Genomic DNA, 144179 nt, shown 5'->3' with positions numbered 1-144179 from the left:
TTGGTGTTCAGAAGTGTCGTCTCCACAGAGCCAAACACATTCGTTAGAGTGTTAGTGGGTTTCAGCACTGCCAGCTGTTCCCCTGCTGTGGAGATGGCAAGTCTCCTGCTGCCTTCACCTGCCAAAATCCAGTAGGCCCCAGCCTGCTCCTCGCCTAATCCTGGGCTCCAACAGCGTCAGTTGGTGTTCAGAAGTGTCGTCTCCACAGAGCCAAACACATTCGTTAGAGTGTTAGTGGGGTTCAGCACTGCCAGCTGTTCCCCTGCTGTGGAGATGGCAAGTCTCCTGCTGCCTTCACCTGCCAAAATCCAGTAGGCCCCAGCCTGCTCCACGCCTAATCCTGGGCTCCAACAGCGTCAGTTGGTGTTCAGAAGTGTCGTCTCCACAGAGCCAAACACATTCGTTCAAGTGTTAGTGGGGTTCATCATTGCCAGCTGATCCCCTGCTGTGGAGATGGCAGTCTCTCCTGCTGTCTCCGCATTCCAAAGACAGTAGGCCTCTGCCTACACCCTCCTATTTCCTGGGCTTCAACTCAGCCAGTTGTAGCTCGGAAGTGCCGTCCACACGGAAAGAGATACTTGCTCCCGTGTCTCAGTGGGGTTCAGTAACGTCAGCTGATCCCCTGCTTTGTGGATGGCAGTCTCTCCTGCTGTCACCTAATTCAAAATACAGTAGGCCTCTGCCTACACCCTCCTATTTCCTGGGCTTCAACACAGCCAGTTGTAGTTCGGAAGTGCCGTCCACACGGAAAGAGATACTTGCTCCCGTGTCTCAGTGGGGTTCAGTAACGTCAGCTGATCCCCTGCTGTGTGGATGGCAGTCTCTCCTGCTGTCACCTCATTCAAAATACAGTAGGCCTCTGCCTACACCCTCCTATTTCCTGGGCTTCAACACAGCCAGTTGTAGTTCGGAAGTGCCGTCCACACGGAAAGAGATACTTGCTCCCGTGTCTCAGTGGGGTTCAGTAACGTCAGCTGATCCCCTGCTGTGTGGATGGCAGTCTCTCCTGCTGTAACCTCATTCAAAATACAGTAGGCCTCTGCCTACACCCTCCTATTTCCTGGGCTTCAACACAGCCAGTTGTAGTTCGGAAGTGCCGTCCACACGGAAAGAGATACTTGCTCCCGTGTCTCAGTGGGGTTCAGTAATGTCAGCTGATCCCCTGCTGTGTGGATGGCAGTCTCTCCTGCTGTCACCTCATTCAAAATACAGTAGGCCTCTGCCTACACCCTCCTATTTCCTGGGCTTCAACACAGCCAGTTGTAGTTCGGAAGTGCCGTCCACACGGAAAGAGATACTTGCTCCCGTGTCTCAGTGGGGTTCAGTAATGTCAGCTGATCCCCTGCTGTGTGGATGGCAGTCTCTCCTGCTGTCACCTCATTCAAAATACAGTAGGCCTCTGCCTACACCCTCCTATTTCCTGGGCTTCAACACAGCCAGTTGTAGCTCGGAAGTGCCGTCCACATGGAAAGAGATACTTGCTCCCGTGTCTCAGTGGGGTTCAGTAACGTCAGCTGATCCCCTGCTTTGTGGATGGCAGTCTCTCCTGCTGTCACCTCATTCAAAATACAGTAGGCCTCTGCCTACACCCTCCTATTTCCTGGGCTTCAACACAGCCAGTTGTAGTTCGGAAGTGCCGTCCACACGGAAAGAGATACTTGCTCCCGTGTCTCAGTGGGGTTCAGTAACGTCAGCTGATCCCCTGCTGTGTGGATGGCAGTCTCTCCTGCTGTCACCTCATTCAAAATACAGTAGGCATCTGCCTACACCCTCCTATTTCCTGGGCTTCAACACAGCCAGTTGTAGTTCGGAAGTGCCGTCCACACGGAAAGAGATACTTGCTCCCGTGTCTCAGTGGGGTTCAGTAACGTCAGCTGATCCCCTGCTGTGTGGATGGCAGTCTCTCCTGCTGTAACCTCATTCAAAATACAGTAGGCCTCTGCCTACACCCTCCTATTTCCTGGGCTTCAACACAGCCAGTTGTAGTTCGGAAGTGCCGTCCACACGGAAAGAGATACTTGCTCCCGTGTCTCAGTGGGGTTCAGTAATGTCAGCTGATCCCCTGCTGTGTGGATGGCAGTCTCTCCTGCTGTCACCTCATTCAAAATACAGTAGGCCTCTGCCTACACCCTCCTATTTCCTGGGCTTCAACACAGCCAGTTGTAGTTCGGAAGTGCCGTCCACACGGAAAGAGATACTTGCTCCCGTGTCTCAGTGGGGTTCAGTAACGTCAGCTGATCCCCTGCTGTGTGGATGGCAGTCTCTCCTGCTGTCACCTCATTCAAAATACAGTAGGCCTCTGCCTACACCCTCCTATTTCCTGGGCTTCAACACAGCCAGTTGTAGTTCGGAAGTGCCGTCCACACGGAAAGAGATACTTGCTCCCGTGTCTCAGTGGGGTTCAGTAACGTCAGCTGATCCCCTGCTGTGTGGATGGCAGTCTCTCCTGCTGTCACCTCATTCAAAATACAGTAGGCCTCTGCCTACACCCTCCTATTTCCTGGGCTTCAACACAGCCAGTTGTAGTTCGGAAGTGCCGTCCACACGGAAAGAGATACTTGCTCCCGTGTCTCAGTGGGGTTCAGTAACGTCAGCTGATCCCCTGCTGTGTGGATGGCAGTCTCTCCTGCAGTAACCTCATTCAAAATACAGTAGGCCTCTGCCTACACCCTCCTATTTCCTGGGCTTCAACACAGCCAGTTGTAGTTCGGAAGTGCCGTCCACACGGAAAGAGATACTTGCTCCCGTGTCTCAGTGGGGTTCAGTAATGTCAGCTGATCCCCTGCTGTGTGGATGGCAGTCTCTCCTGCTGTCACCTCATTCAAAATACAGTAGGCCTCTGCCTACACCCTCCTATTTCCTGGGCTTCAACACAGCCAGTTGTAGTTCGGAAGTGCCGTCCACACGGAAAGAGATACTTGCTCCCGTGTCTCAGTGGGGTTCAGTAATGTCAGCTGATCCCCTGCTGTGTGGATGGCAGTCTCTCCTGCTGTCACCTCATTCAAAATACAGTAGGCCTCTGCCTACACCCTCCTATTTCCTGGGCTTCAACACAGCCAGTTGTAGTTCGGAAGTGCCGTCCACACGGAAAGAGATACTTGCTCCCGTGTCTCAGTGGGGTTCAGTAACGTCAGCTGATCCCCTGCTTTGTGGATGGCAGTCTCTCCTGCTGTCACCTCATTCAAAATACAGTAGGCCTCTGCCTACACCCTCCTATTTCCTGGGCTTCAACACAGCCAGTTGTAGTTCGGAAGTGCCGTCCACACGGAAAGAGACACTTGCTCCCGTGTCTCAGTGGGGTTCAGTAACGTCAGCTGATCCCCTGCTGTGTAGATGGCAAAGTCTCCTGCTGCCTACACAGTCGTACCACTACTGATTTTTAACCGTGCTCCAATTAGGCCTGTGGCTCCACTGTCTCTCGTATTTCCCCTGTCCTCCAACCCTGCCAGTTACAGCTCCGAAGTGGCGTCTGCACAATCCACACTTGTTCCTGTGTTACAGGTGTTCAGTCCGGTCAGTTAATCCCCTGATGTGTGTCCGGCAATGTCGCCTGCTCTGTCCACATTCCCATTATGGGAATGTGGACAGAGCAGGCGACATTGCCGGACACACATCAGGGGATTAACTGACCGGACTGAACACCTGTAACACAGGAACAAGTGTGGATTGTGCAGACGCCACTTCGGAGCTGTAACTGGCGGGGTTGGAGGACAGGGGAAATACGAAAATCAGTGAAGCCACAGGCCTAAGTGGAGCTTGGTTCAAATTAGTAGTCTACAACCGATCTTAAAATTTCTTCAATGCAGCCTCAGCCTGCTCCGTGCTTGTCCCTGGGCTTCAACACAGCCAGTTGTTGCTCGGAAGTGCCGTCTTCACAGAGTAAAACACTAGCTCCTGTGTTTGTGGGGTTCAGTAACGTCAGCTGTTCCCCTGCTGTTTTGATGGCAATCTGTCCTGCTGCCTCCCAATTGACAGCACATCAGGCCTCAGCCTGCTAAGTGCTTGTCCTGGGCTCCAACATCGCCAGTTGCTGCTCATAACTGACTTTGGCACGGGTACTCCCTCCTGCCCAGCTTGGTTCCAGCCCTGCCTGCTGTTTCCGGGAAGTGTCAATGTCAGTTTGCCACCCCAAGTTGCCATGTCGTGTTGCGGTTGGGTTAGCCGAGGCTAGGGTGCCAGCAGTTTAGGTGCTTCCTATGTGGACTGCGGGTTCTGGTAAGAAAGGCTTGTTCCATAGTGCCAGTAGGACAAGCACCCCCTGTAGGACTGTGTGATTCGGTAACTGCGGCCAGCTTGCGGCATGCCAACTTTGCTTTTCAGGGGTAACTTCTGATACCCCTCCGGGTTCCAGCACCGTCAGCTGGTTCTCGTCAGAGCCTTTGGCCTAGGTGCCTCCATCTCGGTATCCGAGTTCCGGCAACATCTGCTGGTCCTTGGTAGTGCTTTGTAGCACAGGTACCTCCTGCTTAGTAACCGGGTTCCAGCACCGTCAGCTGGTCCTCGGTTGTGCCATTGGCTCTTATTCCTTCTGCTGCCCCTCCGGGTGCCAGCACTGTCAGCTGGTCCTCGCTATTTCCATTTGCTCTTGCAGCTTATGCTACCCCTCCGGGTTCCAGCACCGTCAGCTGGTTCTCGTCAGAGCCTTTGGCCTAGGTGCCTCCATCTCGGTATCCGAGTTCCGGCAACGTCTGCTGGTCCTTGGTAGTGCTTTGTAGCACAGGTACCTCCTGCTTAGTAACCGGGTTCCAGCACCGTCAGCTGGTCCTCGGTTGTGCCATTGGCTCTTATTCCTTCTGCTGCCCCTCCGGGTGCCAGCACTGTCAGCTGGTCCTCGCTATTTCCATTTGCTCTTGCAGCTTATGCTACCCCTCCGGGTTCCAGCACTGTCAGCTGGTTCTCGTCAGAGCCTTTGGCCTAGGTGCCTCCATCTCGGTATCCGAGTTCCGGCAACGTCTGCTGGTCCTTGGTAGTGCTTTGTAGCACAGGTACCTCCTGCTTAGTAACCGGGTTCCAGCACCGTCAGCTGGTCCTCGGTAGTGCCATTGGCTCTTGTTCCTTCTGCTGCCCCTCCGGGTGCCAGTACCGTCAGCTGGTTCAAGAGGACAAAGAACAGGAAGACAACCACCAAGATGCAGAACAACAAGAGAGAGAAGACAAAGAAGCATAAAAAAAACAAAGCAGAAGAACATTAAGCATAAGACTAATACTCTGAGCAAATGATATTATCTTATTTATAAGCAGAAGAAGACTAAGCAGTGTATGGGGGTGAGTCCGTTCCTCCTCGTGGTGCCCCTGGAAAAGGCCTGCTGCTGCAGGCCAAACTGAACGCGGACAAATCCTGTTGTAAATCTTTTGTGACAGGCAGAACGGAAGGTGTAAACTTCTAACTTTTCTAGATAACAACTACAGGAATGCCTGACACAAACAAGAATATGATGAAGAAGAATAGGAAGAAGATGAAGAAGTTGAATATGTAGAATAATAATTGTTGAATAAGAAGAATATGAAGAATGTAAGAAAAGGAAGAAGAAGAAGAAGAATGTAAAAAAAGGAAGTAGAAGAATTTAAAAAAGGAAGAAGAAGAATGTAAAAAAAGGAATAAGAAGAAGAATGTAAAAAAAGGAAGAAGAAGAAGAATGTAAAAAAAGGAAGTAGAAGAATGTAAAAAAAGGAAGAAGAAGAAGAAGAATGTAAAAAAAGGAATAAGAAGAAGAAGGTAAAAAAAGTAAGAAGAATAAGAAAGAAGAAGAAAGAAGAAAGAAGAAGAAGACATACATGTCTGGCAAAATATAAATGAGGCTAACATAGTCAATATCTTTGTAACTCCTAACATCTTTAAAAAAAAAGTTTAATTCCTGCTATTCCATTTGATTGGGCTAAACCTCTATGGCTTTAATGTCTCCTCCACCTCCCACAATACATTCTACATTATTCTTAGTTGTTTTTCTTCATGTAGAATTAACCTACAAGGAAAGAAAGGGGTTTTTTTAATTCCGATATTTTGGCCCCATTGACTTGCATTGGTTCCCGGTATCGGAATCGGCGATACCGATACTTTTTTTTAAGATCGGCCGATCCATTCCGATCCGATATTTTCAAGTATCGGCTGGTATCGCTCAACTCTACACACGAGTTAAAAAGGAGCAAAGACCAATCCAAAATCCGATACAAATCACATGATTGGAAGGTCCTGTTCCATTGATACAATACAGACAAAAAACAAAATTGTGAAATATATCTCAAACATAAATATAAAATATACAAAAAGAAAACTATATGAATGTAAAACATCCATAATGAAAAAAATACACAATTCTATCAAAAACAATAAAACTACATGTATAAATTCATGAATCATGTGACCGCAAAAGCTGACCTAATCAGCGCAAAAATCAATTAGCGGTATCACATATATTTGTCACAAAACATGAAAAATATCATGTACAAAATATATACATACAAAAATAAATGTAAAAAACATTATATTGAAAACATGCTCTGAAATACTAATAATGAAACATAATTTCATTCTTTTTGTTTAATCCATCAGGAAATCTCGTCCCCAGGTTAAAAATCCAGAAGGCCTCCCGGGTGAGCAGAGTTCTTCTGAGATCACCACCCCTAGAAGATTTCCTGATTTTTTCGATACCTGTCACCTGCAGGGAAGCAACATTACGAGAATGGAAATTAATAAAATGTTTGGCTGCAGAAGAAATATTGCGGACTCCACTTGTGACATTAATCACATCATAATATTATCTCTAGCTTCTCCTGTGGCATGATGTTGTGTAATTTTCCTTTGAAGTGTGGATCAAGGATGCTGGCCAGCCAGTAGTCGTCATCCTTCATCATTTTGGCAATGCGGGGGTCCCTTTTTAGGATCTGCAAGGCATAATCGCACATGTGGGCCAATGTTCCAGGTGTCAATAAAGCATTGCCACTGCTGGGTGGAGGAGCACTTTCTGGCAAATCCACATCCCTACAGTCACGCACAAATACTGTACCTGACCTTGGAATGCCAACATTTTCTCTTGCCCCCTGAGAAGCATCCTCCTGTCCAAAATAATCATCCCCCTCCTCCTCTTCTTCTTCTTCTTCCTCCACCTCATCCAGGACAGTTCCCTGACCAGACAATGGCTGACTGTCAGCATGGCTTCCCTCCTCCTCCTCCTGTTCCTCCTCCTCTGCTGCAGATGCCAGATCTTTAATGTGCGTCAAGCTTTGCATGAGCAGACGCATAAGTGGGATGCTCATGCTTATGATGGCGTCGTCTGCGCTTACCAGCCATGTGCATTCCTCAAAACACTGAAGGACTTCACCGAGGTCTTTCAGCTTTGACCACTGCACACCCGACAATTCCATGTCTTCCCTCAAACTGCCTGCCCATGTATCCTCCCTCACATGCATTACAGCCTGCCTGTGTTCGCACAGCCTTTCAACCATGTGCAGGGTGGAGTTCCACCTTGTTGCAATGTCTATGATTAGGGGGTGCTTGGGGAGGTGGAGCAATCGCTGCAGCTTCTGCATGTGACTGAAGTGTATGGCCGAGCGACGGATGTGCGAGCACAGTCTTCGCACCTTATGGAGCAGTGATGTTAACTCTGGATAATTATTAAGGAATTAAGGAAGCACTGCACCACCAGGTTCAAAGTGTGAGCCAGGCAAGGTATGTGTGTGAGTTTTCCACGGGTTATGGCTGCCACAAAATTACAGCCGTTATCACTGACTACCTTGCCTGCCTCAAGATGTAGACTGCCCAGCCATGACTCAGTTTGTCGCTGCAAGTTGTCGGCCAGTACCTCCGCGGTGTGTCTGTTGTCGCCCAAAGACATCAGCTTTAACACAGCCTGCTGACGCTTACCACTAGCTGTTCGATAATGGGACACCTTGTGTGCTACACTGCCAGCTGCGGATGGAATGCTCGTGCGACTGCGCTCTGTGGACGAGCTTTCGCTTATGGAGGAGGAGGAGGAGGGTCGAAAGCCTACAGCCAATTGTTATCTATAACGTGGGCTAGGCAGCACTGTTCCACCACCGCTGTCCCCTGTGGAGCCTGCATCCACCACATTAACCCAGTGCTCAGTGATGGACACGTAACCGCCCTGGCCATGCCTACTGGTCCATGCATCTGTTGTGAGGTGCATCTTTCCACTCACTGACTGTTTGAGAGCATGGACAATGCGGTCTTTCACATGCCGGTGGAGGGCAGAGATGGCTTTTCGAGAAAAGAAGTGCCGACTGGGTAGGTCACAGTGTGGGACAGCATAGGCCATGAGCTCGCGGAAAGCTTTTCTTTCAACCAAACTGTAGGGCATCATCTCTAATGAGATTAGTTTGGTAATGTTGGCATTCAAACAAAGTGTACGCGGATGAGAGGATGAGTACTTTCTTTTCCTACTCAGAGTGTCTGGTAGGATGAGCTGGACTGGAAAGCTGCATATGGGGGAAGTAGCGGTGGACTGGACGGAGTGAGAGGGGGTTGGTGATGGTATTGGTGGTGATTGAAAAAAATTTTTTGGCACTCAACTTTTGCAATATGTGAAGAATTTTATTTGCAGTCACAAATATTAGACGTTTCGGCTATAACAGTAAGCCTTCATCAGTACACTGCAAATTGTAACAAAAATATACATGCAAATAAATCAAACACTACTTGTAATACAGAATTCCAATTTTCAACAGTAGTATTCCAAAGAAAGAAACTACAATCAGTGCACAAGTGATTAGGGAGGACGGATTCAAGGTATTGGAGGGAGGGATAAAATAAAAAAATGGAAAAAAAATGGAAAAAAAAAGGAAAAAAAGAAAAAAAAAATGCAGACCTACCTAGACTGCTCTTGTTCAACAAATCTCTGATTTTCTAGGATAAGATAAAAGTGTACGAGTATAAGTTGCCGCTGTAGTCATGTGAGAAAAATCGTAAATAGGGTTAAACTGGACTAGGTTCATATAACTCACTTGAATGAAGCACCACTGATAAGAGAAGTATAGGCCAAATTGTCCACAAAAGATCCGGAGATCTAAATATAAGTGATGTATCATTAGGCATAAGAACTGATTTATTGAATGTCATCTAGGTTCAATAAGTGCTATACTGACCTAGGAAAGAATTAGAAGACGGGACATAAATATGATATCCTCAATATGTATCTATCCTATACAGGAGTCCCTTTAAAGGTCTAATGGTGCAAAAACCAGAAGAACCATAAACATTGGTCTATAATATGCCATAAGAAGTATGATTAATGAGACTCACCAATCTCATATGTAGGGTTAATATACTAATCTAAACTATGGAAAGGTGACAGCCCCAGAAGTGTGTGAATAGCGGTCTGTAAAATAAAAGTGACAAAGGGGTTAATACCACTATATCCTGTGTAAGTGTGTAAATAAGCCAGCTTACCGTTGGTGGGTGGTGGCGTTATGTGGCCTGGAGGAACACGGTATCCACCGCTAGTACCGCAGGTGTTAGTAGCCAACGTTGTTATCGTCTAAATAGACAGTCGGCGGGACTATCACCCAGATTGATGGACCGTGTCACAGGAAGTGACACTGGAATGCGTGTCATCTCCCTGTGTATCTGTGTAACCGGGCAACATGTAGGAGGGATTGTTTATCTGTGATGTCAGGTAGGGGCGGCGCTTAGTAGCGTCATCACCCTATGAGCCTGTGTGATGAAGCTACACATGGGAAGCATTGTTTGTCAATGATGTCAGGCAGGGGCGGCGCTTAATAGCATCATCACCCCATGAGCCTGTATGTTGGAACTGCACATGGGAAGCATTGTTTATCAATGACATCTAATGTGGACAGTGTCTTGGAGTATCCTTGTTATGCCAGCCTCATATATCCTTATATATCCTATAACAACTGAACTACTGCCCTGTAGAAGTGTCCATGTTATTATAAATCTAACACAATCCTACAAATAAAGTATATACTCGTAAAGCGAGTGTAGTAAAAAAAGGTATTTTAGAAAAAGAATTATTAGAAAAAATACTAAAAAAATGATATACTGTACAAAGAGAGGGAAGCGGGAAGGAAGAGTCCGAGGGGTAAAAGGAGACCAGGAGTGACATTTGCGTGACGGTAAATATAAACAAATCATCATATGTAGATCACATGTTTAATGACAAAAACAGTTCCCCATCATAAACATAGTCCTAACTCAATTATGTAAGTTCAAGTCCAGTAAGCAGGGATGTAAATAATACCACAATCTATATGACAAATCCATCTGTCAAAACATGCTATCCCCTATATATGGAGAGCTTATTATAAGAATGATAATAGGTCATACTCCCTATTGAGACCCTTTGGTGTTAGTGTCTGTAACTCATGTGTTAGGGCTGGCGGAATGCACCAAATTATAAAATAATAGTAGGTGCGTTCGCAGCCCGGTGTCCACCGTGCAGAGGTGGTACACTGCTGCTAGGTAATGGAGGAAGAATCGAGCGGCGTAAAAACAGTCAAACGTGGGTTACGTCACCCAATGTGAACAGGTGCGAACTCTGTTAGTGCACAGAGTCGCACAAGCGCTGAACGTAGATGCCGGAGCCTGTTTAGCTCACAGAGCCCGGCCAAAAGAGCGCACAGTGTACGGCCACAGAACTCTACCCCAAGGACACGGGGTTAGAGTCCTTCTAGGCCCACTGAGCGCACGGCGTCGCTGCCGCGAGAGCCACTATAGACGCTGGCTATGAAGTGGAGCACGTGCACTGAGGCATCCCGAGTCCCTGGTGAGGACTGATGCCTGACTCAACCTCTGTCCTACCTACACCTAAGCCTGGGCGCTAGCAGGCTAGGCTGCGCAACACATGCGTACCAAGGGTAGGGGTTTCTTAATGAGTCATTTACCAGAGACATTCATAAGTGCATACATCACTTGGCTTGTTTTTCCAGAGTCACACACAGATAGCTTCTATTTGTCCGTGATACCAGCCGGTACACGGTAGTGTGTGAGGAGCGTACACCGCTATTCGGTGTCTGTATGCAAAATTGTCAATCTCCGTCTATTTGTATACAGAGTGACACACCCTGTCTCTGTCTAGTTTTGACCGTAATCAAACAGCAGATATACTAAACTGTTTGAAAAGTGGACAGCTCTCTAAGGTGTAGGTCTGGAAAAATGGAAAATCTCCTCGGCTTGTTTTTCCAGAGTCACACACAGATAGCTTCTATTTGTCCGTAATACCAGCCGGTACACTGTATTGTGTTAGGAGCGTACACCGCTATATGGTGTATGAAAAAAAGAACTCTCAGTAACTCACCAGAACAAAATAATAAAAGTTGTAGTGCTTTGGAAAAAGCAGTTTGAACAGCAGTGTGCACACAGCAGTGCAGCTATCAGGTTCTTCTTCCCTGCCTAACGCTCTCCCTATTCAGAATCAGCAGCAGCACCTCTCCCTATTCTAAGATCGGCAGAAGTAAGATGGTGGTCGGCGGTCACAGCCTTTTATACCCACTGTGACGCCACACAAAGCCAGCCAATCACTTCAATGCCCTTCTCTAAGATGGTGGTGGCCGCTGCCCATGTCATCGCGTTGCCCACAGTGTGTGTCCACCTTCACTGGCTGAGAAAAGGCGCTGGAAGCATTATTTGAAACGCGACTTTGGCACTCGGCGACCTCATGGCCGACCTCACGCTATGGTCGGGTTTCGATCAGCGAAACCCGACTTTAGCTAAAGTCGGCGTTTTTTGAATTTGACCGACCCGTTTCGCTCAACTCTACTCCTGCGTTCTCATCAAAAGTATTCAAAGGAACATCTAAACAAGCCTGACACATTTTGGAAATAAGTCCTGTGGACCGATGAGGTTAAAATAGAACTCTTTGACCACAATTATCAAAGGTTTATGTGGAGAAAAAAGGCACAGAATTTAAGGAAAAGACCATCTCAACAAACCATTAAACATGGGGGTGGATCCATCATGCTTTGGAGTTGTGTTGCAGTCAATGGCACGGGAAATATTTCACGGGTAGAGGGAAGAATGGATTCAATGAAATTTCAAAAAATTCTTGATGCAAAAATAACACCTTCTGTTAAAAAGCTGAAGTTGAAAAAGGATGCCTTCTACAAATGGATATTGACCCTAAACACATGTCACAATCCACAATAAGCTACCTTAAAAGGTGCAAGCTGAAGGTTTTACAATGGCCTTCACAGTCCCCTGATCTGAACATCATTGAAAATATGTGGCTAGACCTTAACCCCTTCCTGACATGAGACGTACTATCCCGTCCACGGTACCTGGGCCCGTATGACCGGGGACGGGATAGTACGTCTACCGCGATCAGCGGCGCCCACGTGGTGAGCGCCGCTGATGGCGGCCGGGTGTCAGCTGATTATCACAGCTGACACCCGGCACAATGTGTCAGGGGCGGTCACGGACCGCCCCCGACACATTAACCCCTTGCACACCGCGATCAAACGCGATCGCGGTGTACCGGGAGTTAAAGGGAAGCATCGGCAGGGAGGGGGCTCCCTCCGTGCTTCCCTGAGCCCCCCACGGCAGCGCAATGTGCAGCGCTGCTGCGGGGGACTCCTATCCTCCAGGCCCCCGAATCCAAGATGGCGACGGGGGCCTTCGGGGGCCTGGGGAAGCTGGCTTCCTCAGTGCCTGCAAAGCGCAGGCATGAGGAAGCCTTGTGCACTGCCTGTGACAGATTGCTGATCTGTCACAGTGATCTGTGATGTGACAGATCAGCGATCTGTCACAGGACAGTGATGTCCCACCTGGGACTATGTAATAAAGTAAAAAAAAATTTAAAAAAAAGTGTAAAAATAAATTAAAAAAAATCGCCAAATAAATTAGTAAAAAAAAAAAAAAATATTCCCCAATAAATTCATTTTTTTAAAATAATAAAAAAAAAAAACAATAAATGTACACATATTAGGTATCGCCGCGTCCGTAACGACCTGCCCTATAAAACTGTCCCATTAGTTAACCCCTTTAGCGAACCCCTTAAAAAATAAAAATAAAAAACGAAGCAAAAAATAATGATTTATTATCATACCGCCAAACAAAAAGTGCAATAACGCGAGATCAAAAAGAAGCATATAAATATCCATGGTACCGCTGAAAACGTCATCTTGTCCCGCAAAAAACAAGCCGCCACACAGCATCATCAGCAAAAAAATAAAAAAGTTATAACTCGCAGAATAAAGCGATGCAAAAATAATTATTTTTTATATAAAATAGTTTTCATTGCATAAAACCGACAAAAACATAAAAAAACGACCTAAATGAGGTATCGCTGTAACCGTACTGACCCGAAGAATAAAAGCGCTTTATCAATTTTACCGCACGCGGAACGGTGTAAACGCACCCCCCCCAAAAGAAATTCATGAAACGCTGGTTTTTGTTCATTCTGCGTCCCAAAAATCGGAATAAAAAGCGATCAAAAAATTTCACGTGCCCGAAAATTGTACCAATAAAAACGTCAACTCGTCCCGCAAAAAATAAGACCTCACATGACTCGGTGGGTCAAAATACGGAAAAATTATAGCTCTCAATATGTGGTGATGCAAAAACTATTTTTACAATAAAAAGCGTCTTTTAGCGTGCGACAGCCGCCAAACATAAAAACCGCCATAAATAGTAAATCAAACCCCCCGTTATCACCCCTTTAGTTAGGGAAAAATAATAAAATAAAAAAAATGTATTTATTTCCATTTTTCCATTAGGGTTAGGGCTAGGGTTAGGGCTAGGGGTGTGTTGGGGTAGGGTTAGGTTAGGGTTAGGGCTAGGGTTAGGGTTAGGGCTAGGGTTAGGGTTAGGGCTAGGGCTAGGGCTAGGGTTAGGGCTAGGGTTAGGGCTAGGGTTAGGGCTAGGGTTAGGGGCGTGTTGGGGTTCGGGTTGGAGTTAGAATTGGGGGTTTCCACTGTTTGGGCACATCAGGGGCTCTCCAAATGCAACATGGCGTCTGATCTCAATTCCAGCCAATTCTGAGTTGAAAAAGTCAAATGGTGCTCCTTCCCTTCCAAGCTCTGCTATGCGCCCAAACAGTGTTTTACCCCCTCATGTAGGGTATCAGCCTACTCAGGACAAATTGCAAAACAATTTTTGGGGTCCAATTTCTCCTGTTACCCTTAGGAAAATAAAAAATTGGGGGCAAAAATATCATTTTTGTGGAAAAAAAATGATTTTTTTATTTTCACGTCCGAGTGTTATAAACTTCTGTGAAGCACTTGGGGGTTCAAAGTGCTCACCACACATCTAGATAAGTTCCGTGGGGGGTCTAGTGTCCAAAATGGGGTCACTTGTGGGGAGTTTCAATAGTTTAGGTACATCAGGGGCTCTCCAAACGCACATGACAACCGCAGACCATTCCATCAAAGTCTGCGTTCCAAAACGTCACTGCTTCCCTTCCGAGCCCCGACGTGTGTCCATACAGTAGTTTTCTCCCACATATGGGGTGTCAGCGTACTCAGGACAAATTGGACAACAACTTTTGGGGTCCAATTTCTCCTGGTACCCTTGGGAAAATAAAAAAAATGGTGACTAAAAGATCATGTTTGTGGAAAAAATACGAATTTTTTATTTTCACGCCCGGGCGTTGTAAACTTCTGTGAAGCACTGGGGGGGTCAAAGTGCTCACCACACATCTAGATAAGTTCCTTGGGGGGTCTAGTTTACAAAATGGTGTCATTTGTGGGGGGTTTCCACTGTTTAGGTACATTAGGGGCTCTCCAAAGGCAACATGACACCCGCAGACCATTCCATCAAAGTCTGCATTCCAAAACGTCACTACTTCCCTTCCGAGCCCTGACGTGTGCCCATACAGTAGTTTTCTCCCACATATGGGGTAGCAGCGTACTCAGGACAAATTGAAAAACAACTTTTGGGGTCCAATTTCTCCTGGTACCCTTGGGAAAATAAAAAAAATGGTGACTAAAAGATCATGTTTGTTGAAAAAAATTCGAATTTTTTATTTTCACGCCCGGGCGTTGTAAACTTCTGTGAAGCACTGGGGGGGTCAAAGTGCTCACCACACATCTAGATAAGTTCCTTGGGGGGTCTAGTTTACAAAATGGTGTCATTTGTGGGGGGTTTCCACTGTTTAGATACATTAGGGGCTCTCCAAAGGCAACATGACACCCGCAGACCATTCCATCAAAGTCTGCATTCCAAAACGTCACTACTTCCCTTCCGAGCCCTGACGTGTGCCCATACAGTAGTTTTCTCCCACATATGGGGTAGCAGCGTACTCAGGACAAATTGGAAAACAACTTTTGGGGTCCAATTTCTCCTGGTACCCTTTGGAAAATAAAAAAATGGTGACTAAAAGATCATGTTTGTGGAAAAAATACGAATTTTTTATTTTCACGCCCGGGCGTTGTAAACTTCTGTGAAGCACTGGGGGGGTCAAAGTGCTCACCACACATCTAGATAAGTTCCTTGGGGGGTCTAGTTTACAAAATGGTGTCATTTGTGGGGGGTTTCCACTGTTTAGGTACATTAGGGGCTCTCCAAAGGCAATATCACACCCGCAGACCATTCCATCAAAGTCTGCATTCCAAAGCATCACTACTTCCCTTCCGAGCCCCGACGTGTGCCCATACAGTAGTTTTCTCCCACATATGGGGTATCAGCATACTCAGGACAAATTGGACAACAACTTTTGGGGTCCAATTTCTCCTGGTACCCTTGGGAAAATAAAAAAATGGTGACTAAAAGATCATGTTTGTGGAAAAAATACGAATTTTTTATTTTCACGCCCGGGTGTTGTAAACTTCTGTGAAGCACTGGGGGGGTCAAAGTGCTCACCACACATCTAGATAAGTTCCTTAGGGGGTCTAGTTTCCAAAATGGTGTCATTTGTGGGGGGTTCCACTGTTTTGGTACATCAGGAGTTTTCCAAACGCGACATGGTGTCCGATCTCAATTCCAGCCAAAAACGTCAAATGGCGCTGCTTCCCTTCCGAGCTCTGCCATGCCCCCAAATAGTGGTTTACCCCCACATGTGGGGTATCAGCGTACTCAGGACAAATTGCACAATAACTTTTAGGGTCCTGTTACCCTTGGAAAAATAAGAATTGAGGGTGAAAAGATCATTTTTGTGGAAAAAATATGATTTTTTAATTGTATGGCTTTATGTTATAAACTTCTGTGAAGCCCATGGGGGTTCAAAGTTCTCACCACACATCTAGATAAGTTCCTTAGGGTGTCTAGTTTCCAAAATGGTGTCATTTGTGGGGGGTTTCCACTGTTTTGGTACATCAGGGGTTTTCCAAACGCGACATGGTGTCCGATCTCAATTCCAGCCAAAAACGTCAAATGGCGCTGCTTCCCTTCCGAGCTCTGCCATGCGCCCAAATAGTGGTTTACCCCCACATGTGGGGTATCAGCGTACTCAGGACAAATTGCACAATAACTTTTAGGGTCCTGTTACCCTTGGAAAAATAAGAATTGAGGGTGAAAAGATCATTTTTGTTTAAAAAATATGATTTTTTAATTGTATGGCTTTATGTTATAAACTTCTGTGAAGCCCATGGGGGTTCAAAGTTCTCACCACACATCTAGATAAGTTCCTTAGGGGGTCTAGTTTCCAAAATGGTGTCATTTGTGGGGGGTTTCCACTGTTTTGGTACATCAGGGGTTTTCCAAACGCGACATGGTGTCCGATCTCAATTCCAGCCAAAAACGTCAAATGGCGCTGCTTCCCTTCCGAGCTCTGCCATGCGCCCAAATAGTGGTTTACCCCCACATGTGGGGTATCAGCGTACTCAGGACAAATTGCACAATAACTTTTAGGGTCCTGTTACCCTTGGGAAAATAAAAATTGGGGTGAAAAGATCATTTTTGTGGAAAAAATATGATTTTTTAATTGTACCGCTGTACGTTATAAATTTCTGTAAAGCCCTTGTGGGTTCAAAGTTCTCACCACATATCTAGATAAGTTCCTTGGGGGGTCTAGTTTCCAAAATGGGGTCACTTGTAGGGGGTTTCCACTGTTTAGGTACATCAGGGACTCTCCAAACGTGACATGGCGTCCAATCTGAATTCCAGCCAATTTTGCATTGAAAAAGTCAAACGGCGCTCCTTCCATTCTGAGCTCTGCCATGCGCCGAAACAGTCGTTCCCCCCCACATATCAGGTATCTGCGTACTCAGGACAAATTGCACAATAACTTTTGCAGTTCAATTTCTCCTGTTACCCTTGGTAAAATAAAAAAAATTGAACCTGAAGTATTTTTTTTATGAAAAAAAGTTAGATGTTCATTTTTTTTTAAATATTCAAAAAAATTCCTGTGATGCACCTAAAGGGTTAATAAACTTCTTGAATGTGGTTTTGAGCACCTTAAGGGGTGCAGTTTTTAGAATGGTGTCACTTTTGTGTATTTTCTATCATATAGACCCCTCAAAGTGGCTTCAAATGTGATGTGGTCCTAAAAATAAAATGGTATTGTAAAAATGAGAAATCGCTGGTCAACTTTTAACCCTTATAACTTCCTAACAAAAAAAAATTTTGGTTCCAAAATTGTGCTGATGTAAAGTAAACATGTGGGAAATGTTAGTTATCAAGTTTTTTGTGTGCCTTATCTCTGTGATTTAAGGGCATAAAAATTCAAAGTTGGAAAATTGCGAAATTTTCAAAATTTTCGCCAAATTTCCGTTTTTCTCACAAATAAACGCAAGTTATTTGAATGAAATTTTACCACTAACATGAAGTACAATATGTCACGAGAAAACAATGTCAGAATCACCGGGATCCATGGAAGCGTTCGAGAGTTATGACCTCATAAAGGTACAGTGGTCAGAATTGTAAAAATTGGCCCGGTCATGAACGTGCAAACCACCCTTGGGGGTGAAGGGGTTAAAATAGTGCATGCAAGAAGACCCAGGAATCGCACAGAACTGAAAGAATTTTCCAAGGAAGATTGCATGAAAATTTCTCAAACAAGATTTGAAAGACTCTTCTCTGACTACAAAAAAGGGTTTGCAAGCTGTGATGCATTCAAAAGGAGGTGCTACTAGGTACTAACCATACAGAGTGCCTAATCTTTTTCATTGGTCCATTTTCTTTCTTGTAATTTTTAAAATGCCACTATATCTCCTGATTTATTTACAAAAACTAAAAAAACTTCTCTAATTTAGGCTCTAATTCTTATAGAACCTACTTCTATAATTTAGTCAATGATCTGCCCCTTTAAGAAATAAAATTTGAAGCGACATTCAAAGGCCTGTATATAGTCTGCAGGCTGCTATTTGCCCTAGTCTGCTGTAATTGATTTTCAAGTAACGATGACCTCTGCAGCTGTATTTTGCATTAATTTGGAACGGTTTTAAGCAAAGCATAGCCCTGACAAAGGCCTCTCTCACATTTATGTATAACTTGGATGAGTGCAATGGGAGAAAAAAATTGCATTGCAGTCTGACCAACGTTGTTCAATGAATTATTGCTGATCTTCCTCAGCTATAATCGGGCTGAGGAAAAAAATTGCAGCATGCTGCAAGTGGTTGCTTATATCGGACTGGACTTGCCAATGCAAGTCAAACTGACAGCACATGGAAATACATAATTTTACCAGCCCCTACATATTATAAACTTGCACCCTTTAGTGCCTTTCATGTGGCACTAAAGGGTGTTTAGCCTTATTTAATCTAATAAATACGTAATAAAAAAATGACGTGGGGTCCCCCCTATTTTTTAAAACAAGCACAGGTAAAGTAGACAGCTACAGACTAATATTATTAGGCTGAGAAGGTCCCTGGTTATTGGGCCCTTCCCAATCTAAAAAAAAAAAAAATCCAGTAGCTGCCCTAGAAGTGATGGATCCCATGAGTTGTGCCATTTCTTGCATTTTGCTTCACTCTTCCCTATTGCCCTTGTGAGTTGTCAATCGGGGTAATGGGGTTTGGGATTGGGCTTGGGGCACTAAAGGGTGTAAGTTTATTATATGTAGGGGGCTTGTGAAATTATATATCTATACTATATATTTATTCTATTTATCTATCTATTAATATATCTATTCTATCTATCTTTTATCTATCTCTTATACTGTATATCTAATCCATCTACCATATATACTCATGTATAAATCGACCCGAGCATAAGCCGAGGTAACTAATTTTGCCTTGAAAAACTCGGAAAACGTATTCACTCAAGTATAAGCCGGGTATGCATTGTCCCCTAATCCCTATTCTGGTATGCATGGTTCCTCATCCCTATCCTTTTATGTATGTCTCCTCATCCCTGTCCTTGTCTCCATGGCTCCTTATCCCCGTCTTTGTCTGCATGGCTCTTCATCAATGCCCTGTTATGCATGGCTCCTCATCCCTGTTCTTGTCTGCATGGCTCCTCATCCCTATCCTTGAATGCATGGCCCCCCATGAGAAAAGCATAAAAAAACACAAAAAACTCCTTATCTTCCCAGCGCGCCCTCACAGCATGTTGCTCCAGCTTCCAACAGCTCCTGCGGCCAGGCAATCATGTTTCCCAAGTAAGTGGAGAGAGGTGAATATTCATTACTAGTGATAAGCGAACGTGCTCGCCACTACTCATTACTCGTCCGAGTATCACTGTACTCGGTGTACTCGGCGAGCACCGAGCATTTCCGGGATTACTCGGTGGGAACTCGGGTCTCCACACAGCTTTTTAGGTGGACTTTACAAAACCAATCACGATGCAGTGATGGTCTGCCAGGCAATGAAATGCCGCAGTCATCTTTGTTGTGGTCGTGCAGTGATTGGCTGGCCGCACAGCATCATCAGGAGTGTAATAGACCGGACGCCGCCCTGCTTGCCACATTCAGCTCCGGATTGAGATAGTGTAGGGAGAGCTGCTGCTTTGATAGGGTCAGAATTGGGGATTTATTAGTGAGTGTGGGGTTTACCATCTTAAACAACTCAAATCCAGCTAAATCAACAGTCCTTCTAAGGACTAATTCTGGATTATATAGGTTCCAGTGTTAGGCAAGCAGGGTAGTGTACGTCGCTGTATACACATCAGTGCAAGGCCTGCACTGTGTGTTTATACATATCATTAGATATATCAAGAGGGTCCTGTGTTCTCCTGCTGCTGCTGCCTGTCGGATATATAGGCCGTATATACCTAGGCCCAGATGAAATTTGCTTTGAAAATTTTTTGGGCCAGGGTGTCATGATCCAGCGTGGATCTGACAGATTAAATGGATAAGTAAACTTTTTTCCTTTGGCTAGGTGCCAAAGTGATGTGATTGCCCCCGGTGGCCATTAGAATTATTACACGTAGTGTCGTTCATTCTAAGATGCCCCGGTGGTGGTGAGTGGTAGTGCACTTTAGTTTCTTTGGTTTAGTGCACATAATTATAAATCAGGTGTGAGGCTCTTTAAAAGAGTTCAGGTGGGTTTGATGACTGTTGGTGATATTGTGTTCGTCATTTGGGAAGCAAGCCTGGGTGAGGAAGGAGCTGAACCTGAGTCCTGCGCAGCCCAGCCAGAGGGGACGAGTGGCAGCTATGTGGTCCGCAAGAAGGGCTGGCATGGCGTGGTGGAGTCACAGTTTATGGTGTCGGCAGGAAGTGCTTGCATGGCTTGGTGGAGTGGCGACTATGGAGAGAGTTGCACTCAGCATGCGGGACTTGGTTGCTGAGAGCTGGACTCAAGCATGCTTGACTTTTTGGGCAGGAGTTGAACTCATCTTTGGGACTCTGTTACTGGACTTCTGCAACTGGTGGTGGACTCTGCTCCAAGGCTGCACAATGGTGAAGGATCCAGTTATGGTGATGGATCCGGGTGGAGGAGAAGATGCACACAGGTGGTGGGCTCTGTTGTTAGGAGCGCACGCAACAGAGCAGAGCTAAGTGGTGTTTCCCCTGTATTGTCATTTTCCCTCATGTGTGTTTAGTGCAGTGGTGGGATTAGTTTCCGCACCGACCAATTCCCTAGTGAGGGTTTAGGTTCAGGGCGAGCTAGGGTTTTTAGGTTCCTGTGCATCGCCCGGTGCGGAACCGGCATAGGGAACGTTAGGAGTGCAGGGACACTGGCTCAGGGGAGTACAGGAGGTCTCTATTTCCCTATTCCCTATTACAGGGCCCACCATTGTTAATGTTACCCAGGTTCCCCCTTTATTATTTAAATTTGCCTTACTGCAGAACCTGCAGGGCACAAATCAGATTAGCTAAAGCTGAAAATGAATTGAGGCTTGCAAGAGATGTCAAAAGCAATAATAAAGGATTTTGGGGATATGTCAAAAGTAAAAGAAAAGTCAAAGATGATATAAGATTTTTACAGGATGAAAATGATGAAATGTTAAGACAGGATGTTGAGAAGGCTGAACTTTTAAATTCCTATTTTGCATCTGTTTTCTCTCAGAAAGGAAATGTAACATCAACTGTTCTTCACTGTCCTATTAAGGGAATAGAAGAATCCAGGATACCTATAAACAGAAAGATAGTGAAGAAACACTTAGCTAACCTAAATGAATTCAAGTCTCCAAGTCCAGATGAATTACACCCCAGAGTACTGAAGGAGATAGCAGAAGAAATTTTTGAACCCCTCTCCATAATCTTTGAAAATTCTTGGAGAACAGGAGAAGTGCCAGAAGACTGGAGAAGAGCAAATGTTGTTCCTATCTTCAAAAAGGGGAAGAAGGTGGACCTAGGCAACTATAGGCCGGTGAGTCTGACTTCTATACCAGGAAAGATCTTTGAACAAATTATTAAACAACATGTATGTCAGTACCTGGATAAGAATAAAGTGATTAAACAGAGTCAGCATGGGTTTGTAACTAATAAGTCATGTCAGACTAACTTAATTTCCTTCTATGATGGAATCACTGATTGGGTGGATCAAGGAAATGCTGTAGATATAGTATATCTTGACTTCAGCAAAGCATTTGACAAAGTCTCTCATACAATCCTTATTGAAAAAATGACTAAGTATGGAATGGACAAAGCAACTGTTAGGTGGATTCATAACTGGCTTAGTGATCGGACCCAAAGAGTGGTCGTAAATGGCTGCACATCCAGTTGGATGAATGTCTCAAGTGGGGTACCACAGTGCTCTGTCCTGGGCCCTGTATTGTTCAACATCTTTATCAACGATTTAGATGAAGGAATTGAGGGTAAACTGATTAAATTTGCTGATGACACAAAGCTAGGAGGGATAGCTAATACTAGAGAAGAGAGATAGAAGATTCAAAAAGATATAAATAAACTGGAGAAGTGGGCAGCAGCTAACAGAATGGTTTTTAACAGGGAGAAATGCAAAGTACTACATCTGGGCAATAAAAATGAAAAAAGCATATACAGAATGGGAGGAAAAGGGCTAAGTGGCAGCACATGTGAAAAAGACTTGGGTATACTAATAGATCACAGACTGAATATGAGTCAACAGTGTGATGCAGCAGCAAAAAAGGCAAATGCAATTCTAGGATGTATTAACAGAAGCATACAGTCTAGATCACGTGAAGTCATTATTTCCCTCTACTCCTCTTTGGTCAGACCTCATCTGGAATATTGTGTCCAGTTTTGGGCACCACATTTTAAAAAAGACATCAACAAACTGGAGCAAGTTCAGAAAAGAGCAACCAGAATGGTGACCGGTCTGCAAACCCTGTCTTATGAGGAAAGGTTGCAGGATTTGGGAATGTTTAGTTTGCAAAAGAGAAGACTGAGAGGAGACTTAATAGCTGTCTACAAATATCTAAAGGGCTGTCACATTGTAGACGGATCAACTTTATTCTCATTTGCACAAGGAAAGACTAGAAGCAATGGGATGAAACTGAATGGGAGGAGACACAGATTAGATATTAGAAAAAACTTTTTGACAGTTGGAGTGATCAATGAGTGGAACAGGCTGCCACGAGAAGTGGTGAGTTCTCCTTCAATGGAAGTCTTCAAACAGAGGCTGGACAGACATCTGACTGGGATGATTTAGCGAATCCTGCTTTGAGCAGGGGGTTGGACCAGATGGCCCAGGAGGTCCCTTCCAACTCTGCGATTCTATGATTCTATGATTCTACTGGAGAGGGGTTTCCAGACTACTGTATGTATGCGTGTAATACCTAAATTCGCCAGTTGGAGGCGGTGTATCCAGCTGCACGTCGTATTATTTAATTTCGCCCAACTGGAGGCGGTGTATCCAGGGTCACGAGTGTCATATGGGTTCGCCTTGCGGTACTCGCTGCGTCCAGACACACGTGACCGTGACACAGGTATAATAGAGCTTTTTTTATTGCAAAGCAATCCAGAGCCCTTTCTTTTCCTCCATTTGCTTTTTGACAGTTCACAATACAGCCAGATCCTTTTCTAGCACAGTGTGAAAATCCAGCAATTTTAAAGGGGTCCCAAACATCCCTTTTGAGTGTGCAGAGAAATATTTATTTTTTATGTGGTATGGTTGAGTAGTTTTTTTTTTTTGAGTGTCTTACACAATTTCTTAACACAATTTTGCTGAAACCCCCAAAAAATACAGACAGGCCACATATTTTACAGTGTGGTATATCTGTGACATGCGTCATCCATCCGTCTGCTAAAAACTTTGGTCTTTTGAGCCCTAAATTCATTTTTTTTTGCTGTCTGGCACTGTACTTATATAGAGCACTATTTAGCCAAAAAAATTTAAAAAAAAACAGGCCACACATTTTTCGGTGTGGTATCTGCGTGCTAGCTCATATCTGTGTGTGCTCAAAGTTTGGCCAGTTTATGGCTGTTTTCTTTTTTGGACCGGGGTGTCCACTGATACCTTTCAGTCAATAGCCTCCAAACTTTTGACCCTTATTTCATCTTTTTGATTTACTCAGTTGTACTCCGCAGCCACCCACACAGACGGACATACATTAGACCTCGTCTTCACCCGTCTCTGCACTCTAACTTCACCACCTCCCCTCTATCTGACCTCCATCTACTCACTGTCTAATCCCTGTCATCCTCACCTGTCACCTGTGTCCAGCAACATGCGTACCACCGCAGAAACCTCACAGACCTAGACACCCACATGTACTCTGACTCTATTCTACCACTGGCATCCATATCCTCACTCCATGACACAGACAGTGCCACTGCTTTCTACTGTGCCACTCTCACACCAGCTATTGACACGATTGTCCCTCTCATTCATGGCAGAGTGCGATGTATCAATATACAACCCTGGCACAATAACATTACTAAAAAGCTCTGGCAAGTGTCCAGGGTTGCAGAGCGACGTTGGAAGAAGAAAACAAATTTGCAAGGTGATTTCACTGTATTCAAACAAGCAATGCTCGCTTTCAAATCTGCCCTCACCCCTGCTAAATAGGCTTACTTCACAACCCTTGTATCTTCCCTATCCTACAACTCCAATCAGTTATTCAAAACTTTTAACTCCGTCTTCCGCCCACCACTGCCCCCTCCAACCTCCCTCATCTCTGCTGAGGGCTTTGCCACACACTTCAAAAATAAGATCAACCAAAAAAGTCAAGTCTTTATTGTTAAACCACCACAACCCCTTTGTATACCAGACCAATGCCCAAACCCCATGACCCCCCTGTCCAACATCACTGAAGTGGAGCTTATTTGTCTCCTCCCCAAATCACACCTCACCACTGTGCACTAGAGAAGTAAAACAGGTTATATTATACTCACCCAGGGGTGGTCCGGGTCTGATTTTGGTCCGATGGGTGTCGCGGTCCGGTGCCTCCCATTTTCTAACGGTGACGTCCTCTTCTTTGCTTCCCATCGTGGCTCCAGTGCAGGCGCACAGCTCTGCCCTGTTGAGGGCAGAGCAGAATTCTGCAGTGCACAGGTCCCAGGAAAGGTCAGAGAGGTCTGGTGCCTGCGCACTGCAAGACTCTGCTCTGCCCTCAACAGGGCAGAGCAGTGCACCTGTGCAGGAGCCATGATGGGAAGCAAAGAAGAGGACGTCACCATTAGAAGATGGGAGGCACCGGACCGGACCGCGACACCCATCGGACCAAAACCGGACCCGGACCGCCCCTGGGTGAGTATAATATAACTCGTTTTTCTTTTCTTTCAGGTTACATCGGGGGCTTATCTACAGCATTACAGAATGCTGTAGATAAGCCCCTGAAGGTGGTGCCGACAGTTTATACTCGAAAAATGGGGTGACAGATCCCCTTTAAACTGTATAGCGAACTTAAAAAGAAGTAATAATCAGGGGAGCAGTAAGAATAAAATAAGAGCAAAATCTGGCCACTATTAGTGAAAGGTCTTCATTACGGGTATTAGGTATGTTACACATCTGTTCCTGGTCCAGACTTTGCTTCCTTCCTCATATTCTGATGCCCTCTGTTGTGTTCCACATTGTGCTTTTCAGGTTGCCTGTATCTTAGGATTGCTATTCAAGACTCTAGCTCTGTGTAGTCCACCTTCTGTGCACATCGTGCTTAACCTGCTTCTATTCCCGCATACTTCGCTACATTGTTCCTGCTGCTCCCAAGACTCCTGTGTGTGCCGTGTCCTCAATCGCACTTGCCATCCTGCAAGCTGCATTGATTCCTGGTGTTTGTGTACCCATCAGACCCGGGGGTTATTGGACCCACTTCACAAGGTGAGCCTTACAATCTTACAGTATGCTTCAACTTAAAAAAAAATTTTTGGTAGACTTGACACTTTGACCTTTGCAGAAATAGTATAGAGAAAACATTCCCTGTCCCTGCATGACTGTTCTTCTGGAACAAGTTATTTTGATTAAGAAATCATTTAATGAGTTCAGTGTGGTGGAATAGTAAGCACAGAGCCCAGACCTAACCTCACTGAACAGCTTTGAATTGAATAAAAACAGAAAATGGACTCAACTCCATAATAACATCCATAATATTTGGATGCCCAGGAAGATGATAGAAATGTGGTGGCCAAGTCCCCACTCAGTTTTGGCTAAATAGTGCATCTTTCATGGACATTGCTACTATCTATATTGTGTAGATTATGTGCACTTAAATTCCTGTAATCTATTCCTGATTAGTGCACTGTACATACGATACATAAATGCTATAACTAACAATTAAAATCCACTTATGCCAAATTTTGAAACATTTTTAAGAAAAAATAAGTTTAAATTTGAGACTTTTTTATTTTTATTATAGGGGTTTTCCACTACTAGGATATCCGCTTCTCGATCTCAATGCTTAGATGTGATAAAATAAAACACTTATAGTCACCTCCCATGCCGTCACCGTTCCAATGTTGTCGGTACTCACTCTACTGGGGCTCCTTTGCAGTTGTTATCACACCATTTTGGCACTCAATCACCGCCTCCTAAAGTGTGCCAGCCTTTGAGCAAATTGATCATCCAGAGGAATGTACTGACCACCAGTGTCTTGAACACTGATTGGCTGCAGTATCATGTGACTAGCGGTTGAGCTGTAATGATTTCTTGCCTCTCTCGAAGCAGAATTGCTGGAGAGGGCGATGAAATCTGTTGGGAAGTATAGCTTCTCAGTGTTATAAACTAATTTGAACTCTGTAAACATTCATAAAAATCTGCTTTATGACAGGTTACTAATACTACTTGTTTAGGAAACCCTTTTGACCCTATATAGTAAAGGTAATTTTGGTTATTTTATTATTTTATTTTTAGTAACAATACTATTTTTAATAAAAAATGGTAGCAATTTTAGTTTTGCAGATTATTAATGAAACATATACTTCTTTAAATCAAGTACTTGTACAGTATATACTCTCTAGATAGAATTACAATTTACCAGGTAAAATTAAAGTGTCTTGGGAGTTTATGTAAAATAAGTGTTATAAGATACCTCTCCCTCTAAAGGAAACAGAAATTAAAGTATCTTACCCACCATTTAAGTTTTATCTTCTTACTTGGAGTAAAGGAGATCATTACAGATCGATTTCACACGTATAAATATATTACATTAGGAGGATCTTTCTCAAGTTAATTTAATCGGAAATTGATTTTTATAAAACAATGCAAATGCCTTTTACTCTTATGAACTGTTATTCTGCACCGATCTCACAATATTACAAACAAGTTTCTGAAGGGAAAACTATAGAAAGCGGATCACTGTAAAGCTGTTGTATGTTATGAAGCACAGGTGGCCATCTTTGTCTATCAAATTGTAGAGGCTGGTACACATTTCTGAAAATTGGTACTGTAAGTGAAAATTACACACAATGGGGAAGAACCCTGGCATTGCCAGATATTTCCAGCTAATACCTGTTGGTAGATACAGTGGGGAAAAAAAGTATTTAGTCAGTCAGCAATAGTGCAAGTTCCACCACTTAAAAAGATGAGAGGCGTCTGTCATTTACATCATAGGTAGACCACAACTATGGGAGACAAACTGAGAAAAAAAAATCCAGAAAATCACATTGTCTGTTTTTTTTTCATTTTATTTGCATATTATGGTGGAAAATAAGTATTTGGTCAGAAACAAAATTTCATCTCAATACTTTGTGATATATCCTTTGTTGGCAATGACAGAGGTCAAACGTTTTCTGTAAGTCTTCACAAGGTTGCCACACACTGTTGTTGGTATGTTGGCCCATTCCTCCATGCAGATCTCCTATAGAGCAGTGATGTTTTTGGCTTTTCGCTTGGCAACACAGACTTTCAACTCCCTCCAAAGGTTTTCGATAGGGTTGAGATCTGGAGACTGGCTAGGCCACTCCAGGACCTTGAAATGCTTCTTACGAAGCCACTCCTTCGTTGCCCTGGCGGTGTGCTTTGGATCATTGTCTTGTTGAAAGACCCAGCCTCGTTTCATCTTCAATGCCCTTGCTGATGGAAGGAGGTTTGCACTCAAAATCTCACGATACATGGCCCCATTCATTCTTTCATGTACCCGGATCAGTCGTCCTGGCCCCTTTGCAGAGAAACAGCCCCAAAGCATGATGTTTCCACCACCATGCTTTACAGTAGGTATGGTGTTTGATGGATGCAACTCAGTATTCTTTTTCCTCCAAACACGACAAGTTGTGTTTCTACCAAACAGTTCCAGTTTGGTTTCATCAGACCATAGGACATTCTCCCAAAACTCCTCTGGATCATCCAAATGCTCTCTAGCAAACTTCAGACGGGCCCGGACATGTACAGGCTTAAGCAGTGGGACACGTCTGGCACTGCAGGATCTGAGTCCATGGTGGCGTAGTGTGTTACTTATGGTAGGCCTTGTTACATTGGTCCCAGCTCTCTGCAGTTCATTCACTAGGTCCCCCCGCGTGGTTCTGGGATTTTTGCTCACCGTTCTTGTGATCATTCTGACCCCACGGGGTGGGATTTTGCGTGGAGCAACAGATCGAGGGAGATTATCAATGGTCTTGTATGTCTTCCATTTTCTAATTATTGCTCCCACAGTTGATTTCTTCACTCCAAGCTGGTTGGCTATTGCAGATTCAGTCTTCCCAGCCTGGTGCAGGGCTACAATTTTGTTTCTGGTGTCCTTTGACAGCTCTTTGGTCTTCACCATAGTGGAGTTTGGAGTCAGACTGTTTGAGGGTGTGCACAGGTGTCTTTTTATACTGATAACAAGTTTAAACAGGTGCCATTACTACAGGTAATGAGTGGAGGAAAGAGGAGACTCTAAAAGAAGAAGTTACAGGTCTGTGAGAGCCAGAAATCTTGATTGCTTGTTTCTGACCAAATACTTATTTTCCACCATAATATGCAAATAAAATGAAAAAAAACAGACAATGTGATTTTCTGGATTTTTTTTTCTCAGTTTGTCTTCCATAGTTGAGGTCTACATATGATGTAAATTACAGACGCCTCTCATCTTTTTAAGTAGTGGAACTTGCACTATTGCTGACTGACTAAATACTTTTTTTCCCCACTGTATCAGCACAAACATGTTCAATTGATGACCAGTAAAGTGAGCAACCAGGTAAGAGGGAGCTTAAGTGCACACGTACCGGAACTCTCGCGGAAATTACCGCGAGATTTCCGGAATTCCATTCCGCGGGAAAATCGCATTTTAAATTCCCGCGATTTTCCCGCGGAAAACCTAGCATTTTGCAAGCGTATTTAGCTTGCAAAATGCTAGCGTTTTCCAAGTGATCTGTAGCATCGCTTGGAGAACTGATTGACAGATTGGTCACACTCGTCAAACATAGTGTTTGACAAGTGTGACCAACTTTTTACTACTGAGGCCGCCTATGCAGCATCAGTAGTAAAAGATAGAATGTAAAAAAAATAAAAAATAGTGTTATTCTCACCTTCCGACGTCCTGCGCATCTGTTCCCAGTAATCCTTTGCGAAAATGCCTGCGATGACGTCTGTTCTCGCGGGATCGCGATGTCTCGCGGTAATTCGTGATGACGTCGCGCGAATTACCACGAGACTTCGCGATCCCGCGAGAACGGACGTCATCGCGGGCATTTTCGCAAAGGATTACTGGGAACGGATGCGTGGAGAGAGGCGGGAATGCTGCACGGGACGCCGGAAGGTAAGAATAACAATATTTTTTATTTTAAATTCTATTTTTTACAGGGATATGGTACCCAAAGCCCGGAGGACAGTCTCCTCTCCTCCGGACCGTGGGTACCATCCGCAATTGTTCTGCTTACTTTCCGCATGGTGTGCACAGCCACATGCGGGAAGTAAGCGGAACAATGCATTCCTATGGGTGCGGGATCACCGCGATTCCGCAAATTAATGAGCATGTTTCGTTTTTTACCGCGAAGCGATTCCACCGCGGTAAAAACCGCAGCATTAGCACAGCATTGCGGAATCCCATAGGAATGCATGGAAAGCTTATTTTTCGCGTTTTCGCGGCAAATTCGCGCGGTTAAAACCGCCGCGGAAACGCGAAAAAAACGCTACGTGTAAACTCAGCCTAATTAATGCTAGCAATTCTGTAAATAAGTTATGTGATTTTAAGTAGGTGATCCAATTTTATAGCAAATTAATATTATTCTTAATTACAAAAAGCTACCACAAAGAGGTAGACTCCAACAGTTATATTCATACTAGTAGTTGCCATCTACCCACATGGCTAATTAATATTCCAAAAAGCCAGTATATGCGAATTAGACGTAATTGTACAAACACTATTGACTATCAAAAGGAAACACAATATTTAACCAATCAATTTGTAGCCAAAGGGTATGATATAGAGCTTCTTAATAGGACCAGGCAGGAGGTACAATCCATGCCAAGATCTCCTCTGATCCACAAACCTCCCACAGTTAATAACCCACCTACTATCCAAGAACAAATTCAAAATTTACCCATTATTACTCAGTTTCATGCAGGCCATAAGGTATTTAACAAAATCATATGTAAACATTGGTCACATTTACAGGGAGACAAGTATGTAGGCGACTTGCTTCCCAAAAGACCTCAGTTCGTGTACACTAAAGCGCAAAATTTAGGCCTATTATTGGCGCCCACGACTAAAATGCATAGTTCTATTAATCACGTCAACCAATTAGCCCGGTCAAGTTCAAACCTACCAGGCTTTCAATCATGTGGGAAGTGTGTTTGTTGCATCAGAACAGCAGCATCTAAACAATTACATAATCATTTCACGGATTCATCTAACAATAATACTTATTATATCAAAGATAGCATTTCGTGTCAAACATCAGGCGTTATTTATATTTTAAAATGTCCCTGTGGTAAGATTTATGTAGGGAGAACTAAGAGACCCCTTCAGGTTAGGATTAAGGAGCATCTAGATAATATTAGAAAAGGCTATAAGGGACATCCATTATCCCGTCACTTTTTGGATACTCATAATCGATCGTGCAAAGGAGTTTCCTTTTTGGGCATTCAAATAGTTCGGCCAAACCGAAGAAGGGGAGACTATCTTAAAGCAATGTCCCGGGTAGAATCCAGGTGGATCTACACCCTGGACAGTCTGGCCCCAAAGGGCCTCAATCATGAAATTGAGCTGTATGCATTCTAGCCCCCTCCTTTTTTCTTCCTCCCCCCCTATATATTATTATTATATATCATAATTTTAGACATGTTTTTATACAATCCCCCAAGATGACATAGAATTTTTTATCTTTTAGTACACTCAAATGCTGATTTATTCATGTATAATTTTTTGTCAGTTCTTAATGATCCACATTTTTTATATCTTATAATATATATGGAAGGGAAAGAGAAAAGAAGAAAAAAAAATCCCTGATACAACAAAAACAGAAATTAAAACCTTTTTTTTGTATTAACACCTAAGTATATCTCCAATGTTTATATTTATGTTTCTCCCTCTCCCATATTGATAGTTCTGCTTCACGTCACTTGTCTTATCTATTGCATTATTTCTGTGCTGTATTGTGCATAAATATGTGACTTCAGATTTTGTATTAGTCTAGCCTGATGAAGAGACCTGAGTAGTCTCGAAAGCTTGCATTGTGTTACCATCTTTTCAGTTAGCCATTAAAAGGTATCAACTACTGAGGACTCTCAATCCTGAATATTTTTCTATCTACTGGCTAACACGGTACAAAGATATACATCTTTCCTGTAAGTATATCTCATTTATTGGAATCAATTTGGTAGGAGGATTTGGTACTAATCATAATCATGCCATTATTCTGAATAAGACCCCAGTATCATGCATTTATTTGGCCACCATGTAAGCCTATGAACCCTTCGAGTATAATGAAACAAACATCTAAAGAGGCACCTCATCGGCAAATTTTGGGCTTTGGCACATTTTCATTGTCATTTTTTAAACTGATTTTTTATACACAATTTTAATAACACTTTCTTTATACATTTATGTAAATAAAGGTTATGGTTTATTTTTATTTTCATTTTTATTTTTCATTTTTTTCACTTTTTAATTCTCATAAGGAATTTTTGGACCAAATAGGGTTCAAATTTTACCCATCTCTGTAGCACATTGGTAATGATAGGGTCCCGCAATCATTTAGTTACATGTAGACACACCAGTACTTTGTACTACATCTAATTAAGTCGCTCAATCAGGCATTTGGGTCAGGTGATCACTTAATTCAGTCTCAGTCTGCTATAAATTGACGGTCTGCACAACCCTGATAAAGAGAGTAGCTATCTCTCGAAACATGTTGGTATTGTGCTGCCTTTGAGCCACCGTCTTACCCCCAGTGTGAGGTCACGCTAGCCCTGCCCCCATCACACGCCGAGTCCCTCAGCGTTGCTCTCGGCCGGAGCGCGCGAGGCAGCGGCGGTCTCCACTTCTATACGGATTAGCAGCAGCAGCCCCAGCCCCCACGCTGAGCACCCAAGCCTGCCTCACTGAGCACTGGCCCTGCAAGTAAGTGCACCAGAATCAAGCACTCCACTAGTGGGCACAAGCTGTCATTAACGCTCATTCACTTTGCAGGAACTGTGCCATCATTTGTTTTGCACAGGATTAATCATTCTGACCTCGCCTGTTGAAATTGGCATGCAGTAAGGTCAGCATTCAATTATCATCCCAAACATCTATTTATCCCCCTCTTTTTTTTTTTTTGGTGTTTCATTTTATTTTTCAACTATTATATTTTTTTTACATCAGAAACAGGCTGCAACATTCCAATCTTAATACCTAGCAATGGCTACATTTACAGCATCTATTTTATATGGTTCTGATTTACTTAAGTGAGTAAATCAAGATTAGTTCTTTTTTTTTTTTTTTTCCTCTGAAACACACTAACAGGCTCACCCCATTTAACCCTATATTATCTACTCAGCAGTTTTGGCATCCAAATGCAAGGCAATATACATCTATGACAAGGTGAATAGTCTTAAGATACTGCTCTACATCCACCACCACGTGATTTTTTCACACACAAGCAAGTGAGTACTCAGTTATATTATTTTTTCATTTCCCAGTATAGCGTGGTGTATTTCTTTTCTTATCAGCTTTAGCTCTTTTAAACAGGCACCAGCACAGAGCCTGTTATTCACCAGCTGCATCTGGGAATAGTGGACCTTCCTTCTCTGTCCAAGTGGACTGGCGCCATTGTGTTAATCTTAAACTAATATTATTCTTTGTAAATGGAAAATTTGATAAAGTTCATGTAGTTTTTTTATGGACAGTAATTCTCTGCTTCAATTACTCCTTTTCTGTTCACTTGATGAGTAAACAAAAGGTTGGCCCATGACAAGGCACATCTCCAATGACTGCATGGCAAGTCACAACTCGGGTATGATGGTCCAGTGTGTCCATTACATAATCGGAAAAAGAGTAATCAATTAAAGTTTCTTTCTGAATGAAAGAAAGTAGAGAAAACTCTACTTGAGAAGAATTGATGCAAAAATTATATAAACAAAAAATTTCAAACTTTTGAGAATAGAAGAATAACTTTTATTGAATAAAACAGGAACACCACTTCAATTACGCAAGATAAAGGGAAGCCGTTTACTTTTAATTTGGACATTTATACATCGCTTTCTAGCTGGTCAATGAGTACAATTGTTGAATATTGCCCTTATCCTCAGTAGAAGTCAACCTACCATTGGGGCAGATAAGCATTGCCATGTGTCCAAAAGTATTAAAGTAGCCTCAAGTCTTATACCTACAGTTGTGGCCAAAAGTATTGACACCCCTGCAATTCTGTCAGATAATACTCAGTTTCTTCCTGAAAATGATTGCAAACACAAATTCTTTGGTATTATTATCTTCACTTAATTTTTCTTAAATGAAAAAACACAAAAAGAATTGTCCTAAAGCCAAATTGGATATAAATCCACACCAAACATAAAAAAGAGGGTGGAAAAAAGTATTGGCACTTTTCGAAAAATCATGTGATGCTTCTCTAATTTGTGTAATTAACAGCACCTGTAACTTACCTGTGGCACCTAACATGTGTTGGCAATAACCAAATCACACTTGCAGCCAGTTGACATGGATTAAAGTTGACTCAACCTCTGTCCTGTGTCCTTGTGTGTACCACATTGAGCATGGAGAAAAGAAAGAAGACCAAAGAACTGTCTGAGGACTTGAGAAACCAAATTGTGAGGAAGCATGAGCAATCTCAAGGCTATAAGTCCATCTCCAAAGACCTGAATGTTCCTGTGTCTACTGTGCGCAGTGTCATCAAGAAGTTTAAAGCCCATGGCACTGTGGCTAACCTCCCTAGATGTGGACGGAAAAGAAAAATTGACAAGAGATTTCAACGCAAGATTGTGCGGACGTTGGATAAAGAACCTCGACTAACATCCAGACAAGTTCAAGCTGCCCTGCAGTCCGAGGGTACAACAGTGGCAACCCGTACTATCCGTCGGCGTCTGAATGAAAAGGGACTGTATGGTAGGAGACCCAGGAAGACCCCACTTCTTACCTCGAGACATAAAAAAGCCAGGCTGGAGTTTGCCAAAACTTACCTGAAAAAGCCTAAAACGTTTTGGAAGAATGTTCTCTGGTCAGATGAGACAAAAGTGGAGCTTTTTGGGCAAAGGCATCAACACAGGGTTTACAGGAGAAAAAAAGAGGCATTCAAAGAAAAGAACACGGTCCCTACAGTCAAACATGGCGGAGGTTCCCTGATGTTTTGGGGTTGCTTTGCTGCCTCTGGCACTGGACTGCTTGACCGTGTGCATGGCATTATGAAGTCAGAAGACTACCAACAAATTTTGCAGCATAATGTAGGGCCCAGTGTGAGAAAGCTGGGTCTCCCTCAGAGGTCATGGGTCTTCCAGCAGGACAATGACCCAAAACACACTTCAAAAAGCACTAGAGAATGGTTTGAGAGAAAGCACTGGAGACTTCTAAGGTGGCCAGCAATGAGTCCAGACCTGAATCCCATAGAACACCTGTGGAGAGATATAAAAATGGCAGTTTGGAGAAGGTATCCTTCAAATATCAGGGACCTGGAGCAGTTTGCCAAAGAAGAATGGTCTAAAATTCCAGCAGAGCATTGTAAGAAACTCATTGATGGTTACCGGAAGCGGTTGGTCGCAGTTATTTTGGCTAAAAGTTGTGCAACCAAGTATTAGGCTGAGGGTGCCAATACCTTTGTCTGGCCCATTTTTGGAGTTTTGCGTGAAATGATCAATGTTTTGCTTTTTGCTTCATTCTCTTTTGTGTTTTTTCATTTAAGACAAATTAAATGAAGATAATTCCAAAGAATTTGTGTTTGCAATCATTTTCAGGAAGAAACTGAGTATTATCTGACAGAATTGCAGGGGTGTCAATACTTTTGGCCACAACTGTAGCTACTAAATCATTTACCTTTCCTTTTGTGATAAACTGAAGCTCTGAGAGAGTTCTCAGGTGTTCTGAGCAGCTTCTTCCAGATCACTGCCAAACGTACATTAATCTCGTGAGGTGTGTGCTCTATGCTCTCCTGTGCCTTTGTTCTGTTTGCTTGATCTGTTGCCTGACTTTGGACTTCGTTCTGACCATCCATCTGTTTAACCCCTTCAGGTCTGATCTGTTAACCTCCCAGTACTCTGACCTTCGGAACGTTACCTGACTACACTTTTGTCTCTTCCTTCTGTTTATGACATTCCCTCCTGGCTTCTGACATTGAAAACCTTGAACACTCCAACTCACGGCTTGGCTGTGAGAAGTGACTAGCATCAAATTCCATTTAACTATTGCCATGGCAGATTCAGGACATAGTATAATGTTGCATTGAAAAAATGTCCATTTCCTGTATGACTTTTAATTGGACAGCACAGAGACCTGTTTAATAGAATGGATGTGTTCAAATATCCGTTAAAATCATGAGGTCAAGAATGAGATCCGTGAGACTCAAAGTATGTCTTATCTTGACTCGATTTTAAGGATCCATATGGGCCATTAGTCAATACGTTTGTGCCCTGTCTCATTAAGAAAGGAATGGACAGGAGGAAGCCACGGCAGTGGCGATACTCGTCGGGTATTCTCTTTAGATTCTCTAACATAACATATTTCTGAACAGGTGGTGGGCTATGAGCATTCCACTTGGGTATGTGTTGCTATCAGTAACATTTAGTGGCCATTAGCCGCTTCATTGCTTTGCATGCGCTTAGGCCTCTTTCACACATCAGGTTTTCGCCGTCAGGCGCGATCCGGCGCTTTTGACAAAAACCGGATCCGGCGAAATGCAATGCCGGATCCGGTTTCCCCCCCATTGACTTGCATTAGAGCCGGATCGAGCCGGATGGCCATGCGTTTCATCCGATTTTCGCCGGATCCGGCAATGTGACGCGATCCGGCGTCTGGAAAAAATGGCTACTGTAACGTTTTTTGTCTCCGGCGAAAAAGCCGGACACGCCGGATCCGGCGTGTCCGGCTTTTTCATACAATGAAAGCCTATGAGCGCCGCAATGCGCCTGATCCGGCGACAGCCGGATCCGGTGGCCGGATCCGGTTTTTTTGGTCTGAGCATGCTCAGTAGCTCTGCCCACAAGACATATATAAAAGCAAGACAGTGGGACCCTCAGCCACACCCAACATGCCACCCAAGCCAAGCACCAGGAGCAGGAGAAGGCAGCAGACATCTGCAGCAGCACCATCAGCACCACCCCAAATGGAGCAGCATGCTGAACAACGGGAGGGGAGTCCAGCAGCAGATGAGAGACGGTAATTATCAAATCCCCCATTCCTCCAAACTAGGGCTATGGAATATCAAGATATTCTTTGGCCCTTTGTTTCTCTTTATTCAACAGCCGCCCAATAGATGCAGCAGCAGCAGCAGCAGCAATGGCGGCAGCAGCAGGAACACCACCCACAGCCATGGAGTCTGGCCATGAGGAAGACAGCACATCTTCTTCTGGGAGCCCTCCCTCGCATCGTCAGCGTTTGACGGTAAGTTTTTATTTCCAAAATCCATCATCTCTGTAATATATGTCTATTCATTGCCTTTTATTTCAAAACAGGAATCACAAGATGAAGAGGAGCTCCCAGAAGAAGAAGGAAGGGGTGGACAGACACTTGGAGTGGGCTCACAATTGGTAAGTTTTTTGCATCAAACGCAGAAACACAACATCACACTACACACAACACATAGAAAACAATGTTCTGCAGACCACACACAGCAAACAAATGCCTACATCCAAAGACATAACATTTTTTGTTTTCTTCTCTAGTCTTCCCAATCTGGTGCTCGGCCAAGAGGTCCTCGCAGTGCCTCCCGGGGTCGTCGGCGACAGCAACGCGGCGGTCACCAGCGTGTAAGTATAAATATTTTTGCTTTGTTTTTTTTGCACTTTTTATTTCATTTTTTTGTGGAGGCTAATTATGTTATTTTTGTCTTTTTCTTTAACAGCCTTCACAGCGTGCTCCCGACTCTGACGGTGAGGATGGAGGGATTGATGTGGACCACCTCATCGATCTCGTCAGAGAAAGGGAGCCGCTCTGGAATATGGCTGACCGCCGCCACACTGACCTTATCATTACCCGACGACTCTGGGAGGAAATCTGTTCGTTCCTTGTGGACCGCTGGGAGGACCTCGAAGCTCGGGCCCAGATTAAAGAGCGTAAGTATATACAGTACCGGTTGCTTGATTTAAACCAGTGTTTCCCGAACTCCAGTCCTCATGGTCCCCACGGATCATGTGTTCAGGATTTCTATTTACTTTGGAAATCCTGAAAACATGACCCCTGGGGACCATGAGGACTGGAGTTTGGGAAACACTGATGTTGTATACTAACCACTTTGTCCTTTCTCGTTTCAGGGGAGAGAATTGTGAAGCGGTGGTGGTCTGTGAGGGATCGTTTCAAGAAGGAGTTCAATAAAGAGATGCGGGCCCCGAGTGGATCTGGAGGACGCAGGAGCAAGTACAAGTACGCACGAGCCCTGTCGTTCCTCCGGGAGACAATGCTCACCAGAAGGTAAATATTACACACCACATGTGACAAAAAAATGTTTAGATGTAACTTTTTTTTTCAGCCAGGGCCATACCATGTCACTATTTTAATTGTTTTTTTTTCTCTTTATTCCACAGCACGGTGAGCAGCACTCGGGAGCCTGCACGATTGGACCCTTCTGAGGCGATCCCTGAGGAGACCGGCACCGAGGGACAGTTCGACCGCCCCGGTACATCTGCACCTTCCCAGCCTTCCCACACATTCGACCCATCTGTCCCATCCACCAGCACAGGAGCATCGTGGCCGCCTACATTACATGAAGCTGCTGGTGAGGAGATCGCTTTCCCTTTACCCCACCCTTCTGCCCCTGCCACCTCTAGTACACCTGCGGGTACTGGGCGGCAGTGGCAGAGGGGTCAGGAAAAGAGTTATGCGCCAGAGTTCTTGCATCTGAATGCATCTTTCCAGAACTGTCTAAAAGTCTTGTCAGAGCAAATCTCCGCAGGCTTTCAGCAGATCAACTCCAGCATTCTGGAGGTGAAGACACTTCTGCAAACCATGCATTCAGAAGCAAGATCTTCGCCAAACCACACCTTTTTCAGGTCTGTTGTGGAGCGCATGGCAACACTATCTCCTACCCAGCAGATGCATGTAATGCATTCATGCCACGGTACTCTACAGCAGGTTACCTCCCAACCTCCACCTCCCACCACTGTAGTTCCTCCACCTGCACCCCCTCCAGCCACTTTCCATCCTCCCCCTCCTATTACATCTGCACCCCCTCCAGCCACTTTCCATCCTCCCCCTCCTATTACATACCAGCAACCTGGCCAGTACCAGCAACCTCCCCAGTACCAGCAACCTCCCCAGTACCAGACATCTCCCCACTTCCAGCAACCTGCCCCGTACCAAGCTCCTTCCCCGTACCAAACTCCTTCCCCATACAACTTTCCATCAACATCATCTGCTCCTACAGTCCCTGCCCAACCCTCCACTCCACCGCCCACCACGTCTTCTGCCTCCCACATGTCCACCCATTCTGTAGCTTTTTCCACACCATCACCTCTAGCTGTTCCTTCCCCACCACGATCCCAGTCCTCTCTCCACACTCCCATTGTCGAAGTGTCCCGCAGCCCCTCCAGCAGTATTTCCACCCCACACTACACAGATTTATGATGTGTTTTGTAATAAAAATGCCCTGTTGGTTTCAAACCTTTATTAAAAAAGTTTTTTTAACTTTAAAAACAGTTTACAAAAAAAAAATATTTTAAATAAAAGTTAAATTATTGTTTACACTGGCTGTCTGTCATTTCTTTCTGCGGCGTAATATGTTTAAAAAAAAGGTTAAATACAGGGTATTTAAAAGGTAAAAAGGTATTCAAAACCAGGTATATAACTGTGGGTAAATTTTAGCTTTTTCCCACAGTTGTGTTCCTGGTTGTGTTTGAAGCAAAGTATTTCACCTAAAAAGTTGTGTTTATTGTTGGTGATTTCCTAACAATGTACACAACTTTTGTTAAAAGGTGAAATACTTTGCATAAAACACAACCAGGTACACACCTGTGGCCTAAAGCTAAAAATAGAGACCATGACAAGATAGCCAACTTTGGTTGGCAAAGGTATATACTGTTGGTACAGAAGGTACACAAGTTTGGTTAGGGCACAAATCTTTCACACTCTGTCATCCTGCCAGTGTACTCTGCCTTGAGGTGACATAAAGTATAGTGCAAAATTGTCCCTCATTACTGAAACAGTCACAGAACTTCTAGTGGTAATGTCATGGTAATCTTGCAAGGTGGTTTCTTCAGAGGTGTCCTCAATGGAAATGGGTTCCTTGCAGATAACAAAATTGTGGAGTACCACGCAAGCTTTGATCACCTCGTCAACAGTTTCTGTCTTGAGGTTGATCGCAGTCAATAGGACCCGCCATTTGGCTGTCAGAATACCAAAGGTACATTCAACCATTCTTCTTGCTCTTGTGAGGCGGTAATTAAAAATGCGTTTTGGTCTTGTCAATCCTCTGCTAGAGTACGGTTTCAAAAGGTGTTCTGACAGCTGGAAGGCTTCATCCCCTACACAGACAAATGGCATAGGTGGACCAGATGTTTGCGGCAGCGGTCTAGGTGGTGGGAACTGGAAGGTGTTTCCATACAGTTTACGCCCCATGGCAGACAGTTTGAAAACTTGAGAGTCATTGGAGCGGCCATAGGCCCCAATATCAACAGCAATAAATTTGTATTCCGCGTCAGCGATGGCCATGAGGACAATTGAAAAATATTTCTTGTAATTGAAATATTCCGATACCGATCCGGCTGGCTTTACAATGCGGATATGTTTCCCGTCCACAGCGCCCAAGCAGTTGGGAAACTGACATATCTGTTGAAACTTGTCAGCAATTTCAATTCACCTCTCTGTTGTGGGCTCTGGTAAAAACTCTTCAGCTAAGGAGTCCCACAGTGCACGGCATGTGTACTTCACTATTCCAGATATGGTGGAAATCCCGAGTCTGTACTGGAAATGCAGTGACGAAAGGGATTCTCCAGTTGCAAGAAATCTGTGGGGAATTAAAAAACAATCAATTAGTTTTAAATCACAGCATTACATACCAAAACTCAGCTATAACACTTGGAGATACAAACTACCACCAACAAGATTGCAGTGAAAGTGTGCTCTGATGCGAGCACATCCAATAAATGTGGCTTACCTTAAAGTCACCATCAGACGCTCTGCGGGTGAAACAGAGAAGTGGCAATAGGTGTCCGCTTTTCTTATGAGGTGTGCAATGCGCTCCACCAAGTAATCAAAATTCTCCATTTTCATCCGAACATATCCAAAAAATTTATCCGGGTTTCGTCGAAGGTCCATGCAGAGTGTAGAATAGACCCCACGCGTCATTCTCTTGGCTGTGATGGGGTGGATCCACAAACGTCGTCTACGATGCCTGATGCGCTGCTGTCTCGCTCTCTCCTTCTCCAGAACAATCACCCTCAAACGATTCGCCTCCGCTATAAAATCCGCCAAATTCTTCAAAATATTTCCAATCACAACATCCATCTTCGCCAGTAACTTGCTCTTCTCTCCAACCTGCACTTTCTCCTCTACAACCTGTCAAAGAAGGGCTGTAGGAACACGCTATATATAGTTTTCCAGTAGCCAATCCCGTTCGGAAGGCCACAAGGGTCAATTTTAAAAACCGGATAGAAAAACGGATGAACCGGATGAGACGGATCCGGTTTTGTCTGTCAAGAACAAGACGGATCCGGCAGAAAACCGGATCCGGCACATCAGGTTTTACAAAACATTTGCCGGATCGCGCCTGACGCCGAAAACCTGATGTGTGAAAGTAGCCTAATTTGATGCTTCATTTTATCTCACACATTATTAAAGTTTGGATTTAACTGGGCACTTTATGGACATAGCTCTGCAAGGTTTTTTTTACACACCATATTGGGTATGTGTCATAGGATGAAATAGTGTTGTCCTTTTTATATTTATAACAAATATATTTCTTAGATAGAGTGTTTGTTCATACCCGACTCAAGTAGCTCAGAACTGTTCCCATCCATTCTTTTGTCTGTTTATACTGTACATTTGGGCATTGTGCATTATTAGATATGACAATATGACCACCCTGTCAGTAGGGCCTTTTTGAAAATATAATTCTTGTTTCTTGTAAACACTGGTTTTATATGTTTTTATTGTGCGTTTTGGTTTGTTTGTACACTCAAATAAAATGATAACCTCTTAGACACATTGTTTCAGATCTGGTGGTCCCTATTGTTGTGACATGTCTCTGTTTCATGGTTTGGTTTCATGTACTGACATGTTTTCAGGTTGATCACCTATTTGTTTATTTGATTTTAATATTGATGGTGCCTTCCTCTTGTTTAATTCTTGAAAGGAACGGACAGCACGCTAATATTTCGTACATGTGAATGCAGCCTAAGGCCTGGTTCAGATAGCGTTATGGCAGTCCATTTAATGGATTGCGTTACAAAGCGGCATTAACGCGACGGGTGTTAACGCTGCCAAAGACTGCCATAAAGTAGCGCATCGCTAACGCATGTCATAATCGGCATGCGTTAGCGATGTGCCATCATTCTGTGATGGACTCTCGGATGCGGTCTGCAGCGTTCAAGGGTCAGTCACTGCTAGCGCAGATGGAGCATCTGAGCTAGCGCGATCGCATAACACGATCAAAATAAGGAGTAGCGTTAGCGCAGTCCATTTAACGCATGCGTTGAATGGACTGCTCTAACGCTATGTAAACCTAGCCTAAGAAACATGGAATGTTGTTTTATTAGAGAGCAGAAGACAAGTAAGCAACAAAAGTACACATTTTTTATACTTCAGAAATTGGCAATGTCTTTGAAAACTTTGATGAAAGAACATGAGCACAAAGGTAAAAAGTTTTAAAATCAAGTGGAAAAGAAAAGACAACCATGGTCTAAGATCTCAAAAATAATGTCTTTATTGACCGTCATAGTTCTCTTTCATTGTAGCACAGTAAAAGCAATGCAAACATGGGGCTTGACTATTTCTCTTTGATCCCAAATCGATTTTACGTACCTTACATTTCTGGTATTTTTAGAATAAAGAAGAAGAAACACGTCATTGTGGTAAATAGTTATTTTCATGCATCAATTAGATTTATCAGAAGGGGGTACCACCGCTCCACATTATTAATACTTTGTAGATTTCTGGAGGACAAAAGGTGAGCCAATTAGACAGGAAAAATGTTTCCTAATTAGATTTTGATCTACGCACTCAACCTGTGCCACCAGGGGGGAAATCAGCAATCTCTGTGTCCCAGTTATTGTTCCCTCGCTAACTTGTTCGGTACGAGGGCTGTCAGCAACATTAATTAGGTATCACTGAAGAAAATGTAGATTTCTGACACACAGCTGGTAAGATGGCTAATTATTAACATGCTGGCCAGCATTTTACTGGTTAATTTCAAGAACAAACTGAATGTTTTATATCCCAAGCGAGGACTGATGAAGTAATTGACAGGATTGCAATGAATCCCAAAGGAAATGTTTTATTTGCCATAAGTACAATGTTAATAATATCAGGGCTGAATGTACTGCAAGGCAATTCGAAACAAAGTAAAAGTAGACTGAGGCAATTTGGGTTAGGTAGTCTATGTTTCAAACGCAAATAAATATATATTTTTTTCTAAAAATGATCACCTTAGCAAAGTCATTAATCTTGGATCAACAGTAATGTCGAGAAAGAACATTTTTTACTGATGGGAGAGCTTTACGGGTGTGTTATGGAGCTGAACAAACTATCTGCACTGCCATAACAGACTCCTACACATGGCTCAGCCATAAACATGAGGCTTTAGGACTGGTGAATATGGCACGGAAGTTCAGTGCGCGGCAAAGACTCTGCCGAATTCTGGATTCCGTATTTATTGCAATATATTATGCACAATTTATTTGCATACAAATACATTTCCAAATCAGATGACTGTACAGTATTGATAGGCGAGCACTAAAATGTTCAGATGCTCGTTGCTCAGGTCGAGCAAATTGTAATGCTCGGGTGCACGACCAGTCTATGGGAAACGCGAGCATTTTTACCACGGCCCCCCAGGGGTCTTTAGAGGGACTAGAAATTGTGGAAAATGATGGGAACAGTGCTCAAATGGCATGGGAACATCATGGGGAAGACCCCCAGAAACATTTCTAACTTCCAGGTCACTGCTGTGAATAATGTTGTCAGTCTTACGCCACTTTTACAGACTCACAATAAAACATACAAAAACAAAACCAAAATGGATTTTCCTGGGAAATATGCTAAGGAGTAATCCTTTCCAGGGTAATGACTTGTATATAAGGCAAAATAAACAATCAAAAATGCTCCTCCAGACCTTGGGCTATGTTCAGACGTAGCGTTTTTGATGCGTTTTTCAACTTTAGCGTTACTTTCATCCAAGACAAATTCATTCACTGGGAAATATGATTTTAACATTTTTAAACCTTAGCTGGCCATGTGGTGTGTGACACATCATCACACACATCCTGTTTCATTTATGAAGGAAAGACTCTGAAAGTCACAAAGCCTATTTTTATAGGGCCATCAGGCGGCCTTTAATATTCATCCATCAGCCAGCTATGCTTTGTTGTTCCCAATATTAAACAGTGGGTCTCCTATACTATTATTGCCTATGCATTGAGTGGCAGGGCTGCCAAAATTTAGGATGTACCTCAGTACCCCTATGTAGAGACGTACAGTAGGGCCTCCTGAGAACAATATTCCCAATATTATGAAGTGGTTCTCACATACTGTTTGCCTATGCAGTGAATGCAAGGCTTGGCCAAAATTTAGGCGCACCCCAATAACCCTTTGAAGAGACACACAGGAGGGGCACCTGAAAGCAATGTTCCCATTATTAGGAAGTTGGTACTCCCATATTGTTTGCCTATGCAGTGAATGCAACACCTGCCCCAAATTTGGATGCACCCCAATAACCCTTTGAAGAGACATACAGGAGGGGCACCTGAAAGCAATGTTCCCATTATTAGGAAGTTGGTACTCCCATATTGTTTGCCTATGCATTGAATGCAAGGCCAGACCTGAACCAAATTTAGACGCAATCCAATACCCCTTTGAAGACCAGTGTTGAGGCTGAAGACCCGTCAGTGGCGAATTGCAGTTTTGAGGTTGAAGACCCGGCATTGGCAAATTGCAGTTTGGAGGCTTAAGAACCTGCATTTGAGAATTGCAGTATTGAACCTGAAGAACCTGCAGTGGAAAATTGCAGTGTTGAGGATCAAGAATCTACAATGGAGAATTGCAATGTTGAGGCTTTCCTGACTGTGTTTGAATGAGTCGCTGAGTGGGAGAACTCCTGGCAGAGCAGAGGGCAGAGGTACTGGCGCCATACTTGAGGGGGTAACCCGAGAAAGCATACTATGATTTAGCTTTGCAGGATGCTTAAGAGTATGGCAAGCTAAAAACAGAGATTCTTGCATGCTTGGGGATAACAATGACTCTCAGGGCACAGGGGGTTCACCGTTGGGCGTATCACCAGGATAAACCACCGCGCTCCCAAATGTTTGACCTTTTGCACCTGGTTCACAAGTGGCTGCAGCCAGAGTCCTGTACGCCTGCGCAGATGGTAGAAAGGTTGGTGATGGACTAGTTTGAGCACTCTCTGCCGAGGCCCGAACAGACATGGCTTGCCCAGGATGATCCCCGAAATGCCAATGAACTTGTTGAACTGGTCAAGAGATATCAGGGGATGGAAGGTTCCGTGGGAAAGTAGACCCACTCCATACTGGGGGTCCCAACAAGGGGCGGAGGCCCAAAAGGGGGTGGGATGCCCATACTGTTTGCCTATGCAGTGAATTCTAGAGCTGCTACAAATTTTGATGGACGAAAAATACTCCTTAGAAGAGACATAGAGGAGAGCCTCATAAAACAATTTTCCCATTATTTGGAAGTGGGTCTCCCATACTGCTTGCCTATGCAGTGAATGCATTGGTTGCCAAAAACTTGGATGCACCCCAATCCCCCTTTGGCAAGACGTGGAGGAGGGCCTCAAAAAAAATGTTCCCATTATAAAGGAGCGGGTCTCCTATACTTGTAATGCCCATACACTAAGTGTATGGGCTGACAAACATTTACCCCTGGAGGGTATACATGAACATACTGTATAAAAATTTTTGTTGTGGGCATCATAAACACTATAAAAAATTTATGTGGATGTTGCATCACAGACCACGGTCACACTGGTGATGTAATGGTGGTGGCTGATGAGGATGAGGAGAAGGACGAGGACAACACCAAATAGCCAAAATCAGGAAGCGTATACCCATGTGTAGGTGTGAAGAGACCTCCCAAAAAAGACACTGGATTTGAGTTTATATTGCACTGCTATATTTCGGTGGTGTAGAGAAGTCTGGCCCAATCCAGCCCTTATTCATTTTTAAAAGAGTCAGCCTGTCAGCATTTTCAGTTGACAGACAGGTGCACTTATCAGTTATAATTCCACCAGCGGCACTAAAAGCCTGCTCTGACAAAATGCTAGCGGCAGGAAAGTCCAGGACTTCCAAGACATAGATAGCCAGATCATGTCACATGTCCAGCTTGGATACCCAATAATTATAAGGCACAGAGGAATCAGAGAGGACATTGTTATGGCCAGCAAGGTACTCCCATAGAATCTTCCAAAACTTTGCACTCCTTGTGAGAGTACCCCACACATCAGGGCAGTGAGATGTGAGGGTCTGAGAATACTCGCCCAGAACTTTGCTAGCGATCCCCTGCCTCTGCTGAATTGGAGTTATGTCTCTCTCACTTGAACTCATTTGTTGTCGAATGAACTGTGACCTCTGCCACCAGCGTTTTCAGATGGGAATTATTTTAATAATTCTGCAACAATGGCCCTCTGGTACTGCCCCATTTTAGTAGGACTGTCTGCCTCTGGAATAAGAGATAGAAAGTTCTCCTTGCTGCATGATCTAGAAGTGTCTCCAACCAGTAATGACTGTCACCCAAAATTTTGAGAATGCGAGGGTCACGGGAAAAGCAGCATAACATAAACTCAACCATGCATGCCAGACTGCTAACAGGCAAGACTTCCATGTCCTGATCAAGAGGACAACTGACCATGCTGTCCTCCTCCTCCTCCCTGTCCTTAGGCCATCCACACTGAACAGACGGTATGACAATTGTGCAGGTAGTACCATCTTTAGTGCATGAAACTAGCTCCTGTTCTTCCTCCTCCTCCTCTTCCTCATCGTCACCCAATCCACATTGGGATGAAATGAGGCTATGCTGTTTGTGATCACCCTGTATGGTTTCTTCTCAATCTCATCATGCTCTGCCTGTGTTTCAGAACACAGAGAAGCGGGATGGTGATGCTAATTATGGCGTCATCGCCGCTCACCATCTTGGTGGAGTCCTCAAAGTTTTGGAGGATGGTACATATGTCTGACATCCATGTCCACTCCTGAGGTCTTACGTGTGGAGTCTGAACTGAATACTGACAGCCTTGTTGATGCTGGTATTCAACAAATGCTTCTTCTGCTCACAAATTCTTTCTAACATCTGCAGTGTAGAGATCCAAGGGATGGGGACATCGTACACCAGTCAGTGAGCCGGAAGCTGCAAATGCTGCTGAAGCACACAGGCGGCATACTTTTGACAAGCAGATCCGGCAGCTCTGGGTAGATTTTGAGAAACCGTTCAACAACGAGGTTAAGCACATGGGCCAGAAATGGTATGTGTGTAGGCTCACCTCAGAGTCGCCACCAGGTTTCAGCCATTGTCACACATGACCATGCCTATCTGTAGCTTCAGGGGCGTCAGTCACAGATCTGCCTGCTCTTTCAGAGCTATCCACAACTCTTCAACATTGTGCAGTTTGTTACCTAAGCATATTAGCTTCAGCACAGCCTGTTGTCGCTTGGTTGAGGCAGTGCTGCAGAGCTTCCAGCTTGTTACTGATGTGGTAATTTAGGAGATGGAGGCTGAAGAGGAGGAGGAAGAGGTACAGGAGCTGTAGACTGTGGGGGCAATCCTGATTGACCTAGGGCCCACAATCCTCCGAATTAGGAGGACGTGTTCCATTCCAAAGTCCGACTGGGTCCCAGCTTCCAATATGTCAACCCAGTGTGCCTTCAGCGAGATGTACCATCCCTGCCCACAAGCACTTGTCCATGTGTCCGTGGTCAGGTGGACTTTCCCAGTAACTGCATTGTTGAGGGCATGGCTAATGTTGTGGGACATGTGCTTGTGTAATGCGAGAATAACACAATGGGAGAAACAGTGAAGGCTGGGGACCTAGTACCGATGGACTGACACTGCCATCAGGTTGCGGAAAGGTTCCGTCTCCACGAGCCTAAAAGGCAACATTTAGTGCACAAGCAGTCATGAAATGTGTGAATTGAGTAGTGTGGCCTGTGGGGCGTTGGCTGCATATTTGCATTTGCTACCCTTGCTGATGCTGGCATGGCAGGCGGTGCAAATGGCCTTTTTGGGGTTATCAGCAGAGTCTTAAAAAACAACCAGACTCAGGAACACCTAACAGTTGGACTGGCAACTTCCGTCACACTGCTTCTTCCTGCCTGTTGGGGTGCTACGCCTCCCTCCCCCTGTGTGCTGCTGTCCTCGCTCCACATGTCCTCCTGCCAGGTTGGGTCAGTTACTATATCATCCACCCCCTCGTCTTCCACTTCCACACCCTGGTCCTCATTTTGACTTTCTGGCAATTGTGTCTCATCATCGTCCACCTCTTGTGACACTTTACCACAGTTGCCTTCATGTGACCGTGGCTGCTCAAATATTTGGGCATCGCTACATGCGATCTCCTCTTGCCCCGCTTCAAGTGGACAGGGCGAGAGGCCAGAATCTATTAATTAATAAGTGAACAGCTCTTCAGAGTGTCCAAGTGTGGGATCAGTTTTCTCTGGGCACTCGGCATGGTGGGAGGAAGGAGAATCAGGGTGAGGACTATGTGCTTCAGACTCACGGCTACTCAGACTTGACCGTGTGGAAGACAGGGTGGTAGTGGTGGCGGCGTTAAAGTGACTGGAAGCATTATCCACTATCCAACCAGCAACCTTTTGACACTACTCTGAGTTCAATAGTGGTGTGCTGCTGCGGTCCCCTAGTAATTGGGACAGGAAGGTCAGGCGAGAAGATGTGGGTGTTTTTGTGCACAATTTCAGCTTGTCCTTGACCCCAGGCTCTGCATGCACCATCACATCACATTCACTTCCTTACCCATTGCCACGCGCCTTGCCCATTTTAAATGGAGTACAATTGGGTCACCCTCCCAGGGCTATGGGGTACTCGGTACCGGGCCGGTGTCAATGGGATGTGTCACAGCGGCGGTGGCCCTGGGTGCCCAAGTAATGGGGAATGTAAATGGTGGAATGTAGTTAATGGAATGGAATAGTTTGTGAGGCCACCTGTGGTGTTCGGCAAGGGAGGTGTTAAGCCGACGCTGCAAACAGATCCTCCGGGACAGATGGTGTGGTGCAGCAATGATGGTATAGCCCTCCACAGGCAGGGCTGTTGTTCCAGGGCAGTGTAGATGTGGGGACACTTAGGTGGTGTAGTGTCCGGCGCAGGGGATGTAGCAGTGTCAGGCAGACGGACGCAGGAAGGAATGGAGGACACCAGGGCATGTAGTTCCAATGCTTTACTCACAGTCAGTAGTGCCCGCTTCTGTGCCGTGTCCTCCGGGTCAGGGACCCAGCCAACCTCCAGGCAAGATGGAAAGCTCCCCTCCAACACTCCGCCAACTTATGTGCCTTTCCTGAATGTCTCCTCTATAGCGCCATTAAGTGTGAAGATCTCCAGTACCGTGGTACGCTGGAGCTCCTCTTGACAGATGTTCCCAAGAACTCTACTCGTACGGCAGACAGCTGTAGCCTGCTTTGGGGACTCCCTTCTCCTGAGTCCCGGCTCTCTATCCAATTGCTGTTGTGCCCCAAGTCTTAGATGGGAGTAGTGCATTTACAGCCAACTACTCCACTGGTGTCTGCTGCAGAACCATAAGTGTCCATACAACCTCGGGGACCGGGCCCTGGCCTTGCGCTGAGAACCTATAGGCAGGGTTCCTCTTCTAACCCACGTCCTCTCTGTTCTCTCTATTCCTTCATTCCGTACTTGTCTTTCTTTCTTATGGAAGCTTAGGTTTCAGTTCTACGTTTTTCTCCTTCGGTTCCTTTCTTGTGCCAGCTGGCTCAGATCACTGAGGCAGCTGCAGCATTCCTTCCTCCATCCCTTCTTCCAGGGATCCTCACTCCACAACAAAAAAATGCAATAGAGGCCTGAAACTGCACAATTTTGAGCACACTGATATGTGATGCGTGTGATGGAGATACCCCACTTTATAATATCTGGCATGTAGTTTTTTTTTTACATCAAGCTGGTGTCAATAACTAAGCTAAGACACAGCAAAAAAATGCAATGGAGGCCTGAAATGGCACAAATTTGAGCACACTGATATGTGATGCGTGTGACAGAGATACCCCACATTAAAATATCAGGCCTGTATTTTATTAAAGAGGCATAGATGATAAAATTAAAAATATTTTATTTCTCCATATTTAAAATTTCAATAAAATTTAAACAAAAAGGGATTTTTAAAAAAGGTATCTTGGTACAACCAATAGGAAAAACCCGGGGGCTTAGAAGCAATATGGAAAGTTGAAGTTATAAATAGAACTAGAGATGAGCGACTTTGCCTTTTTTAGGGTCGAGTCGGGCTTCATGAAACCCGACTTTCTCAAAAGTCGAGTCGAACGAAATCACCCGACTATAGTGAATAGTCGGGGGTCTGACTGAAACACGAAACCCAAAGCAAGTCAATGGGGAAGCAAAGTCGGCAGGGAGTGGAGGACAGTAAACACACCTAAAGTGCCCATTTCAATGCCAACAACATCAATTCTTATTACTTAAGCTTGTCAAGCTTAATTTAATTTATAATAATAGTTAATTACGCATTGAAAACTGGGGGTTATTTGGCTAAGGCCTCTTTCACACATCTGTTTTTCGCCGTCAGGCGCGATCCGGCATTTTTTTGTAAAACCGGATCCGGCGAAATGCAATGCCGGATTCAGTTTTTCCCCATTGACTTGCATTAGCGCCGGATCGCGCCGGATGGCATTGCGTTTCATCCGTTTTTTGCCGGAACAGGCTACTTGTCTCATTCCGGCGTCTGGAAAAAATGGCTACTGTAACGTTTTTTGTCTCCGGCGAAAAAGCCGGAAGCGCCGGATCCGACGCTTCCGGCTTTTTGCCACAATGAAAGTCTATGGGCGCCGGAATGCGCCGGATCCAGAAAAAGACGGATCCAGCCACCGGATCCGTTTTTTTAAGTCTGCGCATGCTCAGATCCAATTGGCCAGCCCCCAGGAAACAGATATAACCTGCTAGACGGATCCGGCAGAAAAACTGATCCGTTTCTACAGTTCTCCAAAATTTATGCCGGATCCGGTTTTTCTAAAAATAGCCGGATCCTGCCTGACGGCAAAAAACTGATGTGTGAAAGTAGCCTAAAGTTGTGGGGGGTAGGGCTGGCTCCAGGTTTTCATGAGCCCCAGGCCAAAGAGTGTCAGTGCGCCCCTTTAACACATACCATAATTCATGATCCGCCGATATGGCACAGAAATATTGGTATAGTACAATGAAAAATAGTTCACTTCTTACATGACATGACTGATATCTATTTTAAATTCTAAAATAGCTCAAAAAACAGACAGTATATTACTCCATACAGTGTTATGGCCACCACATGGTGCGCCATACAGAATAATGAGCCCCATATATTTCTCCATACAGAATAATTGGTCCCATTTAATGAATAATGTATCAAGCTTATGTGGTTTTTTTTTTATTATATCATACATGATATATGGATTTTAAATGGATCAGGTATAAACAATTACACAGAACATAGTGCAATAAGTAATAAACACCTTGCCAAACCAAGTGATTGGAAATTAATGATGTATCCTGGTGATATACTGTATCATTAAATGTTTTTCTTGAGACTAGACAGTATAGCTTCAAACATTAGCTCGTTAAGCATTTGGTACAGATATTTTGTATAATGTTTACTAGACTAGAAAGTAAAAAAGGAAGTCAAAACATTTTCATTCAAAAAATGATTTAATGGTTTTCTGAAATATATATATAAACTGGATTTTTAAGAATATTTATCAATCACTGATTTTCCTAGATTAAAAAAAAATTGATCATTCAAGTAGACCAATTCTAAATCTGAATGATAGTTGACGCAGAATCAATGACCGGTATGCACCACATGCCGTATAATGAATTATGAATAATGACTCCCAAATTTGCATAATAATTTCTCAAGTATCAACAATCAATCAAAATGTGTAATCAATCTTGATTAAAATGTAACCATTTAGATGTATTGTAGTTACCAATCATTTTAGCACCATGGAGATAATGATTATTGATCACTATCTATTGGCTAGACTGTTAAGAAAATCATGGAATCTTTGATAGTTTAAAGAATAATATTCACCCTAAATTACTTACATACTGTAGTTGTTGTGAGTTCATTTTTCCCTTCACCATTGAGGTCTGATGAACTCCCTCTTCTGGTGAAGGAAGGTAGTGAGGCTGATTACCAAGCACCTGAGTTGGATGATGATGACCTCCTGGGCCATCTGGTCCAACCCCCTGCTCAAAGCAGGATTTGCTAAATCATCCCAGTCAGATGTCTGTCCAGCCTCTGTTTGAAGACTTCCATTGAAGGAGAACTCACCACTTCTCGTGGCAGCCTGTTCCACTCATTGATCACTCTAACTGTCAAAAAGTTTTTTCTAATATCTAATCTGTGTCTCCTCCCATTCAGTTTCATCCCATTGCTTCTAGTCTTTCCTTGTGCAAATGAGAATAAAGTTGATCCTTCTACAATGTCACAGCCCTTTAGATATTTGTAGACAGCTATTAAGTCTCCACTCAGTCTTCTCTTTTGCAAACTAAACATTCCCAAATCCTGCAACCTTTCCTCATAAGACAGGGTTTGCAGACCGGTCACCATTCTGATCGCTCTTTTCTGAACTTGCTCCAGTTTGTTGATGTCTTTTTTAAAATGTGGTGCCCAAAACTGGACACAATATTCCAGATGAGGTCTGACCAAAGAGGAGTAGAGGGAAATAATGACTTCACGTGATCTAGACTGTATGCTTCTGTTAATACATCCTAGAATTGCATTTGCCTTTTTTGCTGCTGCATCACACTGTTGACTCATATTCAGTCTGTGATCTATTAGTATACCCAAGTCTTTTTCACATGTGCTGTCACTTAGCCCTATTCCTCCCATTCTATATATGCTTTTTTCATTTTTATTGCCCAGATGTAGTACTTTGCATTTCTCCCTGTTAAAAACCATTCTGTTAGTTGCTGCCCACTTCTCCAGTTTATTTAAATCTTTTTGAATCCTCTCTCTCTCTTCTCTAGTATTAGCTATCCCTCCTAGCTTTGTGTCATCAGCAAATTTAATCAGTTTACCCTCAATTCCTTCATCTAAATCGTTGATAAAGATGTTGAACAATACTGGGCCCAGGACAGAGCCCTGTGGTACACCACTTGAGACATTCTTCCAACTGGATGTGCAGCCATTTACGACCACTCTTTGGGTCCGATCACTAAGCCAGTTATGAATCCACCTAACAGTTGCCTTGTCCATTCCATACTTAGTCATTTTTTCAATAAGGATTGTATGAGATACTTTGTCAAATGCTTTGCTGAAGTCAAGATATACTATATCTACAGCATTTCCTTGATCCACCCAATCAGTGATACCATCATAGAAGGAAATTAAGTTAGTCTGACATGACTTATTAGTTACAAACCCATGCTGACTCTGTTTGATCACTTCATTCTTATCCAGGTATTGACATACATGTTGTTTAATAATGACTGGGTGACTGGAATTGCTGACTGGATATAAGGCAGCCGATGCCCTTCTGCCTTGCTGATAATTTCCCTGAGGGATTCTAGGAGACCAGTCTGATTCCTGCTCCTCAAAAGCTAAGTTTTCTGCTCTGCTTTTTGCATTTGTGTTTTGGTTTTGTTTTGCCTTGTTTTTCTGGATTTCTGCCATTCCCTGCTGGGGTGAGCTGAATTCCTTTTTGCTCTGTCTTCAGAAAATACCTGAGTACTGATATAGTCCTTTTGAAGCCTAGCATCTTCAGGGCTTTTTTCCCTATCAGTCTGTTGGCTCTTGTTTTGATAGGGTTTTGGCAGATTGCAGACAGCAGCTTTTCTATCCTGTCCTATTTAGTTAGCTTTGGCCCCATCATTTGCTCAGCCTATCTTTCTATCTGTGTTAGTGTTTTCATCTTGCTTCACCGTCATTATATGTTGGGGGCTGCCTATTGCTTTGGGGTCTGCTCTGGGGCAGTTAAGATTTCCCTTTCTGTCTTTAGGCTATTTAGTTCTCCAGCTGTGATCGAGGGGTCTAGGGCACCGTAGGAACCCCCCATGGCTACTGCTAGTTGTTGTTAGGTTCAGGGGTCTGCAATCCGATAGCTGCCAACTTCTCTGGTTTTCTGGACTTAGCTAGTATTTCTGTTTTTGCCTCCTATGGTGACTCATTCATAACAGAATCACCAGCCATACCGCAGATCCTAGGGTACTCAATAGCAGGAAAGAATTGTAAAAAAAAAAAAAAAAAAAAGTGTGTATATTTTTTCCTCTATATCTCTGAGGCCGTAGGGGGAATTTTTTTTTTCTCTCAATGGAGATAAAGCAATTGTCTGATTGTGTGGAGCAGCTCACTGCGGAAGTGTGGGGAATTTCCGCCTACCTTGCTCATTCACATGCTGCTGAACCAAAAATCCCTACTCCTGATGTGTTTTTTGGGGATCGGTCTAAATTTTTGAATTTCAAAAATAATTGTAAATTATTTTTTGCCATGAAGCCTAACTCGTCAGGGAGCTCCGCGCAGCAGGTTAAAATTGTCATCTCTTTGCTGCGTGGCGATCCCCAGGATTGGGCGTTTTCTTTGAAACCAGATGATCCTATTCTGACTAATGTGAACGCATTTATTCAAGCCTTGGGGTTGTTGTATGATGAGCCTAATGCTATTGATCAGGCTGAAAAGACCCTGTTGGCATTGAGCCAGGGTCGAGATTTTGCAGAATTGTACTGTCAAAAATTCCGAAAGTGGACGGTCCTTACTACCTGGAATGATAATGCCTTGTTAGCTCTCTTTCGGAAGGGTTTGTCAGAAGCCGTAAAAGATACTACGGTGGGATTTCCTGTTCCCTCTGGTCTTGACGATTCTATGTCACTAGCCTTTCAGGTTGATCGGCGTTTACGTGAACGCAGGACTTCACGAGAGGTGTTGCCACCTGTTGAACAAGTGTCTGAACCTATGCAATGTGATAGAGTTTTGTCCAGGGAGCAACGTCAGGAGTTCAGAAGGCGTAATAAGCTGTGTTTTTTTGTGGAGATGCCTAGCATATTATTTCTGTCTGCCCTAAACGAGAGAAACTTTTTGCACACACGTTTTCTGTGGGTGGTGTTCAACCTAAGTTTCTTCTGGCAATTACTCTGATCTGCTCCCTGTCCACATTTTCCGCCAAGGCTTTTGTGGATTCGGGAGCAGCCCTGAACCGAATGGACTTGGATTTTGTTAAACGTTGTGGATTTCCGATGACATCTCTGCGGATGCCTATCCCTTTGAGGGGGATTGATGCTACTCCTTTGGAGAAAAATAAACATCAGTTTTGGAACCAGGTGGTAATGTGGGTCGCCCCAGACCATCAAGAAAATTACAGATTTTTGGTGTTGCATAATTTGCATGATACCATTGTTCTGGGGTTTCCCTGCTTGCAAATTCATAATCCAGTTTTGGATTGGAAATCTGTGTCTGTGGTGAGTTGGGGTTGTCGGTGTGCCCTTAGTGAGGCTCCGGTTTTTTCCACCTCTCCTCAGTCGCATGATGTTCCTGACTATTTGGCGGACTTTTATGGTGTATTTAGTGAGAATGAGTCTGCGTCTTTGCCTCCTCATAGGAGTTATGACTGTGCAATTGAACTGAGCCCGGGGTGTAAATTTCCCAAGGGTCGGCTCTTCAATTTATCTGTACCCAAGCACGAGGCTATGCGATCCTATATTAAGGAGGCGTTGGAGAAGGGTCATATTAGACCATCCTCTTCACCCTTAGGTGCCAGTTTATTTTTCATGGCCAAAAAGGATGGTTCATTAAGGCCTTGTATTGATTATCGTGCCCTCAACAAAATTACTATTAAATATCAGTATCCATTACCCCTGATTTCAGATCTATTCTCCAGAGTTAAAGGTGCTTGCTAGTTTACCAAGCCTGACCTCAGGGGGGCGTATAATCTTATCCGCATTAAGCATGGGGATGAATGGAAGACGGCGTTTAATACTCCGGAGGGACATTTTGAGTACCTGTGATGCCTTTTGGGCTCACTAATGCCCCTTCTGTCTTCCAGTGCTTCATGAACGACATTTTCCGAGACTTTGTGGATAAATTTTTGATTATCTATCTGGATGATATTTTGATCTTCTCCAAGGATTGGGATTCTCATGTGGAACATGTTCGGACTGTGTTCCGGATCATGAGGGAGAATTCCTTGTATGTCAAAGGATCGAAATGCCTTTTTGGGGTACAGAGGATTTCATTTTTGGGATTTATTTTGTCTCCGTCAACTATTGAAATGGACCCGGCCAAGGTACAGGCCATTTATGATTGGGTTCAGCCCACTTCTTTGAAGGCCCTCCAGAAGTTTTTGGGTTTTGCTCATTTTTATCGGAAATTTATAGCAAAATTTTCTAGTTTTGCCAAGCCATTGACTGATCTGACTAAGAAGGGTGCTGATGTGTTGAATTGGTCTCCGGAGGCTGTTTCTTCCTTTCAGGAGCTGAAGCAAAGATTCACTTCTGCCCCGGTTTTGCGGCAACCTGATGTCTCACTCCCGTTCCAGGTAGAGGTGGACGCTTCTGAGATTGCTGCAGGAGCTGTTTTGTCCCAAAAGGATCCTGTAACATCTAAAATGAATCCCTGTGCTTTCTTTTCCCAAAAGTTCTCTCCATCTGAACGTAACCATGATGTGGGGAATCGGGAACTGTTAGCCATGAAATGGGCATTTGAGGAGTGGAGACATTGGTTGGAGGGAGCTAAACATCAAGTCGTGGTCCTCACTGACCACAAGAATTTGATTTACCTGGAGTCGGCCAAACGCTTGAACCCTAGACAGGCTAGGTGGGCCTTGTTTTTTACACGTTTTGATTTTGTGGTCTCTTTTCTTCCTGGCACTAAGAATGTCAAGGCTGACGCTCTCTCTAGGAGCTTCTTTGCTGATTCTCCTGTGGTGACCAAGCCTGCTACCATCTTAGGCGAAGGGGTAGTTCTTTCTGCCATCTCGCCCGACTTGATACGTGCTCTGGAAGAGTTCCAGGAGGACAAACCTGAGCATTGTCCCAGTGGAAAGTTGTATGTTCCTGACCAGTGGAAGAAGAGAGTGATGTCTGAAGTTCATTGCTCTGCATTGGCTGGTCATCCAGGTATTTTTGGTACTAGAGATCTGGTGAGTCGGTCTTTTTGGTGGCCGGCCTTGTCTCGTGATGTCAGGAATTTTTTGCAGTCCTGTGGGACTTGCTCCCGGTCTAAACCTTGTTCTCGCTCTAGTGGGTTGTTGATGCCTTTGCCGGTCCCCAGGAGGCCATGGACCCATATTTCAATGGATTTCATCTTTGATATGCCTGTCTCTCAGAGAATGACTGTTATTTGGGTGATTTGTGATAGGTTCTCTAAGATGGTTCATCTTGTACCACTCCTTAAGTTGCCATTTTCCTCTGAGCTGGTGCCCCTGTTTTTGCAACAGGTGGTTCGCTTGCACGGAATTCCTGAGAACATTGTATCTAACAGAGGAGTTCAGTTTGTGTCTAGATTTTGGAGGACTTTCTGTTCCAAGCTGGTAATTCAGTTGTCCTTCTCCTCTGCTTTTCACCCTCAGACCAATGGGCAGACGGAGAGAACAAACCAGACATTGGAGTCTTATTTGAGATGTTTTATTTCCGCTGATCAGGATGATTGGGTTTCATTTTTGCCCTTGGCCGAATTTGCTTTAAATAATAGAGCTAGTTCTGCCACTTTGATGTCACCTTTTTTTTGTAACTTTGGGTTTCATGCTCGATTTTCTTCAGGGCAGGTGGAGCCTTCTGCCTGCCCAGGTGTTGACACTGTGGTGGAGAGAATGCACCAGATCTGGGACCAAGTGGTGGATAAGTTATCTCTCTCCCAGGAAAAGGCCCAGCGGTTTTACAACCGACATAGGACCATTGGTCCCCAGTTTAAGGTTGGTGATATGGTTTGGTTATCATCAAAAAATATCGCTATGAAGGTGGCTTCTCCTAAGTTTAAGCCTAGATTTATTGGACCTTACAAGATTTTGGAGATTATTAATCCGGTCTCTTTTCGTTTGTCTCTTCCTGTCACATTTAAAATCCATAATGTGTTTCATAAGTCCTTGTTGAAGAGGTTTGTTGAACCAGTTGTTCCTGGGGTGGCACCTCCGGACCCTTTATTGGTTGAAGGTAACATGGAATATGAGGTAGGGAAGATACTGGATTCCCGTCTGGCTAGACGGAGACTCCAGTATTTGGTTAAGTGGAAGGGTTATGGTCAGTATAATTCCTGGGTCTCTGCCTCTGATATTCATGCCAAAAGATTGGTGCGTGCCTTTCATCGGGCTCACCCTGATCGCCCTGGTGGCGTGGATGAGGGTTCGGTGACCCCTCCTCAAGGGGGAGGTACTGTTGTGAGTTCATTTTCCCCTTCACCATTGAGGTCTGATGAACTCCCTCTTCTGGTGAAGGAAGGTAGTGAGGCTGATTACCAAGCACCTGAGTTGGATGATGATGACTGGGTGACTGGAATTGCTGACTGGATATAAGGCAGCCGACGCCCTTCTGCCTTGCTGGTGATTTCCCTGAGGGATTCTAGGAGACCAGTCTGATTCCTGCTCCTCAAAAGCTAAGTTTTCTGCTCTGCTTTTTGCATTTGTGTTTTGGTTTTGTTTTGCCTTGTTTTTCTGGATTTCTGCCATTCCCTACTGGGGTGAGCTGAATTCCTTTTTGCTCTGTCTTCAGAAAATACCTGAGTACTGATATAGTCCTTTTGAAGCTTAGCGTCTTCAGGGCTTTTTTCCCTATCAGTCTGTTGGCTCTTGTTTTGATAGGGTTTTGGCAGATTGCAGACAGCAGCTTTTCTATCCTGTCCTTTTTAGTTAGCTTTGGCCCCATCATTTGCTCAGCCTATCTTTCTATCTGTGTTAGTGTTTTCATCTTGCTTCACCGTCATTATATGTTGGGGGCTGCTTATTGCTTTGGGGTCTGCTCTGGGGCAGTTTAGATTTCCCTTTCTGTCTTTAGACTATTTAGTTCTCCGGCTGTGGTTTGAGGGGTCTAGGGCACCGTAGGAACCCCCCATGGCTACTGCTAGTTGTTGTTGTTAGGTTCAGGGGTCTGCAATCCGATAGCTGCCAACTTCTCTGGTTTTCTGGACTTAGCTAGTATTTCTGTTTTTGCCTCCTACGGTGACTCATTCATAACACAGAGTGCTCAGAATTTCTGCTGTGGCATTCAGAGATAATAAATAATCAATCTCAGACCCAGTTGAAGTTTCTAATATTATTCCCCCTAACTATTACCCAATCATAGAAAAAGGAGAAGACTTTATATTGATTCTCCATTAAAGGTGTGCCTTTCAATATGTTTTCTTGTGGCTAAAAACCAAACAGGAGAAAAGGTGAATCATCCAGTGGGCCACTACCCTCTTATATGAAGAGTGCTTGGTGTAATGACCAGAGGTCCAAAAAAGATCCAGTGAGTCACAAACTGAGACAGACAAGTTGCAAATCTATTTAAATTGTACTGTTCAACATCTTTATCAATGATTTAGATGAAGGAACTGAGGGTAAACTGATTAAATTTGCTGATGACACAAAGGTAAGTGGGATAGCTAATACTAGAGAATAGAGTTGAGCGAAACGGGTGGGACAAATTCAAAAGTCGGCGACTTTCGCTGAAGTTGGGTTTCATGAAACAAAACCCGACCATAGCGTGAGGTCAGCGACCAGAGCACCAAAGTCACGTTTCAAATGATGCTTCCAGCGCCCTTTTTCAGCCAATGATGGAGGACGCACACTGTGGGCAACGCGATGACATAGGCATCGGTCACCACCATCTTTGAGAAGGGCATGTAAGTGATTGGCTGGCTTTGTGTGGCATCACAGGGGCTATAAAACAGCATGCACGCAGACCGCCATCTTAGTTCTGCCGATCTTAGCATTAGGGAGAGGCTGCTGCTGCTGATTCAGAATAAGGGAGAGCGTTAGGCAGGGAAGAAGAATCAAAAAACTGCTTCTGCTGTTAGCGATTCCCACTTACAACACAACACTTTGTGTGCAGTGACAGGGGAGGCTCTATTTTTGTGCATCAGCTCTCTTGGTTATTAGGCTGCCTTATAAGGCTCCCTGATAGCTGCATTGCTGTTTGCACACAGCTGTGCAAACTGCTTTCTTAAAAGCAAAAATACTTTTCTTCCTCTTTTCTGCACAGTTACCAAGCGTTCATTTTTCCACCCTTTTGTGTGCAGCAGTCCTGCTTATTAGGCTGCCTGCATCCATACTTGGACTGAGAGCATAATTCTCAGCCTCCTAAAATCTCTAGTGAGATCCAAATTCTCACCAATACTATATACACCCTCCACAATCCAATTTCAGCCTGTTACATTGAGGTGTAATCTCTACTGGGCCTGAGACAATAGTTCAGCGTCCTCAAATCTCTAGTGAGATTCAAATTCTCACCAATACTATATACACCCTCCACCTTGTCATACACCATCCAATTTCATCCTGTTGCATTGAGGTGTTATCTCTACTGGCCCTGAGATACTAGTTCAGCATCCTCAAATCTCTAGTGAGATTCAAATTCTCACCAATACTATATACACCCTCCACCTTGTCATACACCATCCAATTTCAGCCTGTTACATTGAGGTGTAATCTCTACTGGGCCTGAGACAATAGTTCAGCGTCCTCAAATCTATAGTGAGATTCAAATTCTCACCAATACTATTTACACCCTCCACCTTGTCATACACCATCCAATTTCAGCCTGTTACATTGAGGTGTAATCTCTACTGGCCCTGAGATACTAGTTCAGCGTCCTCAAATCTCTAGTGTGATTCAAATTCTCACCAATACTATATACACCCTCCACCATGTCATACACCATCCAATTTCAGCCTCTTACATTGAGGTGTAATCTCTACTGGGCCTGAGACAATAGTTCAGCGTCCTCAGATTCAAATTCTCACCAATACTTTATACACCCTCCACCTTGTCATACACCATCTAATTTCAGCCTGTTACATAGAGGTGTAATCTATAGTGGGTAGTGTTGAGCATTCCGATACTGCAATATCGGGTATTGGCCGATATTCACTGTATCGGAGTTCCGATACTGAGTTCCGATACTTTTAGAATATCGAATATCGGAATCGGAAGTTCCCATAATGCAATGAGCCAGTTTGATTTTATTCCGCCAATGAAGAATCCTAAGAAGTGTGGGCACATCCTGTTATGCATGTTAGGCATGTTAACTAATGGCATGGCTGTGATTGGCTGCTGAAATGATGTCATGATGCACTATAAAAGCCGCCGCCGCCATTTTGGGTTCACTCTGCTGTGAATGTACTTAGGGACAGGACGCTGCTGTTCTGACTCTGAGGGACAGTTTTAGCTAGCGATTTGCTTTATTGTGATTTACCCAGGCTACTTTAGCAACCGCTGTGTGAGAAGCTTTCTTTTGCCTTGCAGCGCTGTTCACAGCTGTCTGCGAGGTCTCTGTGCGTGAGTGCAGCTAATGCTGTAGTGTGTTCTGCAGCCACCTCCGGTTGTAGTCCGCTCAGCGTGCGTCACTGCGTCATACAATGTCCTTTTTTGCATTAGTGCTGCTCATTTTTCCAGATTTCTCCTATTAGTGTGGTTCCATCCGTATCCAGCTAGAATATTTGCAAACACTATATAGGAGTAGATAGAGGAGCCTTTCTCCTGGCTTGGGCTCTAGAGCCCCAGCCAGATTAGTATTAGCCTATTTTTTGGAGCCTCATCTATTGCATTGTAGGTTACCTTCCTGCATTGTAATAGCTACAAAAAGTTTGTGATACTATCGGTTTTACATCTTTGGGCACATCCAGTGTCTTTTTGTGAGAAAAAAAAGTTAATAAAGTTCACCAAACACTCCACTTTACAGTTGTGTAGGCCACATTAGCTCATATTAAAGTCTAGTCCACACTTTATAAAATTAGTGTTTGTTATACGTGTTAGCAGCTGTTCAGGAATAAGCACACTAAGCCCTTAGTACTTTTCTGCCTATCTTTATCAGTCTACCAAGATGAAGAAGGCAGGGAGCAAGGCACGTGGTCCTGGGCGTGGAGTTTCTGCAGGGAGAGGACGTGGGGATTCTGTGCCTGCTGCGGGCACCAGTGACTCAGCATCCCCCAGTTTTACCAGGGAACAGTCCTTTATGCGCAGTTTTGTAGGAGCTCGCCGTACCCCACTGCTGCGGGGCGAACAAATTGAAGCCGTTGTCGGATGGATGGCAGCTAACGCATCGACTTCAATTAGTTCCAGATCCTCTCAGGTCCAGAGCGCTGAAGAGCACCCATCTGTCTCTTCACCACCTGCCAAATTGCCCAGGCAGTCAGAGAGCCCTGGACAGGAGCCATCTCTACTTCTGTTCTCTGAATCTGTTGGCTTGGAAAGAGGAGGCCAGCCAAGCAGCATTCTAGAAATTGAAGAAGAGGTAGTATGCAGTGATGTGCAACAGCTTTGTCTCTCTGAATCTGAAGAGGCGGGTGGGCCAGTGCCTATGGTCAGCACACCTCAGTACGCATCTGATGATGAGACTCAGGTGCCACTTTCTGCTGCGTACTGTGCTGTCGAGACAACCCAGGAGAAGCAGTTGTTTGAAGAGGGTAGTGTAGATGATGAGGTCCTTGACCCATCATGTCGTGAGGTACAGGAAGGTGGTGGGAGCAGCTCTGTGGAAGAGATTCCCCAAACGGCCAAAAAAGGAGGGAGAGGGAGGGGGCAGACTCGGTTGCCTGTAGCCTTCACTTCGGCACCCATAAGGAGCATGCCTATTCCAAAACCCAAAACGGGCGCTCCCAAGACTTGCAGTGCCTGGTCCTTTTTTGACACAGTTGCAGATGACATTTGCTTTGTCAAATGCAAGCTGTGTAATCAGAAAGTGAGAAGAGGGAAAAGTGTCAGCAACCTCAATACCACAAATATGTGGAAACATGTGCGGACCAAGCACGTGGTTGAGTTACAAAGACGCACTGAAGACCTAGCCCAACCTACAGCGCCAACTACCACCTCTTCAGCTCGTGTTGTAGCCTCTTCCTCCAGCTCACACACAGCTGGTTCGGCTTCCTCACAGGATCGCCATGGAAGAACCTCTGGCACTGTTGTACAGAGACACAGTGTCATTCCACCCACAGCACCATGTTCCCTGTCATCCTCACACTCCCAGGCAAGTCTACAGCCATCGGTAGCACAGGCATGGGAGAAAAGGCGCCCATACTCGGCAAACCACCCCCGAGCACAGGCTCTGAATGCTGGCATTGCAAAACTACTGTCCCTTGAAATGCTCTCATTCAGGCTGGTGGAGACTGACACCTTCCGTAACTTCATGGCATTGGCAGTCCCACAATACAACGTGCCCAGCCGCTTTTATTTCAGCAGGCAAGCCGTCCCTGCCCTGCAAAAGCATGTGGAGGGAAAAATTAAACATGCACTGCTAAACGCCGTCAGTAGCAAGGTCCACCTGACCACCGATGCGTGGACCAGTAACCATGGACAGGGACGATATCTTTCCCTCACTGCCCATTGGGTAAATGTTGTGGAGCCGGGTACAGATCTTGAGAGTGGCGCTGTATGTTTTCTGCCTACTTCAAGGATAGCAGGAATCCAGTCTGTACACATTGACTCCTCCTCATACTCCAGTTCCTCTGAATCAGCGCTGCAGGAGCCGTCACACTCTACCTCCACATGGACCCGTGAATGCTTACCTGTTACGACCGATATGAGCACAGCCGTGGCGAAACATCAACAGGCTGTATTGAAATTAATTTCTTTGGGGAATCGAAGCCACACAGCGCAGGAGCTCTGGAATGCCATCAAGCAGGAGAGCGACATGTGGTTTGTGCCAGCGAATCTCCAGCCAGGCATGGTAGTGTGTGACAATGGCCGAAGTCTGGTGGCAGCTCTGGGCCTAGGCAACCTCACTCACATCCCATGTCTGGCACATGTCCTCAACTTGGTCATGCAGAGTTTTTTGAGGGACTATCCGGATCTTGATGCACTGCTGCACATGGTCCGCATAGAGTGCGCTCGCTTGCGGCGTTCCAGCATGGCAAGATCGCGCATTGCAGCTCTGCAGCGCCGATTCCGCCTTCCAGAACATCGCTTAATATGTGACCTACCCACCAGGTGGAATTCAACTTTACATATCTTGGAGAGGTTTTGTGAGCAGCGGGCAGCAGTATTGGACCAGCTGCATCAGGCGCAAACAAGTCGCACTGTGCGCCGTTCACACTTCACCACCACTGAGTGGGCCTCTATGAAGGACATCTGCCACGTTTTGCGTGCCTTCGATGATTCCATGTGGAGGGCGAGTGCAGATGATGCACTAGTCAGCATGACTATCCCTCTTATCTGCCTGCTTGAAAAAACACTGCAATCACTAAGGGAGAAGGTTGTGGAAGAGGTGGAGGATGAGGAGTCACAAATGCCATCTGCTTCTGGACAGTCTGCGAAACGTGGTTCCTCACAAAGGCCTAGGCAGGGGACACTTTGTGAGGAGGATGAGGAGGAGTCAATGGAGGAGGAAGACATCTGTCCAGTGGAGGGAGGTACACAATGCTCTAGTAGTCAGTATGCAGAGCGAGGGTGGAGTGATGCAGAGCAGGCAGAGATGACGCCTCAAGCAGGGGACAGCACTTCTTGACCAGTTGGGAGTCTGCAGCACTTGGTTGATTTCATGCTGCAGTGCCTAAGAAACGACCACCTCATCGCCCACATTCTCAACACGGCTGATTATTGGGTGTACACCCTCCTAGATCCTCGCTACCGGGACAACTTACAAAGCCTCATAACACCATTGAACCGGGAGCATAAAATGCAGGAGTACCAAGACACACTGGTGCATTCCATCATGTTTTCCATTCCACCCGAGAGCAGTGCTGCTAGTGCTTTACAAAGCAGCTCAGTGCTTCGAGGCAGTGGAGGAAGCTCTGCACAAAGAGGGAGCAGAAGCAGCGCCTCAGCACAAGGCAAGACCAGTATTGCCCAAATGTGGCAAAGTTTGTGTCCCCGCCACAAATGTCTACACCATCACAGACGGCTCCAGTCAGCAGGAGGCAATGTTTCTGTCAGATGGTGACAGACTACACGTCTTGCCCTCTCAGTGTTCTCCCACACGGCTCTTCCCCCTTCAAATTTTGGGTCTCTAAGCTGGATACATGGCCAGAGCTTAGCCAGTATGCATTGGAGGTGCTGACTTGCCCTGCTACTAGTGTATTATCGGAAAGCGTCTTTAGTGCGGCAGGTGGTGTACTTACAGACCGTCACATGCGTCTATTCTCCGATAACGCTGACCGGCTTACTTTTCTGAAAATTAACAAGGCCTGGATCTCGCAGGAATTTGCCAGTCCTCTTCCAGATTAAATAATTGGTTGGCAACAGTATCCAGGTCTCCTGTTGTGTTCATGTTTCTACCACCTGAACTGTAATCCCTGGGCTCCAACACCGCCAGTTGCTGCTCAGAAGTGACGTCTGCACAGTCAACACTTGCTCCTGTGTTATTGGGGTTCAGTAACGTCAGCTGATCCCCTGCTGTGTGTCCGGCAATTTTGCCTGCTCTGTCCACATTCACACTACTACAGATATTAAACTTGCTCCAATTAGGCCTCTGGCTACACTCTGTTTCTACTGTTATCCCTGGGCTCCAACACCACCAGTTGCTGCTCAGAAGAGTCTTTGGCATGGGTACTCCCTCCTGCCAAGCCTGATTCCAGCACGCTGTTTCCGGGTAGTGTCAACATCACTTTGCCTCCAATACGTTATCCTATTGTGTTGCGGTTGGGTTAGCCGACTCTATGGTGCCGGTAGTTTAGGTGCTCCCTATGTCAGCTGTGGGATCTTGCAATGAAGGCTGGTTCCGTAGTGCCAATAGGACAAGCTCCCCCTGTAGGACTGTGGGTTTCGGTAACTCTGGCCGGCTCACGTCCTTGCAAATTTTTTTTTCATGTGTACCTTCTGCTGCCTAACTGAGTTCCAGTACCATTAGCTGGTTCTTTGAAAGTTAATCTTGAATATGTCCCACTGGGTTCCAGTAACGTCAGCTGGTTCCAGGCAGAGCCTTTGGCTTAGGTGCCTCCTTCTCGGTATCCGAGTTCCACCAACGTCTGCTGGTCTTTGGTAGTGCTTTCTGGCACAGGAACCTCCTGCTTAGTAACCAGGTTCCAGTATCATCAGCTGGTCTTCGGTAGTTCCATTGGCTCTTGTACCTTCGGCTACCCATCCTGGTTCCAGTACTGTCAGCTGGTTCTCAGCAGTTCCTCAGCCTTCTTGTACTTTCTGCTACATTTCCAAGTTCAAGCTTTTTGAAATGGTTTAAGGTAATCACTCTGGATCTCCCTGACGATGACCCTAAAGACGACGACCCTGAAGACCACCCCGAAGAAGACGACGACCCCGAAAACAACGACCCTGAAGACCACCCCGAAGAATTAAAAAAATTTAAAAAAATAATTAATTCCTGCTATTCCATTTGATTGGGCAAAACCTCTATGCCTTTAATGTCTCCTCCACCTCCCCCAATACATTCTACATTATTCTTAGTTGTTTTCCTTCATGTAGAATTAACCTACAAGGAAAGTAAGGGGTTTTTTTCATTCCGATATTTGTGTCCCATTGACTTGCATTGGTTTCCGGTATCGGAATCGGCGATATCCGATATTTTTGGGGTATCGTCCGATCCAATCCGATCTGAAATTTCCTGATATCGGAAGGTATCGCTCAACACTAATAGTGGGCCAGAGATAATAGTTCAGCCTTCTAAAATCTCTAGGGAGCTTCCAATTACCCCAATGCTATATACACACCTTGTACTTTGTCATACACCAGCCAATTTCAGCCTGTTACATTGAGGTGTAATCTATAGTGGGCCTGAGATAATAGGTCAGCCTCCTAAAATCTCTAGGGAGCTTCCAATTCTCCCCAATACTATATACACCTTGTACCTTGTTTTACAGTCCATATAGCTGGTGGTATTTTGGGTACATTTTTCCAAAAATGAGGAAGTATGGTGGAAGAAGCCGTGGAAGTGGGGGTTGCCAGCTGGAACTGATGGTGGTGGGGGTGGTGGTGCATCTGCTGGTAGTGGCAAAAGCACAATAGCACCTAAGGCAGGAGGTGATGAGCATGCGTCATCGTCTGGCTCCACATTACCTCGAAGGCTCCCTTTTCTGGGAGTAGGTAAACCACTTTTAAAGCCGGAGCTTCAGGAACAAGTTTTGGCTTACATTGCTGACTCAGCCTCCAGCTCTATCGCCTCCTCTTCTGAAGTTTCGAAAAATAAAAGCACTGAGTCATCAGTGGAGGCTCCTGGTCAGGAACAACACCTTTCCTTGTGTCCTTCACCCCTACCAAAAGTGAAGGATGCGGCAGGCCACACTACAGATTACTCCATGGAGCTTTTTTCACATACCATGCCTGGGTTATCAAGTCAAATCGTGAATTCCCCAGTCCAAGATGAATCGGACATGGAGTGCACTGAAGCACAGCCACTGCTAGATTTTTCTGCTGGTACATTCACTCAGAGCACTACATTGTCCTTGCAGTGTACTGAGCCAGAATCTGACCCTGATGAACCTCAGGTGCCCCTTCCCGCATACTATACCACCTTACACGGTGACACAGAAGAAGGTGTACATGAAATTGAAGAGGAGGTGATGGATGTCCCAGTTGTTGACCCAGATTAGCATCCATTGGGGGAAGAGGGTGCCGCTGCCAATAGCTCAGAAGAGGAGGAGGAGGATCCGCAGCAGGCATCGACATCAAAGCAGCTGTTGTTTGGCAGGCCCAGTAGCAGTCCAAAAACGGTTTACAAAAACCCAAAGAGTTGCAGGACAGCTTGGCCAGACGGTCAAATAAGCACAGCGTGCAAGGCCTCAAAATGTCTTCCATAGTAGGAAGAGTGCAGTGTGGCACTTTTTTGAAGAAAAACCTAATGATCAGGCAAAGGTTATCTGTAAGAAGTGCGCAAAGACCTTTAGCCGAGGGAAAAATCTGAGAAATTTGAATACCAGTTGCATGCTTAGACATTTAACCACCATGCACTTGCAAGCATGGACGGACTGCCAAACCTCACGTACCACATGTGCACCTGCTCCAACTGAAGGTAGTCAGCAACACTACATCGCTTCCCCCACTGTAAGCCCACCGGTTAGCACACCACCAGCAGCAAATGTTGGCCAAAGCAGTCAGGGAATCACAATGTTATTTCTACGAAAGACTGAATCTAGGCCATCAGCAAGACCACCAACACCATCACCATCAAGAACCCTCTCTCAGTCCACCATGTCCACCGCTAGTTCCACGATATGCAGCTCTCAAGTCCAGCTCACCCTACCAGAGACTCTCAGTAGGACAAGAAAGTACTCATCCTCTCATCCGCGTACACAGTGTTTGAACGCCCACATTGCCAAACTAATCTCGTTAGAGATGATGCCCTACCAGTTGGTTGAAAGCAAAGCTTTCTGCAAGCTCATGGCCTACGTAGTACCACGCTATGACTTACCCAGTCGGCACTTCTTTTCTCGAAAAGCCATCCCAGCCCTCCACCTGCATGTGAAAGACCGCATTGTTCATGCACTCAAGCAATCAGTGAGTGGAAAGGTGCACCTCACAACAGATGCATGGTCCAGTAGGCATGGCCAGGGCCGTTACGTGTCCATCACTGCGCACTGGGTTAATGTAGTGGATGCAGGGTCCACAGGGGACAGCGGCGGTGGGACAGTGCTGCTTGGCCCACAGTGTAGGAAACAGTTGGCTGTAGTCGTTCAACCCTCCTCCTCCTCCTCCTCCTCCTCCAGAAGCGAAAGCTCGTCAACAGAGCGCAGTTGCACAAGCACTCCATCCGCAGCTGCCAGTGTTGCACACAAGGTGTCCCACTATCGAACAGCTAGTGGTAAGCGTCAGCAGGCTGTGTTGAAGATGATGTGTTTGGGCGACAACAGACACCCCGCCGAGGTACTGGCCGACTACTTGCAGCGACAAACTGAGTCATGGCTGGGCAGTCTACATCTTGAGGCAGGCAAGGTAGTTAGTGATAACGGCCGGAATTTTGTGGCAGCCATAGCCCTTTCAAAACTCAGACACATACCTTGCCTGGCTCACACCTTGAACCTGGTGGTGCAGTGCTTCCTCAATAATTTTCCGGAGTTAGCACCCTTGCTCCATAAGGTGCGAAGACTGTGCTCGCACATCCGCCGGTCGCCCGTACACTCCAGTCATATGCAGAAGCTGCAGCGTTTGCTCCACATTCCCAAGCACCGCCTAATTATCGACGTTGCAACAAGATGGAACTCCACCCTGCACATGGCTCAGAGGCTGTGCGAACAGAGGCAGGCTGTAATGCATTTGGGGGAGGATACACGGGCAGGCAGTTTGAAGGCAGACATGGAGTTGTCTGGCATGCAGTGGTCGAAGCTGAAAGACCTCTGTAAAGCCCTTCAGTGTTTTGAGGAATGCCCACGTATGCCTCTGCTCATGCAAACTTTGACGCACATTAAGAAGCAGGCGTCTGCAGCCGAGGAGGAAGAGGAGGAGGGAAGCCTTGATGGATGAGGTGGAGGAAGAGGAGAAAGAGGATGATGGGGATGATTATTTAGGGGAGGAGGATGCTTCTCAGGGGGCAAGAGAAAATGGTGGCATGGCAAGGTCAGGTACAGGGTTTGTGCGTGACTGGAGGGATGTTGATTTGCCAGAAAGTGCTCCTCCACCCAGCACTCGCAGTGCATCATTGACACCAGGAACATTGGCCCACATGTGTGATTATGCCTTGCAGATCCTAAGAAGGGACCCCCACTTTGCCAAAATGATGAACGATGACGACTATAGGCTGGCCAGCATCCTGGAACCATGCTATAAAGGCAAATTCCAAAACATCATGCCACAGGAGAACCTAGAGCTTATATTGGCTAACAAACAGGCAACTCTGGAAAACCGTTGGTTTGAGGCATTCCCAGCACACAGCTGCGGTGATGGTTCTCCCACGAGCTGCAGGGGGCAACATGGAAGAGGTGTTCGTGGTGCACAGAGCTGAAGTAGCGTTGGACACAGGGGGTTTCATGACCATGTTGTGGACTGATTTTTCAAGTACCGCTCACACGACTGGTAATACTGCATCGATTGAAAGTGACAGGAGACAGCAGTTGTCAACTATGGCTGCAAGCTACTTCTCCTCCCATATCGATGTACTCCCTCACAAGTCAATCCCCTTTGACTATTGGGCCTGTAAACTGGACACCTTGCCTGAATTGCCACTATATGCCTTACAGGAGCTCGCTTGCCTTGCTGCTAGTGTGCTATCCGAAAGAGTCTTCAGTGCTGCTGGATCAATCCTGACAGAAAAAAGGACCCGTCTGTCGACCCAAAATGTTGATGCTCTAACCTTCATTAAAATGAACCATGCATGGGTGTCAAAGGACTTTGTCCTACCTTCCCCTGCTGACACGCAGTTTGCCCGAAAAATGGATCGCTTTTGTCCTCCTCTTCCTCTGACTTTTTCAATTCCTCCATTTTCAGCTGCTGAATGTCCAACATCAACATATGCCATTTTTTCAACTTCCCTAACTGGGCTGCCTCCCCCCCCAGGGTCGGTGTCACCACCTGGCACATGCACCCGTGTGAGTGCCGTTGCCCTGGACAGGTTGGTGGGCCCACTCTTGGGCGACGGCACTGGCACAGGGCCCCTCATAGTACAATCAAGTGTCTCTGATGGTGGGGGTGCACACCCGCCGTAAGACACACTGGCGTACTATGAGGGGCCCTGTGCTAGTACCACCGCCCATGAGTGGGCCTCCCCTACTTGCTCAGGGCCCCAGCACTTGCAATAGTTACCTCTCCCTGCTCCACCGCTGTGTAGTCTGGCCTGTTAAATACTTCACTGGGACTGCCAATACAAATTTGGTGAAATGATAGATGATGGTTAAGACGTAGCTATGCCCTGTCCTGCTGGGCTCTATCTTCAGATGATCAATGGCTTCCATTTGTTATGGACGTCGACTCACAATGAGATGCAGTGGTGGTTTAACATCAGCTTTCACGGTTTTCTGACTCACAGATGTGTGACATTCCTGCCCACATTTTTAAATGTGTCCTCTCATGCCAATCCAATAGAATCGCCTACGGCCTGTGACTTCTGTCTTTTGCACTCCAAAGTTACCTGACAGATCATGATAGGCAGTGAGGACAATGTCTACATCTCTCCCTGTGATCACAATTTGATGGAGATGAGTATCAGTGATTGGATCCACAGTACTGCGATACAGCAAACCTTTCTTCACAAGAACTGTTTTCGCTGTCTCCACAGACAAAGTAATTGAGGGTCAGCATCGCCTCTGAGAATTCTCCCGGGAGTTTTTCCTGTGATTAGTAATTCCAAAATTTCTGCAATCACTCGAATTTCTGTCTGTACTAGTATCCATCTCGTTTCCTCTTGCGGAGAGTCTGGACTGTCTTACTGAGACTGAAAGATATATGAAGATTGAAAAATACCCCAACAGTGTATATTGGTTTACGCTTCGAATACTTTACCCTTTTCCTACTTTTTTGATTCTTGTCTAATCCATACTGAGGCTGTGAGTGTCTTCGTCGGACTACGGAAATATACACAGAGATTTTTAATGTTTAAACTATGCTATATATACCTGGTATCCAGTGAAACTGTACCCTTTCACAACTTTCTACAATCTTGTCGAATCCATACTGGGCCTGAGACCGTCTGAGTCTGCCTCCTGATATACTGTATAGACATAGATTTTTAATGTGTAAACTATGCTACATATATACCTGTTATCCAGTGATACTGTACCCTTTCTCAACTTTCTACAATCTTGTCGAATCCACACTGGGCCTGAGACCGTCTGAATCTGCCTCCTGATTAGAGATGAGCGGTGTTCGAGTCGACCTGCTTGCCAAGTTCAAATTCGAGCTGTTTTGGGCGGTGTTCGAGCCGTTCGTCGAACTCGAACACTTTGCTTAAAATTCGGCTGTTAGAGGTTCCGTTCGAGAACGGTTCATTCACCAAAAGTGTAACTTTATTTTCACATTAATAATGGATTTAAATGTTAATAGACAGTTTCATGGCATAGTAGCGGTGTCTGGTAGCTAGCAGTGTAGTGCACCTGTCAAGGAGCTACACCGTGTGTGTTTCTAATAATTTTTTACCTCATCTTGTACAGAAAATCCTCTTGGGCCTTGTAGCACTGTCAGCTACTCAGCAGAGGAGCTCACCCGTGAACCTAGCTATGCCGCCTGTTTATGAAAGAACCAGTTTTTGACCGCATTTAGCCCAGTTAATACTTTGGGCCTAGTAACTGTGTCTGCTACTCAGCAGAGGTGCCCACCCGTGAACCAAGCTGTGCCGCTTGTTTATGTAAGAACCATTTTTTAACTCCATTTAGCCCAGTCAATACTTTGGGCCTAGTACCTGTGTCTACTGCTCAGCAGAGGAGCCCACCCGTGAACCAAGCTATGCCGCCTGTTTATGTATGCACTGTCTGCTACTCAGCAGAGTTGCCCACCCATGAACCAAGCTATGCCGCCTGTTTATGTAAGAACTGTGTGCTACTCAGCAGAGGAGCCCAGCTGTTAAGCAAGCTACAGCACCTGTGGTTTGGACAATTAATTTTTTCACATTCTTTCTGGAATGCCGATTAGGCCTAATTCCGGAATTCCAGTTGACCTGCACTTACTGGGAAATCCTCCTTCGCAGGGAAGAATTGTAATCCCAGATCACCATCACTAACGAGGTTCAGCGGGTTATCCGCACCTGTAAGCGACACACGCTGGTTCTTTCAGTGTAGCGCGCATGCAGCCCCGGACATGTAAGGGCATGACAGACCTGTTATTGCTCGATCTCGCGTGCCAGAGCTTCGCGTGTCCCTCTAGTAAGCTGGACGTGGACCGCGGGGTCATGCCGTAGTCTCGTTCGTTAACGGAATTAAGATGACAAATCGCTAGCACAACTAAAAACGGCCATGCACCACCACCCACAGAATCGACAAAGCTTGCAATCTGTCCTTCTTTTCCGTAGCTGGCATGGTTGAGGTTGCCTGTGTGGAGTCCAATTAAGCCACAGGCTCCACTCCTGGTGGTGCCCTTCTGGACATTCAATTAAGGTTCAGCTTTGCAACTACACTGCCCCCGGAAACCAAACCCTTTGCCTTCATGGACGCTGTTTGGAGGGTCGTGGGAATAAAGCCGCCCGATCGGCAGTTGGTAAAATTTATGGTGGGAAGTCCGACAGTATATGATCGTCTTCGATTTTAGAATTTTAGATTTTTTTTATTTTAGATTTTTAGTCCAGCCTTTCTTGACTTTAAAAGGGCATGACATGCCTATATCTGTGTTTACTCCTCCTCCTCCTCCTTTTACTCCTCCACCTCTTTTCTATATGTAGTTGCCCTTTTCCATATGTTATTTTTGTCTTCTGAGCATTGTGTCTGCTTTGGGACACCTTTTAAGGTGTTTTGTAATTGTTTTCTATGTGTTTATGTTTGCCTGCCATTGTTTTCAATGGGTTTTGATGGTGTTCGTCGAACGTTCGACGAACATTCGACGAATTTGCCTCTTGTTCGACGACCAAAATGAACTCGAACACTAGACTGGTGGCTCAACACTACTCCTGATATATAGACGTACATTTTTAATGTTTAAATGATGCTATATATACCTGGTATCTGGTGATACTGTACCCTTTCTGCCAGGAATTCCTCCTCCACCCACCACTCTAAGTGTATCATTGACACCTGGAACATTGGCCCACATGTGTGATTATTTCTTGCGGATCTTCTTTTTATATTGTGGTGTGATCCATCCTGAGTGTGTGAGAGTCTGTGAGTTACTCCTGCAATTTATATGTAGATTTAAAAATTACCCCAAAACTGTATACAGCTCTATGCTTGTGATACATTACCCATTTACAGCTTTTTATATTCTGGTCTAATCCAAACTGACCAAGTGAGAGTCTGTTTCTGACTGTGGAAATAAATACTAAGATTGACAATGACCCCTACCCTGTGTGCAGCTGAACACTTCAGATCCATTACCGTTTTACGGCTTTTTATATTGTGTTGTAATCCATACTGAGCCTGAGAGCGTCTGTGTCTGCCTCCTGAAATATATATGGAGATTTAGAATGTTTAAACTATACTATAGATACCTGGTATCTGATGATATTGTACCCTTTTTCTACTTTTTATATTCTTGCCTAATCCATACTGAGCCTGTGAACGTCTCTGTGTGACTCATGAAATATATATGGAGATTGACAATTATCCTTTGACTGTATAGAGCTGTACGCTTCTGACACAGTACCATATATCTGATGTTATTTTGAGTACTTTTTCTCCAAAATTTGGAAGCATGGTGGAAGAGGCTGCGGACGTGGGCGTGGGGGGCCAGCTGGTACTGATGGTGGTGATGGTGTATCTGCTGGTAGTGGCAAAAGCACAATTGCAGCTAAGGCAGGAAGTGTTGAGCCTGCATCATGGTCTGGCTCCGGAACGCCTGAAAGGCCACCTTTTCTGGGAGTAGGTTAACCGCTTTTAAAGCCGGCGCTGTTATGAATGAGTCACCGGAGGAGGAAAAAACAAAAATACAAGCTAAGTCCAGAAAACCGGAGAGGTTGGTATCTAGCGGATTGCAGACCCCGATCCTATTCACAACAACTAACAGTAGCCGTGGGGTGTTCCTACGGTGGTCCTAGACACCTCGTTCACAGCCAGAGAACTAAATAAACCTAAAGAGAGAAAGGGGAAATCTAAACTGCCCCAAGAGCAGACCCCAAAGCAATAGACAGCCCCCAACATGTATTGACGGTGAAAATAAATGAAAACACAAACACAGACAGAAAGACAGGCTGAGCAAACGATGGGGCCCTCACTAACTAGATAGGACAGGAAAGAAAAGCAACTGTCTGCAATCACGCAAAAACCCTGCCAAAAAATAATGTCCAACACGTCTGATAGAAAAAGCCCTGAAGTCACTAGACTTCAAAATCACTATATCAGCACTCAGTTATATTCTGAAAACAGAGCAAAAAGATCAACTGATCAGAGACAAACATGGAGTTCAGCCAGTCTCAACCAGGGCTGGCTGAACACTAACAGTAAGTAAACCAGACAAAATCTCATGGAACAATAGCAGAGCAAAAACTTAGCTTTAGTAGACAGGACTAAACTGGGGGCCAGAGCTCAGAGCAGAGAGGATCACCAGCAACCCAGCAGGGCGTCGGCAGCTTTATATCCACTCAGAGATTCCGGATGTCCAATCACACTCCACCTGTTCAGATGACAGGTTTTTCCCATCCAAATCAATTTCACTACCTCCTTTCACCAGCAGAGGGAGTTCATCGGACATCAAAGGTGAAGGAGAAAATGAGCTCATAACACGGAGCATCAGGAACTGGTTTTGTCTTACATTGCCGAAACAGACTCCAGCAAATATGCCCTCCTCTTCTGAAGTTTAAAAAAATGCAAGCACTGAGTCATCAAGTGCTGGCTCCTGGTCAGGAAGAACCCCTTTCCTTGTGTCTTTCACCCCCACCAAAAGTGAATGATGCAGCAGGCGACACTTCACATTAGTCCATGTAGCTCTTTCCCACATACCATGCCAGGGTTATCAAGTCAAATCGTGAATTCCCCAGTTCAAGATGAATTTGACATGGAGTGTGGGTGGCCAGCCAGGGCAGTGGGGTTAATCGGTACCGGGCCAGTGTCTCAGAGGGATGTGTCACGGTGGTGGTGACCCGGTCCGTGGGCATGGGCATCCATGCAAAGGGGTGAATAAAGTTTATAGGTGAATGATACGTGACGCCACCTGTGGTTTCTGATCAGACTGAACAGCGCTGCAGTGTCGCTTCTCTGGGACAGATATTGTGGTGCAGCTAAGATGTAGAAGCCCTGCACAGGTAGGGCCGTAGTTGCAGGACAGATGAAAGAGTTAGTAGATGGTGTGCAGTGCAGGATGTAGCAGAGCCATGCGCCAGGCACAGGAGAAAGATGACAGACACAGTCGTGCAGTTCCTTTACCTATACTTGGTAAGTGCCGTACAGGACCCATAGTACAGATGGAGAAGGAGTTGGTCAGCCTGGAAGCAAATTAGGAATTCTGTCTCTGCAGATAGGTAGTGTGGCCTCCGTTCTAGCGCTTATAGGTACTCGCAGTACTGAGTTCACTGAAGTTGCCTTGTTGACTCTCTTTTGAAACTTTCTCGTATAGCAGGCAGCCATAGCCTTTTCCTTCTGGCTCACACAAGTCGCTGCTGGGGCCTCCGAGCCTTAGTTGGGAACAGAGCATTTACAGCTGCTACTTCCTCCGGATTCTGCTGCAGGATCGTCAGTGTCCCTACAAACTCGGAGACCGGACTCCCGACCATGCGCTCCAGCTAGGAGTGAGCCTTAACTCTGTTCATCCTCCAGCTCCCCTTCTCACGTCCACACACTTCCCCTTCCCTTCACAGACAGCCCTAACTTACCTCCTCCCGACCACAGAGAGCAGATCCTCAGCAGTCTGGTTCAGAGCTCTCCCTGCTGGCCTGGAGTGGGAACCGTGTTGTGTGTTGGTTTAACTGCTAGAGAGATCCTTCGTTGCTCCCAAGAATGACATCACACTCCCTAGGAGGAAGGTAATGCCACTGTGGTGACCGTACTCCTGGGGCCCCACAAGTGCACTGATGCCCAGCCACTGCTAGATGATTCTGCAGGTACATTGACCCAGACCATTACATTCCCCTCGCACTCTACACAGCCAGAATCTGACCATGATGAAACTCAGGTTCCCCTTCCCGCATACTATACCACCTTACACGGTGACAAAGAGGAAGATGCAGATGAAAGTGCAGGTTCCTTGAGCAGGTGGGGGGCATACTCATGGGCGACGGCACTGGGACAGGGCCCCTCATAGTACGAGAAAGTGTCTCTGCCGGTGGGAGGGTGGGAGGGCCCACCCCCACCCACCGTCAGGCACACCGCCGTACTATGAGGTGCCCTGTGCCAGTGCCGTCGCCAATGAGTGGGCCCCCCTGCTTGCTCAGGATCACAGCACTTGCAAAGTTGAAATACTTATCTCTCCCTATTCCACCGCCGTGACATCTTCCGTGTTTCCTGACAGTGACATTCTGGTCAGAGAGCGTGATGACATCACATCTGTACACCCTCTGCCTAAACAGTCCAAGTGCAGAGAGATGAAGATGGGGAGGAAGAGGAGTCCAGACTAGTACAGGGATTCCCTAGCGAGGAGACTTATTTAAATGTTTTAAAGGTTGGGAACAATTTTTGGGGAGCACTATACTCTGGAGAATGATATATGGGGCCCACCATACACTGGAGGACTCCAAAGGTGGACATCAGACACTGGAGCAGCATTTACAGGGCCCATTATACACTAGAGCATTAGAAATGGGGCCCATTATGTTTGGAGCATTATTTGGGCCCTTAAGACAGTGGAGCTTCATCCATGGGGACCAACATATACTGTAGCATTATGTGGAGCTCATCATATACTGTATCGAACATTATATGGGACCAATGATTCTGTATGGAAAAATATATGGGCCTCATTACTCTGTATGGCGCATTATGCGGTGGCCATAATACTGTATGGAGTAATATACTGTCCGTTTTTAGAGCTATTGGAGAATTTTAAGTGGATATCAGTCATGTGATGTAAGAAGTGAAGTATTTTTCATTGTACTACCGTATTTTTCTGACCATAAGACGCACTTTTTCCCCAAAAATTTTTGGGGAAAGTGGGGGGGTGTCTTATGGTCGCAATACACGGTACCAACCTTCTGGCTGGTGGCAGCGGGTGGGGCTCTGCGGTGCAGTGGTGGCAGCGGGCGGCGCTCTGCGGTGGTGGCAGCGGGCTGTGCTCCGGTGCAGGGGCGGCGGGTCCGCCGGCATTTCTTCGCAGCCCGGAGGCCCCCGCACTTCCCTTGCTGGCCGCCGCCATGTTGCGGTGGCCTCCGGGAGCATGGACGCCGGGAAGATGGCCGCCGGTCCGGGGACGGCGCATGCGCAGCTTCAGATCTCGTCCCGAGATCTTGGGGGACGAGATCTCGTTGCCGAGATTTGAATCTCGTCCCCCGAGATCTCGGGACGAGATCTGATCCCGCGCATGCGCCGTCCCCAGACCGGCGGCCATCTTTCCGGCGTCCATGCTCCCGGAGGCCACCGCAACATGGCGGCGGCCAGCAAGGGAAGTGCGGGGGGCCTCCGGGCTGCGAAGAAATGCCGGCGGACCCGCCGCCCCTGCAGCAGAGCACAGCCCGCTGCCACCACCGCACCGCAGAGCGCCGCCCGCTGCCACCACCGCAGAGCCCACCTGTCCCAGCACAGCTGCCCCTGCCTCAGCACAGCTGCCCCAGCACTGCTGCCCCTGCCCCAGCACAGCTGCCCCAGCCCCAGCACAGCTGCCCCTGCCTCAGCAGAGCTGCCCCAGCCCCAGCACTGCTGCCCCTGCCCCAGCACAGCTGCCCCAGCCCCAGCACAGCTGCCCCAGCCCCAGCACAGCTGCCCCTGCCTCAGCACAGCTGCCCCTGCCCCAGCACTGCTGCCCCTGCCCCAGCACAGCTGCCCCAGCACAGCTGCCCCTGCCCCAGCACAGCTGCCCCTGCCTCAGCACAGCTGCCCCAGCCCCAGCACTGCTGCCCCTGCCCCAGCACAGCTGCCCCAGCACAGCTGCCCCTACCCCAGCACAGCTGCCCCAGCACAGAGCCGCCACCACACGAGCCTGGACCACGGAATGACCCCTGTGACTACTCCTCCACCTGTGCCGGATCCCTTCCCAGGTAAGCTGAATTCGGACTGTAAGAGGAGACCCCTATTTGACACATTATTTTTTTTCCCCTATTTTCCTACTGAAAATTGGGGTGCATCTTATGGTCCAGTGCGTCTTATAGTCCGAAAAATACAGTATACTGCTATTTCTCTGCCATATCAGAGGATCATGAATTGTGGAATGTGTTAAAGGAGCCCAGAGACACTCTTTGGCCCTGGGCCCATGAAAATCTGGAGCCAGCCCTACCCCCCCACAACTTTAGCCAAATAACCCCCAGTTTACAATGCCTAACTATTATTATAAAGTAAATTAAGTAATAAGAATTGATATTTTTGGCATTAAAATGAGCACTGTAGGTGTGTTTCCTGTCCTCCACTCACTGCCGACTTTTCTTCCCCATTGACTTGCATTGGGTTTCGTGTTTCAGTCGGCCTTCGACTTTTCACGATAATCGGCCAATTTTATTCGACCCGACCTTTGCGAAAGTTGGGTTTCATGAAACCCGACTTGACCCAAAAAAAGGCAAAATTGCTCATCTCTTCTAGAGAAGAGAGAGAGGATTCAAAATATATAAATAAACTGGAGCAGTGGGCAGCAACTAACAGAATGGTTTTTAACAGGGAAAAATGCAAAGTACTACATCTGGGCAAAAAAAATGTAAAAAGCATATACAGAACAGGAGGAATAGGGCTAAGCAACAGCACATGTGAAAAAGACTTGGGTATACTAATAGATCACAGACTGAATATGAGTTAACAGTGTGATGCAGCAGCAAAAAAGGCAAATGCAATTCTAGTATGTATTGAAAGAAGCATACAGTCTAGATCACATGAAGTCATTATTTCCCTCTACTCCTCTTTGGTTAGACCTCATCTGGAATACTGTGTCCAGTTTTGGGAGCCACATTTTAAAAAAGACATCAGCAAACTGGAGCAAGTTCAGAAAAGAGCGACCAGAATGGTGACCGGTCTGCAAACCCTGTCTTATGAGGAAAGGTTGCAGGATTTGGGAATGTTTAGCTTGCAGAAGAGAAGACTGAGAGGAGACTTAATAGCTGTCTACAAATATCTCAAGGGTTGTCACGTTTTGGAAGGATCATCTTTATTCTCATTTGCACAAGGAAAGACTAGAAGCAATGGGATGAAACTAAATGGGAGGAGTCAGATTAGATATTAGAAAAAACTTTTTGACAGTAAGAGTGATCAATGAGTGGAATTGGCTGCCACGAGAGGTGGTGAGTTCTCCTTCAATAGAAGTCTTCAAACAGAGGCTGGACAGACAACTGTCTGGGATGATTTAGCGAATCCTGCTTTGAGCAGGGGGTTGGACCAGATGGCCCAGGAGGTCCCTTCCAACTCTATGACTCTCTGATTCTATGATTCAAATGACCACGGTCAAAGGAGGGCTCAGGACACGATGTCAAAGGGCACTTTCTTTATTCCCCAACATTTTTCGACAGCCAGACGCCATCTTCATCAGGTGGCAAGAATTAATTTGCAACTTGTCTTTCCTTCCCTCTCTTGAGGGCACACGGCTGGAGCTGCAGCAGACCTACCACCTTTTAAACCATTTAGCTCCCTGAGGCCTCATCCTCAACACTGCCTGGAAACCGTAATCTTATCCTCTCTTACAAACTGAGACAGAGACAGAAATAACAACACTTCCTTTACTAGAAGAGGAGTTGAAGTGAAATTCACGATTGTATGAAACAGCCTGAGTTTCCCCTATTATTTACACTCAATCAGCCAGGGCTGAAATCATTGTGCCAATCCGAAAGTCTCCAATGTGTGTGTATTACCCTAAGGTTTCAGAAGTAATTTACCTAACCATTAAGTTAAACAAGGTCTTTAATAAACTCTCTGTGAACAAGGTGTAAATCTGATGAAGAGGACTTATGGGAGCCTCTGAGATGGCAGACTGGCTATAAACTTATCAAAAACCAACATTATGAATATATATGTAAATATAATGATCATTCTTATATACATAGTCTAGGGATACCCGGGTATCTATTGCTGCAATACCATTAACCTGTGGTAGATAGCCACAAAGCACACGCTGGGGACTTACAGTTCTGAAGCCTCAGGGTACGGTCCAGAATAGCACTTCCACAGGGCTTGGCAGGATCCCTCTCACTATGGATGGTACAGGACACCATCTCTTCTCTAACAGTCACTCACAATTCCTCTGAGAGCAGACCACCTTAATCTGTAGAGGAAAGATGTGTTCCAGCTCAGCACAGCAGGGATTCCTCAGAGCTCCAGGGTCACACAGCTATCAAAAATGCACTGTACTTGTTCCACAGCAGAACCACAGGTTCACAAGAGGTAGGGTTTAACACCCTCACAAACACACTGGCAGCAAACAGTCTTTACAGAGTTCAGACTCCCCACTTCAATTCAGTTGCCCCACGCTGCATCTCACACAGCAGTTCGTCTTCTCCCTGTCCCTTCACCTCTCTGCAGCTTCTCCACTCGCACAATTTCCTGGGCTTCTGATCCCAGCTCAGATATGCAAAAGCAGCAGGGTCCTAATGCTCTCCTGATGTCATTACAGTTTACACTCTTACACTTGGCACCATATACTTGAATCACTATGTACAGGCACAAGCAGCATCTTATTCATGTAACAATTTCCCCAGTTCATTGTTATATAAATTTGTGATTGAGGATAATGTCACATTTGCATATGGCTGAAACGTGGGGTCCTGGAGTAGGTTACTAGTGGGCCCTCGCCACCGACTTGCATCGTACAAATACGGCGCATGTCATGAAGGGGTAAAAGTATAGCACTCTATTAACCAAGCAAATAAAGCTACTACGCACATGTGACCTCCAGCACATTTGACAAATATTCTAAAAAAGAATCAAAAGATAGACAGAAAGTGCCATAACCAATTGTTACAACATTATCTAGATACAAGAGTTTTCAGTTGAAAAATTGTCTTTGGCTTGATCAGAGAGAGTAAAATAATATAGAACTGAAGGACAACAATTGGGAGACATCCTGTGGAGTAAACGACTTTTCCAAAATTAATCCCAAAGACCGAAAATCCCTTTAAGTTAAGTCATAAAGGTTGATTTGTAAGATGAGAAAGCAAAGACTTACTTGCCAATCAGATTCCCAATTGTATAGCTCAATTGTTCCTAGCAGTTTCCGAGACCAGGTCTAAGTCTACTCTGTCATGTTCAAAAGAAGCTAATATAGTAAATTACAGGGCAACATAAAGATAAATATGCCAATCAGGAAAAAAATAACAAGAATAACAAGTATTGCACTGGAAATCATAAAACACCTGAGAGCTCTGGCTTTCCAAATGTGCCTGAAATGTTATGTTGCAATGACATTAGAGAAAATAAACGAGCTTTCTGTGATGCTTGTCAGAAATAAATGCACTGAAAACATTTTACATTAGACTTGGCTACAACAGGAATTGTTATTAGAGGAGTGTAAATGGGGACTATGACGCACATATTTTATATATATATATATATATATATATATATATATATATATATATATATCAGTAGCGTAGCTACCGGGGGGGGGGGCAGAGGGGGCGGTCGCCCCGGGCCCTGCTCTCTGAGGGGCCCCACCGAAGCTACACTAATGTAACTGTATCGGCATGCACAGTGTGCCCATACAGTTACATTCTGCGGCAGAGCAGGGAGAATCGATCTCCCTACTCTGTCACCCGGCCGCTGTGGGCCCCTGACAAGGCAGTGGGGTGCCCCGGTGCGAGCAGTGGGCTCACAGCCAGCAATGTCATCCTGAGTTAATCTGTGCACACAGGACCTGTGATGAGGTCACACGAGGGGCGGAGTCAGGGGGGTCACATGATCAGGGACTTCAGTGGCTGGCTGCAGGACTCTACTGTGCTAGTTGTCATGCATTGGTGCTGGATAAGGTGAAGTTTATGTGTGGGGTCGAGAGGGGTTTACAGCCAGGTGGATGTAGCAGAGCTGTGCGTGTACAGTATAAGGTGTACAGAGCGGAGCCATGTGTGTAGAAGGTGTACGAAGCGGAGATATGCATGTATGAGGTGTACGGAGGAGCGGAGCCGCGTATGTATGGGGTGAGCCTTGAGCGGAGCCGTTTGTGTACAAGGTGTACGGAGCGGAGCCGTTTGTGTACAAGGTGTTCGGAGCGGAGCTGTTTGTGTACAAGGTGTACAGAGCGGAAACGTATGTGTACGGGGTGTACGGAGCGGAGCCGTATGTGTACAAGGTGTATGGAGCGAATGGGGGTGCTACCTTATACTACAGTCTGCCTATAGGGGATGGGTGGGTGCCTTATACTACAGTCTGCCTATGGGGGGAGTGCACTATATTACTATATTATAGAGGGATGCTTTAGAATTTAGAGGTCACACAGAACCACACAGTAGGTGCTGTCAGGGATTTTCTATGTTCCAATTAGAAATCGTCCAGACCTGAATAAGTAAGATGCTTCTTTATTGGACATGCCGGCATGGAGAGAGAATGACAGCCACACCAGGTGTGGGCTGTCCTCTGTCTAACTCAATACATATTCTTAAGAGTTTAAATAGCAAATCCGAAAGGGTGTTGTAACATATTGCGTTTGCAGAAAAGAGTACATGGAATATGCTTAGCTTGTTAGAAATCCTTATCTACGTTACCAGAGAAGTCACTCAAGATAATGAAAGCCAGCTAACGTTCACAAAAAGTAACACCCAAAAGTAACACCCATGTCTTTACAATACAGTCAGCTGAAAAGAGTTTCAAAGACTTAAGCAAAAATAAATGGCATATATGCAGTCACGTGCATAGATACATATATACCTACATATATATTTATACATACACACTCATATATACAGTACATACACGCATGGGTATATATATATATATACACATACATCCATGCACACAATAGAAAGGACTTTATTACAATTATTATAACATTCTCTCATCTTGTAATAAAATCATTTATCTGTACACATTGGGGACAGATGTCTTTTTGTCAGATTTCACAGAAGATCTTCATATAATCTAGAGGGAGAGTAATATGTTCAGTATATTTATCATGAAGTCCAAATTTTTCATTCTTTCGTTGGATTCCAAGGTCTCCATTCCTTGATGCATAGTTTTTGTTATGGCAGAGTCAATCAGTCTTTGAACAAGTCCTCTAATGCATAGAATAGCACAGCGTCCACAAACAATCAGCACTCCGGCCACGATGGTAAGAGATGTCAACGCAGAATTGAATATTCCGGACCATTTCCCAAACCATCCTTCAATCCAGGAATATGTCGTCATATCCAGAGTTCTCAGCTAACTCCTATCAGAATCTGTATTAGGGATAAAGGGTGCAACAAAAAATCCTCCAAACATTTCATATACACCTCCCTTTTCTGCTAAAACTTGTCTAATGCCATCCTATTCTACCAAGCTATGAGAGGAGTTGGTCCTAATTACTCAGCTACCCATTTAACTGCATCTTGGGTATAATTAACAAATCTCTGCTGGTTATAGTACAAGTAGTTTATCCAATCTACATTCTTTTTTATAATCACCCACCAAATTATGGATTCCCACCCGGCTGCTACCTGGTTCCTAACCTTGTACTCGTTGGTCACTCCCCTGGGAACTCCAATGTCATGTCTGTAGATACTAGAATGGAAGGATCCTTGCGCAGTTTCACGCTTCTGTCTCTTCCACTACGTACCTTTGGCCATATCCCTGTTGACAACAGGTGGAACGGCATGATTAGCTGGACCACCGCACAATCCCCTCGGGAACCATTTTTGTAGTCTGGCTCTTATGCTTTTATCACCGCATAACCACCATACCTCCGCTGTCAGGGTAGTGTGGTCTGACCATTTGGCTGAGTACCTGGCCCTGTGAGAGACAAAGATCCATTCTCTACAAGAGTCCCTTGGAGCTCTCCGAAGTCGTGCCCATGCCCTGGAAGACTAAAACAAGTATAGTTACCAGGATTAGCAATCACCTGTGGTGGGATATCCGGTTTCTCAAGTGGAGGATATAAAAATGATAACATTTTACATTTTCTTTCCCTTTCTGAGGAGACATAAGTTTTACTGTATAACTTAATTTAATAAGCTTTCTGCAATGTATTTAAGCCATTCTAACCATTCATTCTTCTCCTCACAGCCTCTCCCTAGAGCTAGTTTATCTTCATAAGTTAGGTTAGACAATCCAACTATGAACCCTATCGACTCTGTTATGGTTCTCTCTGGCATACCTTCCTTGGGTCTATGTATGCTATAATTCTGAACTTCTATGTAGAAATGTCCTATTGGGTCTGCTCCTGACATATAAGCTCCTATAACCTTTGATCCCTCATCTTAGGGTTTTTTAAAAGTTCTCAGTAGATGATTACAATTATTCTTATTTGTGTAAGGGGATCTCCTTTTTTTTTCCTAATGGAGAATCAGGCTTTAAATCTAGCCATAAGGCTTATACCTATAGTCTCGGGCTACAATTGTCCATGCTGCTTTACTCCAATCACACACATCCATCCCCTCTGCTATTAGAGCTTATAACACAAACATACTTATCAGACTCGGCTAGTTTCACAGCTTGTTCCCTGTCTCTGCATCATTCATACAACAGACAAAAATCCACTAACATGGCAGCCTACTGCCCAATTTCAAAAGTAAGATTTAAAGTCTTAAATCTGAAACCATTCTACCACCCTGGACTTTCCTCTCCTGCTGGATCTATTACCCTCCACTCTCCCATCACTATGGTCACGAAGAATATACATGTGACTAACCCTGATGTACACATCCTAGATCTGACCGTCTTGTCCGGGTAGGGGGATGAATGGGAGACTTCACCAGTTTGAGACAAGCTTTCCCTTGTGGAAAACCTCCCTTTGTAGCTGGACTTTGACAAGCAAGTCAGATCCTACTCTGTCCCTACCTGTCTGACAAGTTTACAGTATGAGAGATGGACCCAAGAATCTTGACCGCAGTAGGAGAAGTCCACAGGACTTGGTAAGGACCTTCCCACTTAGGATGGTGCTGGTGTTTCTTCTTTATCACCTTCACAAGGACCCAGTCTGCAGGTTTCACGATCTCAGGTTTTGTTAGTGGGTTTCCTGGAACAAAACTACGAGTAGAAACTTCTTTGTGAGTTAATATCTTAGCCATATATTCTGCTAATGTACAATTAACTTCCTCATCTATCCTTCTAAAGAGCTTTAGCTGAGGTAACAGAAAAGATCTCCCGTATATGACTTCAAAGGCTGTCAGCACTACCGATGTCCGTGTGACATATACATATTTAGTACAACCAATAGGAAACAGTGCAACCAATTTTTCCTGTTTCCTGCATGGTCTTTGTCAACCTATTTTTCAAGATCCCACTGTGTCTTTCAACCAGTCCGGCTGACTGAGGATGACAGGCACAGTGGTTTCCCAACTCAATTGACAATGTTTTAGGTAATAATAACATTACTTAGTTTACTATATATTTTCTGGAACCCCAAATCTGGGTATGATTTCCTTTAGAAGGGCCTTCGGTACCATTAATGCATCAGGGTGGACAGCTTCAATCCACCTTCTGAAAACATCCATAATAACAAGGCCGGACTTTTTCCCTCACACTTGTTCAATAAAATCCATACAAATGTGTTGAAATAAGTATTCAGGGTGAGGAAATTGTCCTCTCTCTGGTCTCAGATTCCCTTAGGAATTATTTTTGCACAAGTAATGCAGATTAAGCAAAAAATTTTAATAGTAAATCCATACATCATAAATACGTAAGATATGACCTCTACCATCCCTCCTGTTGAAACCTAGCTTATGCCATGGCTCAATCCTGTGACATATCTTAGGAGGTTACTGGGCAGTTTATACATATAGGTCATCGTTAAAGATAACACCTTTTGTTACCAATTTTTTTTTTCTTTTTTTCTTTAAATGCCATTAGCATGTTATCCACATACAGTGGGGCAAAAAAGTATTTAGTCAGTCAGCAATAGTGCAAGTTCCACCACTTAAAAAGATGAGAGGCGTCTGTAATTTACATCATAGGTGGACCTCAACTATGGGAGACATACTGAGAAAAAAAAATCCAGAAAATCACATTGTCTGTTTTTTTTCATTTTATTTGCATATTATGGTGGAATATAAGTATTTGGTCAGAAACAAAATTTCATCTCAATACTTTGTGATATATCCTTTGTTGGCAATGACAGAGGTCAAACGTTTTCTGTAAGTCTTCACAAGGTTGCCACACACTGTTGTTGGTATGTTGGCCCATTCCTCCATGCAGATCTCCTCTAGAGCAGTGATGTTTTTGGCCTTTAGCTTGGCAACACGGACTTTCAACTCCCTCCAAAGGTTTTCTATAGGGTTGAGATCTGGAGACTGGCTAGGCCACTCCAGGACCTTGAAATGCTTCTTACGAAGCCACTCCTTCGTTGCCCTGGTGGTGTGCTTTGGATCATTGTCATGTTGAAAGACCCAGCCACGTTTCATCTTCAATGCCCTTGCTGATGGAAGGAGGTTTGCACTCAAAATCTCACGATACATGGCCCCATTCATTCTTTCATGTACCCGGATCAGTTGTCCTGGCCCCTTTGCAGAGAAACAGCCCCAAAGCATGATGTTTCCACCACCATGCTTTACAGTAGGTATGGTGTTTGATGGATGCAACTCAGTATTCTTTTTCCTCCAAACACGACAAGTTGTGTTTCTACCAAACAGTTCCAGTTTGGTTTCATCAGACCATAGGACATTCTCCCAAAACTCCTCTGGATCATCCAAATGCTCTCTAGCAAACTTCAGACGGGCCCGGACATGTACAGGCTTAAGACGTGGGACACTTCTGGCACTGCAGGATCTGAGTCCATGGTGGCGTAGTGTGTTACTTATGGTAGGCCTTGTTACATTGGTCCCAGCTCTCTGCAGTTCATTCACTAGGTCCCCCCACGTGGTTCTGGGATTTTTGCTCACCATTCTTGTGATCATTCTGACCCCACGGGGTGGGATTTTGCGTGGAGCACCAGATCGAGGGAGATTATCAGTGGTCTTGTATGTCTTCCATTTTCTAATTATTGCTCCCACAGTTGATTTCTTCACTCCAAGCTGGCTGGCTATTGCAGATTCAGTCTTCCCAGCCTGGTGCAGGGCTACAATTTTGTTTCTGGTGTCCTTGGACAGCTCTTTGGTCTTCACCATAGTGGAGTTTGGAGTCAGACTGTTTGAGGGTGTGCACAGGTGTCTTTTTATACTGATAACAAGTTTAAACAGGTGCCATTACTACAGGTAATGAGTGGAGGAAAGAGGAGACTCTTAAAGAAGAAGTTACAGGTCTGTGAGAGCCAGAAATCTTGATTGCTTGTTTCTGACCAAATACTTATTTTCCACCATAATATGCAAATAAAATGAAAAAAAAACAGACAATGTGATTTTCTGGATTTTTTTTCTCAGTTTGTCTCCCATAGTTGAGGTCTACCTATGATGTAAATTACAGACGCCTCTCATCTTTTTAAGTGGTGGAACTTGCACTATTGCTGACTGACTAAATACTTTTTTGCCCCACTGTATAAGAGTATCTGGCTCCCTTCTGGTGACTCACATTGAGCTAGGTTAGCCAATTTTACCTGGAAAACAATAGTAGGTGATTCACAGTACCCTTTTAGGATTCTGGTGAATGTATACCTGCTCCCCTTATATGTGAATACAAACCAAACCTGGCTATCTGGATGTACCAGGATGCTGAAGAAGACATTACTGACATCACTGTAAAGACCTTATGTTCCGACCTACAGTCATTCAGCAGAGTATGGGGCTCTGGCACTGTGGGAGCTCTTGTTATCACCGCCTTGTTTACAGATGGGGGCGCCCTCCCTACTGGAAACAAGGTTGTGTTACAAGGTGAGCTGGACAGGGTATAATCACCCCTATTATCAATCCCACATCTGTAGGTCATGAGGACCACAAAGATTCTGGGTATGTGGTCAATTCTTCCTCTAATTCTAGGAAAGGATCAGCATTTCTCACTCGTTCCCCCGCCTCGCTGCAGGTGGACACTGGGTTTAGAAATGGTGTTCTTTAGTACTTGTGAATATGCCTGCAGTCTGGCATTGTAAAATGAGCCATTGCCCAAATCCTCCCATTGTTACTTTCCTTACACTCTTCAACAAAATCACCAAGGAATTTCCATGATCTACCTTTACATCTGGAGAGGGAAACATGTGGCACGGTGCCTCTAAAAAGCAAAAACAACAATTTAATTTGTCCTGACAGTTTACAACTGACGGCACAGTTCCCTTTATAATTCCAGTATATGGTGTGCAAAGAACAATCTAGAGCATGGAAATTCCCATATTTTTTATCAGGACCCCTGAAATACCTGTAGTACATGGAGCAGTGTAGTTCTTCAGGTGTGTGAACATCTACATTTGTATACCTTTATCTATTGCTTCCTTGATGAGGGACTCAGTAATAAAGGATGGTCCTGCAGTTATTAGATCTAGACTGTAACAGTATTTAGATTCTCCTTACCCCTGGAGCACCATTGTCTCAGCCATGGATTTCACCTATAGTCCTGAAGCTGTAGGAATTATTCCCGGGCTCAGGGCTGCATCATATCCCTCCCACACAGTTGTAATATAATTTGTGCAACTGCACTTTTACCTGTGCCAAGGGCCCGGTGTCTCCACAGGTGTAGACAATGGTTCTCTGTGTCTTACCACTTGCTGCTTTTACCATTATGCAGGCAGCAGACAGTCCAATAGTCGGTATCTCTTCTGGATGTACTAAGGTTCTAGTGCTCCTGAATCAACAAGAAAAGTGACCTCATGGCTTCCCACAAGGAGAGTTACTTCTGGAAATACAGTGTTTTATAAATGTATTTCTATTTTAGCCAAATTAAATATTTTCTCTCATTACACCTTTCTTGTACCAAATTTTCACATTTTATGAAACTAAGTTTATCATAAAATACAACCCATCTGTCAGGGGACACATTCAGGGTTTCCTAGTGGCCCCTTCTTATCTCAAAACCACAATCACATTCCACAACAATCCTCATGTTGACAGCTTATCTCCCACCCTCAGGACTGTTTGCTCTGGGTGGTGCCTTCTCCTAGTTTTTTTTCAAGACTAAAAAGACATTGTCAGCGATATACAATTTTTACTTTCTATTTGTTATAATCTATACGAGTTAGGCCTATAAGTTACCAATAAGGACACATTGCACATTTGATCTGAAGACTGTTCTCTCTGGGTACCCGATGAAAAAGGACCATATCCAGTCTCATTCCAGGGATACCTCCTTGGTAAAATCTCAATAACTTTCCAGCCATCAGATGAAATGGTCAATAACAATTCTGCCTTACAATGAGGACAAGATCTATATATCTATGTCTATGGGATAAAGTCCCATAATGATGTTACATAAAATTCTTAAACACAAAAAGACAAACAAGATGAGGACTATACACAATATAAACCCTAGAGCACAATGGATTTCTACCGACTTTTAAGAAGTTTGACAAATATCAGTGAAATTCATATGTCAACAAGAAGATAAAAAACCAATAGCAACAATTCAATTACTGCTACTAATATCCAGGATCTAAATAATCCTCACTGATTACACTATGTCCTAGATATTTACCAGCTTGTATCTCTATATCTTGCCATCTCCGTCCAATGAAGACCTGTAAGGGCCTAGTATGACAACACAGTGTGACAAACGTGAACGGTCCCTAAGGAATGGGGTCACGATGATAAATGTGGTCACTGATCTGAACGAGATAAATATGCTCACAGGGACTTCTGACCAGTGTAACAGTACAAACACACAACGTACAACAATCTTCACAGTTAGGGATTGGACAGACACACGTACACAGAGACATAAGACAAGAGATTAAAGTTCCCTCGTACTCCTATTCCTGAAGTGCTGAGATAAAGTCCAAAGACACCGCCTCTTTATATACAGAGACGTTCCCGTTCTTAATATCAGGTATTCAGAGCACCACAGGCGCAGATTCTCCTCTGTAAAACAAGGAGGGTTCAGTCACATAACAAAACACAAACACATAACAAAACAACATAGAATATTCTCTATAGGGATCAGGTGACATGTACCTAGGTGATTTATACCACTATAATAACCTATGATTTGTCTCCAGTCCACACATGACTGTTGACCACGCCTACTGGCCTAATACAGTCAGGATTTTATATTGCAATCCTCATACATTCACTCAAGATAACATTCAAGGAGTCTCATGTGTAACATAAAACATATATTTATGGCGTTTTAGTTCTATGTAATTTTAAAAGACAGACAAAACAGCACACTTAACAGGAAACAACATTCAACAAAGTACAGAAGACAAAACAGAATACCGGCAAAAATTCATCTTATACTGGGTTCTATTTTAGGTTAATCCAGCGGATTCCTTAATCCAACGAGAATCTCCCTCGATTCTCCCATTTAGATCAATTTAACGTTCACACGGAGTTTTTTATTCCACAGTAGCCTTCTCACACTGGCTTTGTACCCATTCAAAAATAAAAATAATAATAATAAAAAAAAAAAAAGATTAATATTATTCTTTGGAATATTTTACAAGAACAACAAACCCCATTCCTATGGAGCTTAGCAACTTACAGGAGTTCTTATAACTCCAATTGCATGTAAACTTCCAACTTACAAGAGCCTCTCACAAACCCCAATTGGAAACGTCTACAATCACAGTTCCCATTCAATTCCAAGAATAACATTCATACTGGATTAACAAGGTTACTGAATATAATGAAAATTATTAAATGTTCTTACCTGTATTCAGATACAGACGATTCCCAGAGATTCTTAGACTATACGAAATCCGTCACTTTCCCTCAGACCAGGATAACTGATTAATGCCCCTGGTGATGCCTAATGTCAAGACGGAGGACTTACTTAAGGAGTCCCAGACTCCCCCGTGCACAGTTTACAGTACTCACCGGTGAGGGAAAGGTGTTGGATTCCCGGCCAACGCACCAAAATGTCAGGGATTTTCTATGTTCCAATTAGAAATCGTCCAGACCTGAATAAGTAAGATGCTTCTTTATTGGACATGCCGGCATGGAGAGAGAATGACAGCCACACCAGGTGTGGGCCGTCCTCTGTCTAACTCAATACATATTCTTAAGAGTTTAAATAGCAAAGCCGAAAGGGTGTTGTAACATATTGCGTTTGCAGAAAAGAGTACATGGAATATGCTTTACACAAACAAGAAGTATTCAGCTCACCCCTCTTCACTCCTGATCACACCTCCGACGCACGGAAAGACCCTGACCCGGGTGTATAGTGCATGCACAACATAAAGAAGGATTTTTCCAGCGTCTCCAGGAGATAAAATAATAATTGCTTTATTGAGAATATAAAATCTTCATACCATCAGGTAAAAACGACATAAAGAGGCGTATGGAGGGGAGCAATTTCCTACGCGTTTCACCCTGAAAGGGCTTAATCATGGAATGCGTAAGAAAGGTCTCCAAGCAAATATTTAAATACATCAAGAAAACAGGTGAACCAATTAGGTGAAAAACACACCCATTCGTTTAGCATGAACAAAAAAAAAAAAAAAAAAAAAAAACAAATTTAAATCAACTGTGCAAAGGATGGAGACCAACACACAAAAAAATTGTAATAACAAAAAAGATGAGAGGAAAAAAGAAAGAGAAAAAAAAAGAAAAAATACTAGTGTATAATGTAAACAGTTAAAAAACACATATTAATGTTATAAAGAAGCCATAGTATATTTTGATGGTGTTATAACAAGAGTCTTGCGATTCACAAACAATTTATGTACAATTTATTGACAAAAAGGGAAAAAAAAAAAAACACCCAGAAAAAAAAAAAAAATTACCTTTTTCTTTTTCCCTGTTACTTCTTCCTGCTTTTGTTTCCCTCTTCCTACTTTTATTCCCTTTACTTTTGTTATGGGGAAAATAGGGTAACATGGAAGAGAAAGGGATGCTTAAGAATACTGCATGATTAGATCTCTCCTCTTATTCATACCATGCGGCACTCTAGTTCCCAATTTGTAGATCCAGAAAGACTCTCGATTGAGAATCTTTCTGCGGTGGTCCCCTCCCCTAGTTGGTTTGTACACCTTTTCAATGCCAATGAATGTAAGGGAATCCAGGCACCTATTATGAATAGTAATAAAGTGCCTCGAGACTGCAGAAACATTTACTGCGGAAGGATTTAGTGTATCAGACATATGTCGGCGTATCCGCTGTTTAAGAGGACAAGTCGTACAACCTACATATTGAATTGAGCAAGAAGTACATTCAATAAGATAAACAACATTAGGGGTATTACAATTAATAAAATCCCTAATGTTGTAAGTTAAACCAGTAAACATAGAAGTGAATGATTTGCATTTCTTAACATGTTTACATGAAATGCAAAAATTATGCCCACAGCCAAAAAAGCCAGTACATGATAACCAATTTTTGGAATTACTTTTTTTATTATTATTACTGACTACTAAACTAGGTGACAAAATATGGGCTAAATTGGGCGCCCTTTTTGCTACGAAATTAATTTTATTTTTTTCTAGAATATAGCAAAGCAAATTATCCTGTGATAAAATCGGTAAATGTTTTTGTATTATTTTTACAATATCCTTGAATTGCGGAGAAAAATTGGTAGAAAAAGTTAATTGATGATTGATATTGTGTTTATTTTTGTGATGGTCTGAAAAAAGATCCGATCTATCAATTTGATTCACTATCTTTTGGGCTCTGTTCAGACACCAGTTGGAATACCCCCTATGCTTAACTTTAGTAATAGCTTTATTAGTTTCATGTGGGAGAAGATCAGACCTAGAACAATTACGTTTAAGTCTGATCAATTCTCCAATGGGGATATTTTTCACCGTATGTGGAGGGTGACATGAGCTGGCTAACAAAATGGAATTGGAGTCAGTTTCCTTATGGTAGGGAAGAATGTCAATTATGTTGTGGTTACCAAAAAGAGTCACATCCAAATAATTGATGGTATACGGATGGACTGAAAAAGTAAATTTAAGGTTAAAAGAATTTTGATTGAGATGATTTATGAAGGAATGTGCTGTAGCAACATCTCCCTTCCAGATAAATAATAGATCATCAATATAACGTGTATAAAAAATTATATGTTCTGAAAAATTATTATCATCATCAAAAATCTAAAATTCTTCAAAAATGGCGACCACAATGTTAGCAAGGGAGGGGGAAAATTTCCCTCCCATGCTAACGCCACACTTCTGAAGAAAAAATTCCCCATCAAAAGAAAAATAATTATGAGTCAACAAAAAATTAATAGCTGTGATAATGAAATTTTGAGTCTGTGGAGGATAAGAGATATGTTTCCTGAGAAACACCTGAAGACAATCTATGGCTACATAGTGTGGTATAGACGGATATAGGCTGACTATGTCACAAGTCAGCCACATATAGCCTGCTTGCCATGAGATAGAAATTAAATTGTTTATTAAAGATTTGGTGTCTCTCAGAAAGCCTTGCATGTCCCTAACTAAAGGTTGCAAAAAATGATCTATCCAAGCACCCAGCTTTTCTCCAAGGGAACCTATGCCTGATATAATAGGCCTGAATGGTGGTAGAAAGATACCTTTATGGAGTTTGGGGAAAGCATGATAAATGGGGATAATAGGAAAATCCACTTTTAAATATTCATATATTTTCTGAGAAAAAATGCTCCCCTCCAAACCATCCTGAAGTAATTTATCCATTTTACTTTTATAAAAATTAGTAGGGTCTCCCTGGAGATGTAGGTAGGTTTTTTCATCAGATAGAATATCATGATTTATTTTAAAATAAAGTGGAGTCCAGAACTACGACCCCTCCCCCCTTATCTGCTTCCCTAATAATTAAACCTGTGTTGGATTGCAGATCTTGCAGTGCCAGAATTTCTTGAGGATTAAGATTGTTTTTATCAATACTAGTATTTCTGTCCAGAACAACAAGATCTGCCTCCACCTTTTCCTGAAAGGTATCTAGGATAGATGGCCTAGACTGAATAGGGTAGAAAAAGGGGTTAGAGGTTGAAAAACTATCAGAAGAGGAGTCGCAAGTTCTACATTCTGACTCTAATTGTCGCAAATCAGAGATTTTTTTCAATTCATGAAACATTGGTATTATATTAGAATCATGTTCAACAGAATTTGCAGATGAAAACACATTTTCCTGTAGGTCATTATCATTGTAGAAGTGACATTTTAATGTTAGATTTCTGGCTAGTTTATTTACATCCAATAAATTCTTAAACACATTAAATTTATTTGTGGGGCAGAAACTCAATCCCTTAGACAGAACAGATAAATGATGCTGGGAGAGGATCTGAGCAGACAAATTCCAAACTGGACAAGTTAAAATCTCCGTTTTCTGCGATCCGGATACCTTGTGTTTCCGATGTTTCCTACCTCCCCTCCTGATACGTTTTTTGAAGCAGCATTTTTTCTCTTGTATTTTTTATTGTTTTTAACAGGAGCAAAAGAATTAGCTTCTTCCAATGAGGAATCCGAGGAATTTTCTACTGAATAGCTGGTAGTAGCTGAAGAAACGCTTGTATCACCAAAGCTGACCTTACGTTTGGAATTTCTTTGGGCAAATTTTTTGTGATCTTGTTTTCTTAAGATGGAATTTTGACGAGATGCATTTCTCCAAGTATAAACTTTGTTAGTTTGGTAGTCATTGGTATCTCTGTCTAATTTGCGCTTTTTTCGGTCCGCAATTTTGTCATCTAAGATGGTAAGATGTTTATCCAAATTTTCATTTAATACAGTTAATTCAGGAAAATCTTTAAATTTATCCAAAGCAGTCTCCGTATCAATAATGCTGTTTTTGCAAATCTCCAGCTCTTGTTCCTCATATTTTACAATAAGCTCCATAAGTTGCAGTGAGCATTTAGAGAGAATGGAATTCCAATCATTCAAGAAAGTCTCAGGGAGAGAGGAGAAAGTGGGAGATTTAATAATCCTTAATCCACGAGGTATCATATTTCTGTTGATGTAAGAGCGCAGTGAAGTAGAGTCCCACCAAAGTCTGGCTTCTTTAGACTTGCTTTTTTCCAATGATCTGTGTAACAGTAAAAGCTCCTCATTATCCTTAACAATAGCCTCAGTCGTAGTGATTTCGCCATGAGTATTAAAGATGGAATTAAACTTAGTCCTCCTGTGTAGAGGTGGATCCATGTGGAGTGGAATTTATGCGGGCTGTAATCACACCCGGAATGAAAGAGTATAAAATGTTTATATAGAGGGAGCACGAAAAAAGGGTCAAAATGAAATACACAAACAAGAAGTATTCAGCTCACCCCTCTTCACTCCTGATCACACCTCCGACGCACGGAAACACCCTGACCCGGGTGTATAGTGCATGCGTAAGAAAGGTCTCTTTCTTTTTTCCTATCATCTTTTTTGTTATTACAATTTTTTTGTGTGTTGGTCTCCATCCTTTGCACAGTTGATTTAAATTTGTTTTTTTTTTGGTTTTTTTTTTTTTTCATGCTAAACGAATGGGTGTGTTTTTCACCTAATTGGTTCACCTGTTTTCTTGATGTGTTTAAATATTTGCTTGGAGACCTTTCTTACGCATTCCATGATTAAGCCCTTTCAGGGTGAAACGCGTAGGAAATTGCTCCCCTCCATACGCCTCTTTATGTCGTTTTTACCTGATGGTATGAAGATTTTATATTCTCAATAAAGCAATTATTATTTTATCTCCCGGAGACGCTGGAAAAATCCTTCTTTATGTTGTGCATGGAATATGCTTAGCTTGTTAGAAATCCTTATCTACGTTACCAGAGAAGTCACTCAAGATAAGGAAAACCAGCTAACGTTCACAAAAAGTAACACCCAAAAGTAACACCTATGTCTTTACAATACAGTCAGCTGTAAAGAGTTTCAAAGTCTTAAGCAAAAATAAATGGCATATATGCAGTCAGGTGCATAGATACATATATACATACATATATATATACATACACACTCATATATACATACACGCATGGGTATATATATATATACATACATCCATGCACACAAAAGAAAGGACTTTATTACAATTATTATAACAGTGCAGTAATAGGGACACATACGGGAGCAGCAGCTCAGCATTGGGGTATCAGGTGCAGTAATAGGGACACATACGGGAGCAGCGGCTCAGCATTGGGATATCATGTGCAGTAATAGCGACACATACAGCTGCAGCAGCTCAGTTTTGGGGTATCAGGTGCAGTAATAGGGACACATGGCAGCAGCGGCTCAGCATTGGGGTATCAGGTGCAGTAATAGGGACAAATACAGCAGCAGAGGCTCAGTATTGGGGTATCAGGTGCAGTAATAGGGACACATACGGGAGCAGCGGCTCAGCATTGGGGTATCAGGTGCAGTAATAGGGACACATACGGCAGCAGAGGTTCAGTATTGGGGTATCAGGTGCAGTAATAGGGACACATACGGCAGCAGCAGCTCAGCATTGGGGTATCAGGTGCAGTAATAGGGACAAATACGGCAGTAGAGGCTCAGTATTGGGGTAACAGGTGCAGTAATAGGGACACATGGCAGCAGCGGCTCAGCATTGGGGTATCAAGTGCAGTAATAGGGACACATAAGGCAGCAGCGGCTCAGCATTGGGGTATCAGGTGCAGTAATAGGGACAAATATGCCAGCAGAGGCTCAGTATTGGGATATCAGGTGCAGTAATAGGGAAACATGCGCCAGCAGCAGCTCAGTATTGGGGTATCAGGTGCCGTAATAGGGAAACATGCGGCAGCAGAGGCTCAGTATTGGGGTATCAGGTGCAGTAATAGGGACATATGGCAGCAGCGGCTCAGCATTGGGGTATCAGGTGCAGTAATAGGGACACATACGGCAGCAGAGGCTCAGTATTCCGTATCAGGTGCAGTAATAGGGACACATATGGCAGCAGCAGCTTAGTATTGGGGTATCAGGTGCAGATATAGGGACACATACGGCAGCAGCAGCTCAGTATTGGGGTATCAGGTGCAGTAATAGGGACACATGGCAGCAGCTGCTCAGCATTGCGGTATCAGGTGCAATAATAGGGACACATACGGCAGCAGAGGTTCAGCATTGGGGAATCAGGTGCAGTAGTAGGGACACATAGGGCAGCAGCAGCTTAGTATTGGGGTATCAGGTGCAGTAATAGGGACACATACGGCAGCAGCAGCTCAGTATTGGGGTATCAGGTGCAGTAATAGGGACACATGGCAGCAGCTGCTCAGCATTGCGGTATCAGGTGCAGTAATAGGGACAAATACGGCAGTAGAGGCTCAGTATTGGGGTATCAGGTGCAGTAATAGGGACACATATGGCAGCAGTGGCTCAGCATTGGGGTATCAGGTGCAGTAATAGGGACACATACGGCAGCAGTGGCTCAGCATTGAGGTATCAAGTGCAGTAATAGGGACACATATGGCAGCAGCGGCTCAGCATTGGGGTATCAGGTGCAGTAATAGGGACAAATACAGCAGCAGAGGCTCTTTATTGGGGTATCAGGTGCAGTAATAGGGAAACATACGGCAGCAGCAGCTCAGTATTGGGGTATCAGGTGCAGTAATAGGGACACATACGGCAGCAGAGGCTCAGTATTGGGGTATCACATGCAGTAATAGGGACACATACGGCAGCAGTGGCTCAGTATTGGGGTATCAGGTGCAGTAATAGGGACACATACAGCAGCAGTGGCTCAGCATTGGGGTATCAGGTGCAGTAATAGGGACACATACAGCAGCCGCGGCTCAGTATTGGGTATTAGGTGGAGTAATAGGGACACATACGGCAGCAGCGGCTCAGTATTGGGGTATCAGGTGCAGTAATAGGGAAACATACGGCAGCAGCAGCTCAGTATTGGGGTATCAGGTGCAGTAATAGGGACACATACGGCAGCAGCGGCTCAGTATTGGGGTATCAGATGCAGTAATAGGGACACATAAGGCAGCAGTGGCTCAGTATTGGGGTATCAGGTGCAGTAATAGGGACACATACGGCAGCAGCGGCTCAGTATTGGGGTATCAGATGCAGTAATAGGGACACATACGGCAGCAGCGGCTCAGTTTTGGGGTAGCAGCAGGATGAGGACTTTGTGCAGGTTGGGGATAGATAAATGCATGTTTGATCAAATACAGCATTACTAAGAACTCTGTATGATTTAAATGCACTTTTGCTTTTTACTTATTTAATTATAGCAGGGTTTTTTTCATTTTGTCTTTTGTAGGTTTCATATGCTTTTTGGCCATGTGAAAATGCATTTATATGCTGCATGTGTACCAACTCCAACCAAGCTCAATTTTTGTGTTTTTTCCTTTGTATTTTTGCATTCTGTGCAAGTTGGGGTGTGACCTCCCTCTCCTGAGCTGGAAATTGTATTTAAAGGCTTCCCCTGACTGGTGTCCACTGGTTGGGACCTGGTCCTTGTCTGTCCTTATTCACACAGACATCAACTTTGACACATGATAAGGTTATTAATACTAGACAGTGTAGGACCGCCCCGACCACAGAGTCACCTTGTCGATGGTGGGATGGCTTTTATGCTATGTTTGATCAAATACAGTATTACTAAGAACTCTGTATAATTTAAAAGCACCTTTGCTTTTTACTTATTTCATTATAGCAGGGTTTTTTTCATTTTGTCTTTTGTAGGTGTTTTATATATATATATATATATATATATATATATATATATATTAGGTCCCTACACTCAAGGACGCAAGGTGTGGCTGGAGTCAAAGCAGCAGAGTTTGTAGTAGCATATTTGCTAATAGAAAATAATCCAGACTATCTAATATTCCTGGACCTCTACGATCATACTCATGCCATAATAAAAGAATCTTAGAGTTTTTAGTGTATATAATTAATATGTTTCAGTGCTGTAGTGGTGTTTCTAATCTAAGTTCCTTTGACGACTTCTGGAGTGGACCCTCTGGGTCGTGACACCAGCTCACCCAGGGCTAGCTGACCTAGTGAGGACCACCCCCTATACAGGGAGTGTCAGGGGCAGGCCCTGGGAGGCATGGTACAATGACTGCTGGAACCAGGTCGTGGTTTACAGAAGACATGGGTGAGTGTGTCTAGCAAGGGGCAAAAGGAAACGCGCAGAATTCAAGAACGTGCAAAGCATGGACACAGGGTCACGCAGGGTATAGGGTAGAACAGGGCATGTGCACGGGAGTGCGGAAGGTTCAGGACAGTACGAGTACACTGGAGTGCACTGGATACTGGATAGTGCAAGGCGCTGACACGGGAGCACGTATGGTGGGCACAGACAAGCATGCCCAGGTGCGGGCAAAGCAGGGCGCGTGAAAGGAGCAAGCCAGAGTACAAGGCTAGACAGTGCACGTGCTGTGAAGCACGCCTGTCATGTCGGACGCTATTCACACCACAGCGTCCGGCAGGCAGAGGTAGTTCCACCTCCGTCCACTATAGCCTCAGTGGCGCCGGCTTGAGTTTCTCAGGCTATCGGGGGTTAATCTAGCTGAAGATCAGGTTGGATGTTTGGTCACGCCCACGGTCTTTAAATAGTCGTGCTGGCCTATGGGCGTCGCCGATTATAGCTTGTGTTTCATACCAAGTGGTTCCGGTCTGGAGTGGAGGTGTTGCAGAGAGAGATTCGTATCTGGTGTCGTATGATCCGTCGTTATCCTTTCTCCTTCCCATATTTGTGTTTAGTTGTTCCCTGTTCACATTACTGTATATTCCTGTGTGTGTGCGGCGTAGTGCAGTTTAAGTTCTCCCTGTCTGTCTTTATTTGTGTGGGGGCTTTGGTGGTGTGTCTCCTCACTGAGTGGAGGGTGGAGGGTTAAGTGCAGGGCTGAGCAGGAGATAAGGAAAGGGTGGAGGCTCAGGCATTTGCACCTTCAGCAAAAACCCTGAGTTGAGGGTCAGACAGGGTTTCCCCTAGTGAAAGGGACACCGCAGGGGCCCCGGGTATTTCTGCCTTAGTTGTCCTAAGCCCCGCGTGACATTATAATCGGCCCACATTTTTTCAGGAGTCCATGGATCCCATGGATTCCATAACCCGCCAGTTGGCGGCGCTGTCCTTACAGGTCTCCGAGTTGAAAGGGGCAGTTCAGCAGCAGGGCCTGGTAGTAGCGAAGGTGCAAACGGCATCTGCAGGTGTCGGTGCAGAGCCGAAGATCCCGCTGCCAGAACGATTCTCAGGGGAACGCAGCAAATTTGTCATATTTCGGGAGGCCTGCAAGTTATACTTCCGCATGCGCCCGGTCTCCTCAGGTAATGAGGCTCAGCGGGTGGGCCTGGTGTTATCATTACTGAGTGGGGACCCCCAAGCATGGGCATTTTCCTTACCAGCTGACTCTGCTACATTTCATTCTGTCGATAATGTTTTTTCTGCACTCGGGCTCATTTATGATGATCCCGACAGATTAGCTCTAGCAGAATCTAAAATCCGCGCCCTCCGTCAGGGGGAACGTATGGCGGAAGACTATTGCTCTGAATTTCGCCATTGGGCAGTAGACACACAGTGGAACGACCCAGCGCTGCGGAGTCAGTTTATTCATGGGGTTTCAGGAAGAGTTAAACAGGCCCTCCTGATGTATGAGACTCCTGCATCGTTAGAGTCTGCCATGAGTTTGGTTATACGTATTGATCGCCGTTTGCGTCAGGGGGCACAGGAGATGCTACCCCTGGGGGAAAGCAGGGGTGCAAGTGTGGTTGCTGCAGGTGAGCCCACTGAACCTATGCAAATTGCGGGGGTGTCACAGGTTAAGCGTCGCGTCCCTGGGTTCACGAAGCCCGGAGCATGTTTTTACTGTGGTAAAAGGAATCATTATGTTAACGCTTGTTCTGTGCTACCGAAGAATGTCACACCGGCGGAAAACTACTAAGCTCAGTGTGTATGGAGGAGACCCCACTGAGCGTATGCATATCCTCCATGATGGTATCTCAATGTATGCTCCCTGCCAAGGTTATTATCGCGGGCAGAGAGCTACCAATATCAGTGTTTGTGGATAGCGGTTCCGCCACCAATCTCATAGATGAGGGGTTTGCACGCACTGCTGGGTTTAAGATCGAAAAACTCCCTCATCCTATTCAGGTGGTTACCATTAATGCCGCTCCCCTCCCTCAGGGGGAGATTACGGAGTTTGTGGCTGAGGTGAAACTCCACATTGGGGTCCTACATTCGGAGTGGGTTACATGTAGGGTCCTCCGTAATCTCCCAGCACAAATGGTCTTGGGTTTTCCATGGTTGTCCAGGCACAACCCAGTGATTGATTGGAAAACTCAGGACATAGTCCAATGGAGTGGTTTTTGCCAGGACAATTGCTTGGCCACATGTGTGTCCGCCGTGACGCCCAGCCTTCAGGAGGCTTTACAGGATTTCGCGGATGTTTTCTCTGAGAAGGGTTGCTCAGAACTGCCTCCACATAGAGCCTATGACTGTGCGATTAGGTTAAAACCCGGGGCCAAATTACCTAAGGCCAGGATGTTTAATATTTCTGGTCCAGAGAGACAAGCTCTGAAAGACTACATCGCGGAGAGTCTGAGCAAAGGACACATCCGGCCTTCGTCCTCGCCTGTAGCAGCGGGGTTTTTCTTCATTAAGAAGAAAGATGGGGGGTTACGGCCGTGTCTGGATTTCCGGGAGTTAAACCAGATTACGATCCGTGATCCATACCCTATGCCTTTGATCCCTGATTTGTTCAACCAGGTGGCGGGGGCAAAGTGGTTTTCCAAGCTTGACCTCAGGGGGGCGTATAACCTCATAAGGGTCCGTCAGGGGGATGAGTGGAAGACGGCCTTTAACACTCCTGAGGGTCATTTTGAGAGCCTGGTTATGCCATTTGGGTTGACAACCGCGCCTGCTGTTTTCCAACATTTTATTAATGACGTGTTTGCTCATGTCCTGGGGAAATTTGTGATTGTATACCTGGATGATATCCTCATTTATTCGAGCGACCGGGACATTCATTTAGAGCATGTCAGGCAGGTGTTACAGTTGCTCCATGAGAATAAGCTCTATGCTAAGCTGGAAAAATGCTTATTTTTTGTTCAGGAGTTGCCTTTTTTGGGATATATTGTGTCCGCCGCAGGGTTTAAAATGGACACCGCTAAGGTGCAAGCGGTGCTACAATGGGAAAGGCCTGATAATCTGAAAGCGCTCCAGCGGTTCCTTGGGTTTGCTAATTATTATAGGAAATTTATAAAACACTTTTCTACTATAGCCAAACCGCTCACGGACATGACAAAAAAAGGTACCGATCTGACTAGCTGGTCTGAGGTGGCGATACGTGCATTTGAGCGTCTGAAGAACAGTTTTGCTTCAGCCCCCATTCTGGTGCAACCGGACGTGTCTAAACCTTTTGTGGTGGAGGTTGATGCGTCTGAGGTGGGAGTGGGGGCAGTACTGTCACAGGGCTCATCTTTGAGCGATATGCATCCATGCGCCTACTTCTCCAAGAAGCTGTCGCCGGCCGAACGGAATTATGATATCGGCAACAGGGAGTTGTTGGCCATCAAATTGGCTTTTGAGGAATGGCGACACTTCTTGGAGGGGGCGGCTCACCAGGTCACAGTCATCACTGACCATAAGAACCTGCTCTATCTGGAGTCGGCCAAGCGTCTGTCTCCTAGGCAGGCCCGCTGGGCATTGTTCTTTACACGTTTCAATTTTCTGGTGACTTACCGTCCCGGGGCTAAAAACACCAAGGCGGATGCCTTGTCCAGGTGTTTTCCGGGGGTAGAACCTCGGGAAGAGCTGGTACCCATCCTCCAGGAAGGTGTAGTGGTTTCGGCTCTCACGACTGAGGTAGAGGCGGAGATTGCCGAGGCCCAAGAGGAGGTACCGCCAGGACTTCCCACCAACAAATCATTTGTACCCCTTCATCTTCGCCTTAAGGTGTTGAGAGAACATCACGACTCAGTACAGGCTGGTCATCCAGGGGTTAAGGGCACCTTGGAGCTGGTATCGCGTCGTTTCTGGTGGCCCAAAATCCGGCAGGACGTGGTCTCGTACGTGGCAGCTTGCATCACGTGTGCCAGGGCCAAGTCGCCCCGAGCCCGTCCTGCTGGCACGCTACAGCCTCTGGGGGTACCTAATAGGCCATGGACAGAAATCTCCATGGATTTTATCACTGACTTGCCAGTCTCGGTGGGGAACACGGTCATCCTGGTGGTGGTTGACCGATTTTCAAAGTGTCACGTTTCCGCCAGACTTAGGGCCTGCTGTTCCGGTCGCGGCCACTAGGAGGCACCGGACCGCCACTTTATCGTCAGACTCAGGGACGGCTGTTCCTGCCTCGGCCACTGGAAGGGGCCGTGGTTCTGTCACGTCAGGCTCAGAGCCTACTGTCCCGGCTTAAGCCTCTAGGAGGCGCCGGTCTGTCACGTCGCCGTTAAATTCTGGGTCTGCTGCTCCTGTCGCGGTCACTAGGAGGCGCCATGGCTCGCCCGGGAGTTATGGTGCTGACAGAGTAAGGGCACCTGCGCAGGCATCTGGTGGACGCAGGCTCCACCCCTCTGTCAGTCATCAAGAGGTTACTGCATCTCCATCTGGCCTGGTCCTGGGGGCGGTACTGATGACATCATCAGTCCAGGAACCTATGAGGGGTGACCTGATCCGTGAAATACCTTGGGACTGGTCTTGCAAGCCGCCGGATATATTCTTGGTTCCCCTGTGTGTTGCTGTGTGAATTACTTTCTGACTGACTGACTTTGGCCTGGACTTCTGACTCTCCTTCTGCCTAACGATTCTGTACCTCTGCTACTCTCCTGGTTTATGACTCTCGGCCTGAATCTGACTCTGCTTCTGTCTACCGTTTTTGTACCATTGCTGCCCGACTGGTTTAGACTCGCATATCTCCACGTTTGTGTCCTGTATTGGAACACCTTTCTGGCGACCGTCCTGCTCTGGTCACTGCTCCTATTCAGACAGCGCCTCCTGGGCTCTGCTATAAATCCAGATCCCTGTATAGGGGTAAAGGGTATCAGTGTTTCTCGGGGTGTTGCCTGGCTGCAGCCCAGACCCGCAGGCGGACGTCACATTATATCCGGCCATATAAAAAAAAACTGCTTCTTGTGTATATATCCAGCATATACAAAAGCAGTCTCCCTGAACTTTTTTTTTCTCTCCCTTCTTCTGACTGAGCTGATTTCTGGCCTAAACACCTGGTTCAGTGCACAGCCTGAAGGTGCACTTTCATCTTCCTGCACCAGTATGCTGCAGTCTGGAGCCTTCAGAGAGAGAGCTGAGCGTCAGAGATCCATACTACTGAGACATCGGCCTCTGGGCAACTCTGGCTATGGTTGCCCAGGGGCACAGGTATTGCCCGCAGATGCCGCTAAAGTTTTATTGCCTATTGCCCTTTCTTTTGGTCAGAAATCTCAGTGTGTGAACGCATATGTGGATTGTGGATCTGAAGGGAATTTTATGGATTCTTTGGTTGCTAAAAGTCTCGGTGTACCCCTATTAAGACTTAATGCCCCTATAAAAACTACGGCTATTAATGGCACATCTATTGTCCAGGAGGGGGTTAAATTTGTTACTGACAAAATCACTATGTCGGTGGGAGCATTGCATACCGAGGTTATGTCATTTTTTGTGATGGATAATTTGTCTGCTGCAGTCATTTTGGGGATGCCATGGCTACGCCAGCATAATCCAGTCATCGACTGGCACCTAGGCGATGTTATACGCTGGAGTTCACACTGTCAGGAAAACTGCATGTCGCTAACAGTAAACCAAGTTAAAGTTAAACCCCTCCACATACCGTTTGCCTTCAGAGATTTTGAGGATGTCTTTTCTATTGCAAAATCTGAAAAGCTACCCCCTCACAGAAAGTATGATTGCCCTATAGATCTGATTCCAGATGCCCGTCTCCCTAAAGGGAGAATATTTAATCTCTCAGGTCCAGAGCGTCAGGCTATGAACGAGTACATAGCAGATAGCTTAAAAAAGGGGTTTATTAGACCATCTATTTCACCAGTTGGAGCTGGCTTCTTCTTTGTAGAAAAGAAAGATGGTGGTCTCAGACCCTGCATTGATTACCGGGAATTGAATGCAATCACTATAAAGAACCAGTACCCGCTTCCACTCATCCCTGATCTTTTTAATCAGCTAATGGGAGCCCGTTGGTTTACTAAACTGGACCTCCGGGGGGCATACAATCTAGTCCGCATAAGAGACGGGGATGAGTGGAAAACAGCCTTTAATACCCCTCTTGGCCACTTTGAGTACCTGGTAATGCCCTTCGGACTCAGTAACGCACCTGCCGTGTTCCAGCACTTTGTAAATGACATTTTCAGGGACATTTGTGGGGTGTATGTCGTCGTGTATTTAGATGACATTTTGATTTATTCTGCTGACCCTGTGACACATGCTCAGCACGTTCGCTCTGTACTGCAGAGACTGCGAGAACACTCCCTGTTTGCTAAACTGGAGAAATGTGGTTTTTTTGCGGAGGAGGTACAATTTTTAGGATATGTGGTTTCAAGCACAGGCTTCCGTATGGATCCTGCAAAGATCCAACCTATTAAAACTTGGGTGCAACCCAAGTCGCTAAAAGCGCTGCAGCGATTTTTAGGGTTTGCAAATTATTACCGAAAATTCATCAGGGGTTTCTCCGAAATTGCTAAACCACTCACGGATTTGACCCGAAAAGGGGCAGACGTGACCAATTGGAACCCTGAGGCAATTCAGGCTTTTGCTACGTTAAAAGAGTGCTTTGTAGCCAACCCAGTTTTGGTTCAGCCTGATCTGGACCGCCCGTTTATTGTAGAGGTGGACGCCTCTGAGGTCGGAGTTGGAGCAGTGCTGTCGCAAGGCACTGCATCACTCACTCAGCTTCGCCCATGTGCCTTTTTCTCCCGCAAATTCTCTGCCACTGAGAAGAATTACGATATAGGTAATCGGGAGTTATTGGCGATCAAATGGGCCTTCGAGGAATGGCGCCACTTCCTCGAAGGCGCCAAACATAAGATCACTGTGATTACAGATCACAAGAATCTGACTTACCTGGAGTCAGCCAAAAGATTAAATCCTAGACAAGCGAGGTGGGCCTTGTTCTTCTCTAGGTTTGATTTCTTAATAACCTTTCGTCCTGGTACCAAAAATGTGAGGGCTGATGCTCTCTCTCGAAGTTTCTGCCCCTCACAGGCTGAGGACTCGGAGCCAGTTCCAATACTGGCCAATGGTATTGTTGTGTCGGCTGTGTCTCTGGACCTTCTGGAGGAGATCCGTAGGTCCCCAGAACCAGCCCCTGACTCGACGCCCCCCCAGAAATTGTTTGTTCCAGCGCCGTTTCGCCTACAAGTTCTGAAGGAGTCGCACGACTCCGTCCTGGCAGGCCATCCTGGGGTCAATAATACCGCCAGACTTGTGACTAGGAGTTTTTGGTGGCCAACGGTAGTTAAGGACTGCAAGGATTATGTATTAGCTTGTGAAATCTGTGCTCGCGCCAAGTCCCCTCACAATCGGCCTGCCGGCTGGCTCCAGTCCTTGCCCGCTCCAGAGAGTCCATGGACCCACATCTCCATGGACTTCATTACTGACCTACCACCCTCAGAGGGGAAGACATGCATCTGGGTGGTGGTGGACAGGTTCAGTAAGCAATGTCATTTCGTTCCCCTCTCTGGATTACCTAATTCAGAAACTCTGAGTAAGTTGTTTATTGTTCATGTAATAAGGCTGCATGGCGCTCCAGAGAATATCGTGTTCGACCGAGGTACCCAGTTTGTTTCCAAATTCTGGAGAGCATTCTGCAAACGTATTGGTATTGAATTATCCTTCTCCTCCGCTTACCACCCTGAGACCAATGGTCAAACGGAGCGTACCAACCAGGCTCTAGAGCAATATCTTCGCTGCTATGTCTCGGAACATCAGTCTGATTGGGCGGAACATCTCCCATTAGCTGAGTTCGCTCTAAATAACCAGTACCAGGAATCTATCAAAACCACCCCGTTCTTCTGCAATCATGGTTTGCACCCACATTTTGGTTCATTTTCGGCCAAGATGTCGGAGCTTCCGGGAGTAGAGAATTCCATAAGTCACTTAAGGACAGTCTGGTCGGAGGTGAACACAAACTTGAAAGGGTCCCAGGTCAGGCAGGCTTCGGCCGCAAATAAACGGAGGTCCACAGGGCCGCACCTAGGAGTTGGGGACAAAGTTTGGCTGTCTACCAGAAACATTAAGCTTAAGGTGCCATCTGCCAAACTGGGGCCCAGGTTTATTGGTCCCTACGAGATATTAGAAGTAATTAACCCGGTAGGCTTTCGTTTAAGGCTCCCTCAGTCTTTTAAAATTCCTAATGTTTTCCACAAATCCCTTCTCAAGGTGTACCGCTCCCCAATTCATCCCGTCCAGTCCCCTCCTCCTCCAGTTTTGGTCAAGGGTGCCTTGGAGTACGAAGTCCAGGGCATCCTTGATTCCCGTTTAGTGAGAAAGTCTGTGCAATATTTAGTTCATTGGAAAGGCTATGGCCCAGAGGAGAGGTCCTGGGTCCCCGCTAGTGACATTCATGCCAAGGGGTTGATTAGAAGGTTTCACCTCCTTCACCCTGATAAACCGGGTTTTGAGGGTCCAGAGGCCCCTCTTGGAGGGGGGGGTACTGTCACGTTTCCGCCAGACTTAGGGCCTGCTGTTCCGGTCGCGGCCACTAGGAGGCGCCGGACCGCCACTTTATCGTCAGACTCAGGGACGGCTGTTCCTGCCTCGGCCACTGGAAGGGGCCGTGGTTCTGTCATGTCAGGCTCAGAGCCTACTGTCCCGGCTTTAGCCTCTAGGAGGCGCCGGTCTGTCACGTCGCCGTTAAATTCTGGGTCTGCTGCTCCTGTCGCGGTCACTAGGAGGCGCCATGGCTCGCCCGGGAGTTATGGTGCTGACAGAGTAAGGGCACCTGCGCAGGCATCTGGTGGACGCAGGCTCCACCCCTCTGTCAGTCATCAAGAGGTTACTGCATCTCCATCTGGCCTGGTCCTGGGGGCGGTACTGATGACATCATCAGTCCAGGAACCTATGAGGGGTGACCTGATCCCTGAAATACCTTGGGACTGGTCTTGCAAGCCGCCGGATATATTCTTGGTTCCCCTGTGTGTTGCTGTGTGAATTACTTTCTGACTGACTGACTTTGGCCTGGACTTCTGACTCTCCTTCTGCCTAACGATTCTGTACCTCTGCTACTCTCCTGGTTTATGACTCTCGGCCTGAATCTGACTCTGCTTCTGTCTACCGTTTTTGTACCATTGCTGCCCGACTGGTTTAGACTCGCATATCTCCACGTTTGTGTCCTGTATTGGAACACCTTTCTGACGACCGTCCTGCTCTGGTCACTGCTCCTATTCAGACAGCGCCTCCTGGGCTCTGCTATAAATCCAGATCCCTGTATAGGGGTAAAGGGTATCAGTGTTTCTCGGGGTGTTGCCTGGCTGCAGCCCAGACCCGCAGGCGGACGTCACACAAAGATGGTGCATTTTTGTCTCATTGCCCTCCTTGCCCAATGCGAAGACGTTGGCTCAGGTGTTTGTGCAGGAGGTGGTCAGACTCCACGGAGTTTCGTCGGACATAGTATCTGATAGGGGAACTCAATTTGTTGCGAGGTTTTGGAAAGCTTTTTGCTCACGTTTGGGGATCAAGTTGTCACATTCATCGGCGTTTCATCCACAGTCAAATGGTCAAACTGAGCGCATGAACCAAAATCTGGAGCAGTATTTACGATGCTTCGTGTAAGACAAACAAGAGGAGTGGTCTACTTTCCTTCCTCTGGCCGAGTTCGCGTTAAATAATCACCATCAAGAGTCATCGGGAGAGTCTCCGTTCTTTTGTGTTTACGGTCAACATCCTCAATTTTGTACCTTACGTCAGGGTGACTCGGGGGGAGTCCCGGAGGAGGACCAGCTAGGAGCTCAATTATCATCGATCTGGAGGAGGGTGAAACAGCGATTGTTGAGCATGAGTGCGAGGTACAAGCGGGTGGCTGACAGTAGACGCGTGCCAGGTCCGGACCTGTGTGTGGGTGAATGGGTGTGGTTAGCGACTAAAAATGTGAAACTCAAAATTCCATCATTAAAATTGGGTCCAAGGTTTATTGGGCCTTTTAAGATTGTTGCCATCATTAACCCAGTTGCTTATCGGTTGGAACTCCCTGCAGTATACAAGATACACAACGTGTTTCACAGGGCTTTATTGAAAAAGGTGGTAGGCTCTGTGGACACGATGCCGATGCCACCTCCAGTCATGGTGGATGGCGATTTAGAGTTTGAGGTCTCCAAGGTAGTGGACTCTCGAGTAGTGCGCCGTACTCTTCAGTATTTGGTACACTGGCGGGGGTATGGTCCGGAGGAGAGGTCTTGGGTACCAGCCTCGGACATACATGCAGATCGGCTGGTCAGTTCTTTTCACCGTCGTCATCCGGACAAGCCGGGTCATATGAGTCTTGAGGGCCCTGGGGTCCCTTGTAGAAGACGGGGTACTGTCATGTCGGACGCTATTCACACCACAGCGTCCGGCAGGCAGAGGTAGTTCCACCTCCGTCCACTATAGCCTCAGTGGCGCCGGCTTGAGTTTCTCAGGCTATCGGGGGTTAATCCAGCTGAAGATCAGGTTGGATGTTTGGTCACGCCCACGGTCTTTAAATAGTCGTGCTGGCCTATGGGCGTCACTGATTATAGCTTGTGTTTCATACCAAGTGGTTCCAGTCTGGAGTGGAGGTGTTGCAGAGAGAGATTCGTATCTGGTGTCGTATGATCCGTCGTTATCCTTTCTCCTTCCCATATTTGTGTTTAGTTGTTCCCTGTTCACATTACTGTATATTCCTGTGTGTGTGCGGCGTAGTGCAGTTTAAGTTCTCCCTGTCTGTCTTTATTTGTGTGGGGGCTTTGGTGGTGTGTCTCCTCACTGGGTGGAGGGTGGAGGGTTAAGTGCAGGGCTGAGCAGGAGATAAGGAAAGGGTGGAGGCTCAGGCATTTGCACCTTCAGCAAAAACCCTGAGTTGAGGGTCAGACAGGGTTTCCCCTAGTGAAAGGGACACCGCAGGGGCCCCGGGTATTTCTGCCTTAGTTGTCCTAAGCCCCGCGTGACAACGCCTGAGTACAGGTTTAGACAGAGCGCACCCTGGGAAGCACGCATAAGTGCAAGGCAGAAGGTGTGCTAAGAAGCATGACAGGACACAAGGCAGGAGCTGAGCATATGCAAAGGAGCACGACAGAGCACATAGCAGAACGTTTGCCAAGGAGCACGACAGAGCACAGAGCAGAGTGTGTGCTAAGGAGTATGACAGAGCACAGAACAGAGCGTGTGCTAAGAAGCACGGCAGAGTACAAGGCAGAGGCGGAGCGTGTACTAAGAAGCAGAACAGGGCACAGTGCAGGGACAGAACGTGTGCTAGGAAACACAGCAGAACACAGAACAGGGGACCTGAGTACAGGGAGCGACCGAGCAGAGGCCAAGCAGGCCTAGCAGGGAAGTACAACAATAATCAGGCGCCTCCCATAGGAAGAGGCAGCTTGATATAGAGCAGGAGCATTGGGACTTCCGGGTTAGGTCCTCCAGGACCATAGAGATGGCGTTGCTGCAGTCAGAGCAGAGAAGGGCTCGCATGCGCACTAGGCATAGCTATGCAGCCACAGGATCAAGTGTGAGAGGTGTCTGTGAGCACTCGACGGGATCCCCAGAGCGGCCGTGGCACCGGAAGAGGTGATGTCGAGCGAGGAGTACCGGCACCGAGTGGGCATGGTGTAACAGTTCCCTGAGCCTAGTATAGCCTAGTATTATACTTTCCAGCTGCCGTCTTCATCTCTTCCTCGCACTGCTCTAGCACTGGGCCACCATCTTATGACCGCAAATTCTGACTGACTGGAAGTTAGAGATATCGTTCACAAGTTGTTAATGTAAGTCTATGGGATCCTTGTTCTTGCTCTCATAGACTTACATTGAGTTGTCATTACAGAGCAAACACTGGAGCGATTTGCACGTCACAAACTGTTGGAAACCGATAGGATAGGCACCGGGAAGAGCTGAAGATAGCAGCTGGCAAGACATACAATCTTTTTTATGGACACAACAGAAAACCATAATAAATCCTTACGATTATAAGTGAGACATGTATACAGCCCATAATTCTGATATTAGACATCAGCTGCTTTGACCGTCAACCGTAAAATGATGATAATTATAGTCAAAATCATTTGTATAAGTTTCTTCAGCTTAAAAAATATCACGGACGTGTTAATTTTTGAACTGTGCATTACAAAATTAATACGGGCTGCCATGGAATTTCTGGATGGTGGGCAACCCTGGGACACGGGACAGATGAGTGGAGAGCTGAATATATTTTTTTTTTTATTTTTGACACCTCTCCTACCCTTTATATTATCAAGCGAATTGATGTCCATACATCATTTTGCTGAAGCTTGTGTGAACTGAATCACATAATGTTCAAATCCAAATTCATTCTGAAATTCCCATCGAATTTGATCTTCTTTAAATTAATTAGTTCATCTCTATTTGCCATAACAAGTATGTAACGGTAATCTCTGGACACAGGCGAATTTATCTCTAAGATTCCAATTTAAAAATTGTTTTATTTTTTATGATCTAACAGAATAAACATAGATTTGATTTAAGTGAGACCACATTTTATCATTATTATTCTTAAGATTCTTAAATACACACTTTGCATTTCCTTAACCCCTTAGTGACAGAGCCAAATTTTTAAAATCTGACCAGTGTCCCTTTATGTAGTAATAACTCTGGAATGCTTAAATATAGCCCATTGATTTTGAGATTGTTTTTGTGACATATTGTACATTATGGTAATGGCACATTTATGTCGATATTTTCTGGGTTTATTTATCAAAATATCAGCAATTTTACAAAAAATTTAAAGAATTCACACTTTTCAAACTTTGAATGAATATCCCTTTAATCCAGATAGTCATACCACACAAGAGCATTAATAAATAACATTTCCTTGATGTCTGCTTTACAATAGCACCATTTGCAAAATGATCTTTTTTTTCTTAGCATTTTAAAAGGTTTAACAATGTAGCAGTAAGTTTTCACTTTTTCAAGGAAATTTATAAAATTTATTTTTTTAGGGACCAATTCAATTTTGAAGTGACTTTGGGGGTCCTATATATTGGAAACCCACCAAAGTGATAACAATTTAAAAACAGAGCCCCTCAATATATTCAAAATTGCTTTCAGTAGAGTTGAGCGACTTTTGGTTTTTTAGGGTCGCGTTTCGTTTCGTGAAACCCGACTTTTCCAAAAGTCGGGTCGAGCAAGATCGTCCGATTATAGGGAAAAGTCGGGGTCGTCCCGAAACACGAAACCCAATGTAAGTCAATGGGGAATAAAAGTCGGCAGCGAGAGGAGGACAGGAAACACACCTACAGTGCCCATTTGAATGCCAAAAGCATCAATTCTTCTTACTTAAGCTTGTCAACCTTAATTAACTTCATAATACAAGTTACGCACTGAAAAATGGGGGTTATTTGGCTAAAGTTGTGGGGGGGGAGGGCTGGCTGCAGGTTTTCATGTGCCCTGGGTGAAAGAGCGCCCCTTTAACACATACCACAACTCATCATGCTCCGATACGGCAGAGAAATAGCGGTATAGTACAATGAAAAATACCTCACTTTTTACATCTCATGACGAGGCCCATCTATTTCTCCATACAGAATCATTGGTCCCATATAATGTTTGAAACAGTATATGATGAGCTCCACATAATGCTACAGTATATGTTGGTCCCCATGGATGAAGCTCCACTGTCTTATGGGCCCAAATAATGCTCCAAACATAATGGGCCCCATTTCTAATGCTCTAGTGTATAATGGGCCCTGTAAATGCTGCTCCAGTGTCTGATGTCCACCTTTGGAATGTTCCAGTGTATGGTGGGCCCCATCTATCATTCTCCAGAGTATAGTGCTCCCCAAAAATTGCTGTCCCAACATTGAAAACAATCAAATAAGTCTCCTCGCTAGGGAATCCCTGTACTAGTCTAGACTCCTCGTCGTCCCCATCTTCCATCTCACTGCACAGTATTTCAACTTTGCAAGTGCTGTGAACCTGGGCAAGCAGGGGGGGCCCACTCGTTGGCGACGGCACTGGCACAGGGCCCCTGATAGTACGGTGGTGTGTCTGATGGCGGGTGGGCCGAACCTGCACTTTCATCTGCAGCTTCCTCTTTGTCACCGTGTAAGATGGAACTGTATATGGGAAGGGTAACCTGAGTTTCATCGGGGTCAGATTCAGGCCGGGTAGCGTGCGAGGGGAATGTAGTGGTCTGGGTCAATGTACCAGCAGATTCATCGAGCAGTGGCTGGGCATCAGTGCACTTGTGTCGCCCCCAGGAGTACGGTCGCCACAGTGGCATTACCTTCTTCCTAGGGAGTGTGATGTCATGCTTGGGAGCAACGAAGGATCTCTCTAGCAGGTTAACTGATTGGGCGGCGTTATTCCCACGAGTCATGACCCTCCAAACAGCGTTCATGAAGGCAAAGTGTTTGTTTTACGTGGGCAGTATGGTTGCAAAGCTGAACCTTAAAGGAATGTCCAGAAGGGCACCACCAGGAGTGGAGCCTACGGTTAAATTCGACTCCACCTGGGAAACCTCAACCATGCCAGCTACAGAACAGATGCACACATTGCAAGCTTAATTCCGTTAACGAACGAGACTCCGTCATGCCCTGCGGTCCGAGTCCGGCTTACTAGAGGGACATGTGAGGCTCTGGCAAATGAGATTGGCCAATAACTGGTGTGTCATGCCCTTACATGTCCGTGGCTGCATGTGCGCTACACTGAAAAGGCCAGCGTTTGTCGCTTACAGGTGCAGATAACCCGCTGAACAACGTTAGTGATGGGGATCACTGATTACAATTATTAACCGCGAACAATGATTTCCCAGTAAGTGCAGGTCAACCGCAGTTCCGGAATTAGGCCTAACCGTCATTCCTGAAAAAAATGAAAAACTTACGTGTGCAAACCACAGGTGCTGTAGCTTGCTTAACAGCTCGCCAGCCGTTCTCACGCCCAGTATGGATTACACGTGATTGCACAAAGGTGAGAAAGGGTACCATTTCCCCGGATAACATGTATGGATAGCGTACACATTCAAAATATATGTCTCAGGAGGCAGGCTCAGACGGTGTTAGGCCCAGTATGGATTGCACGTGATTGCACAAAGGTTAGAAAGGGTACCGTATCCCCGGATAACATGTATGGATAGCGTACACATTCAAAATATATGTCTATACATCAGGAGGCAGGCTCAGACGGTGTTAGGCCCAGTATGGATTGCACGTGATTGCACAAAGGTTAGAAAGGGTACCGTATCCCCGGATAACATGTATGGATAGCGTACACATTCAAAATATATGTCTCTGGAGGCAGGCTGAGACGGTGTTAGGTCCAGTATGGATTGCACGTGATTGCACAAAGGTTATTAAGGGTACCGTATCCCCAGATAACATGTATGGATAGCGTACACATTCAAAATATATGTCTCAGGAGGCAGGCTCAGACGGTGTTAGGCCCAGTATGGATTGCACGTGATTGCACAAAGGTTAGAAAGGGTACCGTTTCCCCGGATAACATGTATGGATAGCGTACACATTCAAAATATATGTCTCAGGAGGCAGGCTCAGACGGTGTTAGGCCCAGTATGGATTGCACGTGATTGCACAAAGGTTAGAAAGGGTACCGTATCCCCGGATAACATGTATGGATAGCGTACACATTCAAAATATATGTCTCAGGAGGCAGGCTCAGACGGTGTTAGGCCCAGTATGGATTGCACGTGATTGCACAAAGGTTAGAAAGGGTACCGTATCCCCAGATAACATGTATGGATAGCGTACACATTCAAAATATATGTCTATACATCAGGAGGCAGGCTCAGACGGTGTCAGGCACAGTATGGATTTGACGGCCCAGATTACACAGCGGAGGAGCAGGGAGAGGTAAAGATTGCAAATGCTGGGGCCCTGCCCAAGCAAGGGGGGCCCACTCGTGGGCGTCGGTACTGGCACTGGGTCCCTCATAGTACAGCGGTGTGTCTGACGGCTGGTGTGCACCACCACCGTCAGAGACACTTGATTGCACTATGAGGGACCCTGTGCCAGTGCCCGCGCCCAAGAGTCGGCCTACCCACCTGTCCAGGGCAACGGCACTCGCATGGTGTCGTGCGATAGGTGGTGACCCCGGCCATTGGGGGAGGCAGCACAGTTAGGTCGTTTTAGAAAGTGACATATGTTGATGTTGGACATTCAGCTGATGTGAAAAGGCGAAATAGGTGAAGTCCCAGGAAGAGGTGGACCAAAGCAAGCCATTTTTCTGTCACCCTATGTGTCATCAGGGGAAGGTGGGACAAAATCCTTGGAAACCCATGCATGGTTCATTTTAATGAAGGTTAGATCATCCACATTTTGGGTTGACAGACGGGTCCTTTTTTCTGTCAGGATTGATCCAGCTGCACTGAAGACTCTTTCCGATAGCACACTTGCAGCTGGGCAAGCGAGCTCCTGTAAGGCATATTGGGCCTATTCAGGCCAGGTGTCCAGTTTAGCGGCCCAATAGTCAAAGGGGAATGACCTGTGTGGGAGAACATCGATATGGGAGCAAACTGCTGTCTCCTGTCACTTTCCATCGATGCAGTATTACCAGTTGTGTGAGCGGTGTTTGAAAAATCAGTCCACAACATTGTCATGAAACCCCTGTCTCCAACGCCACTTCTGCTGTGTGCACCACGAACACCTCTGCCAAGCTGCCCCCGGCCCGTACGGCTCGTGTGAGAACCATCACCGCTGCTGTGTGCTGGGAATGCCTCAAGCAACCGATTTACCAGAGTTGCTTGTTTATTAGCCAATATTAGGTGAAGGTTCTCCTGTGGCATGATGTTTTGTAATTTGCCTTTATAGCGTGGATCCAGGATGCTGGCCAACCAGTTGTCGTCATCGTTCATCATTTTGGCAATGCGGGGGTCCCTTTTTAGGATCTGCAAGGCATAATCTGACATGTGGGCCAATGTTCCCGGTGTCAATGATGTACTGCGAGTGCTGGGTGGAGGAGCACTTTCTGGCAAATCCACATCCCTCCAGTCACGCACAAACCCTGTACCAGACCTTGCCACGCCAACATTTTCACTTGCCCCACGAGATGCATCCTCCTCCCCTAAGTAATCATCCCCATCATCATCCTCCTCCTCCTCTTCTTCCTCCACCTCGTCCAGGAGAGGTCCCTGAGCAGACAATGGCTGAATGTCATCAAGGATTCCCTCCTCCTCTTCCTCCTCATCAACATTGGCTGCAGACGCCTGCTCCTTAAGGTGCATCAAAGTTTGCATGAGCAGACGCATAAGTGGGATGCTCATGCTTAGGATGGCGTCGTCTGCGCTTACCAGCCGTGTGCATTCCTCAAAACACTGAAGGACTTTACAGAGGTCTTTCAGCTTCGACCACTGCACACCTGTCAACTCCATGTCTGCTCTCAAAGTGCCTGGCCGTGTATCCTCCCACAAATGCATTATGGCCTGCCTCTGCTCGCACAGCTGCTCCACCATGTGCAGGGTGGAGTTCCACCTTGTTGCAATGTTGATAATGAGGCGGTGGTTGGTTAGGTGGAGCAATCGCTGCAGCTTCTGCATACGAACGGAGTGTACAGGCGACCGGCGGATGTGCGCGCACAGTCTTCGCACCTTCTGGAGCAGGGCTGTTAACTCCGGATAATTTTTGAGGAAGCACTGCACAACCAGGTTCAAGGTGTGAGCCAAGCAAGGTATGTGGCTGAGTTTTGAAAGGGCTATGGCTGCCACAAAATTACGGCCGTTATCACTAACTACCTTGCCTGCCTCAAGATGTACACTGCCCAGCCATGACTCAGTTTGTCGCTTCAAGTACTCGGCCAGCACCTCGGCGGTGTGTCTGTTGCCCAAACACATCATCTGCAACACAGCCTGCTGACGCTTTCCACTAGCTGCTTGATAGGGGGACACATCGTGTGCAACAGTGGCAGCTGCAGATGGAGTGCTCGTACGACTGCGCTCTGTGGACGAGCTTTCGCTTCTGGAGGAGGAGGAGGAGGGTCGAACGCCTACAGCCAACTGTTTCCTATACCGTGGGCTAGGCAGCACTGTCCCACCACCGCTGTCCCCTGTGGACCCTGCATCCACCACATTAACCCAGTGCGCAGTGATGGACACGTAACGGCCCTGGCCATGCCGACTGGACCATGCATCAGTTGTGAGGTGCACCTTTCCGCTCACTGACTGCTTGAGTGCATGGACAATGCGGTCTTTCACATGATGGTGGAGGGCTGGGATGGCTTTGCGAGAGAAGAAGTGGCGACTGGGTAGGTCATAGCATGGTACTGCATAGGCCATGAGTTCGCGGAAAGCTGTGCTTTCCACCAACCGAAAGGGCATCATCTCAAACGAGATTAGTTTGGCAATGTGGGCATTCAAACCCAGTGTACGCGGATGAGAGACTGAGTACTTTCTTGACCTACTCATAGTGTCTGGGAGGGTGAGCTGGACTTGAGAGCTGCATATGGTGGAAGTAGCGGTGGACAGGGAGGACTGAGAGAGGGTTGATGATGGTGATGGAGTTGGTGTTCTTTCTGATGGCCTAGAATCAGTCTTTCGTTGATATAACAGTGAGATTCCCTGACTGCTGTGGCCTTGCAACGACACCTCAACATTTGCTGCTGTGCTAACCGGTGGGCTTACAGTGGGGGAAACAATGTAGCGTTGCTGACTACCTTCGTTGTGATCAGTTGCACATGTGGCACTTGAGGTTTGGTGTTGTGTCCACGCTTGCAAGTGCATGCTGGTTAAATGTCTAAGCATGCAACTGGTATTCCAATTTTTCAGATTTTTCCCTCGGCTAAAGGTCTTTGCGCACTTCTTACAGATAACCTTGGCCTGATCATGAGGATTTTGTTCAAAAAAGTGCCACACTGCACTCTTCCTACTTTGGCAGACATTTTGCGGCCTAGCACGCTGTGATCTTTTGACCCTCTGGACAAGCTGTCCAGCAACTCTTTTGATGTTTGGAACCTGTCTTTGGAGTGCTCCGGGCCTGCCAGATAACAGCTGTTGCGATGTCGATGTCTGCTGTGGATGCTCCTCATCTGAGCTATTGGAAGCAGCACCCTCTTCCCCCAATGGATGCCAATCTGGGTCAACAACTGGGTCATCCATCACCTCCTCTTCTATGTCATGTGCACCTTCCTCTGTGTCACCGTGTATGGTGGTATAGTGTGCGGGAAGGGGCACCTGAGTCTCATCAGGGTCAGAATCTGGCTCTGTACACTGCGAGGACAATGTAGTGCTCTGAGTGAATGTACCAGCAGAATCATCCATCAGCGGCTGTGCATCAGTGCACTCCATGTTAGATTCATCTTGGCCTGGGTAATTCACCATTTGACTTGATAATCCAGGCATGGTATGTGAAAACAGCTCCATGGAGTAATCAGTAGTATGGCCTGTGTCATCCTTCAATCTTGGTTGGGGTGAAGGACACAAGGAAAGGTGTGGTTCATGAACATGAGCCTCCAATGACGACTCAGTGCTTTTACTTTTTACAACTGAAGAAGAGGAGGCGATAGAGCTGGAGGCTGAGTCAGCAATGTAAGACAAAACTTTTTCCTGATGCTCTGGCTTTAAAAGCGGTTTGCCAACTCCTAGAAAACTAAGCGTTCGAGGCCTTATGTAGCCAGACGATGACGCAGGCTCAACACCTCCTGCATTCGGTCCTATTTTGCTCTTGCCACTACCATCAGATCCACCACCAACACCATCATTACCAGCTGCCAACCCCCGCCCAATTCCACGGCCTCTTCCACCAGCCTTCCTCATTTTTGGTAGAAATGTAGACAAAATCCAACAAACTATATAGTAATGTAAAACAAGGTACAAGGTGTCTATAGGACAGGGGAGATTTTGAATTTCTGCAGACACTTGTGGACACTGGACACTTTTGGATTGTGTGAGGCCCACTGATATCTGAGCGCTATGTGACAGGCTCGATGGCACAGCTGTGACCAAAGTGACTAGAGGATAAGGGAGATTTTGAATCTCTGCACACACTTTTGGACACTGGACACTTTGGGATTGTGTGAGGCCCACTGATATCTGAGCGCTATGTCACAGGCTCGATGGCACAGCTGTGACCAAATTGACTAGAGGATAAGGGAGATTTTGAATCTCTGCACACACTTTTAGACACTGGACACTTTTGGATTGTGTGAGGCCCAATGAATATCTGAGCGCTATGTGACAGGCTCGATGGCACAGCTGTGACCAAAGTGACTAGAGGATAAGGGAGATTTTGAATCTCTGCACACACTTTTGGACACTGGACACTTTTGGATTGTGTGAGGCCCACTGATATCTGAGCGCTATGTCACAGGCTCGATGGCACAGCTGTGACAAAAGTGACTAGAGGATAAGGGAGATTGGATTGCTTTTAAAAAAGCAGTTTGCGGAGCAGTGGGTAAACAGCAATGCCAGCCTGTCAGGAAGCCTTAAAAGGCAGCCCAACAACCAACACCACTGATACACCACAATATAGCCTCCCCTTGCACTGCACACACAGTGACTGGTGTGTTGTGCAGGCCAAATTGCTAGCAGCAGAAGCAGTTTTTTTTTCTTCTCAGCAGGACAAAAAAAAAAATTGGGATTGCTTTTAAAAAAGCAGTTTGCGGAGCAGTGGGTAAACAACAATGCAGGAATGTCAGGAAGCCTTAGAAGGCAGCCCAACAACCAACACCACTGATACACCACTATATAGCCTCCCCTTGCATTGCACACACAGTGACTGGTGTGTTGTGCAGGCCAAATCGCTAGCAGCAGAAGCAGTTTTTTTGTCTTCTTCCCTGCCTAACGCTCTCCCTACAGAATCAGCAGCAACCTCTCCCTATACTGAGATCGGCAGAAGTAAGATGGCGGTCGGCGTGCACGCCCTTTTATACCCCCTGTGACGCCCACCAAAGCAAGCCAATCACTTGCATGCCCTTCTGAAAGATGGTGGTGACCCCTGCCTATGTCATCACGTTGCCCACAGTGTCCGTGGATCCTGATTGGCTGAAAAAGAGCGCAAAACAAACTTTTGAAATGCGACTTTGGCGCGTAAGTCGCCGACCTCGTGGCCGACCTCATCCTAGGGTCGGGTTTCGTTTCATGAAACCCGACTTTGCCAAAAGTCGGCGACTTTTGAAATTTTTCGACCCGTTTCACTCAACTCTAGCTTTCAGGTACTTTATTAACCCTTCAGGTGCTTTTCAGGAATGAATGCAAAGTGGCATAACAGGAATAAAAAATTTATTTTTCCCATCTAAATGTTAATAACTTCATAGCCTGCGGCCTCTAAGGCCGTTATTTGGCCATGAATTGCCTTAGCAAACATCAGGACAACATGATCAACATCTCATGGTGCCGATGGGGTAAAAGAGAGAGAGACCTCACACTCTATTAACCATCTAGATGCTGAAGGCATTATTGACAGCAGCATTTAAAGGGTTAAACGACTGTTGTTGGTTCCAACACTGACTGTGGCTGATGCAGTAAGTTCTCAGTTATAGTGTACAGCTGACAGCTACAGGATGGTCACTCGTCTGGGGATGCTAGTCTCTTTTAACGCAGGTCAGTAAAAAATGTATTGGTTGTCACTAAAGGGTTAAAGAAGTACTCCTCCTCCCATCAAAGTTTTTATCCTCTTAATATATTGCAGTCATCATATTATAGAGCACTGTGTACTTACAATTGCTCATTTTGTCTTTCTACCCAGTAAATTCTTCTCTTTTTTTTCTACTCTATGTAGAAACAGAAAGTCTCTTGTCCCTGCATTTTCGCCCTTCTCTTCAACTCCTGACCCAGCTGCTCCCACGTCCCTATGCAAGAAATTTTTGCAGCGACTCATTACTCATGCAGGGAAATTGACTTCATGTTTTGTATATAGAGCTTAGAAGGATTCAGCTAGTCAGTTTTTAATCAAGTGATGGCACAGACCTAATATAAAAGAGAAGAATTAACTGAGTAGAAAGGCAAAATGAGCAATTGTAAGTACACAGTGCTGTATAATATGATGATTACAATATATTAAGAGGATAAAAACTGATGGGAGTGCTTCTTAAAAAGCATTGAGACCCAGTGACACAATTACTTTACTCTTTTGATCAGTTGAATAGCTTCTTCTGTTTCATTTAATACAGAAAATGCATTAATAATGTGAACTGCTCGATTACTACTGTGGATTTCCCTCCACCCTGCTGCCACTTTGTATACCATGGAGCTATGACTCAAAATCTTGACTTTTCAAAAAGACGTTATCCAGCTAAGTCTTTAGGAATTCAATAGTCTGCTAGATATATTACTTAAATTTAAAGAGTAAGTGTTGAATGGCAGCTAATTGGACACTTGTACAGTTCAGTGGCGGTGCCTGAAGAGCGACATGGAGATGCATTATCATACATACTACAGGAATCATTTAAAGTCATGCAGTTTAAATTTCATTAAAATAAAAAAAAACTGAAATGTTTCATTTTCTCTATCTGGGAATCATTTCTAATACTGAGGAGAGATTGTATTAGTGGATGAAAATCAATAGAACATGGAGCTCATATCTTTCAGCAGGTGACACCATGTAGAACCGCAGATTACAAATGCCGTGGATTATAGGTGATACGAAGAGCAAATGTTGCTGTTATTATAAAATCCATTGTATAGTGCCAAGGTGTAAGAATAGTAACTAAAAGGCTTTCCAGCCAAATACGAAAACTACTCAATGAATATATTGCTGTTTTTCAATAAACTTTGAAGCAATTACTGTATCTTGATAAATGTCTTTCAGACTTCAATCCCTTTACTTAGACACAATATTAGTTATTTTTAAAGCTGATCTGTCATCAGATTTCGTAATCCAAACTGCATATACTCTTAAATGGTTCTTTTAGCTCCGATGAGGCTGATGTACATACTTTGACAACCCATGTGAAGAAATGAGTGAATCGAATTTGATGAAAATGGAATTCGTGTCGGATTGTAAGAAATTTACAGGTCCATGCGATTTCCAGACAAATTGTGATGTGATTCACTTGAATTTGTCATGAACCAGGTCGGGGTTTGTTTTTGGTTATCTTCTCCCCAGTATGGTCATGGAGGGGTTAACTTCCCCCACCTCATTTTCGGATCTGTTTGGCTATTTCAGTCCGTTGCTGCTTGCAGGTAGCGTCAGTTATAGATCCTGCCTCTGGCTTGAGCGGATGACCCCGTTATACCCTGATTTGTCCTTTGCCCATTTTCCTAGGTCCCGTTCTCGCTCTCCCCTGTGACTACACTCGTCTTAGTGCTTGCTTTCTGCATTGTGACCCCTTGGTATTTGACCCGCCTTGCCCTCTGACCAGTTTGTCTGTCTTCCGTCTCTGGTGTTCCTGTTCCCGATAGGCTCTGACTTTTCTGGCTTGTTTCTGACCACGTGAATTCCTGTGTAAACTGTATTAGCCACAGAAGGCTCAAAAGATGTCAGGCTCTACACATGGGCCTCGCATATATCATGTCACATAGTATTCAAGATCAAACATGAGAGAGAACATAACACAAATAGGGTTTTATCTAATATTAAAAAAATATTTTTAATCAGATTGTGCTTACCTGATCAGTACCAGTAAGCGCTTTAAGTTTGATGTTCAGCTGCTGCAGATCCACAGGTTTTCAAAAACCAACCAATATCCGTAACAGAACAGTTTTGTCGATCTCTCTCTCGCTGCTGATTTGTGAAGACACCAATTCAAAGGTATAGTTAAAACTTGCAGTTTTTATTCAACGCATTTCAAAGTGACAGGCAGTTCTTCTTCAGGAGCCAACCACATGCAGGCTACATTATACAGATCTTCTTTTAAACACTTGAATTTTGAATTAGGGCACCAAAAAAACACATGACTGTCAGACATGTGTCAAAGTTCACTGAGGCGGTACTTGATTACACAGGAAGATAACAAAAAAGTTAACAAAATTCATTATATTTCAACTATACAAAGAAATTATTCACAGTAAGTATATCACAATTCATGAATTATAAATATATATCCATAATTATTTGAAATTATATGAGTTCAAATGTTTGATGAAGTAAAATTAATTATCTGCTTCTTTCAAAAGTAGGAGTTGGACTAGAAGCTATATCTCTGGAAGGAAAACACTACTGTGTTTTGTGTTCTTTATGCGTTAAGCTACTATGTATGTTCTCAAAAAAATTCTTGATATATTTATAATATACTAGCTGAAGAGCCCGGGCATAGTAACTAACTACGGTTAGTTATAACAAATTATAATGATTATATCTATATATAAAGCTGAGTGTAGAGCCCCGCCCATTCCGCATAGCCACATTCACTATAATATCCCACATCATCCCGTCAGCCAGAGCTACCGGACTACTACCCATAATATCCCACATCATCCCGTCAGCCAGAGCCACTGAACTACTACCCCTAATATCCCACATCATCCCATCAGCCAGAGCCACTGGACAACTACCGCTAATATCGCACATCATCCCATCAGCCATAGGTACCAGACTACTACCCATAATATCCCACATCGTCCCATCAGCCAGAGCCACCGGACTACTACCACTAATATCCCATATCATCCTGACAGCCAGAGCAACCGGACTACTACCCATAATATCCCACATAATCCCATCAGCCAGAACCACCGGACTACTACCACTAATATCCCACATAATCCCGTCAGCCAGAGCTACCGGACTACTACCCATAATATCCCACATCATCCCATCAGCCTGGAGTCAGAATCAGAGCGCTGAGTGGAACGGTCCTAACTTCCATACTGGGGATCCCTTTAAGAGAGGCCTGGTGTCAGAACCAGAGAGCAGAGTGGATTTTCCCTGACTTCCATACCAATGATCCCTTTAATAGAAGCCTGAGGTGAGAATCAGAGCGCTGAGGGATTTACCCTAACTTCCATACTGGGGATCCCTTTAAGAGAGGCCTGGGGTCAGTACCAAAGCGCAGAGTGGATTTTCCCTCACTTCCGTACCGAGGATCCCTTTAAGAGGGGACTTGGGTCAGAACCAGAGCGCTGAGTGGATTTGCCCTAACTTCCATGCCAGGGATACCTTTAAGAGAGCCTGGGGTCAGTACCAGAGCATTTGAAGGCAATTGCCCTGACTTCAATACCAGGGATCCCTTTAAGAGAGGCCTGGGGTCAGAATTAAAGTGCTGGATTGATTTGCCCTGACTTCCATACCGGAGATCACTTTAAGAAAGGCCTGGGGTCAGTACCAAAGCGCAGAGTGGATTTGCCCTAAATTCCATACCAATGATCCCTTTTAGAGACCCTGGGGTCAGTACCAAAGCGCTGGATGGATTTGCTCTGACTTCCATACCAATGATCCCTTTAAGAAGGAAGATGTGCCTACGGGATGGAGGATGTGTGATGGGGATATAGGCACGGGAGGGGAGATTCATTTCTGTCATGTGATCTCTGCTCCTTTCAGGGGGGCAGACTATGGCTGGGATCTTATGTTCCCAGGGATCCTATATTTCTCCCACCATGTCAGTGTCTGTTGAGGTGTTGTCAAGTGGGAAAACTGTTGGTCATAGCAACCAATCACAGCTCAGCTACTTTTAACCAGCTCTGGTGAAATGAGAGATGCTTAGTGATTGTTTGCAAGGAAAACTGTTGCTCATAGCAACCAATCACAGTTCAGCTTCCTTGTAACAGCTCTGGTGGAATGAAAGATGCTTCGTGATTGGTTGGTAATACACACACCCATTCATTTTTATATAAACTGTAGAGATGAATTCTGATATACTTACTGTGAGGAATTTCTTTGCATATTTGAAATATACTGTATTTTGTTACAGTTTTTTGTTATTTTCTGATATAGTCATGCGCCACTTCAATGAACTTAGACACATCTCTGATAGTCATCTGGTGGTTTGGCGCCCTAATTCAAAATTTAAAGGATTTAAAAACAGTACCATATGATGCAGCCTGTATCTGGATATTTCCTGAAGAATAAGAGTTTATTGTTCTGTCCCCACTTAATGGCGATTAAAGGTATGCAGACATGTAAGTGAGAGAAGTTCCTACCTTTGTGTATCCAATAAGCGAGGCAGACATGACCCTTAGCAGCTTCTCAGATAAGCATACACGCGTTGTGATGAAGAACAATGTTGGTTTATTCCGTAGATAACGATTCAAACATTACACTGAGTCTCTTGCATGGAGCTTGTCTCTGGAGTCGCTACTTGCGGGTCAAAAGACTTTGCTTCCTCAGCTCATGAGGGAGAACAGTTCTCTCAGGTAAGATGTCTGCCGATGACTGAGCAAACAGGAAGAGAAGAGGCTGAAGAGAAGCCCCTCCCCATAGGCTGAACAAGGAAAGACCGAGGAACTAAATGGTCTGGCCAGTAGATGGCAGCAGAGACAAGCGAAAAAACAAATACATTTCTTTAACTAGAAACATGCATGGAACAGCACACTCCCCGTCTGGAATTCACTATGGGGATTCCACTATTGTCCATAATAATAATAAACCTAAAAGAAAGGGCATGTTAAATGCAACAATTAAAGTTCAAAAAATCAGAAAAACGGCCAAACTTCGGGTGCAGAACGCTCATCCCGTAGTGGCGCTCTCGATAGGCAGTAAGAGGACGAGTTCATGGATTGGCCTCGCAAAGATCTTCGTCTCACCCTTCCTAAAGACCCTCAGCTCCACCTTCCGCACGTTGCCGTCCTGGCTAGGCAGTGTCCTGGTAACAAGTCCCAGAGGCCAGTCAGTCCTTTCAGTGGTCTGGTCTTTCATGAGGACCAGATCTCCTTCCTTGATATTCGGCTTGGGATGTCGCCACTTCCTTCTCCCTTGAAGAATGGTAAGGTATTCCTTCCTCCATCGGTTCCAGAAGTAGTCGGCCAAATATTGGACTCGTTTCCAGTGTCTTTGGTAGGTGTTGGCATGAGTGAAATCTCCGCTGGGAATTACCGCGTTGTCGATCTTCTGAGTAAGAAGGATGTTGGGAGTCAACATGGTTGGTACCTCTGGATCCATTGACACCGGCACAAGGGGTCTCGAGTTGATGATGGCTGAGACTTCGGCTAAAAGAGTCACTAGAGTCTCGTGCGTGAGTCTCGAGGAGTTGACGTCCTTTAGCATGGAGTTCAGGATGTTGCGTGAGATTCCGATCATCCTCTCCCAGGAGCCTCCCATGTGAGAACTGTGAGGAGAATTGAAGATCCAGGTGCAACCCTTGTCTGCCAGCTGGTCTTGGATTGGCTTGGTGTCGATGTTCAGCTCTCTACATGCACCGACGAAGTTGCTGCCGCGGTCGGACCTCAGCTGCTTTACTGGTCCTCTGATGGCGAGGAATCTTCTCAAGGCGTTAATCAGGCAGGAGGTATCCATGGACTCTAACACCTCGATGTGAACGGCTCGGATGCTCAAGCAGGTGAATAGCACAGCCCACCGCTTACTGTCCGCACGGCTGCTACGAGTTCTGCGTGTGGATACCATCCATGGTCCGAAAACGTCTAGGCCCACATAGGTGAAAGGTGGTTCCATGGAAAGTCTATCTGTAGGTAGGTCGGCCATTTGTTGGCACAGTTGCTTTCCTCTCACTTTGCGACAGTGCACACAATCGTGAAGTATTTGTGCTACACGTCTCTTCATCCCGACAATCCAGAGGCCTGCAGACCGTAGAGTGCCCTCTGTAATTTGCCTGCCTTGGTGTTCAGCCCTTTCATGATGATGACGGATCAGTAAGACTGTAACGTGGTGTTTGTTGGGAATGATGAGATGATTTTGCTCTGCGACACCGAAACGAGCCTGGCTTAAACGACCGCCAACCCTCAGTAAGCCGAAGCTGTCCATTACTGGGTTTAAATTGGCGAGGGGGCTTCTTAATGGAATCTGCTGTTTGTTATTTAAGCACTTCCATTCGGTGGCGAATTCGCTCTGTTGGAGGTGGCGTATAATGAGGGACTCACTACGGGAGATGTCCTCAGCAGAAAGAGGTCTGTGGCATACATGCCAGCGATGACAGTCCTTGTCTTTAAAGTCTGCACGATAACATCTGGCGATGTGCACTAACCTGGCAACAGTCCTGACGAGTCTTAACCAGCTGGAGAAACGTTCAAAACGTTGGCAGCCGAGGTAGGATGTTTTCTCAGCACTGGTGGTCAGGGTATGGACCTCAGTTCGGACATCTGGATCGTTGTCTGGATCTAGGATGCTGAAGTCTTCCTGGACACCTTCTTCTGACCGTCTCAGCAGGAACTCTGGACCTGTAAGCCAAGAAGAGTTAAAGAAAGAAGATATAGACATGGGTCTGGTTGCAAGATCTGCTGGATTCAGCTCCGATGGTACGTAACGCCATTGTTCCGGTTTGGAGGATCTCCTGATCCTTTCGATGCGGTTACTGACATACACGTAGAATCGTCTCGATGTATTGTAGATGTAACCCAAAACGACCTTGCTGTCGGTGTAGAATTGGACCTCATCTATTTCGATACACAGTTCTTGTAGTATGAAGTCAGCAATTTCCACTGCCAAGACGGCTCCACAGAGTTCGAGTCTGGGGATGGTGTGGTCGGGCTTCGGGGCTAGCTTCGCCTTGCCGAACACCAATCCGACGTAGCTTTGCCCGCTGGCGTCCATCACCTTCAGGTATGCAACCGCCGCTATGGCTTCTGTGGAGGCGTCTGAAAAGACGTGGAGTTCTTTCCTTCCGCTAGAGGCAAGGGAGATTTTGGTGTAGCATCTCGGGATGTGAATATTGTTCAATCCGCACAACGACTGTTTCCAAGTTTCCCATTTTTTCTCTTTGTCGGAGGGGAGCGGGGTATCCCAATCCTTGACAGTTTCAGATAGTTGTCTCAACAAGGATTTGCCTTGTATGGTGATGGGCGCCACGAACCCCAGCGGGTCAAATAAGCTGTTCACTATGGAGAGGACACCACGTTTTGTGAACGGTTTGTCCGAGCAATTCACTTGAAACCCGAAGGAGTCGGCTGCGAGATCCCATCTGATGCCTAGGCTCCTCTGCACGGGTGGGCTGTCTAGCCCCAAGTCAATGTCCTTGAATCCAGGGGCGTGATCACCCGAATCAAAGGCTCTCATTACGGTCGGGCTGTTTGAAGCGATTTTATGAAGCCTGAGCCTTGCCTGGGCCAGCATACCTTGGGTCCTCTTGAGCAAATCAATGGCTGCTTCTTCAGTGGGCAGTGATTTGAGCCCGTCGTCTACATAGAAGTCTCTTTCAACGAAGTCTCTTGCGTCTGTGCCATACTCAGACTCTCCCTCTGATGCGGTCCTTCGGAGACCGTAGGTTGCTACTGCGGGTGAAGGGCTGTTCCCGAAGACATGGACTCTCATACGGTATTCCACCATCTCTTTGTTGGTGTCGTTGTCCTTGAACCACAGGAATCTGAGGAAGTTCCGGTGGTCCTCCCTGACTAGGAAACAGTGGAACATCTGTTCGATATCGGCAGTGATGGCGACGAGTTCTTTCCTGAACCTCAGCAACACTCCTACTAAGTTGTTCGTCAGGTTGGGACCTGTGAGGAGGACATCGTTGAGTGATACGCCTCCATGTTTGGCGCTGGAGTCAAAGACAACCCTGATTTGGTTCGGTTTCCGTGGGTGGTAGACACCAAATGAAGGCAGATACCAGCACTCTTCGTTCTTCTTCACGGGAGGAGCGGGTTCCGTGTGGTTGTTGCGAAATATTCTGTCCATAAAGGCGACAATGTGCTCCCTCATTTCAGGTTTGTGGTTCATTGAACGTTGAAGAGAGTTGAATCTGTTCTGAGCTTGGTCTCGGTTGTTTGGCAGTCTTACCCTGGTGGATCGGAAGGGTAATGGAGAGACCCAGTGGTCGGTTTTGTCCTTAGAGAACTCACGGTCCATTATGTCGATGAATTCTCTGTCCTCCACTGACAAGGCTACTTTATCGTCGTCCTTGGTGATGTGAAAGACTGATCTTCCCAAGTTGTCGGTACGCAGAGAAGAAGCGATGTCAGGCAGCTGTATTGAGTCTGGGGGCTTCTCTTTCACTTCATAGTGATGAGGACATGGCCTTAGGCAGGTTGTGCGTCCGTCTCCATGGACGTAGGTCCTGAAGGAGTCGATTTCTGATCGATCAACGCACACGTTTCCTATGACTACCCATCCGAGGTCCAGTCTCTGGGCGTATGGTGCGTAGTCAGGTCCGTTGCACTGTTGTCGCACCTTGTGTACCCTCAGGTTGTCTCTGCCGAGCAGGAGTAGAATCTCCGCGTTGTTGTCCATAGGTGGGATGACGCTTGCGAGGTGCTTCAGGTGCGGCTGATGAAGTACAGCTTCTGGGGTAGGAATTTCACTCCTATGGCTGGGTATTTGGTTACATTCAACTAGCGTTGGCAGAGGTATTTCAGTCTTCCCGTTGATTGGAGAAGCGATGAATCCCTGGGCTCTTCTGCCGCTAGTCTCTATGCGGCCTGAGCAGGTGTTCAAGGTGTAGGGCTCTGATGGTCCACTAATTCCGAAGGCTTCAAAGAATTTGGCTCCTGCCAGGGACCGGTTGCTTTGGTCGTCTATGATGGCATACACCTTCATTGCCTTTTCTGGATGTCCTTCGGGGTAAACCTTGATGAGGCATATTCGGGCGCAACATTTCTCCATGCGGCCCTCTCCACATACTTCTGAGCATGAGCAGGAGACAGTTGTGGCGGTGTCGGTCTGATTCTGTGGCTCCCCGCCATGACTTGGAGCGGGAGCAGTGGTGACTGCAGCCGGTGTGTCTCTAGCTATTCGGGTTGAGTGCATGGCTGAAACATGCTTTTCGCTGTGGCACTCCCCACACTTGACTGTGGATTTGCAGTCCTTGGCCATGTGCTCAAGTGATGCGCAGCATTTGAAGCAAACCCCGAGCTCTGTGAGGATCTCCTTGCGCTCCTGTAGGGTTTTGGATCTAAACCCTTTGCACTTGGTCAACGAGTGTGGCTTCTTGTGGATGGGACATTCACGATTAAAGGATTTATCTCGTGTTGAGACGATGTTCTGTTCGTCTGTGGGCGTTGCAGGTGACGGTAGCTCGGTCTTCCTAACGCTCACAGCTCTCTTAGTGTCTCTGCGTTTGTATGTGGTGTTTTCATACCTTGGCGCAGGAGTTGGTGCGGCTGTCGAAGCGTTGGACTCTAGGAAGTCGAGGCTGGGGTCATTCCTCATCTGGGCCTGTTCATCGATGAACCTGCAGAAGTGGATGAATGGAGGGAAGGTAACGTCGTTCACTCCTTTGTATCTTGATACTGACATTGCCCACTTTTCCTGCAGGCTGTATGGCAGCTTCACCACGATCGGGTTTACTCCATGGGCTGAATCCAGATGGCACAGCCCAGACAGACGAGGGTCTCTTTTGGCGAGCTCCAGCTCCATTAGCAGGTCACTTAGGTCTTGCAGCTTGTGGACGTCTTTAAGGTTGATCTTTTGGAAATCCTGCAGTCTCTTGAATAGGGCTTTCTCTATTGCCTCTGCGCTGCCAAAGGTGCGTTCCAGCCTTTGCCATGCGGCAGCGAGACCTGCTTCTGCTTGTCCCACGTGGACCGCTCTGAGGCTCCTGACGCGGGTTGAAGAGCTTGGACCTAACCACTTTATCAGGAGGTCAAGTTCCTGTTCTTCAGTTAGGTTGAGATTGGCGATGGCTGCCTTAAAGGTTGCTTTCCAGGCCCTGTAGCTCTCTGCACGATCATCAAACTTCGTAAGACTGGTGTTGATTAGCTCTCTGCTCACCATGAACCTGGCGAACTCGGACATATCCGACTTCTCACCACTCGTTGCCACGACGACTCGTGATGCCCCTGGGGCGTATGGGCCGCCTGGTGTGAATGGATGAGCTGTTCCCGGATAGAATGATGTTGCTGCAGGGTTGAGCTGTGGTTTAGCCCTTGAAGAATCTGACGAATACCGCTTGAGCTGTAAAGGTGGGTCAGGAAACACTTGGTTGCCATCTTGTGGTGACTGTGTTTGAGAAGGTATCTCTGGGAGTACGTTGGAGGTTTTGGTGTCGTCGACTTGGACGGTACTGTAGACCGGGGTTGCTACAGGTAGCTGGTTTAGTACATAGTCTTTCGTGCGATTGACTGGATCGTCTGATTCCAGTGGTGGCAAGTTAGCTGCATCAGGACCTTGGATCAACGCCTGCTCAAGTAGTCTCACTTTAGCTAGTGCGACCTCCTCTTCCATCTGTGACCGAAGAATCTTCAGCTGAGCCTCCGCTTCTGCTTCTGCTCTCTTGGCTTCCACTTCTGCCCTTTTTGCTTCCACTTCTGCCCTTTTTGCTTCCATGTCTGCTTCTGCCCTTTTTGCCTCTGCCTTAGCTTCTCTCTCAGTGAAAGAACGTCTCACTCTGGATTCCTCTGCCTTTATGCGGGCCTCTAGTATCCTGTCGCTCATGGTTGAACTTCTTGAGGACAATGCCCTGGGTGACCGAGAGGAACGTTTAGATGAGGTCGATCGGTGTGACCTGGTTTCTTGCAGGTGAGAGATACGGTGTTCAGCCTTGTTTATGGCATGTTGGACCTTGGCGTCTCTCTCCTTGTCCGTCTCTAGCGCCTCACTGAGGTCTGGAAGAGCTTCATCAGAATTAAAATCTTTTAGAAGAGCGATGTACTTTGCTGATAGTCTCTTGTACCTTTCACGGGCGGTGTTCAGCCGCTCCATGACGGATTGCAAGCTTGCGGCGTTGCCTGATGAGGATTTGAGTCTTGACATATAAGAGGTGACGCATTCCCACTGTTCTTCCAGGTGATCACATAGCTCATCTTTCATATTGTGATAGTTTTCAAGCACCTTTATAGTTGGTTTGGCAGAACGTTTTGGTCGGGTGACTTGGTCTGCTTGAGATGTGGGGTCTGCCTCCTGGGCTTCATCGTGGACGGTATCAGGTTGTATTTGCACTGTTTCATCAGTAGGGACCTGTCCGAGGTCTTTTTCGGCCATTTTGAATAAAGGTGCACTGTCTCTTTAAAAAATTCAACTTTTGAATCGGGGTCCGAAAATCGCTGTGCGGCTCTGCGGGAGGTCCCGGATGAGATTCCCAGAGTGGCTTTGGCGAAACTTGGGGGTTCGCGGATCGCTGATGCGCGGTAATGAGGTATGGAGTACTGCAGGCCTTTAGGAGCGATGTGGCCAGAAGGAAACAGCAGGTGCATAGACAGTCCTCATTAACAGTACGAGCAGAGTTATTGCAAGATGTGGCAGGTGGTGGAGCTACTTCTAGGCTTGTCCAGACGTGCACTGCTGCAGGCAGACTGGTGTGCGAGGCTTGTTGCTGGGCAGATTACACATAGGGAGACGGGGCAGATGGAGATCTGTAGCTGGGGTGCTGGGCTATAAGGAGGTTTTCTAGCTGCTTATGAGCTTTAAAAGTAGTCTTCTGACTTGTATGGGCCGACAAGCTAGTCTTTTGACTTGTATGGGCCGACAAGCTAGTCTTTTGACTGTTCTGTCCCCACTTAATGGCGATTAAAGGTATGCAGACATGTAAGTGAGAGAAGTTCCTACCTTTGTGTATCCAATAAGCGAGGCAGACATGACCCTTAGCAGCTTCTCAGATAAGCATACACGCGTTGTGATGAAGAACAATGTTGGTTTATTCCGTAGATAACGATTCAAACATTACACTGAGTCTCTTGCATGGAGCTTGTCTCTGGAGTCGCTACTTGCGGGTCAAAAGACTTTGCTTCCTCAGCTCATGAGGGAGAACAGTTCTCTCAGGTAAGATGTCTGCCGATGACTGAGCAAACAGGAAGAGAAGAGGCTGAAGAGAAGCCCCTCCCCATAGGCTGAACAAGGAAAGACCGAGGAACTAAATGGTCTGGCCAGTAGATGGCAGCAGAGACAAGCGAAAAAACATAAATACATTTCTTTAACTAGAAACATGCATGGAACAGCACATTTATCACTTTGAAACACGTTGAATAAGAACTGCAAGTTTTAGGGCCCCGTCACACATAGCGACTCACCAGTGATCCCGACAACGATATCAATGTGTCAGGATCGCTGGTGAGTCGCTACATGATCGCTGGTGAGCTGTCAAATAGACAGCTTCACCAGTGATCAGCACAGCGGCGTCGAGTGCGCAGGGTCGCTGTGTACTTTAGTTACCAGCACGCTGATGCAGGGAGCTGGTAACTAAGGTACACATCGGGTTTCTAAGGGTCGTGCGTCACTTAGAAACCCGATGTGTACCTTGGTTACCAGCTCCCTGCATCAGCGCGCTGGTAACTAAGGTACACATTGGGTTTCTAGGCACAGCGCGCCCCCTTAGAAACCCGATGTGTACCTTAGTTACCAGCTCCTGCTCGCTGGTCGCTGGTCTCCCGCCTGTCACACGCGCTGACCAGCGGGAGACCAGCGACCCCAAAAATGTCCAGGGTTTTCCAGCATCGATCAGCGATACCGGCAGGGGGTCGGTCGCTGATCGCTGTCACACACAGCGATCTCGCTGGTGAGATCGCTGTTGCGTCACAAACTAGTGACTCAGCAGCGATCTCGCTAGCGAGATTGCTGTGTGTGACGGGGCCCTTAGAAATACCTTTGAATTGACGTTTTCATAAATAAGAAGCACAAGAGAGATCCACAAAACTCCTCAAATAAGGATATCACATAGTAGCACAGCCAATCAGGAAGGACTATCCGTGACGCTAGTCACAACCCATGGACAAGCCATGAGTAAGCAAAGTCAGACGTTCCAGAGTCAATACCAAAAGAGCAAACAGTAAACCAAGGAAAAATACAAAGTCGTAAGACAGGTCACATACCAGGGATAGAATATCAGTAAAATGGCAGATAAGCAAAGTGGCAATAACAAATGCATGTTCAAAACACAGTCCAAAGGTCGGTGTAATACCCGTTCCCGTACCTCCGCGGGGTCCCCGTCCAGGTCCCGCTCTCAGCCTGCTCCCCGCCGCTCTGCCTCTGGTCTCTCCCCTGCTCCTGCTTCCTGTCCTACAGATCCCTAGGTAGGATACTGAGGTCGTGTGCGTGCACTCCCGGTCTCTTAAAGAGACAGCGCGCATTTTTCAAATTATGCTGTTAACCAATGGTGTCCTTGTGTTTGCTATTTCTGGCCCCTCTGCCATAGAGAGGGCGCCGGAGCATCAAGTGATTCCTGCTCCTAGTTTCTCTTTTAGTGTTTTGACATGCCTATGATCTGTTGTGCTTTTCCAGTGTTCTGCCAGTAACCAGCTAATATTGTTTGTCTTCTCAGACTATCAGTGTTGCTACTCCATCCCCGTCATGATACCAGTGATGCCTGTGCAAGATCCATCCTGCTCAGCCGTCCGTCACTTCGTAACCAATGATGACATCTGTACTGCCAGAGCCAGCTCCATCCCGTCCGGCCGCTTCCCACCTGTCAAGTTCTACACTACCTGATATCCCTGTCTGTGCACCTGTTCCTCTGGGCCAGCTTCCATGGTTTTGGGGTCTAACTGGAGGTAGCACCTGTGTCCCTTGGACATTCCATTCTGATTCTGTTTGAGGGGTCTTACTGCGGGTGTCTGGGGTTTGCATAGTCAGGCCCCCTTCAGTGCCCCTTGGACCGTGGTCCCGAGGTTCCACAAAAATAGCAATAAACGAATGTGCACTTCAACATCTGTGCCTCCGCTTCCATTCATTAGATTGCTCCGGCCATGGAACCCGCTGTGTCCCAAGCACCTCCAGCTGCAGAATTGTGTCAAGAGGTTACTCGCCTTAGAGACCAGCAGGACAAGATCACGACCTATCTGCGCAACTTGTCTACACGTATATATTCACTGATATCTTTGGTCCCTCCTGTCTTGATCACCGGCTTCCAGGCTCCCTATTGTACAGCAGGTAAAGAACTTCATCTGGCGGCTCCAGCTTGCTTTGGTGATGATCCCGCTCAGTGTCAGGGATTCATTAATCAATGCTCACTGCACTTGAACTCCTGGGGCATATGTTTGCTTCTGAACAGGCGAATGTGGGATTCATTATGTTGCACCTCACCGGGGAGGCCCTCGCCTTGCTGAATCCGTTGCTTGAGAGGGGATCCTCTGGTTAATAATCTTCAGTCTTTCTTAGAGGCGTTTCGCAGGATCTTCGATAAGCTGGGTCGATCTTCCTCAACAGCCTCTTCGCTTCTTCATCTACGCCAGGAGAATCTCACGGTGGCCCAGTATGCAGTTAGTTTCCAAACCCTTTCTTCGGAGTTAACCTGGAATGATGAGGCCTTGGTGGCTACCTTCTGGGAAGGTTTGTCTGGGAAATTGAAAGATGAGCTGGCGGGTTGAGATACTCCTGCAACTCTGAGTGACCTGATATCCCTCGCAACCTGGATCGATCTTCGGTTCCAAGAATGTTCCAAGGAATCTAAGCAGGAGAAAACACCTTATCGACTGGTTCCAAGTCTTCAGAGACCATCTGCTTCCCCGTCCCCAACCTCTCTTCCTGAAGCTAATCAAGTGGATCAACTGAGCTTGGCTAATCAGCACCAGGAGGCACACCTCTTGGAAGGGAGCTGTTTCTACTGTGGCAGTTCTGACATCGGTTCCACTTCTGTCCAGAGAGGTCAGGAAACTCCAGAGCCTAGGGTTGGTAGGAGAGGCTTCCCTGGGTAAGGATCATCTCTCTCCATCTCTACAAATGACTGCCTCTGTGTCCTTCAGCACAGTTACATTTTCGGAACTTTGTCACCTGGATTCTGGAGCCGCTGGAAATCTCATCCAGCAAGCAGTTGTGGACTGCTACTTCTGTATATGGCAAACCCTTGACAGAGCCCGATCGGTTCCAAACTGAGTCAGTGGAACTTCGGGTAGGTCTAGCGTATTTTGAAAGAATCTGTTTTTATGTTTTGCCTGGTTTGTCTCACCCCTTGCTTCTACGTTTATCTTTGCTCCAAACGCATGAACCTGTTTTAAATTGGAGGACTGGAGAGGTCTTGGGCTGGGGTGATTCCTGCTCAGATCAATGTATCACTCCCATCCGTCCCATTCCTCCTCCAGTTCAGACAACTGCCCTACCGGGTTTACCACACTCTTACTGGGATTTCTCTGATGTCTTCGGGAAAAAGGAAGCAGAGAGATTACCTCCACACAGGTCATATGACTGTTCCATTGATCTGCTTCCCGGAACGTCTCACCCTCGAGGCCCAATCTATCCTCTTTACCATGCAGAGACTGAGGCCATGTCAGACTACATCCAGGAGAACCTGAATAGAGGATTTATCTGGAAATTTTCTTCTCCAGCAGGGGCAGGATTCTTCTCCATTAAGAAAAAGGACCTATCTTTACGGCCCTGTATCGGTTACGGGGGGTTAAACCAGATTACGGTAAAGAATAAATATCCATTAACACTTATTTTTGAGCTATTTGATGGTCTCCGAGGGGACAAGATCTTCACCAATCTATAACTCAGAAGGGCCTACAACCTGATTCGTATACGTCAAGGAGACAAATGGAAAACAGCTTTCAACACTCAATATGGATGTGATGTGAGACTATGATAGATCTCCTGGAGTGGACCCGCTGGACCATGGCAACGAACCTCCCACGGGCGAGCTGGCCAGGTGAACCACCCCCTATACAGGGAGTCTTTGGGGCAGGCCCGCGGGTAACTGTCACCACGGCAGCTGATACCCAGAGAGAGTACAGGAGGGCCGACTAGAGACCGGAGATGCAGGCGGAAGACCTCCTCTGGAACAGGAACACGGTTGACGGGCAGATCGGGAGCACGGCCGAGACGGAAGGAAGAGGGCACCAACTAGACAACAGAGCCAGGGGACCAGAACAGACCGGAACGCGACCTTGACCTCCAGGACCTAGGAGAGAGGACAGGGGTACGATGGGAAAGCTTAGCGGCAGGGAGGAGACAGGAGTGCGCACAGGGACAGGGGCCAGAATCACTAAGCAGGGCATCAGTGATAATCAGGCACCGCCGGTAGGAAGAGGCGGCCTGATATAGGGTGTTTTAGCAGGACTTCCGGGTTATGGCCCCTCCCAGAGCTTAGGAGGGGAGCGCGCGCAACCTTAGGAGGGATAGGGAGGGCGCGTGCGCCTGACAGCAGTGTGCGCGCGCCCCCGCTGCGGAGCAGGAAGCCGGCCCGGGGTGCGCGCCCGACGAGGCGCAAGAGATTGGGCAGAAGCAGGCGCCGGATCCGTGCGACGGAGGAGGGAGGACCGCCGACAGGATCGTGGGAGCCGGGACCGTGGCGTGGAGACCGCCCGAGAGTGCGGCAGAGGAGCAGGTACAGGCAGGGGCCGTGGCGGCAGCAGGGTGACAGTACCCCCCTCCCTATGCGCCCCCCTCTGCAGAGTGGAAAAAAACTTAGCCAAAATACGAGGGGCCCGAATATTCTCCTGAGGCTCCCAGGATCTCTCCTCGGGACCAAAGCCCTTCCAATCGACCAGAAAAAAGGTCCTCCCCTTTCGCTTCTTCATGGCCAAAATGTCTTTAACCTCAAACTCATCGTCCGCGGAGACAGGCGGGGACGACTGAGTGGCAGAGGTTTGGAAGCGATTGAGGATGACCGGCTTTAGAAGGGAGACATGAAAGGCATTAGGGATGTGGAGTGAGGCGGGTAGTCGTAGTTTGTAGGAGACGTCGTTAATACGAGCCAATACCTCGAAGGGACCAATATAGCGAGGACCTAGTTTATGGGACGGGATTTTGAGACGAATGAACCTGGAGGACAACCAAACCCTATCACCAGGGTGATATGGCGGGGAATCCAAGCGCCTTTTGTCTGCGTGTCTTTTTACCCTGTCGCGTGCTAACTCGAGGGCGTCCTTGGTCTCCTGCCAGATCCTGGAGAAATCCCCGGACAGAAGGTCAGCCGCCGGTACACCCGAGGCAGAGGGAACCGGAAGCGGTACACCAGGATGCTGCCCGTAGACGACAAAAAAATGAGATTTACCAGAAGACTCGCTGACGTGATTGTTGTAGGCGAATTCTGCCCATGGGAGTAAGTCTGACCAGTCGTCCTGGTGGGCATTAGAAAAGTGCCGGAGATAATTCACCAAATTTTGGTTAGTCCGCTCCGCTTGTCCATTGGACTGTGGATAATACGAAGAAGAGAAGTCAAGTGTGACATCCATAGACCTGCAAAGGGCTCTCCAGAAGTGAGAGGTAAATTGGACTCCTCTGTCCGAGACAATATGTTGGGGTAGACCATGGAGACGGAAGATGTGGTGAATGAAAACTTTTGCCAAGTCTGGTGCTGAAGGTAACCCGGGAAGAGAGATGAAATGTGCCATCTTCGAGAATCTGTCGACCACCACAAGGATGACAGTACAATCTGCAGACGTGGGTAAATCGGTAATAAAATCCATGGCAATGTGTCGCCAGGGGGACGATGGAACTGGAAGCGGATGTAAAAGACCGGAAGGCAACTGCTTAGGCACCTTGGTTTTAGCTCGGGACGGACAGGAAGCGACGTAGTCTCGGACATCCAGGAGAAGAGTCGGCCACCAGTAGTAGCAGGAGACAAGGACACGTGTCTTCTTAAGGCCGGCATGGCCTGCAAGTTTGGAAGCGTGTCCCCAGCGTAGGATCCGTCTTCGGTCCTTCTCTGGTACAAATGTCTTACCAGGTGGCGGCGACACGAGAGCGAGAGGTGCCACCGTGATGAGCCTGGATGGATCCAAGATATGCGTGGGTTCCTCCTCCACATCCACAGAAAGGAAGGACCTGGACAAAGCGTCAGCCTTGAGGTTCTTGTCGCCGGGACGAAAGTGCAGCTCAAAATCGAATCGGCCGAAGAACAGGGACCACCTGGCCTGCCGAGGATTGAGTCTCTGTGCCGAACGAAGGTAAGCCAGGTTCTTATGATCCGTGAAGATTGTAAATGGATGTACGGCTCCCTCCAACAGGTGCCTCCATTCTTCCAGAGCTAACTTGATGGCAAGCAGTTCGCAATCTCCGATGGAGTAGTTTCGCTCCGAAGTGGAGAAGGACTTGGAGAAGAAACCGCAAGTAACCAGCCTACCAGAGGAAGATTTTTGAGACAGAACTGCTCCCGCCCTGGTTGCGGAGGCATCCACCTCGAGGATGAAAGGTTTGTTGGCCTCGGGGCGATGAAGCACGGGTGCCGTGGCAAAAGCTTGCTTCAGAGACATGAAGGCGTTCTCGGCTTCAGGGGACCAGACGTGCGGATTAGCTCCCTTACGGATCAAGGAGGAGATGGGACTAGTCAAAGAGGAAAAATGAGGAATAAACTGCCGATAGTAATTTGCGAAGCCCAGGAATCGCTGAATGGCCTTTACCCCATGGGGACGCGGCCAGTTAAGGACGGCAGATACCTTCTCCGGGTCCATGCGCAAGCCAGAGTCGGAGATGACGTATCCTAAGACCGGAAGTGAGGACTGTGCGAAGGCGCACTTCTCCAACTTAGCATACAGGCGATTCTCCCTTAAACGTAACAGTACTTGACGGACATCTCTCCTGTGGGCGGGCAGATTGGGAGAGAAGACAAGAACATCGTCCAGATATACGACCACACAGGAGTACAGAAGGTCTCGGAAGATGTCATTTACAAATTCCTGAAAGACTGCGGGGGCGTTGCACAATCCGAACGGCATGACAAGATACTCGTAGTGCCCATCCCTGGTGTTGAACGTGGTCTTCCATTCATCTCCGGAGCGAATGCGGATGAGATTGTAGGCTCCACGGAGATCCAATTTGGAAAAGATCCGTGCCCCTCGCAGCCGATCGAATAACTCAGGGATGAGAGGTAGGGGGTATTTGTTCTTGATGGTGATCTCATTAAGACCCCGATAGTCTATACACGGGCGGAGAGACCCGTCCTTCTTCTTGACAAAAAAGAAACCTGTTCCAGCGGGTGAAGATGACTTCCGAATGAAGCCTCTGGCCAAATTCTTCCGCACGTATTCCGACATGGCTTGGGATTCGGGCGGACTCAACGGATAAATCCGCCCTCGGGGCGGGGCGGAACCTGGAACAAGCTCGATCGGGCAATCATATGGCCGGTGCGGTGGGAGAGTCTCTGCTTCCTTCTTGTCAAAGACGTCAGCAAAGGCCGCGTAGGCCGGAGGCAGGTCCACAGGGCCCGAGGCAGATAGCGAAGTCTTGAGAGGTTGTACTGGAAGAAGACATTTGGTCTGGCAAGGACGGCCCCAACAAAGAATGTCCCCAGAACACCAATCCAGGATAGGTTCATGTGTCCTCAACCACGGAAGGCCCAGGAGCAGGGTGTGGGACAGTGACGGCAGCATGAAGAAAGCTATCCTCTCACGGTGCAGAGCCCCGATCTGTAAGTCCACCTCTTCGGTGACCAAAGTGACGGTCTTGCGCAGGGGAACACCGTCGACTGACGCTAACTGCTGAGGAACCTCCAAGGACCTGACAGGTATCCGCAATCTTTTTACCGCCTCGAGTTGGATGAAGTTCCCTGCAGCCCCTGAGTCGATATAGGCCACCTCAGAAAAACGTTGAGAACCCAGGACAAACAAGACAGAGAGGGTCAAGGGTGGAGAGGTATCACAGACACCTAGGGAGGCCTCTCTTACCTGTCCTAGGCGGAGGCGTTTCCCGGCCTCACTGGACAGGAACACCGAAGATGGGAGGCACTGCCACAATAGAGACAAAGACAATGCGTTAATCTCTCCTGGCGACGCAGCTCCGCTGGTCCGAGTCGATCCACCTGCATGGGCTCCGGGGCTGACGCCGTGGTGGAAGGACGTGGGCGAGGAGGACTGCGTGTGGAAGGGGAAAAACGAGAAGGCCTTCTCTCCCTGGCGGCTTTGCGGGAGCGCTCCTGGAAACGCAGGTCAATTCGCGTTGCCAGAGAGATGAGGTCCTCCAAAGACATCGGTGTATCTCGACCAGCCAACTCGTCTTTGATTCGAGCCGACAAGCCGCGCCAGAAAGCCCCCACCAGGGCCTCGTTGTTCCATCCCAGCTCAGAGGCCAACGTACGGAACTGGATGGCGTACTGCCCCACAGAGAGGGCACCCTGACGGAGGTTAAATAGGGACTCGGTAGCAGAAACCAGGTGGCCGGGCTCATCAAAGACTCTACGAAAGGTCTCTAAGAAGGTCGCAAGCTGGGAGACTATCCGGTCGTCACGCTCCCACAAGGGGTTTACCCAAGCCATCGCCTCACCCTCCAAATGGGATACCACAAAGGCCACCTTGGCCCGGTCGGTAGGGTACTGCAGGGGCGTCAATTCAAAATGCAGCTGGCATTGATTAATGAACCCCCGTCACAATTTGGGATCACCGCTATAACACGGGGGTTTGGCCAAACGGGGAGACGGATGCGAAACTGCCGCCTGAGCAGGGGCTGCAGCAGCGGTCTGGAGAGCTGATAGACGGTTATCCACCGAGGCTATATAGTTCAGAATGTGGGCCTGAGTGTCGCGCTGCTGGGCAAGCTCCTGCTGGAGACTGGAGATCTGAGAGGCCATCCCTGGATCGGAAGTTTGCAAAGAGGAAAGACGGGACTCCATGGATTTGAGGAACGACATGATCCTCGCCTGATTTTCTCGGAGGAACAAAAGTTCCTTCTGGGTCGGGGTCGGGGTACCAGCGGGATCCATGGCCTGATTATTCTGTGATGTGAGACTATGATAGATCTCCTGGAGTGGACCCGCTGGACCGTGGCAACGAACCTCCCACGGGCGAGCTGGCCAGGTGGACCACCCCCTATAAAGGGAGTGTTTGGGGCAGGCCCGCGGGTAACTGTCACCATGGCAGCTGATACCCAGAGAGAGTACAGGAGGGCCGACTAGAGACCGGAGATGCAGGCGGAAGACCTCCTCTGGAACAGGAACACGGTTGACGGGCAGATCGGGAGCACGGCCGAGACGGAAGGAAGGGGGCACCAACTAGACAACAGAGCCAGGGGACCAGAACAGACCGGAACGCGACCTTGACCTCCAGGACCTAGGAGAGAGGACAGGGGTACGATGGGAAAGCTTAGCAGCAGGGAGGAGACAGGAGTGCGCACAGGGACAGGGGCCAGAAACACTAAGCAGGGCATCAGTGATAATCAGGCACCGCCGGTAGGAAGAGGCGGCCTGATATAGGGTGTTTTAGCAGGACTTCCGGGTCATGGCCCCTCCCAGAGCTTAGGAGGGGAGCGCGCACAACCTCAGGAGGGATAGGGAGCGCGCGTGCGCCTGACAGCAGTGTGCGCGCGCCCCCGCTGCGGAGCAGGAAGCCGGCCCGGGGTGCGCGCCCGACTAGGCGCAAGAGATCGGGCAGAAGCAGGCGCCGGATCCGTGCGACGGAGGAGGGAGGACCGCCGACAGGATCGTGGGAGCCGGGACCGTGGCGTGGAGACCGCCAGAGAGTGCGGCAGAGGAGCAGGTACAGGCGGGGGCCGCGGCGGCAGCAGCATGACAATGGACACTATGAATACCTGGTAATGGCAATTGGCCTCAGTAATGCACCCGCGGTCTTCCAGGAGTTTGTAAACAATATTTTTAGAGATCTCCTCTACTCATGTGTTGTGGTTTACTTAGATGACATCTTGATTTAGCCACTCATCGGAGGCATGTCCGCCAGAACAGACTGTACGCCAAGTTTGAGAAATGCATCTTCGAGCAATCCTCCCTGCCTTTTTTCGGCTACATAATCTCCACCACAGATCTGAAGATGGATCCGGAGAAGTTATCTGCTATCATCAAGTGGCTTCGCCCCGTCTGGGCTTAAAGCGATACAACGGTTCCTGGGATTCGCCAATTATTACCGTCAATTTATTCCACACTTCTCTCCTCGAGTGGCACCCATCCCAGCTCTAACTCGGAAAGGCATTAATCCCAAGGATTGAACCTCAGAGGTGGAAGAGGCCTTTACTTAATTGAAGGAAGCCTTCTCTTCCACCCCCGATCTCCATCGACTGGACTCTGGTAACAATTTCTTCTAAGAGGTAGATGCTTCCTCCATAGGCGCTGGAGCGGTTCTCTCTCAAAAATTGTCTAGCAGTGGTATGGACTCTTGTGTTTTTTTTTCAAAGGTTTTTTCCACTTCTGAAAGGAACTATTCTGTTGGCGATCGGGAGTTGTTGGCAATCAAGCTGGCCCTGCAGGAATGGCGACATCTCCTCGAGGGAGCAGTCCATCAGGTTGTCATAATCACGAATTATAAAAACCTTGCTCATCTCCAGTCTGTCAATCTTTCTCGGCTTCATCCAGGAAAAACTCTTGTGCCAACTTCAGACTGGAATCGTGTCCTACGGTGGGGTGACTCTTCCAAGTTGGGCGGTCATGACGGTCAGAAAAAGACTTTGCAACTTATCTCCCATTACTACTGGTAACTTACCATGGGCAAAGTTATCCTGGAACATGTCGCAGCCTGCCCTTCGTGTGCCCGTAACAAAACTGCAAAACGCTTGCCATCCCGGCAGCTCCTGCCGCTTCCTATTCCTTCTGCTTCCTGGCAGCACATTGCAATGGACTTTATTATGGCTCTTCCCATCTCTTCTGGTTGCTCCACTGTCTGGGTGGTGGTAGATCGATTTTCAAAGCTGGTTCACTTCGTTCAACTGTCTGGTCTTCCGTCTGCTTCTTAGTTTGCCGACTACTTCATACAGCATATCTTGCGTCTCCATGGGTTTCCTCTCCACATTGTTTTCAACAGGGGCATCCAGTTCACCTCGAAGTTATGAAGAGCGGTCTGTAAACTAATGAAGGTGGAACTGGACTTTTCTTCTGCTTACCATCCTCAATCCAATGGGCAAGTGGAGAGGACCAATCAAATTTTGTCAGGTTTCCTGCATCACTTCATCAATTTGCATCATGAAGACTGGGTCAAGTCACTGCCCTGGGCAGAGTTTTCGTACAATAATCAAGTAAGTGAATCATCAGGAAGGTCTTCCTTCCAGATTGTATTTGGACTTCAGCCCAGAATTCCTCTTCCCATCTCTGGGCTCTC

The sequence above is a fragment of the Dendrobates tinctorius genome, unplaced genomic scaffold, assembly GCF_039654945.1.
Source record: "Dendrobates tinctorius isolate UK_male_01 unplaced genomic scaffold, ASM3965494v1 ptg000022l, whole genome shotgun sequence".
In the NCBI taxonomy this organism is placed as follows: domain Eukaryota; kingdom Metazoa; phylum Chordata; class Amphibia; order Anura; family Dendrobatidae; genus Dendrobates; species Dendrobates tinctorius.
This window is presented reverse-complemented; position numbering follows the sequence as displayed.